This window comes from Labeo rohita, chromosome 4, assembly GCF_022985175.1.
Source record: "Labeo rohita strain BAU-BD-2019 chromosome 4, IGBB_LRoh.1.0, whole genome shotgun sequence".
Classification (NCBI taxonomy): Eukaryota; Metazoa; Chordata; class Actinopteri; order Cypriniformes; family Cyprinidae; genus Labeo; species Labeo rohita.
The window spans coordinates 21,905,040-22,049,218 of NC_066872.1; the positions used below are offsets into that span (position 1 = coordinate 21,905,040).

General features: G+C 37.2%; 5 protein-coding genes across 11 annotated transcripts in view; 1 reads left to right on the forward strand and 4 right to left on the reverse strand.

Moving 5' to 3' along the window:
- zmp:0000001020 (NACHT, LRR and PYD domains-containing protein 12) overlaps positions 1-387 on the forward strand; it is a 34,060-nt gene extending 33,673 nt beyond the window's left edge. For all 5 annotated transcript variants that reach the window (XM_051107646.1, XM_051107643.1, XM_051107649.1 and 2 more), the window contains one exon: positions 1-387. This exon is cut by the window's left edge and continues 1,231 nt beyond it. The gene's annotated coding sequence lies outside the window, so the exon portion shown is untranslated.
- Positions 388-13,254: 12,867 nt separating this feature from the next.
- si:cabz01083838.1 (macrophage mannose receptor 1) lies at positions 13,255-38,633 on the reverse strand. Of its 2 annotated transcripts, XM_051107687.1 has the most exons (6): positions 38,562-38,633; positions 30,957-31,316; positions 29,717-30,049; positions 22,182-22,284; positions 15,741-15,806; positions 13,255-13,352 (listed from the first exon to the last, which is right to left on the reverse strand). In XM_051107687.1, exons 1-5 carry the CDS (start codon positions 38,593-38,595, stop codon positions 15,770-15,772), a joined length of 867 nt encoding a protein of 288 aa, XP_050963644.1. In that variant the 5' UTR covers positions 38,596-38,633; the 3' UTR covers positions 13,255-13,352; positions 15,741-15,769. The 2 variants fall into 2 exon arrangements, with proteins under 2 accessions (XP_050963644.1, XP_050963643.1); XM_051107686.1 differs by lacking the exons at positions 13,255-13,352; positions 15,741-15,806 and adding an exon at positions 21,891-22,077.
- A 3,826-nt stretch (positions 38,634-42,459) lies between these two features.
- On the reverse strand, positions 42,460-71,973 carry LOC127164027 (potassium voltage-gated channel subfamily A member 1). Its single transcript, XM_051107665.1, has 2 exons — positions 69,146-71,973; positions 42,460-45,821 (listed from the first exon to the last, which is right to left on the reverse strand). The coding sequence occupies exon 1, from the start codon at positions 71,794-71,796 to the stop codon at positions 70,153-70,155; it is 1,644 nt and encodes a 547-aa protein (XP_050963622.1). The 5' UTR covers positions 71,797-71,973; the 3' UTR covers positions 42,460-45,821; positions 69,146-70,152.
- Positions 71,974-100,554: 28,581 nt separating this feature from the next.
- On the reverse strand, positions 100,555-105,931 carry kcna1b (potassium voltage-gated channel, shaker-related subfamily, member 1b). Its single transcript, XM_051107673.1, has 2 exons — positions 105,743-105,931; positions 100,555-104,852 (listed from the first exon to the last, which is right to left on the reverse strand). The coding sequence occupies exon 2, from the start codon at positions 104,673-104,675 to the stop codon at positions 103,194-103,196; it is 1,482 nt and encodes a 493-aa protein (XP_050963630.1). The 5' UTR covers positions 104,676-104,852; positions 105,743-105,931; the 3' UTR covers positions 100,555-103,193.
- Positions 105,932-115,801: 9,870 nt separating this feature from the next.
- On the reverse strand, positions 115,802-124,703 carry LOC127164034 (shaker-related potassium channel tsha2). Of its 2 annotated transcripts, none has more exons than XR_007827581.1 (2): positions 121,595-124,703; positions 115,802-116,559 (listed from the first exon to the last, which is right to left on the reverse strand). XR_007827581.1 is itself a non-coding variant. In XM_051107680.1 (2 exons), the coding sequence occupies exon 1, from the start codon at positions 124,554-124,556 to the stop codon at positions 123,120-123,122; it is 1,437 nt and encodes a 478-aa protein (XP_050963637.1). In that variant the 5' UTR covers positions 124,557-124,703; the 3' UTR covers positions 115,802-116,559; positions 123,073-123,119. The 2 variants fall into 2 exon arrangements, 1 of the variants encoding a protein (XP_050963637.1); XM_051107680.1 differs by having other exon boundaries at positions 123,073-124,703.
- Positions 124,704-144,179: the final 19,476 nt, after the last annotated feature.

Here is a 144,179-nt window from a genome sequence, read left to right on the forward strand (position 1 = left end):
GGGAAGGCACTGCCACCTAATGGGTACTCCTGGCAGCAGCCTAACATTAAAACTGACCATGGTGTTTCTTATTTGTCTGACAAAATTTGTTAGCATACCTGGTTAAAAAAAAGTTTCCTCTTACCACTGCGATATACATAAAATGTATATATTTGCCACAATATATGTTGTCATACCATACTGAACTGAACTGGCAACACAACAAAATCATACAGTTGTGTTTTTATCTTTATTTACTCACTGTGTCTGACATCCACAGACTCTTATTTTGATGATATTTCTGCTCCAGAAATACTATTCCCTACTTACCTTGTGTATGTCTAGCTATGTTGTTTTTCTCCAGTTTGTCTGAAGTTTTTCTTGCGCACCAAGAAAAGAAACAAGAAAGTAATTCTAAAATCAAAATTACCAATTATAAACAGCAGAACGTCAGTCTAAGTGCTACATGATCAGTACCAGTATATTATTCTTTATTATTGACTTTATTAATAATATGCCACACTTTGTTTTGTTTTTGTTTTTTTTTTTTTATGTTTTTGACATTTTTTCAGCTTTTTAAATTTTTTATCTTTATCTTCTTTATCTATTCTTAACAGTTTTCTGTTGTTTCTGTATTGTTGAATAATGAAAAGTCTCACTCTTTACTTCACTACTAAAACTGAATGAACTTCATTAATAGGCCAATAAGTCATTATGACCATGTTGTAAAAATGTTGTACAGTTCAAAATCCTGTATTTTTATCCTCATGAAAGATTTTTTTTTTTTTTTTATGGAAATGTATTGAAAAAACCCCAATACTATTCATTACATTGGAACAAGATGAATAAAAAATCATTACTATGATCTATATAAAACATTTCATTTTTATTAATATATCTATACAGTTCAGTTTAAAATTAACAAGTGTTTGAATCAAGAAAATGAAAGAGCTTTTATAAAGAAACAGCATGACATCCCCCATTATTCAATGAAATCATAGCTATGCTAAAGTAAAATAAATAAATACAGGTTACAACAATGTATCAGTAATATTGTATTATAAGATTGGAGAAAGTGTAAGATATTGCTAAGAGTAATATATTATATACTAACGCATTCTACATTTAAATTTTTTCATTTACAGATGCTTTTATCCAAAGCAACTTAACAATTGAGGTATACAACAAGCGATTAATCATTAAGAGGCAGTATAATCACAGGAAGTGCTCGTAAAATTTCAGACATTGTTCAGGTTAGTACAAGTTAAATGGGGGATTGTACTTATATGTGTATTATTAAATTTACACTTCACAACCAGCACAGAATTCACATTTTTAAGTACTGAAACTGGACTGCCATTGGTCCTCCACTGGAATTAAATGCATTCAGGGATACTTGGTATGAAGTAATGTAATATGTTTAAATTAATTAGAAAAGAGAAAGGTCATGATTTTCTTTCAAACTTCTTACAGTTTCATAAATCACATCATAACTGTGTAATTCACAGTTTTTAATAATGAAAAACTTTTCCATCTGGTTGAATGTTCCATGTCACTCTTGTGTCTTTTTCTATCCCGCTTTCTTTCAGCTTCTGCATTATCTAAGGAATAGAATCAGTCTTGTATTACTCCTGGTATGCTATTTTAAGGCATAACAACAGAAAGAAATATTCACAACAATTCAGTAAATTATGTGAAAAGAAAATAAAAAAAAAATCCTTAAGATTTTTAAATTGTTTGACAAAGTCAAACAAGGTCAACACTTCTGGCCAGGGGCGTAGAATTATTAGGGGGGGACGCCAGGGATGTGTCCCTACCAATATCCATTTGATTGATGATTCCTTAATGTTTAATGAGTAATTATCCCTTGTATTTAAGTTCCTGTTTGTTTTGTCTTCCTTTGTCGGGTCTGCTAGTTCACTACTTGGTTCTTATGTGTGTTTAGCTTGTTCCTGTTGGATTATTCTCTTGTGTTTTCATTCGAATAAAGACTGTTCAAGAGTACTTCATGCCTCCCTCGTGCTTCAAGCAAGACACATCGTGACAGAAGACCTGACCAAGACATAATGACTGCTGAGGACAAGCTGTGGGGTTTGCAGCAAGGCAGTCGGAGGTTGGAGCAATACGTGGAGGATTTTCTCAAGCTCTCCCAACTAGCTGAGTTGGCATGACGCCGCTCTCTGTGCGTGTTTCCAGCTGGGGCTTGATGACGAGACTATCTGCTGCAATCTTCCCGTGTGTAATTTTCCCCTGATTGAGCTGATTAATCTCGTCCTTTGTTTAAATGGTTCCGATTTTGAAGTAGAAGAAATAAAGGCGAATTCAAAGTCTAGTTGTCCAGCTCCTTCTGGAACACGGCACATCTCCCCAGCTCCCCCCCCACGCCAGGAACCCCCACATACCTCACCAATGACTCCTACCGCCTGCCCACACCCAAGTACCCCCGTATCCTCCAAATCTCCACCCTTGTCCTCAGCCCAGAACCACGGGCCACACCAAAGTCAAACTCACGGACCAATTTCTAAGTCAAGCTCGCGGGCCACTCCCAAGTCAAGTACAGAGAGGGTTCCAATTCTGAAGTCCAGCCCAGAAAGGGCTCCAGTTCCCAAGTTCAGCCCAAAAAGTACTCCAGTCCCCAAGTCCAGCCCAGGGAGGGCCGTTATTACTGCGGCTGGCAAGGATTTTTTTGGGGTGGGGGGTTATAGGGCTCCGGACGTAGTGACCGGGTCGAGGGTCGAGGCCAAGGCCATAGAGGCTGTGCCGGCATGGCTCCCTGTGCTACCTGCTCCGCCATGACTTCCTGAGCTTTCTGCTCCACCACGGCTTCCCGAGCTCCCTGCACTGGCATGGCTCCCTGGACAGCCTGCTCCGTCATGGCTACCCAAGCTCCCTGCTCCACCATGTCTGGACTGTCTGCTCTGCTATGGCTCCCAGAGCTCCCTTCTCTGCCATGGCTCCCTTAGCTCCCTGTTCTGCCATGGCTCTCTGGACTGTCTGCCCCGCCGTGGTCCCCTGAGCTCCCTGATCCGCTATGGCTCCTTGGACTGCCTATCCTGCAATGGGTTCTTGAGCTCCCTGATCCACCATGGTCCCCTGAGCCTCGCCCTGGATCCGCCTGGTGGTTATGTTATGACGCGTGACGTGCCTTCCGTGGTAGGGGTGAATTTTCAGCGACTGCCAAACTGTCCCTAGCAATAATTTTGATCAAACAATTAAATATACAGTATGTATATGTTTTTGTAATTTCAGACGCATCTGAAATGTCACATCATTGATATTACCTAAGTTAAAGTAAATAGACTATGTTGGAAAACGTTTTGGACCCATTTTGCCGCCGTAGTTCTTCCTGATTTTCCTTATTTGGACATTTTCCTATCCTTGTTTAGTTTGATTGATGATTCTTTGCTTCTTTGTCGGGTCTACTAGTTCACTACTTGGTTCTTACGTGTGTTTAGCTTGTTCCTGTGTTGGATTATTCCCTTGTGTTTTCATTTGAATAAAGACAGTTCAAGAGTACTCTGTGCCTCCCTCATGCTTCAAGCAAGACACATTGTGACAACGAGAAGCACAGCACTGCATTTAGAACAACTCACAGGTATTGCACCTAATTCAAGACAGCAGTCCAAAACAGTTAATATAGAAGTTCACTTCAGGAATGAACAAAGTTTAAAGTACATTGTTTGACAAAACAGAGCAAACGGAAAGAGAATGAGCAATCTATAGCTATTATTAGCTCCCTATATAAGGCATACAGACAGAAAAAGGTTGTGCGGAAAGATACACAATCTTCCAGGCTAGGATAAATTCATTATGAACATTAACAATAATTTGAGACAAATATAGTTGGGCTTATGTCCCCACCAATGTCAAAAGCAAACCTATGCCCTTGCTTTGATCGAGGGACAGGCTACAAGAAGTGTAGTTCTAATGTTGGAAGCTTATTGTTTTAATGTTGCTAGTTGTGATGTGATTTACCAATAGTTGTAATGTGATGTGATTCACTAACAAAAAAGTCATGGGACATACAGTGGGTACGGAAAGTATTTAGACTCCCTTAAATTTTTCACTCTTTATTATATTGCAGCCATTTGCTAAAATCATTTAAGTTCATTTTTTTCCTCATTAATGTACGCACAGCACCCCATATTGACAGAAAAACACAGAATTGTTGACATTTTTGCAGATTTATTAAAAAAGAAAAACTGAAATATCACATGGTCCTAAGTATTCAGACCCTTTGCTGTGACACTCGTGTTGCAGAGTGGTGTGCATTTGTAGCTCCCTAGAGTTTTATTCTTCTGAGGAAATCTCTATTTTACTATTACTTTCTGTTGTTTAAAGTGATAAAATATAGCTTTTTCCCCCACAAGATTTCTGTTATTATCCATCAAACTAATCCGATCGCTCGCTTTTAATCTATAACCACGAGTGCAACAGTGTGCAGCGAGTGTGCGTTAGCATTCCGTTAGCCGGTTAGCCTGCCATTTGCGTTCCCACTCACGTCTCTATTCACGTCTACTACCGCTTTCCTTTTTTTCCTCATTCTCGTTGATCGCTCGTTTTTATCCTACAACCGCGAGTGCAGCGTGTTTGTAGTGTGTTAGCCGGTTAGCTTGCCATTCACTTTTACTTTTTCTCTACGCCTTTTTTTACACAAGTTCATCAGACAACAGTGGTGAGTTGAAATCGTTCTACAACTACGGTGAGTAATGGCTTCTTCTCCTTTCCTGGTAACCTGCATCACCTGTCATATGTATAGTTTATCAATCTCTGTCGGCAGCGAGGGATTCACATGTGATAAATGCAGGGAAATAGTTAGGCTGACAGAGAAGATTTCAGAACTAGAGACACGCATCCAAACTTTAATCGAGGATAGTAAGAATGTGAGGGCATTAGATACGGCTTTGGATGCGACTAGCTTAGGAAGTCCCGTACATTGTTTGGTTCCGGTAACTTCGCCTTTGTAGCAGGGCAACTGGGTGACTGTGAGACGGCATAGTCGTGGGTCAAAACACCGCTCTTCCGTTCCGGTCAGAACATCAAACAGGTTCTCCCCACTCAGTGACGCACCCACTGAGAAACCTGATCAAAGTGCTCTAATTATTGGCGATTCTATTGTACGGAACGTGAAAATAGAGACACCAGCCACCATAGTCCAATGTTTACCGGGAGCCAGAGCGCCTGACATCTTGGCAACCATACAGATTTTCTTAAAGAATTCGCTGATTTTATATCTAAGCTGGTGTTGGCTACAGATAAGGTCTTAATAGTAGGTGACTTTAACATCCATGTTGATATTGAAAATGATGCACTGGCAGCTGCATTTACAGACATTCTAAATTCTATTGGAGTTAGACAACACGTGTCAGGTCCCACTCATTGTCAAAATCATACTCTAGACTTAATACTGTCACATGGAATTGATGTCAATGCCGTTGAGATTCTGCAGCAAAGTGATGATATCTCTGATCATTATCTAGTCTCGTGTATTCTCCAGATGACTAAAACTGTAAATTCAACTCCTTATTACAAGTATGGTAGAACCATCACTTCTACTACAAAAGATTGCTTTCTAAGTAATCTTCCTGACTTATCTGAATTCTTCAGCATGTCCAATAGCTCAGAAAAACTTGATGATGTAACAGAAACTATTGACTCTCTCTTTTCCAGGACTCTAGATACGGTCGCTCCTCTGCGCCTAAGGAAGATTAAGGAAAATAGTCCGACCCCGTGGTATAACGAGCACACTCGCGGCCTAAAGAGAGCAGCCTGGAAAATGGAGCGCAGCTGGAGGAAAACAAAATTAGAGGTTTTTTGTACTGCTTGGCGGGAATGTACCCTATTGTACAGAAAAGCATTAAAATCGGCCAGATCTGATTACTTTTCAACTCTTTTAGAAGAAAACAAACATAACCCTAGGTATTTATTCAATACAGTGGCTAAGTTAACAAAAAATAAAGAACCAACAGGCACTCACTATGCCCATCAGCATAGCAGTAATGACTTCATGAACTACTTTACTTCTAAGATCGATACAATTAGAGACAAAACTGTCACTATGCAGCCGTCAAATACAGTGTCGCATCAGATAGTGCGCTATAGATCTCCTGGGGAACAATTCAACTCATTCTCTACTATAGGTCAGGAAGAATTGTATAAACTTGTTAAATCATCTAAACCAACAACTTGTATGCTAGACCCTATTCCATCTAGGCTACTAAAAGACTTGCTTCCTGATCTTGTAGATCCTCTGCTAAATATTATTAATTCATCACTGTCATTAGGATATGTCCCCAAAACCTTCAAACTGGCTGCTATTAAGCCTCTAATTAAAAAAACACAACTTGACCCCAACGAGTTAACTAATTACAGACCTATCTCGAATCTCCCATTTCTATCAAAGATATTAGAAAAGGTTGTATCCTCACAACTATCTTCCTTCCTACAGAAATATGATATCTGTGAGGATTTTCAGTCAGGTTTTAGACCGTACCATAGTACTGAGACTGCTCTTATTAGAGTTACAAATGATCTACTCTTGTCATCCGATCGTGGTTGTATCTCTCTGTTAGTGCTACTGGATCTTAGTGCTGCATTTGATACTGTTGACCACAACATTCTCTTGAATAGACTTGAGAATTATGTTGGCATTAGTGGTAGTGCATTGGCATGGTTCAAATCTTATCTATCTGACCGCCATCAATTCGTGGCAGTAAATGAAGTGGTATCATATCGATCACAAGTGCAGTATGGAGTACCGCAAGGCTCAGTACTAGGGCCATTACTCTTTACGCTTTACATGTTACCCTTGGGTGATATCATCAGGAAATATGGTGTTAGTTTTCACTACTCCGCTGATGATACCCAGCTCTATATTTCTTCGCGGCCCGGCGAAACGTACCAATTTGAAAAACTATTGGATTGTGTAGTTGAGTTAAAAAATTGGATGACAAGTAATTTCTTATTGCTAAATTCTGAAAAAACAGAGGTGTTAATTACTGGGCCTAAAACCTCAGCTTGTAATAACCTACAACACTGTCTAATACTTGATGGCTGTTCTGTCAATTCTTCGTCATCAGTTAGGAACCTAGGTGGGCTATTTGATGGTAATCTTTCCTTTGAAAACCACATCTCTAGTATTTGCAAAACTGCATTTTTCCATCTCAAAAATATATCTAAACTACGACCTATGCTATCAATGTCAAATGCTGAAACATTAATTCATGCATTTATGACCTCATGGTTAGATTACTGTAATGCTTTATTGGGTGGTTGTTCTGCTCGCTTAATAAACAAACTCCAGCTGGTCCAAAATGCAGCAGCTAGAGTTCTTACTAGAACCAAAAAGTATAATCATATTAGCCCGGTTCTGTCTACACTGCACTGGCTCCCTATTAAACATTGTATAGATTTTAAAATCTTGCTAATTACTTACAAAACCCTGAATGGTTTAGCTCCTCAGTACCTGAGCAAGCTCCTATCACATTATAGTCCCTCACGTCCGCTGCGTTCTCAAAACTCTGGCAATTTGATAATACCGAGAATATCAAAATCAACCGCGGGCGGGAGATCATTTTCATATCTAGCGCCCAAACTCTGGAACAATCTACCCTACAATGTTCGGGACGCAGACACACTCTGTCAGTTTAAATCTAGATTAAAGACCCATCTCTTTAACCTTGCTTACACATAACAAATCAACATATTCTTATAATTCAAATCTGTTAAAGGATTGTTAGGCTGCACTAATTAGGTCAACCGGAACTGGGAGTACTTCCCATAACACCCGATGTACTCAGTGCATCGTCAGAAGAATGGCATCTACGCTAATATTAGTCTGTTTCTCTCTTATTCCGAGGTCACATTAACCACCAGATCCAGTCCGTATCCAGATCAGATGGTCACTGCAGTCCCCCGGATCCAGACTGAACCCAGCCCAGATGGTGGATCAGCACCTAGAGACGACCTCTACAGCCCTGAATGTCAGCGGAGTCCACATCAACTAGATGAGCCCCAGAGACGGATCCACAGTGAAGACCACATCACCTAGACGGCTGTCGGCACAAGACCACAGGAACTTTGGCCAGAGGGGAACTGGCCCCCCGACTGAGCCTGGTTTCTCCCAAGGTTTTTTTCTCCATTTGTCACCGATGGAGTTTTGGTTCCTTGCCGCTGTCGCCTCTGGCTTGCTTAGTTGGGGACACTTTCTCTTAACACAATATTGCATTTTATTTTATTGTTTTTGATTAACTACCTTTACCTAAAATGTGAGTGTTAAACTGTTTACCTAAACTGTTGCCTTTGGCATTGTTGATGTACTGTTTCCTATTTAATACTGTACAGCCGCCTTGTCACAATTCTGTATTGTTAAAGGCGGTATATAAAGGTGACTTGACTTGACTTGACTCATATATTTAACTCAGGTGCTGTCCATTTCTTCTGATCATCCTTGAGATGGTTCTACACTTTCATTTGAGTCCAGCTGTGTTTGATTATACTGATTAGACTTGATTAAGAAAGCCACACACCTGTCTGTATAAGACCTTACAGCTCACAGTGCATGTCAGAGCAAATGAGAATCATGAGGTCAACGGAACTGCCTGAAGAGCTCAGAGACAGAATTGTGGCAAGGCACAGATCTGGCCAAGGTTACAAAAAAATTTCTGCTGCACTTAAGGTTCCTAAGAGCACAGTGGCCTCCATAATCCTTAAATGGAAGACGTTTGGGACAACCAGAACCCTTCCTGAGCTGGCCATCTGGCCAAACTGAGCTATCGGGGGAGAAGAGTCTTGGTGAGAGAGGTAAAGAAGAACCCAAAGATCACTGTGGCTGAGTTCCAGAGATGCAGTCGGGAGATGGGAGAAAGTTGTAGAAAGTCAACCATCACTGCAGCCCTCCACCAGTCGGGGCTTTATGGCAGAGTGGCCCGACGGAAGCCTCTCCTCAGTGCAAGACACATGAAAGCCCGCATGGAGTTTGCTAAAAAACACCTGAAGGACTCCAAGATGGTGAGAAATAAGATTCTCTGGCCTGATGAGACCAAGATAGAACTTTTTGGCCTTAATTCTAAGCGGTATGTGTGGAGAAAACCAGGCACTGCTCATCACCTGTCCAATACAGTCCCAACAGTGAAGCATGGTGGTGGCAGCATCATGCTGTGGGGGTGTTTTTCAGCTGCAGGGACAGGACGACTGGTTGCAATCAAGGGAAAGATGAATGCGGCCAAGTACAGGGATATCCTGGACGAAAACCTTCTCCAGAGTGCTCAGGACCTCAGACTGGGCCGAAGTTTTACCTTCCAACAAGACAATGACCCTAAGCACACAGCTAAAATAACGAAGGAGTGGCTTCACAACAACTCCGTGACTGTTCTTGAATGGCCCAGCCAGAGTCCTGACTTAAACCCAATTGAGCATCTCTGGAGAGACCTAAAAATGGCTGTCCACCAACGTTTACCATCCAACCTGACAGAACTGGAGAGGATCTGCAAGGAGGAATGGCAGAGGACCCCCAAATGAATGAAAAATGTCAACAATTCTGTGTTTTTCTGTCAATATGGGGTGGTGTGTGTTCATTAATGAGGAAAAAAAATGAACTTAAATTATTTTAGCAAATGGCTGCGATATAACAAAGAGTGAAAAATTTAAGGGGGTCTGAATACTTTCCATACCCACTGTAAATATGTACTGTATTTGTGGAATGTGCTACAGTTCAGTGATTAGCTGTTTAAACACAATTAGTTTAATACTTACCCACTGTAAAACAATCTCCATAACTGCAGGGTCGTTTAGATTCTGAATAGATTTTACCTTCAGTCTTACAATTTGTTGTTTTGTACCTGTCAGGAAATTGCAAGCATTTTTTTATTCATGGCCACTGGAAATTCTGATAAGATTTTACTCAAAACTATGTAATTAGTTTTGTGCAAAGTATTTTGAATCTAACTATTCAAGAAACTAATAAAAATATAGATTTGTTTAAATTAGTCAAATGTTTTAAATGTCAGCAAAATAATGGTAAAAGATAAAATTTAGAATCAGACAGAAAAATGGCTAACCACACACTGAAATCAAATGCAGGCGGAAAAAGTCTAGCAAAACATTTTTTTTTTTTTTATAAATTGCATCGTGTAAAAAGTGCAGGTTGCACATGAATTAAAAACAAATGAACACGAGCAAGCAGACGTCTCAGCATATTGCTACTGTATCTTCAGCACTGATGCAATTTCTAAAATAAAAAATGTTTTGCTAGACTTTTTCACCCTGCATTGGATTCAGTGTGCGGTTAGCCATTTTTCTGTCTGAATTTTTTTTCATTTGGCTCTACGCACCTGCAGCTTTTTCTTATTCTGATATTCTGATTCTGATCAGTCAAAAATTGACCAGTCCAACCAGAGACAATACTATTTTCACAAATGACAAATTGGCAGTCAAAATAATTGTATCTTTTGTACATTTAAAATCTGATCTTTGCTTTTTTGATAAACCTTGCAATCACCTATTCTCAACACTCACTCACTTAAAAAAAAAAAAAAAACCTTGTCAGTGAACTTAATTAAATTAAGGAAGACTTTCCACACTAATAGTTTAGGTCCATACAAGACGACTAAAACAAGTTTAGTTAAACAATGTTAAGTTAAGTTAATGTTAAGTTGGTTCAACAAAACATGATTTGTTTAACTAGCTACTAATTGCATGGAAAAGTTTTCCTTAATTTAATTAAGTTCACTGAACTTTACTGTAGTATTTAACAAAAACATGTTAATAGTAATTTTGTTTATTATTTTGTAAAAACATGTTAGCATGTTAATGGCAAGGTAATTCATAGTAACATTTACTATAAGGGATGAGCACAGAAGGCTAATCTCAGAACTCGCATTAACACAGTTATTGCTCATTGAACCAGTGAAGCCGCCAGCACTGGAATACCTGGTAATGTCTATGTTCATTTAGATTTTACAGGTGAATGACTGACCAAAATGAAGTATGATGGCAAATCATTTACCTATAAGATACTTTTTAAAGGACACTTTCTGTCCAAATGAGTACAAACAAGCATAATGTTCCAACTGTAATGTACGATGGGTAGCTAAAAATTAGACATGAAACTTACGGCGGAAGGTGCACAGGAAAGGAAGGACATTTGAGCAGAGCTGATCACTGATCAAACCAGTAGGATCTGAAACACCACAAGGTCTTTGCAGTCCCAACATGTCAGGCTGTCCTGTCATCCAGGTAATGAAGGAAGTGGAAACAGGTAATGAAGGAAGTGGAGACAGAGACCATTTCCACACGTCTCTGAACAGACCAATCCAAGCTTGTGTATATGGTTTCATCAGAACATTCAGCTCGTTATTCTCTGTTGGATTTCGAATGACGGCCAGGTCTGTGTAATACTGTCTGCAGTAGTGCTGAGCCTCCTTCCAGGTCCTGGTATTACTGATGAAAACAAAACCTGTTTGTTCCATTCTCTGTAACAAAAATAGGTTCAATTTAATTTATTTTGAAACAGTGTAACTTTCATAGGGTAAGTGTTGATAATACAGCTTGATGTTTTTTTTTGTTTTGTTTTTGTTTTTTTTATGAAGCCGTGATCAACTTCTTGACACATCATGTGCATGAATGATTTACCTCCTTCTGGGAATTTCAGTTGCACAGCTATGAATGTAATATTGCGTTCATACAGCGTTAGTCAGCATAAGAATTACATTAGGCTACTAAGCTGATGGTTACATTTGTTAAATCAGTAAGAATGAATGGTGGTTACTTTAATGGTTTCGAACTGGAAATGAGGAAATGAGTTTGGAACTGTCCTTGGAAACAAGGACAGGAACATGACCATACACAGCCACAGAGGAATAGAAACACAACAAGACAGGTCCATATCCCTGACATATCGCCCCCCCATATTGAGCCCTTGCACGATAGAAACAACAGAGGGAGGCATGGGTGGGAACTTCGGAGGAGGCTCGGGATGAGGACGGACACCCGGGAGGAGGATGAAGAACAGAGTCCATGGAGGAGACAACAGAGGGAGGAGCCAAGGAGGAAACAGGAGGAGCCAGGGCGGATCAGACGGAGGGAGGAGGAAGGGCTGAGGACTCCAGAACAGTGAGTTCAGCGCAGCATCGTCAAATGCCGTTAAAACGGCAAGCTTGCTAAACTCAACCACATACTCCAAGAGGGAAAGATCTTTACGGGTGAGGGAGGTGAACTTTGCGGCCGGGGGATCCATGGGGAAACACAACAGAAACATAAAAACACTGGGAAAAAAACGGAAAACAAAAATGGAGGGTGGGAGAAACGTTAAATAGTCTTTTATGAACAACACACACGAGATGATCCACAACAGGGGCAGGAACCAACACACACAGATCACAAGTGGACTCGACAAAGTTGGAACGCAGGTCCATATTCCTGACACTAGTTCAGTCTTTATGTAGATGAACTACCATTTAGAACTAAAAGTGATCTTGCTCTCTAAGCGAATTTTATTTCACGGTGATCAAGTTTGTAATAACTCCTGTTAGGCATTTATTAAATTATGGATGTTAAAGGAAATACTCACTAACACAAAACTCACTTTATTCTCTTTACAGAGACACAACAAAAATGCTGTCTGAGTGTGAAAGCACAAAAAGTCAGGCAGTTATAGCCTTAATGTTCTTTTGTATGTGGTATAAAACAGTAATTACCAAATTACAAACTACTTGCTTAGTGGGTTCTTTCAAAAAAAAAAAATCTGTTAACAGCATCGTCTAGTCAAGTCAAGTCAAGTCACCTTTATTTATATACCGCCTTTAACAATACAGAATTGTGACAAGGCGGCTGTACAGTATTAAATAGGAAACAGTACATCAACAATGCCAAAGGCAACAGTAAACACTCACATTTTAGGTAAAGGTAGTTAATCAAAAACAATAAAATAAAATGCAATATTGTGTTAAGAGAAAATATTGTGTTACTCAGAAAATCCACATTATGAACGTGTTGCCATCATTTCTTACCACTATAGCAAAAAAAGGGAAATAGCGCAGTGCAACTCCAGTCATTCCATGTGCTGATATCCATCATCACACCACATTCCTCATGTCCGTCATAGTTGTTTGGTTCTCCAGTGTACCAATTCTGGAACATAATTTGCTCATCCTGATAAGACCACCGCCAGTTATTAATGTCATTGTACAGTCCAATCCAGGCCATCTTAGCCATTTTATAAACTGCTTCTTGTAGATTTGCTGAGTCATCAGTACTCTGAACTGTGGCCAGGTCAATGTAATTCTTTCTGCAGTAAGTCTGTGCTTCGTCCCAAGTCTTCTGTTCCTGGATGAGAACATAGTCAAGTAATGTGCCTCCAGTGAACGAACAGAATCCTGTTGAGAGAAACATGTTGCAGAATGTAACAGTGTGCAAGATCACATATGTGAAACCATGGTTCAAACTGGAATTTTTGAGGTGGGGGAATCACTAAATTTGATGAATCATTGGTGAGGTGTCTCTACCTAAAAAATAAAGGTATGTTCATGTATAAACACAATTTATACTGTGTATTTATACTGTGTGAGCATCATATTTTACACATGCTGTTTACATTAATCTTTGGGTTGTTTTGGCAACTTGATTGAATTTTACCTGGCATGGTTTGTTTTAATTTGCTCCATGGTTTGAATAATGTACAATTATTTAGCATTGAAATGTAATGTGAAGCCAGTTTTTCTTGGATATCATTTACAGTTATTAATAAATAGTCTGGAGATCTAGTGGGGTTTTTTTTTCTCCATGTTTTATGGCAATTAGCAAAATCAGCGTTAGGGCTGGAGTGTGGAACTTTGATGAAAGAGGGGGCAAAAGAAAAAAAAATGCACCCTCTTATACTCATATAAAACTCTACACTTCCAGTCAAAAGTTTTTGAACAGTAAGATTTTTGAGTTTTTTTGATGTTTTTTTCTCTTCTGCTCAGCAAGCCTGCATTTATTTGATTCAAAGTACAGCAAAACAGTAACATTTTGAAATATTTTCACTATTTAAAATAACTGTTTTCTATTTGAATATATTTTAAAATGTGATTTATTGACTTTTTCGCATGTTTACTCCAGTCACGTGATCCTTCAGAAATAACTGTAATATTCTGATTTGGAGCTCAAAAACATTTATTATTACTATTATTATGTTGATTACAGCTGATTCAGGTTTCTTTGATGAATAGAAAGTTCAGAAAACTTCATTTATCTGAAATAGAAATCTTTTGTAACATTATACATGTATTTATCATCACTTTTGATCCATCTAAAATATCCTTGCTAAATAAAAGTATTAATTTCTATATTCTTCAGATGTGTTCGATTACAGTTGGAACTAAACTCTGCAGATCATCAGCACTCCAGGAACAACGTTGCCTATCCCTGGTCTAGTCTTTTCTGTACCAAAATTACTTCTTTTACCTTCAGCCTGGTGTTGAACATGATGTTAATGTCCTCCCCTTTCCTCCTTATCCCAAATTTCTTGCCAGTTTCTTTTTATTACCATTCCAATTAAAGCCTTAGCTTCTGTTTTACTTAATTGCATTTCAGCACCTGCTTTGCTAGCTGATCTGCTTCTTTGTTTTCACCGAATGATGTGTGCTGGATAGAAAGAAAATCTCTATATCTTATTTATTTACTCTAAACATACAGTTAGGTTATATAAAAATATATTTTTTGGAAAATCTCCCACTTAGAAGGCATGATAGAGTAGAGAAAGAATCTCAGCAGATCACCGCAGACAACGGTCGCGTGTTTAATTTTTAAGTTCTTGAAGAGCTCTACAACAGACTCAGTCTCAATTTTATTAGCTAAAAGGAGGGTGATCTTATACATGTAGCTAACAAAATTACTTGGTGACTAAGTCTGTAGTAGTGCTCAAAACTTTAGTTCAAAACTCCAACCTTTTAACATCAAAATATGATTAGTAATAGAATGTAAAATATAATTGAAATAATTCAGATTGTCAGGTCTTTTTTGGAAGTGTGCATCTGTAAATTTCTTAAGATAATGATTTTCACAAACACTTTTAATATTCACATCCAATTAGGCTCAACTGATTAAATATTTTATTTATAATTATATTTATAAAACAGAAATCTTTTGCAAAAATACACACTACTACTGATGAACTGACTTTAACTGAAAAAAAATATTGTTTACTATTGCCCTCCTACATTAGCAACACACTTTCCAGTTTAACACTGTAAAACTGCCTTGACACAATCTGTAATGTATAAAGTGTTATATAAGTGTTATATATAAATAAAGGTGACTTGACTTGAAAAGTTTGGGGTCAGTAATTTCTTTCTTTCTTTCTTTCTTTTATATCCTTTCTTTCTTTCTTTCTTTCTTTCTTTCTTTTAGAGTAAAGAATTACATTGTTATAAAATATTTAGTTTTCAAGGAATATTTAGTTTTCAAAGAATCCTAAAAAAAGTATCACAGGTTCCAAAAAATATTAAGCAGCACAATTGTTTCCAACATTGATAATATCAATATATTAGAATGATTTCTGAAGGATCATGAGATAAAATAAATTTTAAAGTAAATAATGTAAATATATGAAATAAACAAACAAACAAACAAAAAACCATGACAAATCTTACTGTTTCAAACCTTTTAATGTGTGTTACAGACATACTGTCACACACAAACTATAACAACAACAATATAAAATACACAATATAAATATAACAATATAAATAAATAAAAAATAACAATATAAAATACACACTCACCTGAAAGCAAAAATAGCCAATGAAAGAGTCTATCCATTGGTGATGAATGTAAAATACGTATGGAACCTGAAACAGAAGAAACAACTTTTTTCTGATTGCAAACACACTTAAATGAGGATGGGGGGGTTGGGGGATGGTGAGCATGTATGTACGATACAAGAAAAAAAACTCTGCTCAATTAACAAAAGAACAAATTCCAACGATTAGCTGCAACAGCTGACAGAATAAATGTCAAACAGTTGCCTTCTTTAAACATCTATGCATATCTTTCAATTATGTTTACTTTTTTACTTTCTCTGTTTACTTTTGTTCTTTATACACATACTTAGATATTAAGTTTCATGGAAAGTCTCTCATATGCAAATTGTCTTCGTTAGGGCAAATTTAAACTGATTTCCATTCGACCTTTGACCAGTACTCTTCATTCAAATAGCTGTACATAGGATGGAAATAACCAGTGCTCAGTATTTTTGGCTTATCTCATTTTCTTTAGTACAAGATTTGTGTTTTTTTGATGTCATGTCCAGTACTAAATTACAGTGCTTATGGTAAACATTACTAGTTCCTTTTAAGTTTTTTTATTTATATATATTTTTTTTACTAAAAAAGTTACAGTTTAGCACAGTAATACAAATGTGCCGCCACTAAAAACAATAGCAACATTACAGTACAATTTCAATGACTAAACAGAAATTCAATACATCTCTGAAAATTTAACTTTTCTGATTCGTGTGTACATGTACAAGTTTTCTTTAGTGTGTGTGCACTTAAAAATGTGAGTGTAAACTGCTTTTACAGTAAAACTGTCTGTGTTCAGATTTTTCCTACACTGTGTGACACACCACAAGTGTAAAAGCGGAATTCAGATGCATTGTGTGATTATGGGGTCTAAGATGATGTCATCACCATCGCAATATTAGGAGTGTGTGAAGTCTTATAAAAAAAAAAACATTTAAGGTCCTATGTTTCTTTGTATTGTTGGTATTTATGGTTTTGTTAACTATGGTGCTGTTTATTAGGCTTACGTTTCAATTAAGTTTAATCCAGTTCATAATTCTCTAACATTCATTTATAATACAGGCCGTTTAAGATATCATGCTTGTGTTGATTGCTGACAGGTGCATATATCAGAGCTCATCGCAATGCTTATTAATGTCTACTACAATTCCCCTAAGATGTATGTATCCTTATTAACCACACAGAGACAGGTTGTAGTTGTGTTTTTCTTGTTGTTGTTGTTGTTGTTATTTATCTCAAATCTGTGTTTTCAAACATTGTGAATTGTTAGCCTACGTGTCTACTCACAATATCCTGTTCCTGCGAGTCCTTCAAAGGAATGGGTGGGATAACAGCTTTTCTCCCTTTTCTGGTGTTGGGTAAAACCATAATAACTAGTAGGGGAGGAGACTTAACTTTTGGTGATATGGACATCATGAGATGTTGTTATGGTCTTGGTCATATTCTGTTTTATGTGTTTATTACATTTTTCTTTAAAGGTAAATGGTCAAATGTTAAAAAATTTGAAGATGTTTTGTGAAGATGTTTAAGAATATCATGACGGTGGGATCGCCTCACGTAATCTTATGCAACAGATCGTGAATTTCAGCCACTAATGTTTGCAAAAGTTAGTTAGCCTGCTAGCAGCTTTATGCACTCACCCAGTATGTTGAAAACTGAGACGATTTCACTCCAGAGCTTTCCTTGCCCCATGCGGTTATGGTATGTTTTCAAGATATTATAAAGACAGTGTTACTACAAAAACATAAGAAGCATCAAGCTGCATCCGGAAACGCTAGGGGAATGCCTGCAGTGAGACCATGCTCTGAACACGTGTAATCTGGCCAATCGAAGGGCGAGACGTCACAGGTGGGTGACGTCACAACCAGGAAGCTTAAAAGCACATGCAGCGGAGCCGGCGTCAGCTTCTATCTGTCAGCGAAGCGCTCTGTGTCTGTCACCTTGTTTTTTTCGTGCTAGTTCGCACAAATTTTATTTGAGGGTGATGTCTGGTGAAAAGAGCAAGGGCAAGAATGGCGAGAGCAGATCACGGTACAGGCTGTGTGTTCCTCCCTGCAAACGCTACATCACTAGTGGGGATACACACAGCATGTGCATGGTTCTCGTGGGAGCCCTCATTGCGAGCTCCTCGCTTTGCGGACGCTCCACTCCCGGAAGGCTCTCTTTGAGGAGGGAGCCTTCCCCAGCATTCCCCAAGGTGCTGGCCCCGCTGCCGCCAAGGCGGAGTGGCTGCTGCATTCATGGGGTTCGCAGTTGGATCTGCTGGAGGAAATGGAGACGGGTGAACCCCTATCTCCTTCCTCACCCGCCAGATCCACAGACCGTTCTGTGGGTTCGGAAGCCCGCTCTGCGGCTACTTCCCCCCATGGAACGGGCTCCTCCATCCACCTATCGTCCTCTGAGGAGGTTGATGTGAAGAGCCCGGTTGAGGAGCCATTCCCTCAATCACTGCAGTACGAGGAGCTGTTGGAGGTGGTAACTCGTACTGTGTCAAACCTTAACATCGATTGGCCCGCCGAGGAAAAGGCTGAACCGCAGAGAAGCAAGTTGGATGAGCGCCTTCTGCGGAGCAACATAGTAAGGTTGGGCGAGCGTGGTTATAAAGCGATGCCCCGGGTGGAACAGACTCTCTCCCCCAGCGCGGCATCGTCCTTGAAGGCTCCTTCCTTACCCTCTAAGCCACTTTGCACAACATCTGCGCTTGTGGGTAAGGGGTACACGGCAGCAGGTCAGGCGGTGCACTAGGCCGGGGGCTTCCAAGGCTAGGCCCGACCCGAGGGTTGTGCTTCAGTCATGGAAGCCTCCGACCAAGCAGTCCTGATGCCATCTCAGGACCGCTGAGGGCAGCCCCTACCAGGGAGGAGCGGGTTGCACCGCATTACACTGTGTTCGTCTGCTACCCCAGTTAGTTCGGCAGTCTCCTGCCGGTTCGCCCTTACAGGACTTCGAACTAACATTCCAGCCAACACCAGAGGCCAGCCTCGAGCAGCTGGTTCCCTTAGTAGACTATTTGGCAACGTGGAAACTACTGCCAAACGTGTCTGCATGGGTCCTACGTACTGTAGAAAAAGGTTACTCTATTCAGTTCGGCGCCCCGCCACCATCTTTCAACGGGGTCTTTTCCACCCTGGTGGGACCCAAGCAGGCTCTGGTCATGGAACAAGAGGTAGAAACCCTTCTGAGGAAGGAGGCCATCGAGGTGGTCCCTCCTCAAGACAGGGAGTCCAGGTTCTACAGCCGGTACTTCATTGTTCCAAAGAAGGATGGAGGGCTGCGTCCTATTTTAGATCTACGCCGACTCAACCAGTCAGTCATGAGGATGAAGTTCAGAATGCTTACGGTTAAGCAGGTAGTGTCACAAATCAGGTCCGAGGACTGGTTTGTGACAATAGATCTAAAGACGCCTACTTCCACATCTCCATCCTTCCTCAACACAGGAAGATCCTGAGGTTTGCTTTCAGGGGCGAAGCATACCAGTATCGGGTTCTTCCGTTCGCGCACTAGATCCTTGTGTGGTCCCAGGACAAACTCCTCTCGTTGAGAGCAGATCATGTTCCTGGGCATCTGAACATAGGAGCAGACGTCCTGTCGAGACACGGGCTGATGCCTGGGGAATGGATGCTTCACCCCAAGATGGTGAAGTAGATTTGTAGAGTTCATCCAGCTCCCTGGGGGTTGGATGCCATGGTACAGACATGGCCGAGCCTACATCTGTACGTTTTGTTCTGGAGAGAGTTTGCCGAGACAAGGTCAGTCTTCTCTTAGTAGCCCCATACTGGCCGGGCTGAGTATGGTTCTCGGACCTGATTTCTCTCCTCGACGGTTCTCCATCTTTCTCCCCCGCCCGTGGGTGTGGAATGTGGAAGCTGTGGGTGTGGCCCCTGAGGGGGCACAGCTCATAGCTTCTCGTCTCTCAACTGAGGTTGTTGAGACCATCCTCCAATCCAGAGCTCCCTCTGCGAAGAAACTGTACGCCCTGAAGTGAAGACTCTTCACTTCATGGTGTGGAGACCGCCAGCAGGACCCAGTTAACTGCCCAGCTGATACAGTGCTGGAGTTTCTGCAGGCTTGTTTCTCCTCAGGGTTAACCCACTCCACCTTGAAGGTTTACATGGCGGCAATCTTGGCCTACCACATCCCTCTTGGTGGCACGTCAGTGGGTAAGAACCCCCTGGTTACACGTTTCCTCTGTGGTGTGCTGAGGCTGAGGCCAGCACCCATCCACTCCAAGACCCTTCTGGCAGGTGTCTGGCTAGATGTCCGAGCCACCCTGGCTCTTCTGTCCTCTTGCCCTAGCTGTTTCCTAGGCAGGGATTTGGAAGTCTTGTGGCATGGGCATCTCGTTCCCCTAGCGTTTTCGGATGCAGCTCAAGTTCCTGAAGGGGAACGTCCCAGGTTACGTATGTAACCCTGGTTCCCCGAGGGAACGAGACGCTGCGTCTTGAGCCATACTTCCGGCATCCCTTCGAGCGCTCGCTTCATTTTCCAAAGCTGACGCCGGCTCCGCCACACGTGCTTTTAACCTTCCTGGTCGCTGACGTCACCCGCCTGTGACGTCTCACCCTTCGATTGGCCAGATTACATGTGTTCATAGCGTGGTCTCGCTGCAGGCGTTCCCCTAGCATTTTCGGACACAGTGTCTCGTTCCCTCGGGGAACCAGGGTTACATACGTAACCTGGGACGTTTCCTCCATCTCCACTATCCAATGGATCATACAGCAGCTGTTTTGCGGTCACGCATTGGCTGTTGTGAAAGTACTGACGTAATAATAGTCGTGATCATCCCGATTTCAAATTCTGAATATCAAACATGTTTGATATGATTGGGGTGGCCCCAATTTGTGTGCGAGCAGATCAGGAGGTGCAAGATTTAATCTGTGAACCGTCTCACATTACCAGATAATCTGTGCTGGGAACCGATCAAGTTGCTCGACAAGATTTTTGTTCCAATTCTCGGGGGGGGGGAAAATCGGGGCAAAATCGGGCTAAAATCCTGTACTGTGAGCCTGGCTTAAGGCAGTCTAAACCGAACCTTGGGAAAAGAAAGATTGGGACATACTGCTGATGGGATCTGCGTATTTTCCTTCTTGTAGTTTAGACATGTATCTTTTTCTGTCTGACTTTGCTTTTGCACAGACAATGGTCATGCACAGTTAATTAATTATTAATTAATTGAATACCCTGCTGAAAAATCCAGCATTGTTGGTCACCAGCATAAGGTACTGTATGTTTTGCATGCTGTTCTCCAGCATAGGATGCTGGTTGCTGGTTTGCTGGTCCCCAACACGGTAAGATGGTGTGTAATTTAATTAACTAAATTACCTTCAAAGTTGTGAACTGCATCTTTAAATACTTTTAAGAAGTCACCCATCCATTCTATTATCCAAACCTCTTTATATTTATTAGGATCGCAAGGAGCTGGAGCCTAACCCAGCAGTATGTTGAGCCACAGGTAGGGAAACACAATGGAAGCCTCACACATAGATTTTAAGAAGCCATTTTTACTGAATTTCTCTTTCCTTGATAGAGCATGAGGTGAAAATGTTTAATTTTAATTCAGCATAATCAGTGGCACAGTTTATTTCCATTTGTCTTAACTTACCCTTTCCCAATTAAGTTGAGCCAAAGAGGCTACTTTTTTTTTAGAAAAAATATTTTGAAAATAGTTTATTTTAGATCCAAAGTGATGCAGCAAATCCTGAAATTTATGTACATATTTAAGTTGAAACCATTACTGTCATGTGCTAACTTTAAACACACTGTAAGTAAAAACTGGCTCAACTCACCCCACTCTGTCCTACATTGTTTTATATGTGTATAGGCCCTATGTGTGTATTTAATTTCTAAGTTTTAAAGAACATTTAATTTTCCAGAATAGTATACAATTAAATATATGTGGTCAGTTCAGCTCAATTTTACACTCATGAATTGAATAGGGGTAAATTCTTACATTTTTAAATTACAATGATCTTACCCAACTCTACTAGTGATTTTATAATAACAGATGAATAACAAAACAACAAAAAAATCAAATAAAAGTGATTTTTATTAGGAAGTCGAATTACATCCCCCTCTATTCAGTGAATTCAAAGCTGTGCTAAAATAAACTCAAAATGTAATAATTAAAGTTACACTAAACTGTTTTAAGATTGTTGAAAGAGTACAATATATCACATCAACACATTTTACATGTACTGCTAAACTTGACAACCAGCACAGAATTACTACTGCAACGTCTTTTTTACTGCAACAATGCTGATACTTCTGAGCGCACAGCTGGAGTCAAAGTGAGCCGGACCACCACTGCTGCCTGCTGAAACTATGTGTACATAAAGAGAATGTAATAGAATGTATTTAAATTCATTACAGAGAAGAACATTACAGTTATTATTTCTTGCAAATCCTAATAATGTGATAAATTACCTTAAAAATGTGTGAGTCTTGAAAACACATATCCATTTGGCTGAACTCTCCATGTCACGTTTGTTTCCTTTTCCATCCCCCATTCCTTCAGTTTCTGTTTTGTCTGAAGAAAAATAAAATTGATCCTTTATTATGAAATTAATAAAATTACCGTTACACTCTCTTTGCATGTCTTAAAAGTAACTGGCACCTATAACCTAACAGGGCATGAAAATATTTGTTTTATTTTTCAACAAATTGTCATTGAATGGAAATGCTTAACATTAAAAAATGTTGATTACCAACCTCAGCAGGACAAACTAAATATTACATGAGCTATTTTCATTTCAATTTCCCCTGCAGTTACTAGAATGAGAAACATCTAAATATTGTTTAAATCTTTGAATTAAAAAGTGATTTGTGTAACTTTACATTTTCTAGCAGTAAACATCAAGACAGACACATTGTGGAGCTGATGGAAAGGCTGTGTCCTCAGTTTTTTGAAAAGTTGTGGTGGTTTCAGCAGGTGGGGTAGAGGTTGGCAGCTCAATCCACCAGAGAGGAACAGAGAGGGTGAAAGTTTTAAAAAGTGTCCTTGTGCCTCTTTGTGAAGGAACAAGGTGCTGCTTGTAAGTGGAGGTGCAGTTCCAAATGCAGTCTTGAAAGCCACAGTCAAACCTTAAATTTTGATTCTGGCCACAACTGGAAGCAAATGGAGTGACATCAGGAGGGGTGGATACCAGATCTGCTACTGTGTTCTGGATCATCTGCATAGGCTTTATCATGCTAACTGAAAGTGGAGCACTGTAGTGGTCCAGTCTTGAAATGATGAGAGCTTGAGCAAGGGGCTTTTCTTCATATGCTGCATATTCTGTCAGGAAGGGTCTGATTTTCCTGATGTTGTAAAGCATGAACCTACATGATGGACCCATTGTCGAAATATGGGTGTAAAAGCAAGAAGTTAGTTTTCAAACACAAGCCCAGAGGCTCTTTGCTGTTCTGGTTGACATTAGTGTTGTAGACCCCCAGTTGTGGTTTGCAATTATTACAAAGAACACTGTTTTCACAAGACTGAGCTGGAGATGGCACTCCTTCATCCAGGCTGAGATGTCCGAAAGGCAGATATGAACTGAAGCGGTATAGTCATCAGGTTGAAATATATATGAGATATATATGCATATCATCTGCATAGCAATGATAGGAGAAGCCATGCGTTTTAATAACCATGTCCAGTGAGTCTGTGCAAATGTGAGTTAGAGCAGGGAGCAGCATTGATGAGATCTGGTGTAGTAGGTAGGAGGGGATAAGTACTAAGAGACAGGTTATATAATAGCTGGCACAGAGAACTTTGGATCCACTTGTGGAGAGAAGGAAGAGAAGAGTGGAATGTGTATGGCTGGAGGTTGACAGTTGTTGAGTGGTTAGAATCATTCCCAATCATGGGATTTGCATACTTTTGAACTTCACTCTGGAACACTGAAAGATCCTCAGGTTTGTCTTTGGGGGGCAAGCTTACCAATACTAGGTTCTTCCATTCGGCCTGGCCTTAGCACCTCATACATTCATAAGGTGCATGGATGCTGCTCAGGCTACATTGCAACTCCAGGTTTATTTTACAGACACCTTGTCAGTAACTTGGGGTTTAGATTTCAAAGGTGACAGTCTTTGTGCTGTTTGGGTGTTACATATTTACATAGACCGCATAAGCCAGTCATGTAAATGTGATCAGGTGTTTCTGCTACAAAATGGATGTGAAGGTGGAGGATGCTATTTCCCTTGCTTACAAGGAGTATATAATAAATTCACTTTTTGGCATTCAAGGTCACTCTACTAGAAATTTTGTCAGTCATCTAACTGTGCATATATGGAGGACATTTGTGCAGTGGTAGGCAGGGCCTCTATACACATTTTTATAACCTGAATGGGGACTTGGCTGTATATAAACTATAGAAACTTGGGTTTGTGGGTTAGGATCAACCTTTAAGGATCAAATCTTTGTGTCCTTTCTTTGTTGTAAGTTCATATTTATATTTTCACTTATATCATGTATTTAGTATGTTTATATTTATGTTCCACATGGTCTGGTAATCACTCTGGCAGTAGAGACATCTTCCACTGTTGATGCTACTCAATACACCAGTGGCCAGTCCCATTCCAGGAACGAAAAGGCACCAGATTTCAATCCACTCCTCATCAGAAAGGGATAAATGTGTCCTCTGAATGGACACACCTTCGACTTGTGTTTCAGTGCAAAACTCAATGGGGAAGGTGACATTAATAGACACACCACATTCTGAGTTTCCGAACTGGCCCAGATGACCAGTCCATACAATAAAGGACCCTCTTGGCACAATGGAAGTTCAGCATCTTCCAGGCCAGTATATCAATGGCTACTGGAATGCAACGCTGTACCCTCTCCACTGCATGCAATCTGCATAACCAGTGGAAGACATCTCTTCCACCAGACACTTCCGTCTGTAGAACGTAAATATAAACTTACATATTGCATACTAATGGTTGTGCTATTTACTCTTGCATATTTAATAATAATAAATCACGTTACTATTATTACAATTTTGTCTTTCTTGTGTTGATGATCCTGTGGCGATAATCAAAGGCTTTTGTGACTTTTCTGTGACTATAAGGCGTAAGGATATTAAAATATTATAAACATTAAAATAATGATTTTCTGTAAAGCTGTTTTGTATTACATTAAATAAATGTAAACAAATACATTTGCCTTGACGTTCTTCCTGGTTGCCAGGTTTTCTCCATTCAGAAGGATGGCAGAGCATATTCGTCTTTAAATCTGTGCTTATGTTTAAGGGCTAATAAACTGTCAGTCATTTTTTAGTGTAGTTTATGACAAAATGATTACATAAAATTTTTGGGTTCTTGGATACAATCAAGGAGGTCAAGACCAACAATCACTGTTCACTGATCATTTTAATGGTGAATATACAAATATGCATTCATTCTTCATGATGTTTTTTTTATGTTGAATAAAAAACATAAAATGTGTGTAAAATATTTTTGAAATGTGAAATTACAGGTTATCCATTATCAGTTTAAATTGTTTAATACTTACTTACCCACTGTAAGATAACGTTCATCACTGCAGGCTCATTAAGATTCTGACCAGATTTGACCCTCAATCTTACAATCTGTTTCTTTGCACCTGTTAAAATATAACAAGTAGCATTTATTCCTGACCAGTGGAAATTTGAAGAAAACAGCATCAGTATCTTTGATCTGTTCCTAGCTCTTTTGAATGCAACTTGCAGTCAGCTCTTTTTAAAGGGACAGTTTACCCCAAAATTAAAATGTCAAAATTTATTCACCCTGAAGTTTTTTCTGTGTAACTTCTGTAAGTTTCTTTCTTCTGCTGAACACAAAAAAAAGATATTTTGAAGAACAGGGGCAACTCATACTGGTTTGGAGCAACTTGATAATAGAATTTTCGGTTTTGGCTTAGGTTTAAAGGTTAAAGCGGTCATCGGATGCCCATTGTCAACAATTTGATATGATTCTTAATGAAAAGTCTATAACATGCTTCGGTTAAAATTTCTCAATGGTAGTGTAAAAAAACACCCTTTTTACCTTGTCAATATCAGCTCTGTTCACAAGTATTGTTGCATGTCCCTTTAAATGCTAATGAGCACTGCTCACCCCGACCCTCTCTCCTGTGGGGTGATGAGCCGTTCTCATGAGACTTTATAGTTTAACTGCATTTAGCTGTGAAACTTGCTAACTACTATGAAACATACATCTAAACACAACAATAACATTGGTCGGCGACAGCCTGTGATGTCACTACTGGCGCGACCACAGCATAGTAGGACGCTCAGTCTGGATGCGGCATGCTCATAAGTGACCCCCTAAGGTAAGAGGAGCACTAACAGGGGGGCAGAAAGAGGCCTGGCAACCTGAGGCTGCTGTCTAATGTCTGCAGTTATTGGACAGATGATTTGTATCATGTTCTTATCGCATAACCACATTATACTGCACTCCGGGAGCCCATTTTTTTGTATGACTCTCTCTCTTCATATTTCTTTTGCTAGTTTTACATGGCTCACTAACTAGCTTTCTCTGCAGCATTATGCGGACCTGTCTCTGTACCTTTTTGACTTTGTTACAGGGACGGACCTCTCCGAACACCTCCCCTGCTGAAGTCAAAACCTCTCGTACTGTTGACTGATTGTGGCGATGGTCTCACCTGTCAGTACTGGATCCAGCCTGATGATAACCTACATCTTCGGCCTCATGCTTGCTGGATCATGCAGCCAAGTCGCTAAGCTTCTGCAGGAGCCTCCTTGGCCTTCAGGTCCCCAGTATAGCACTGCAACCCCAGGACCTCACGGGTCCTCTATTCAGCCTGAGATTTTTGGAGTGTAATGCTTTGTGATGTGTTCCCTGACATCCTGACTGGGTGTTTGATTCGAGAAGCTGCCCCAGCCAGAACACACTACTCATGTTTTGCCCCAAGGGGCTTCCTGAGATTTGAGTCACATTTTCTAAGTTAGATCTCGTTTCACTGAGGTATCAGGCAGCTCCACTCCAGTAGTCCCACAAATGCATCACGAAGAGTACAAGCTGTTTCCTTGTGAGTCTAGAATGTTCAATTCATGCTTTTCCCTCACGAGAAACAAGTAATGAATGCAGCGAGTACATTCAACTCCCTCGAGAGCCGGTTGCGCCGGTAGTGACGACACAGGCTGTCGGTGGCCAATGTTATTGTCGTGTTTAGATGTATGTTTCCAGACACTGATCAGGCCGAAGGCATTCCCCCATAGTGACCGCTAGAGGGCGCAGTTCGATGTTCCTTCGAAAGGGAAGCCTTTATACTCACTTGTTCTGTAGGTGAAGCTGGATCACAAATGATTTGCCTGAACATAGATGCATTTATGTAGATCGGGAGGTGCATTTCCTTCACAAACAAATCTAATCCACTGCATCTTCAGCGGCTCAGATGCCGAGAGTAAATGACAACTGCTATATTCATCATTACGTCCAACAACGGAACAACTCAATCGCTTAGGAGACATTCTTGTCTACTCCTGCTCTGGCATTGAAACAGTGGTGTTACAGCTCACTAAGGGCAGGACTAAGGTAAAACGGCTGTGACAATCAACTATTGTGGGAGCGGCCTTGGTCTGTGTGCTGTCAAACAGCCAAGAAGCTGAGAATGGCTCAATTTAAAAAAAAAGGGGATATTATTTTTGGGGATAAAATAAAAATCACTAGGTGGATTTTTATCGTTACAGGGTGGATGCCAACACACATTTATGTTCAAACAACATAAAAAGTGAATTTTGCATCCGATGACCCCTTTAATATTGTTATTGTAACGTTGGGAGAGAGACGAGAGGCGAGTGGATCCAAATGCAAGCTTTTATTTGTAGGGCGAGACAAAGACATGGTCGAACAGGCAGGGTAGACAACAGCAAACAGGTATGTAGGAGCAAGACACAAGAATAGTCCGTGAAGCAAGCGTGGGTCGAAGATCGCCGAACGTAATCCAGGGGGGGAAAGCGAAGGGATAATCCAAGAAACAAGCGAGTAGTCCAAAAGGCAGGCGGCGAGACAGACGAAACGAGAAGACCGGGCTAGAAAGCTAAACACTGGGAACTAGGGAGCTAGGGAACTAGGGAACAAGGGAACACAGAAGATACGCGAAACAACCATAGAAAACACCACAATTCTCGGTGAGTAACAGGGGGAAAGTCCGGGGCTTATATAGCGCGTCTGATTGGCCACAGGTGCCGGCGCAATCAGTGCGATGGGTGATGGAAGACGTAGTCCGGGGTGTAGTGCAACAGTCTGTGTGATGTGAAAATGCGAGAGCAACATCTGGTGGTGAGCAGACCGAAGGTCACCGGCCAGATTCGTGACATAGCCCCCCCCCCAAAGAGCCAGATGCTCCAAACAACCAACAGTCCAAGGGAGCGGTGGGGTGGGGGCGAGACAGGGGGTTGGAGGGCCAGGTCCATGTGGAGGACCTGGAGACTGAGGCAGAGTCAGCAGAGCAGGAGCCCACCAGGGCGGAGCAGGTGGAGCTGGAGCCCACCAGGGTGGAGCAGGTGGAGCTGGAGACCACTAGGGCAGAGCAGAAGGAGCAGGAGCAGGAGCCCTCCAGGGTGGAGCAGGAGGAGCAGGAGGCGCAGGAGCCCTCCAGGGCGGAGCAGGCACCCGTGTCACGGACTGGGACCTGGGGAGAACAGGGACAGAAGAGGCAGACAGAGCGACAAGGAGAGAGGCAGAGAGTTCGTTGGCAGCCTTCGTGGCCGTGACAGAGGGAGCAGAGAGTCCAAACATGGCCGGAACAGGACAGGGTGAGAGTTCATAAATGGCCTCCGTGACCGGTTCAACACCAGGCATGAGTACACTGGCTAGGTGAGGGTGATTGGGTGCTACCACGATGCAGGGAGCTAGGACAGACGTCCATGTTTTATGAGGTTCTGCAGCCTCAGCCGCCACCTCTGGGGAAACTGCGGCGGGCATCACAGCCACTAAGGATGCTGCAGTTGACGGTGCCACCTCCAGAGGTTCTGCAGCGTAAGCTGCCACCTCTGGAGACTCAATGGTGGTATCCGCGATCCCTTTAGGAGGATCTGCAACCAGCACTGCCACCTCTGGGGGCACTGGCGCAGACTCACGGTCAGACGAGACCTCTGGAGCAGACTTGTGAACTGATGAGACCTCTGGATCAAACATGTGAACAGACGAAACCTCTGGAGCAGACTTGTGGACAGACGAGACCTCTGGAGTACAGTGTGCAGCCCACACACACCAAATGGCAATGACCATTAAGGGAAGAGCAGCAGCGGATGGCAGGATCTCTTTAATGGTCAGATGCTTTTATTTGTAGGGCAAGACAAAGACATCGTCGAACAGGCAGGGTAGACAACAGCGAACAGGTATGTAGGAGCGAGACACAAGAATAGTCCGTGAAGCAAGCATGGGTCGAAGATCGGTGAACGTAATCCAGGGGGACAAAGTGAAGGGATAATCCGAGAAACAAGCGAGTAGTCCAAAAGGCAGGCGGCGAGATAGATGAAACAAGAAGACCGGGCTAGAAAGCTAAACACTGGGAACTAGGGAGCTAGGGAACTAGGGAACAAGGGAACACAGAAGATACGCGAAACAACCATAGAAAACACCACAATACTCAGTGAGTAACAGAGGGAAAGTCCGGGGCTTATATAGCGCATCTGATTGGCCACAGGTGCCGGTGCAATCAGCGCAATGGGTGATGGGAGACGTAGTCTGGGGTGTAGTGCAACAGTCTGTGTGATGTGAAAATGCAAGAGCGACATCTGGTGGTGAGTGGACCGAAGGTCACCGGCCAGATTCATGACAGTTACGAAGTTCAGTATTACAAACAGGAATACCTGGAACTAACGTTCGTGTTCTTTTGGATGTTACAGCTACTTAAAGAAGCATGATAACAAATTAACATATACATTTTAAAGACATTTGCTGACCAAATGGAGTTAGAAGAATTTCTAATGTTTGTAATGTAGTATTGTTAGATAAGGACCAAACATGAAACTTACGGTGCATGCAAAGGAAAGGAAGGACGGTTGTGCAGTCCTGATAATTGATTATACCAACAGAATCTGAAACACCACAAGGACTACTAAGCCCAGATTGCAAAGGCAGCCTAGTAAAGGAAGAAGTGGAGACATTCGTTGCATCTGACCATTTCCACACATCTCTGAACGCACCAATCCAAGCACTTGTATATGGTTTCATTATCACAGTCATCTCGTTAAGCTCTGTTTGATTCTGGATGATGACCAGGTCTGTGTAGTACTGTCTGCAGTAGTGCTGAGCCTCCAGCCAGTTCTTGGAATTATTGATGAAAACAAACTTGTTTGTTCCATTTTCTGTAACAAAAAAAAAAAAAAGTTAAATTACATTTATTTTTACACAGTGTATCTTTACAAGGTAAATGTCAATGCTGCAGGCAGATGTGTTTTTAAGAAGTAGTTATCACTTGTTTTGAGATGACTCATAATCCTAAACCTAAAATCAGATCCAGCAGTATGGTTGGATTTTCCATTGAACAAGCCAAAATGAAAGTTATTCAAAACAAGTGATAACTGTGAAGAAGTACAAATCTGGAAGACGATACAAGGTCATTTTAAAGGGCACCTATTATGCATGTAATATAAATCTTAGGTGTCCCCAGAATGTGTCTGTGAAGTTTCAGCTCAAAATACCCCACAGATCATATTATTTATTTTGAAAATGACTATTCTGAGTGAAAGCAGAAACAGGCTATTTTAGTACATGTCTCCTTAAATGCAAATGAGCTACTGCTCCCCCCTTTAGATTGCACAGCCCTTTCCAATACAGGGCTGTGCAATTTTAGTTCATATCTCAGATCTCTGCCTAAAAAACATCTGTTTGGTTTTGATTATCATGTATATTGTGCTGAAATCATGCATTTTATAGCCATATCAGTTTAAATTTCTGATATATGTTTTTCTGGATGCACACATCCGAAGTACAATTGGTGTATTAAATAAGAGCAGCGTAATATACAGTACCTATAGTGCTTTTGGGTCTATGCTGTTGTTATGACCCACTGTAGCTGTTATGAAGCTATTTTGCTTTCAATTTCATGTGTGTGCAGTGTAACACAGCTGATAACTGACAAACCACTCAACAGAATTTAACCATGGTTGGTACTTGGAGATTGGTTATACTTTATTAGTATGCTAGGCTGCTTACTACATCATCTGCCAATAGTATTTACATTAATAACACTTTGTTTCTATCATTTCTTACCTTCGAAGCAAATAAATGGATAAAGACTATTGCAATTATAATCATTCCATGTTCTACCCTGCATCAGACCACATGCCTCATATCCACCATAGTTGTTTGGTTCTCCAGAGCTCCATGAGCTAAATGTAATTTCCTTATTTTGATAAGACCACCGCCAGCTATTGATGTCATTGAACAGTCCAATCCAAGCCTTCTTAGTCACTTGAACTGCTTCTCGTAGATTCGCCCAGTCTTCATCACTTTGAACAGTAGCCAGGTCAATATGATTCTCTCTGCAGTAAGCTTGTGCCTGTTTCCAAGTCTTCTGTTCCTGAATTAAAACGTACTCACGTGAGATGCCACCAGTAAATGAACAGAATCCTGTTGAGAAAAGTTTTGAATGTTAAAGTGTGCAGAAATACATATGTGAACACTTGCCCTGGCATGAAATTGGGATTTATGAGGTGAAGGACTTTTTAAAAAAATGTGACGTGGCATACACATATAGACTTGGAATTGGGATTTTTGAGGTAAGGGATTTTTTTTAGGTGAGCTATAAATTCAGTCTTGATTCTGGTGTAAAACTAAATCTGGTGTAAAATGTCTATCATATTTATTTTCTGAGATTGGAGATAGACATTTTGTTCATCTTTGCTCAGGGCAGCAATGAACACATCTGCAAGTGATGCAGCTTTAGCAGCAATTCCACAGGCCCACATTTAGATCCATATGTAAAGCTCAGTAGAAAACATTCTGACATATTGTTCAAGCATTATTATTTTACTCATAATTTTGCAGCGAGGGCAGTCGTATCCCTCAACTCTGCTTCCACATGGCAAACTCCCAAATGGGAGACATATACAGTCATGTGAAAAAGTTAGGACACTCTACTGAACTCCATGGTTTTCTGTATTAGGACTAGGGATGCACGATATTGGATTTTTGACGATATCCGATATGACAATATTTTTTGTCGAGAGTTGTAAAAGAGAGTTGTAAAAATACTGAAAATCTTTTAGAGCTCATAATTTGATTAAAAAATGTAACATATTACACATTAATGAATAAATTGGTAGGGTAAAAGGTGCCTTTGATAATTATTTTCCTCTAAACTACTATATGGCAGAAAAACGTGGTGTAGCACTTTCCAAAGCACCCACTTTTCAAGATGCATGTGCAAATTTGCCTGATCTTTGATGCGGTTGCGAGCAGCAACGAAAGTGGATTCTGTGCTTGTTTGATCTAATATTTGGTGTTTTTAAAAATGTGGTAGATTTAAGTAGCAAATGAAATCACTAAATTGAATATATTTTGAGACAAAGGTCTTCTTAAAGATTTTCAGTTTTGTTTAAGATAATTAAAGCTGAAGTTTTTAAATAACAAAAGAATATGTGAATATATGGTATTTGGGGTAAAAAGCGCCCCTGCTCTTGGGGCTAAAAGGCACAATAACTTACATGATATAATTAACTGAAGGCTGACTTTTCCATTTGTTGACATGACATGGTTAGATTCAGATGGTAGAGATAATCTCCATGTTTACATTGAAACCATATTTAAAAACATGATATTAATCATATCATATAATAAAATATCAAAATATCATCAATATCAATTTTATTTGCAGTGCGTTGAGCTCTCTCGGCCACCGTACCTGTGGCTACAAAACAAGCCCCAAATTATTAGCCCCCTACCAGCATGTGTGCATTATGGCCAAACATTTCCACTTTGGTCTAGTGTATTCAAAGGACATTTTTGAGTCTTATGGTTTGTTCAGATGCAGCTTTTATGGTTTGTTCAGATGCAGCTTTTCACATCACACATTGTACTGTAATTTATCATTTAACATGTTAACTAAGGCTTGTAGAGCAGAGGTTCTCAACTCTGGCCCTCAAGATCCACTTTCCTGCAGAGTTTGACTCCAACCTTGATCAAACTCTCCTGCCTGTAACCTTCTGTAATCCTGAAGACCTTGATTAGCTTTGTTCAGGTGTGTTTGATTAGGGTTGGAGCTAAACTCTGTAGGAAAGTGGACCTTGAGGGCCAGAGTTGAGAACCCTTGCTGTAGAGTCTGCAGTGTAGTTCTTGGGTTTTCTGCCATTTCTATGAGCTAGTATGATCTTGGGGTGTATTTCCTGAGACGTCCACTTGGAGGATTGGTGTCTGTTTTGAATGTCTTCCTCTTGTAAATAATCTTCTTCACTGTGGATTGATGGACTTCAAATTGTTTAGAAATTGCCTTGTTACCCTTTCCATATTGATGGCAGCAACATTCAAAAGTGGAAGACATTCAAAACAGACACCAATCCTCCAAGTGGACGATCCAGCAAACTTCCAAAACTGTTTTTATAGAGGTACTCACTCTTGCTGATGATCAGTTAATCAAAGGCATTTGATTAGCAGTGCCTGGTGGCTTTTAATTCCCTTTTGTTAACAGTAAGGGTGTCCTAACTTGATCACATATGTCTTTTCCAGCTTGGCTTTATTTTTGTTACGGTGTGATATGCCATGTGTTCTTGTTCATCTTGTTCAACTTTTATTTTCCAAATTTTAAGACGTGCCAAGGACCAAATAATTTTTTATTATGTCCTGATATGGAAAACCATGGAATTTAATAGGGTGTACTAACCTTTTCACGTAACTGTATATTGTGCATATATCGTCACCAATGATAAAAAGCATACAAGGATAGATTTCTTTTCTTGAAAGCCATTACTGCATTTCACAAAAAAGGGGAAATAAACTACTTATTGGTGAGTCACTGGAACAACTGGCTGACTAATATACGCTAAAGAAAATATGCATGAATTAACGCTTAATTAATGCACAGATAATCACGAGTTATATGTGAACCTCTGGAGGTGACAGCGTCAACTGCGGCATCCTCAGCGGCTTTGATGCCCGCTGAAGGTGGCGGCTGAGGCTGCGGAACCTCATAAAACGGGGACGTCTGTCCTAGCTCCCTGCACGGTGGTAGCGCCCAATCACCCTCACCTAGCCAGTGTACTCATGCCTGGTCTTGAACCGGCCACAGAGGCCGTTTATGAACTCTCACCCTGTCCTGTTCCGGCCATGTTTGGACTCTCTGCTCCCCCTGTCACGGCCACGAAGGCCGTCAACGAACTCTCTGCCTGTCCTGTCATGGCCACAAAGGCCGCCAACAAACTCTCTGCCTTTCTCCTTGTCACTCTGTCTGCCTCTGCTGACTCTGCCTCAGTCTCCAGGTCCTCCACATGGACCTGGCCCTCCAACCCTCGCCTTGTCTCGCCCACGCCCCACCGCTCCCCTGGATTCTTTGTCGATTGGAACGTCTGGAAGCCGCTCCTTGGTGGGGGGGCTCTGTCATGAATCCTGTCCGGTCTGCCTGCCACCAGAGGTCACTGTACATTTCACGAACTATTTACATCACACAGACTGTTGCACTACACGCCGGACTACGTCTCCCATCGCCCATCGCGCTGATTGCGCTAACACCTGTGGCCAATCGGGCGCGCTATATAAGCCCTGGATTTCCCTCCGTATCTCACAGAGTATTGTGGTGTTTTGGATTGTTGTTTCGTGTTAGTTCCCTAGTTCCCTAATTCCCTAGTGTAGTGAACAGCACATTCCAGGGCCCCTCCCTGACCACCATAGTGAACAGAGGTTTGCTACATTTTGATTGGATCTTGGTGAGCTAACATAAGCAAACTGTCCAAGGCCATCAGATAAAGATTCCAGGACAACAGCCAGACATCTCTTAGAGCACAAGAAGAAGACCTTTGGTACAAAGCCCGGGAAGGACAGAGCTTCCTATTGGTCAAAATGCAGTTTGTGCCCTTCACCCACCTTGAGACTGATTCCTAAGGGTTTGGCCTGTGACCGACCATAAAAATTCCTTAGGACCTCCAGATGCAGCAGCAGTGGGTGAAACTAAGAGAGATCATAGAGATCCATCCAAATCCATTTCCCATCATGTTCCCATCATGTTTGGAATTGATTTGTTCATAACATTGCCAAATACATTCTGGTTATGGTTTAAGAAGTGAGAAATGCACCGGTAAAACTTTAGTAACACTTTTCTAACCCTGTGTTTGGACTATGCAAATAAATTCCACAGGAGGAAAGAAGGGTGGGCCACCACGTGTCCCCCCACTCTGATGGAACCAGCCAACCACAGCACAGAAATGGAGAAGCGCCAATTTGCAATCTCCTCCTCATCGGAAAGGGATAAAGGTACCCTTCCAAAAGACACTCCTTGTTCTGAGTCTGAGTCCTGTGAAGGAAAAGGCACAAACAGGAGAAACTCCGTTCTGAGTCTGAGTACTGTCAAGGAAAGGACTGTAACAGATCACCTCCGTTCTGAGTCTGAGTACTGTCAAGGAAAGGGCGGTAACAGATCACCTCCGTTCTGAGTCTGAGTCCCATAGGGGAAAGACACAAACAGAATACCTCATTCTGAGTCTGCAGCCTGCTACAGGGAAGGCAGCAACAGATCACCTTCGTTCTGAGTCTGCTACCCACGAGGGAAGGGGCTGTAACAGAAACACTTCGTTCTGAGTCTGCTACTTGTAAAAGAAGGGACACTAACAAGACAACCTTTGTTCTGAGTCTCTGGCCTGCAAAGGTGAGACAATAACAGCTACACTGTTCTGAGTCCGCAACCCGCTAGGGTGAGACAACAACAGATACCAAGGCCAAGTCTCCAGCTTTTAAGGCAGCAACAGAGACGTTCTCATGTTCTGAGCCTCCAGCCTGTGAGGAAAGAGATAATCTACGTTCAAGTCTTCGTCCAGCAAGACAACAGCAGATGCAGCATCCTGAGTCTTCAGCTCTAAATGGTTTAGCTCCTCGGTACCTGAGCGAGCTCTTATCACATTATAGTCCCTCACGTCCACTGCGCTCTCAAATTTTCTTATCTAGCGCCCAAACTCTGGAACAATCTACCCAACACTGTTCGGGACGCAGACACACTCTGTCAGTTTAAATCTAGATTAAAGACCCATCTCTTTAACCATGCTTACACATAACACATCAACATATTCCTATAATTCAAATCCGTTAAAGGATTGTTCGGCTGCATTAATTAGGTCAACCGGAAACCGGGAACACTTTCCATAACACCCGATGTACTCAGTGCATCGTCAGAAGAATGGCATCTACGCTAATATTAATCCGTTTCTTTATTATTCTGAGGTCACCTTAACCACCAGATCCAGTCTGTACCCAGCCCAGAAGGTGGATCAGCACCTAGAGACGACCTCTACAGCCCTGAATGTCAGCGGAGACCACATCGACTAGAAGAGCCCCAGAGACGGATCCCCAGTGAAGACCTCGTCACCTAGACGACACAAGACCACGGGAACCAGATGAGTCCTCTGCGTCTGGCCAGAGGAGAACTGGCCCCCCCGACTGAGCCTGGTTTCTCCCAAGGTTTTTTTCTCAATTTGTCACTGATAGAGTTTTGGTTCCTTGCCGCTGTCGCCTCTGGCTTGCTTAGTTGGGGACACTTTTTCTTCACACAATATTGTATTTATTTTATTGTATTTGATTAACTGCCTTTACCTGAAAATTGAGTGTTCATTGTTGCCCTTTTGCATTATTGATGTACTTTTTCCTATTTAATACTGTACAGCCGCTTTGTCACAATTCTGTATTGTTAAAGGCGGTATATAAATAAAGGTGACATCCTAGGGAGACAGAGCGGATTGACCAAGCTCTGAGTCTCCAGCCCAGAGAGGCAGGAGACACACAGACATTTGCAACAAGGTTAAGCTCCGGCGAGCAAACCTTTACTTGGGGTGCTTTTGCTTGCGTGTTCCAAGCTAAAGACCTTCAGCACCTACTCCAGGGCCACGTCTGCGTGTTCCAGATCTTAGGACCTTGGACCTTAGCATTGTTGTATATTATCAGTATATGATTTTCTAATTTACATTAGATATTATATAGCTGACTGCAGTTGATAACAAATCTTACACGTATTTGTTTGATGCATAATAAGGTTCTTCACCTTATTTGTTTCAGAGTAGCAACAGTTTATCTTTTTAGATAACATAGCTCTGACATAGCAACATCCAACATTATCACTTGCATTTTATGCGTCTTATGCACTTTATTGCTTCTTCATTCATGGTATTCATTTAGTAGTTGTTGATTACTCTTGTCTATCTTGTTAATAAAATTTATTTTATTACAACTTGTGTCTTCCTTGTGTTGATAATACAGAAGAGGTTCTACAAGTTAGAGATCCCACTAATGTTTCTTATGTGATGTACTCATAACCACACATTAATTGACACGTGATCCAAGAATCATAACGTCAGCTGTGACATGAGTACCCATCACTAATCTTTTTCACCTCCCTAGGTTGGCGAAAGTTAAATTCACAACATTAATTGGCGTCCCTAGGTTGGCGAAAGCGAAATTTATTACACAGGTTCCCTAGTGTTTAGCTGTCTCGCCTGGCCTTCTCGTTTCATCTGTCTCGCCGCCTGCCTCTTGGACTTCTCGCTCATTGCACGGACTACCCCTTTTCCTCGCCCTTTGGATTACATTTGCCGCTGATCGACCCTCGCCTGCTTCACGGACTATCCCCACGTCTTGCCTTTGCTATACCTGTTTGCTTTTGTTCCGACCCTGCCTGTTTTCACCATGTCTCTGTCTCGTCTCAATAAAAGCTTGCAAATGGATCTGCTCGCCTCTCGTCTCCTTCCCCACGTTACAGTATTAGTTCAGCAATAACATATTGTATTAACTAATGATGTAAATCCATATGTTAATTTCAACAGTGGTAAAAGCTATTTACTTCAACTTCCAGTTATCTGCTTTAATTAATCATCAGCTAATGATTTGCAAATGTATCATTATGTTATGCCTTTACTATGAACTATTAATTAACTGTTAAGTAATATGTCACTGTGGTTATGGATTTAGAATTAGTTAGTCATGTGCCTCAGCAAGTCATAACATGATGATATCTTTGCAAATCATTAGCTAATGATTAATTAAAGCAGATAACTGGAAGTTAAAATGCATGGCTTCAACCCATTCTGGTAATTAACACATGAATTTACAGTATTAATTAATATATAAGTTATTAGGGAATTAATACATTATGATGCATTTAACTAATAACAATTTATTGATTACTTCATCTATGAATGTTCATTTGCCGCTGATGCAGTAATTATTAAGAAATGGTTTAGTTCTTCATGAGTATATTAACTCATGATTATCTGTGCATTAGCTAAGCATGAATTAATGCATATTTGTGCACCCGTATTGTAAAGTGTTACCAACAAATCAAATATGATGCTGCAAATATGCATTTATAAGGGCAACATGGTGCAGCTCCTTATGGGTTTTGCTTTAGTATAATAAGTCAGTTAATATTCCTAGTGAATTATTATTCAGCTTCTAGTTCCTTTGAAAGAGAAGTCTAATCAAACTAATTGTCTAACAGAAATTGTGCATAAAAATTGCTTTGGAAAAATCTCTTTTGTCTCTTAGGTTTATCTGTTAAAAATGCTTTTAAATGCTACAATTAACAGTTAAAGAAAAATATTTTTGGATTCTATTTTATTTTTCCAAAGTTACTACAGACATATTCAATTTAAAAAAAGAAAATAAAAAAATTAAGAAAATACTCACCGGAGAAAAAAAGCAACTGAAACAGCCTATCCATTGCTGATGGATTTAAATTAGTGTCGAAAGAACATCTAGAATAATGACAAACACAATTTAAGCAAACAAGAGCATGACAGTTTTAAATGTAATTAAATAAAAAACTCCAGATTATAGCAGTAACCTGCAACAACAGTCAGAATGAATGATCCCTACACACATTCATACATTACATCATCATGCAAAACTTTATGCAAAATTTTAGACACAGATTTATTTCCATTTGGACATTTGTTTACTCATTATTCAAATATGGAAATAATAAGTGCTCAGTAAAGACACAGTTCTACATCAGTTTTTTGATACCCACAACTAAATACAAGCACTTGAAAGGTGCTTTAAAGGGTTATGAAACAGTACAACATACTGTTGAAATTCAAACCTGTTTTGTACGTGAAAATTAAGTGTTTTACGTTGAATTGTTTTTTAGCAGACAACTGTAGGAAAAACCAGTATAATCAATTAAATTAAAACATCAAATGGTTGAAATACCATGAGACAGTGTTGTTAAAACACCATATTTTGTACACATTAGCTTTTAGTACCACACACATTTGTGTATTTTTACATTTGTAAATACTATATATTAATATCTGTAGACTTCTTCCCCTCTGAACTGTTTTCTTGGTGGAAAGAAAACAATTGAAGTGTTTTTTTTTTTCTTTTCTGAAATGGCATGAGCAGTTAAGCACCCCTGAACCCCTTCACTTCATGAATATCCAACCCTGTTCCTGGAGGGCCACTGTCCTGCAAAATATAGCTAATTAATACAAAAATTACCCAACTTCTAAATGCACCTAAACCTGATCATATATGTCTTCAGGTATAGTAGAAATTTCCATTTGGATTATGACATGAACAAACCTCTGAACTGAAGGTTAAACTGCCTGTCTGGGCCCGTTGTGTGTATCCATAGGTTTATTATGGGACAAACCATTTGGGCCCATTTGGAAAGCTTACAGGGGACTGCCCACAAAAAACCCACACAGCTCCTCTATGTGGGCCCACAGCATTTTTCTCATTTGGGGCCAGTATGTTTACTGTTTTATATCAATTTTATATCTGAAGGTATGAAACAAAACAAAACAAAAAAACTAATACATAAAATAATGCAAAAAATAAACTAATACATAAAACATGGACTAAAAAAAAAAGAGAATAAATCAATGCATTAAAAATGTGTGTGTGCTCTATCTATACATTTTACCAAAACCGTGTAGCAAACTGTTTTATGGTATGATTAAACAAATCTCTGTCAATAATTTAAAAAGGTGCTTGTATGTCACTTTCACAGCTGCGTGAAGTTGCTTATTTACTGTCTCATCTTGTTCAAACTGTCTGAGTCCAGTATAAGTAAATGAAGGTATTAAAACTTAATGAAGGTATTAAAACTATTAAAAGGTCCATGAGCCGGGATTCCAACTCGGGACATCCGTAGCGCAATGGCGCTGTATGTTAGTACACTAACCACAAGGCTATTGGCACAGACGAATGAAAGATGTCTTATGTCACACTCAGACATGATATTTCTAGTTTTTTTGAAGGATAACAGTATTAGCGTTGGGAATCTTCCGGTACCTCATGATTCAAATTATATAAATTCTTGGGTTCACAATTTTTAATCAGTATTTACGATTTTTCATACATTTTTAACACACTGGACATTAAACACACTAGTATTTTGATACAAAAACACACCAGTATATAGTATGGGTAGTTCTGACTCAAGTATTTTACACTTCCCATTAAGGCATGTGCCCGAATCCGAATACCGTGTTTGGAAAGAAAATGACTTGTACTACAGAACCCCTAAAGGGAATAAATACAGGATGGGAGGAAATATATATATTTCAGTGCTTTCTCTCGCAATTACATCATTGGGTACTGTACATAAATTGTGGGCATTATTAATATGCAAGCTATTGAAATCACATTTGAGTGCACACTCACTTTTTACTTTCACATTCGAGATTCGTAATCACACGCAGCCTGCTCTGTGTATAGTACAGACCAGAAGTACTTACCATGTTGATGTTTGATTATAGATTAGATGTTTTTCAGTGGTGCTCAGGATCTGGAAATCATTCGCCATCATTCGTCCTATCAGTTATCTTTCATTACTCTATTTATGTGGTAAGTGAAATTTTATGTACTGTAATGTAACAGGCAACCACTGGCAAACAGATAACCATGTCCCTTTAGTGGTTCAGTAGAATGAGTTGTTCTTTTTTCGTGCCTTTCCAAATACAGATTCACTATTCGGCACATCCCTAGTTTCCATAATAACAAAATATCAATAATTAATATATTTCTCCAAACACTTCCTCCTCCATTCCAACCTGTTACATTCACCTTTTTTCCCCTATAGCTTGTATGGCTATTATCCCCCGTGGGACACAAAAAGAAGTTATGTCACAATAGTGTGGCCATGTGATGTACATGTTTTTACAAAGCACTGATTATTTCCATACCATGTCCAGTTTTTGAATGAAGAATAAACAAAGTTCACATGTAAATCACTCACAGTGTCAACAAACACTTTGCTTCCAAGCTAAATGTTTTGCATGAAAGGCAATGCATAAAAATGGGTATTCATATCATTCATTTTGTTAGGCAACTGCTGGAATCTGTTCTTATGGTGATTCAGGAGGATTTTTCAGTTGTGGAGAACACAGTACGTCTCACAATAACTTTGGAACCACAGTTAGCATTTTAGAAGATACATTTCTGAGACCACTTTGCCTTAACTTTATTCTAGAGTTTTCTCAGACAATGAACATGATCACTATGATAAGCATCTCATCTACATCAACAAGGAAATACATGAAGCAGATATAGTAAAAGCACAGAAGTAAATTCCAGGTTCTTTCTTTATGATATCAATTAAGGATAAAAGACTCGAGTTGTGTGTAAAATATTCACCAACTCCTCCTTGTAGAGTGAAGTCAAGTCTGAAGTCATTTCAGGTCAAGTCTATTAAATTTAGCTAAGTCACTAACTTGAGTGCCCATTTCTAATGTGCTGTCCTTGAGCTTCACTGCAAATATATGGACCTCCAATAAGTGTTTCTTGCCTGTTTTGAGTTTAACAAGGCATTGGTACATTGTTAAAAATTTTAATAATCACATTACTTCCACAATAACTTCACAGTGGGACTTCTCTTGCATCTAACTGCACTCTTAGAAATTTCTTGTAATCAAACAGCATCATATTGTGTTTCTACAGAGCATATTTACTATGAAGGTTCCCAGCATGCAGTGCAGCATGAATAGATCATGTTCTAAAGTTTTTTAATTTTTACTGGTTTTATTTGTGCTATTACTTACTTTTTGGTTCACTTTTATCAGTTTGTGTTGATTGTTTATTTTGTAATGTTGGTGTATGTTGTGTTGTTTTTATTTAAGTGTTACTATTGTTGTGTTTTGTATGTTGATTATTGATGTCACATCTTTCAAAGATGTATCTAAGCAGTTGCGTCACTATTATGAAAGATACTGTACATCCACAAACAGCTATGAGTAAAGTTATTGATTAATCTTCATGCTTAATAACACTAAAATAAAATGCTCATGCAAAGAAGAGTTTGACTAACCTAAAGTCAAGCAATTAGTTTATTTCATGTTTCAGTTTGTTGTCTTTTTAACAAATGTTTTGATTTATCAAATCTGACATGACCTAGTCAGAAATTTGAATATGAATATTCAAGGTCAAAGAGTCCAAACAAATGGGATTACCAATCACCATTATGGCCACTTCAGACCAATTACAGTAGTAAACAACTACATTTCTCACAGTGGCACAGTTAAAGACAGCTTTATAATGTTAATTTATTCACATTGATTAATGTAATTTATTCACACCGAACTTGCAGTTATACAATAGAATATATGATTTTCATCATAAAGCTTTATAAACATACAGTTGAGGTCAAAAGTATGTATACACCTTGCAGAATCTGCAAAATGCTAATTATTTTATCAAAATAAGGGATCATACAAACCACATGCTATTTTTTTTTAAATTTAGTAATTACCTGAATAAGATATTTCACATAAAAGATTCCATATAGTCCACAAGAGAAAATAATAGTTGAATTTATAAAAATGACCACGTTCAAAAGTTTGCATACACATGATTCTTCTGCAAGGTGTATGTAAACTTTTGACCTCAACTGTAACACACATATGAAATGACAATGTACTGCACAATACATTATTATTATCCAAAATAATAATTAGTTAAATTCAGTTAAGTTTCTGTATGTCAATATTTTATGAAAACATGTAGACCTAAAATGATTAACAATGGTTTGTACATTATATATATTTCTAATTAAGTGAAACCAGAGTGCTGTGTATTGCTGTAAGTTACTAAAAGTTTAAAATCTCTTTCCAGGGGAATTACTTTCAGGAGAATAGAGGCTTCATCCAGATATAGTGCACTTCTTCCTCTGTTATGGGAGATATTGAACAGGATCTTCCCTTGCAAGCACAGGGTGCTACTCGTGGCACTGTGATGGCAAGCCAGACCAATTTTTTCTTTTGTTACCAAAATGTACCCCCAGAAAGGACGTCTTTTCTAAGCTAGAGGGCAGCATCCGCTACTCAGACAGATCTATGTTTCGTATTGGGAGCTTGACAGATCTATGTTACGCATTAGAATTTTTTACTACACGGTGTGGGGTACATGGGATCGATCCAGCAACATGTGACATTCCGAGTGACTTAAATTACTGGTGGCTTCCACATTGAAAGTGTACATTGCTGCTTTTTCGGCATATCATGTCCTATTGGGGGATCTTCTTCTATCTAGATCCCCCTTATCTTCTTCTATCTCAAGTGTTGTCTGCAGTTTTCTGAAGGGTGCATGCAGTCTGAAGCCTGCTTGGAATCCTTACTTTTTGTGGGATTTGGCACTTGTGCTAGCATTCCTTTGTTCATCTCAGATTGAATTAATTTATTTTTAGCAATTCAGTTGATATCCTTAAAATTGCCTTTTTGTTGGCTATTGCTTCAAAATGGGTAAAATTGCTTTAAAATGCTTGACTATATTCTTTAGGACAGTAACAAATATAACATTTTAAACTATAGCTCAATGTGATATTTCTTTCTCATAACAGAAAATAAGCAACACTTGATTTAGAAGTGTCTAAAGTAACAAATAAATCACTGTTTATATCGACATGATTACAGTACAATTTTATACCCGTACATGTATTGAGAAGCTTTTTTAACCCAACAATAAATAATAAATTCTTATGTGTTAATGTGATACTGTAGCCAAAGTCCAAAGTAAACTGTTTGCCAATAATGGTTGAATTAAGAAAATGTACTCTCCATAAATTTTGATTTTTTTTTTCTTTGCCAGTCACACATAGTGCAAGTTATTCACATCACACTATATAAGAGATAAGTCTCTACCTTTTACTTCACCTGTCCAAAAATAAAAACATGATTTAGTTACGATAGTCGTCAAGGTGGTTTAATATTGGAAATATTGTACATATGTGTCATAACATGGACATCAGAAAAGGAGGAGAAAATAACTTCAAGCATCCTAGATAAACTTCTGTTAGATGCTGTTAGACTCGCAACAAATTACATATCCTTATGTAGCCACATCCAGGCCAGCCGGTACAAAGACATCAGCTTAAAAGGACACAAGTGTTCTCTACTACAAGTAATCAAGCATTCAGAAATAATCCATAATGTATTTCAAAGCCTCAGTACTTTTCTCTTACAGAGACATCAATGCAGATATGCAGTAAAGAAGTGCTTTTTATACTGTATTTGACAACACTTTCAAAGTCCACTTAAAAGCTTTTAAGACGTTGATGAATTTGATGTTTGTTTGTTTTTTTGCAGATGAAAGTGTGGTATTTAATTTTCATACTTTTGAGATTGTTATGCAAACGTCCTACCTGTGGGAATGTAAAATGCACTTTTTTAGCATGTCGGAAGCAGCATTTAAGTAATTGAAAAAAAAAAATAAAAAAAAAAAATATATATATATATATATATATATATATATATATATATCTTAAAAAAACATTGTAGGTAAAAGGTAACAGTTGACAGTAAGGGTCACATAATTGACATTAGCAACACAGTTGACACAACTGAACATTATTTCATTTGTAGCTTAAAGTTATTTTTTTGTTCAGCAACACTGAATGACAAAATATATAGTGACCTATGCCTATGATTAATATACTGGGTAACATAATTGTCTTTATCATGTAACTTCAGCGTTAGGCCTTGCATGGCTAGTGCCTCAGACACAACTTTTGTGAACAAGCAGGAAGTAAAATATTTAACTTTCTTAGTATAGTATAATATTGCATTTTTTCCTGTTTCTTTACGTAGTCAGAGAGAAATTTCATCACATGTGCATTTTGAACCCCAAACATATTGTTTGAAAAAGCACACACTGAGAAAAGCAAAAATAGCTGTTGAATTTAAACATGGTAATAATGATCATAATGATCCAAATCATATTATTTTTATAAATAAATAAACACTGGATCTAAATATCAAAACATGTTCTTCTCCTTTCGGGAAAAAAATATGTTTTGAAGAAAATCCAAAATTAAATTATTCATTTATATACTTTTTAAAAAAATAGTTATATAAATATTTATTTCTTATTTTATTATTTGTGTTATTAAATTATAGAATCACTCAGATATACAGCAAATAAAATTATACGACACACATATTTAAGGATGACACCGAATTTCAGCAAATGCCATTCTAAACATCATCACTGTTGTCAATGAGAGGTACTATGGCTTTTCTGTCTAAAAAAGGAGGCATTTTCTTTGCCTAACAATGTTTTCTCTCATGTTCATAGTATCTCTTCTGTAGGAGAATAATATTGTTTTAGAAAAATATACATCAGGAAAAGCTTTACAAAAATAAACCAAAAGAACATAGTCATTCAAAATCTACTTAGACATAAACTTCACTTTAAAACAGACTAATATTGCACAGAGTTAGACAGTTTTTCTTCTACACGGATTTGTTGAACATCATGGCTTAAAAAACCACATGTCACCTGTTCAGTCCATAAAAGGTGTCTGTCAGAAGTGCAGTATCAGTTATCATATGCTGGTCCCATACAAAAACGATTGATTCACAGGGTTTGATCAAAGGCACAGGTTTCTGCAGAGGTTTTTAGAAGGTCTTGAAGAATCTGTTGTCATGATTATGGCTCCTCTTCTGGGATCTGTGACAGAGAAAAATTTAAAAACAGAAAAAAAGTATTATTATTATTATTTGTGAAAATATCAGGATAATAAATCAATTTAAAAAAAAAAAAACAAGAGCAAGGAAGTAGAAATAACATAAGATGTGCAGTCTGAAAACAGCGTAAAACTTAATACAACACCCCCTCTGACCTTTGACCCATTCAACAGTCACTTACTGGCTAGCTGGTCTCCTGTCAATGCATTTTTACGATGGATAAGCACACTGCTGCAACTGAAGCTCTTGGGTCATGGGTGTCATGGGTTATTGTTGTGTCGCGAATCCGCTCAAGCAGCGCACGGTGATGCTGACCCATCCAACGTATTAGAGAGTGCAGCACACACCCGCTCTTGGAATCTTTCTCAAAGTTAATCTGATGGGCTGCTCGGGTGGGCAGCGGTGCCAGATGGTGGCTGTAGTTATGAATGATGCCTTGGTCTTAAGTATTAAGTTGGATCAGTGTAATCCTACGCAGCATATGCAGAAGGCCTGCGGGCCCGATCCATCGAGTACACACTTGCACACCCCACTCATTGATACACTGATCTTCTTCTCCTGCATGCAGCTACATGCCTCATGGTCTTATTTATGGCCTTTTTTCTCATTTATTACTTTATCTGTAATAATTCAGCGGGTCTATATTGAGCATGTTTGATTGGTCAAGCCTCACAGTTAGAACTTCACATGAGTTTATGGTTCGAAGAACCCCCAAGGACCTATAGTATTTAATTTTTACTGCTTATCCTGCAGAATTTGTTCTAGATATACAGTAGATCAGACTTTGGTTATGACCTGATGACTGACAAAATGGGTGGAAAATCCTATAAAATAAGCAACCCCCCATCAACCACTCCCAATACCCTACACTCTTAAAAATAAAGGTGCTTCACAATTCCATAGAAGAACATTTTTTGTCTAAATTGTTCCATAAATAACCTTTAACATGTGAGGAACCTTTGTGTTTCACAGAAGGTTCTTGGTGGTGAAAGAAGGTTCATAAAAAGTAAAAGGAAGAGATGGTTCTTTAAACCAAATTAATCTTTTAACCTTTGACTGAATGGATCTTTGTGGAACCAAAAATTGTTCTTCTATGGCATCGCTGCAAAGAACCTTTTGAAGCACCTTTATTTTTAAAGTGTAGTAACCACAAAAAAAAAAAAAAGCTAAGCATTTGGTAACCAAACAAAAACCTTCATCTTCATTGACATTTTATGCCTTCTCACTGAACCATAGATTTTAAAAGACTGTTGTTTCCATTGTACCTTTGATTAATTTCTGCACAAAAATGAGTTTCCAAATTCAGCAATTAAAAAAAAGGCTGAAAAGTGGTTCAAGCTGACTGTTTCCAAAGTTATTGTAAAAACAATTACAAATATTTTTGTTTTTCTGTACTGTTTGTTAATAGACTGTGTATTGGATAATACATATTAAAAAAAAAAAATAGTGACAATTTTATTTTAACAAAATCTGCAACCTTGTTGCCCATTCTGACATTTTATTTATTACTAATTTAACTTAGATTTAACCACCTTTTATCCATGTTTCTGAACAAACCTACTGGGTTATAAAATATGAATGGTAGTTCTTGTTTTGGTAACTGCTTTTTTTGTGGATTGACCTTAATTTTTGACTAGTGACCTAATACAGAATAAAGATGCTGGTGAAAAAGTGCTAACTCTGTGATAGTATATTTGTATATTTGAAGTATATTTGGGTTTGTACCTGAAATTTATAACAGACAATTACAATTACACTTTGAAATATCTATCATTGTTCTTCTTAATAGTTCACAAGGATGATAACTATAAAAAAATGATAAAGATATCATTCTAAAAATCGTTCTCAGTGTTAAAGAATAGCAGAGTTCACACCACAGCTATAACGGTAAAGACACAGAGAAACAATATCGTTGAAATCACTTTCAGAAAATTTTTTTCCAGCTGACAAATGATAAAAACATTGACAGCCAATTAGAATTAATCCTGCTGTCACGAGCTTGAGAATTTAAAGTGGCAGATGAGCGTGAATAAATAGATGCGAATAAACAGACGATATCATCCACTTGTGTGGACGCTAATATAGTTATCTTTATACCCAGATCAAAGAGTATAGAAGTACTTCTATACTCTTTGCCCAGATAGCACACGTATGTCTACAAGATGTCTGTTAAAGATCACTTGATCTGGAAAGCATCTGCTGAGTACAAACATCCAACAGACGTCTGTAAGTTGTCAGTGCAGACGTCAAATAGATGTCTCTGTGATGTACGTGTGCTATCAGGGTAGTTATCGTTCTTGGTGTGAATGGGCCTTTACAAGTGTTGTACAACCTTTGTAATAGTGCTGCTGAAAGACTTTTGCTTATTCATGTTTTTCAACAGTTCAACAGACATTACTCCCATAATTTGTGCAAAGCAACATGGGGTGTAGGGAAAAGCTAAATGTAGTTCCTCCTGAGGTTGACGACCAGTATGTTCTGTAAGATTTAGCAATTTAGGAAATAAAAATCAAGCACTATTCTGTACATGCCAGTTATTAATAATCCTTTCTAGCTATTCTAATCACATTGTGTTTCAATGGTGAATGTTATCCTATTTTACATCAAATCCTTTACTGCAAATATTATTGTACATGAAAGCAACCTAGACCCACACAATAGTACTGTAATGCATTTCTCTTTTATTCACTTGCTCTCAGGTCACTGAGTCTGAAGAAAACAATGTTCTCACACGCTGTCATCTCATTCATCTTCACAGAAAGAGAAATCCCTCGCTTAGGGATGAGGACAGCTGTTCCAGCTGCCAGAGGGGACCTCTGTGAAGCGCTGCTCATGTGTACCACACAAGCAGAGAAAGGCGAGTGCTTTTAAGTCTATAATCTAAAATAGGTGTTGTAAACTATGACTGAAGACATTCTCACAATGTTTGCATTGAAGACATGCACTTACAAAAATGGCATTGTCGTGACAGCGACGAGGCCTTTGCTCCATCACTGGGAAAATACTTTCAAACCATAGACATAGATATGGTCAGTTTTTATTTCATTTAGGCCTCACTTAAGTAAATTAAAAATAATCTCTTGTTTTATTTTAAATGGGTCTAAAAGATCCACATCACACAGGTAAAAATATACAGTTTTCTCTCTTTCTCTCTCTGTCTCTCCCACTCTCTCTCTCCCATGAGACTCTTGTGGTCAAATTCTGCTTCACTGGGTATTCTAGTTAGTTTACGCTGCTTCAGTGGTTACATGCACATAAACACTCTGACAGCACAGAAGCCACATGTCCACCAAAGCCCACAGCATCCACCGAGCTCCTGGCACTTTTCATCAATAGGGTGCAAAAGGCCTAAAACTTCTGAAAATTATTTTTTTAGTTAGTTTGTTTTTGCTTTCATGTAAATCGAATGGAATTTCCATTTGAATTTAAAAGGGTGGTGTAAACTTGATCAACAGTAAAAAATAAGCAATGAATATTTTTTTTTTCACTCAGATTCACAAATACCCTGCGCAATGTATCTTTACATATGTAATACATCATATGCATGTGTTTATGTTTCTTTACTGTCATGTGGTAAAAAGTGTTTAAGTGATGTTACTTCCTTTCTGTCACGATATTAAGGAATGTTCCATTTTTTTTGTAATAGGAGGAACAGCATGCAAAAATATGTTGCATTTAAAATATCTCTGTTTTTTTTGTCCCCGTCTCAGCATCAGACAGTAAATCAGGGACCACCCAAAGTCCATTCAATGGCCATCTAATATTGCATATTGCATTTAAAAAATGACAAAAGCTGGCTGAAATCACAGTCTCCAGTCTGACTGACATTTCAGTTCATTTAGAATTTAGGAATGAGATTTTGTCTGCCTTCAGCAAGTTATGTTTGTAAGTTAAGAGGTTGAAGAACAACAGGTTGTGTTGACATTTTTGCAGTTGATCTACACATACAGTCCTTACATTTGAGAGATGACACTGTTGTCCAAATTCCATTTTCTTTTTAAATAGACTATTATATAAGTTTGGTTCACCACAAATAACAACCTTATAGCATGTCTACTGTAAAGCATCATATCTTAAAAGTAATTATGAAAATAAATAAATATTCATACTGATAACAATTATTTTTGTATATGACTGTAGCCAGCCAAATCATTTACAATTTGTAGCAGTAGTTGGCTAGTCAGAGTTAAGGAGAGGTATGTAAGAACTGGTTATAAACAACTGGGGCTGTATTCACAAAACATCTTAAATGAGTAGTTTACTTCCAGAACAAAAATTCATTTTCAAGAAGAACTTCCAAGATGTTCATGTCTTTTCTAAAAAAAATATTTTTAACCTCAAATGCTTGTTTTGTCTAGCTCTGTCATGTGCATGCATACTCTGCGCACTTGGTTCAATACAGTTAGGGTATGTCAAAAAACTTGCATCTCATTTTCTCCTCCAACTTCAAAACCGTCCTACATTGCTGCAAAAGTACCGACCCAGTGTTTACAAAGTGAATGTGCAAAGAAGGTCAAACGCCCTTTACAAAATGGTAAAACAGCGATGTAGGACGATTTTGAAATTGGAGGAGAAAAAGAGATTTTTCTCTCCAATTTTGTTGATTTAAGAGAAACTTATGTGAAAGAATAATGTGTCAGTCTTCCTTTTAGGACTCCTACATTTTTGCTATAATAGTATTTCCACAAAGTGTTTTAGTGCTAAAATCGGCTCCTACAACGTTAGGGGTAGTCAAGAAGACTAAGTCGCTAAGACCAAATCACAATGCAATGTTGCCAGCAATCTGCTCTGGAATGTAAACATTTTAGAAATATTTCCCAGTCGTTTATGCGTCCAGTTTTTTTTTTTTTTTTAACGTTTGCAAATCATAATTTTTGACACTTCAAATGAATATGGCAACAATTTTATTTTAAAACCTTTGAGTATGGCAACATGATACCTTCCCCTTCCACAATAGTTCTATGTTTAAATCACAGTGGGCATAATTAGTAAGCTTGATGACATCATCTATAGCAATGAGGTCAATATTGCCCTTTTGCTGAGTTTAAGATTTCTCCCTGTTTTTTTTTTTTTTTAGATTTATTTTTGGCATTTTCACATTTATTTTCAATAGGACGGTATAGCAATGACAGGAAACAAAGTGGGAGAGAGAGGGGGGTGGGATCAGGAAAGGTCCACGAGCCAGGACTCAAACTCAAGACGTCCAGAGCACAACAGCACTACATGTTGGCGCACTGCGCACAAGACTATCGGCGCTGACGATTTCTCCCTGTTCATTAGTAAAACTTGCTCTCAGCAGCTTTGTGAAGGTTTTAAAGGAGAAATCCACTTCTAGTACAAAAATGTACAGATAATGTACTCACTCCCTTGTCATCTTAGATGTTCATGTCTTTCTTTCTTCAGCCGTAAAGAAATTATGTTTTTTGAGGGAAACATATCAGGATTTTTCTCCATATAATGGATTGCTGTGGTGCCCCGAGTTTGAACTTCCAAAATGCAGTTTAAATGCGGCTTCAAACGATCCCAAATGCGGTTGTAAACCATCCCAATCGAGGAAGAAGAATCTTACCTAGTGAAACAATTGGTTATTTTCATAAAAAAAATACAATATAAATACTTTTTAATCTCAAACGCTCGTTTTGTCTTGCTCTCCCTGAAGTCTGTGTATTCTGGCTCAAGACAGATAGGGTATGTCGGAAAACTCCAATCTTATTTTCTCCCTCAACTTAAAAAATCATTTCAAAATCATCCTACATCACTGCAGTAGTTCCGACCCAGTCTTTTGCAAAATGAACAAACTTCTTTTGCAAAGAAGATCAAACACCTTTAACAAAAAAGCGATATAGGATGATTTTGAGGTTAAGGGAGAACATGAGATGGGAGTTTTTTCGACATACCCTAACTGTCATGAACCGGAAAAAAACTGTTCAGGCAGGGTAATACAAGATGAGCATTTGATATTAAAAAGTATATAAATTGTATTATTTTTATGAAAATAACCGATCGTTTCACTAGGTAAGACCCTTCTTCCTTTGCTGGGATCGTTTACGACCGCATTTGGGATCGTTTAAAGCCGCATTTAAACTGCATTTTGGAAGTTCACACTCGGGGCAACATATAAGTCTACATGGAAAAAATGTTTTCCTCAAAAAACATAATTTCTTTACAGCTGAAGAAAGAAAAACATGAACATCTTGGATAACAAGGGGTGAGTACATTATCTGTCAATTTCTGTTCTGGAAGTGGACTTCTCCTTTAAGAGAAAACTCTTACTTAAGAACTTTTATTGCTATTTAGAAGAACTTTAAACTTAAAATGTTACGTAAATACAGCTTGTATTAATGCACATATATTAACAAATCTTCCAAATATTGTTAATATGCATTTAATTTTCAAATGCATTGTACATTGTCAATAAGTTTTGACAATATCCACCAGGTGGCACTATACAACTCTTCAAATCTTGTTTCTGGACAAGCTCCCATTTCTCTATCTGCTTCAACTGCAAACTCCACTACATGTTTGCCAGCTGAAGTATGCTTTTCATGTGAGTGGACAATGAATAGTGTCCTCTCATTTATGTATTTTCATGTCTTTGTTATTGTGGTGGACACAAAATGTCTTTTGAGAAGACTAAACCTAAAAAAATAGACACTTGATATTAATATGACTCAGAGTGCTCTGGCTCTGCCAGGCCTGTCAACTACTGCCGCCTACATGCGCCTATGGAAGGCAGATGAGCTGTGTAATCTATATTAAGATTGAAATGGCAGCGTCCACATCGACTTATTTTTCCCTGGACTCTGCAGCATTAATGTAACCTCCATTTAATGATGCAAAGCAGATTAAAGACAGCTTTATGGGAAATCTCCAATGGAATGGTGGAAATTCACCTCTTTGGGATGCATGACTGAGGTCAGTAGTTACTGACGTAACTTTAGGAAAGACATGATTTACACTACATGGCCTAAAGTATGTGGATGCTCCATTCTATTGAACGTCTTATAATGAATTGGAAAGCCAAAGAATCATGGTTTGTGTTTGTCCGTCCATGCTGAGTTCAAACCGATAATTCTGCAATCTTTAAAAGCTATCCATTAGTATTCCCATTCATTTGAAGAGTTGCTCAGATGCATAAGTCCTGGAAGTACATGACCTAAATGCTTCCATCTTTGCTTTTTTAATTTACGGCAGACAGGGAAATTCACAGTGTTGAAAAAGAGAGAGAGAGAGAGAGAGAGAGAGAGAGAGAGAGAGAGAGAGAGAGAGAGAGAGAGAGAGAATTCATATGGCACCTAACCACACACATACATGCTATTTAAATTACTGAATGAATGATTCGATTGTTGCATACTGTTGTATAGACTATTGTATTGCTTTTACACTGAGCTAGTTATAAGTACTATAACCGAACCCCTTAACCCTCGAGTGTGCATGTATGAGAGAGAGACATTATTTCATGTGTGATGTGTATTACACATGGACGATGATGTGCATTATTGTGGATAATCTCTGAAAGGGTAGCATGACGTGTTTTTTGGAGGTCTGGTTTATGACTGGGAAACGTGATATAAATAAGCTTAGTTTGTGTGTTTTAAGATATTGTATGTATATTGTATGTGACTGTATGTGTTTGGTACATGCAGTCAGAAGAGCTTGTTCAAGTGTTTTGTGTGATTGCTGCGCTGTACAGTATGTGGGTGGACTTAAGTGGAGTGGGCTTGTGTCATATCGCAGCATGACATTATTCACACTGGACTCTTACTCAACCGCAATGTTTTGAGTAAAACAACACAAAAGTGTTCTCAAATAATACATTATTTAATTTATATTCCATGACCACAGATTTTGGGGTAGATTTTATTAAACTCTTTTATAACAGTTTATAACATACAGGGCAATATTTCACCCCACAATCAAATGAAAAAAAAAAAAAATACAACCCCCAAAACTCAGAGACACTAGCAGCAGACAGACCTGGGAAGACCATCACAAAGAAAGCTGCTGGGGAGTTTGAAGAATGCAGAGTGACAACTGCCCAAGAAAAGCACAAACGTATTCAAGTAGCCAGAAGCTGCAATCCAATCTTTCCTTGGCCCATCTGCGCTAAAGCTTGCAAGTCAAGGATTGGCCTCTACAGCCACTTGAGAGCTTGCTGCTCTAGACAAAATCCTACTCACTGATCACACAACAAATCCATCATATTTAAATAATAGTAATGATTATAATTGTATTGTAATTTAATGAGATTCACCATTGAGAACAGTAATAATAAAACTTCAGAGTAATATGTGACCCTGGACCACAAAACCAGTCATAAGGGTAGGTTATACATCATCTGAAAGCTGAATAAATAAGCTTTCTATTGATGTATGGTTTGTTAGGATAGGACATTTTTTGGCCCGAGATACAACTATTTGAAAATCTGTAATCTGGTGCAAAAAATCAAAATACTGAGAAAATTACCTTTAAAGTTGTTTAAATAAAGTACTTCCTGTTTGCAAAATATCTTAATGGGACGTGATCTTAATTTAATATCCTAATGATTTTGGCATAAAAGAAAAATCAATCATTTTGACCCATACAATGTATTTTTGGCTCTTGCTTCAAATATATCCATGCTACTTAAAACTGGTTTTATGGTTGAGGGTCACATATATTAAAGAAGAAGTCCACTTCCAGAATAAAGATTTACAGATAATGTACTCACCCCTTGTCACCCAAGATGTTAATGTCTTTCTTTCTTTTCTTTTTGGAGGTCTGGTTTATGACTGTGAGACGTGATATAAATAAGCTTAGTTTGTGTGTTTTAAGATATTGTATTGTCTTTCTTTCTTGAGTCGTAAAGAAATTCTGTTTTTTAAGGAAAAGATTTCAGCATTTTTCTTCATATAATGGACTGCTATGGTGCCCTGAGTTTGAACTTCCAAAATGCAGTTTAAATGTGGCTTCAAATCCAAATGTGGTTATAAATGATCCCAGCCGAGGAAAAAGGATCTTATCTAGTGAAACGATTGGTAATTTTCATTAAAAAAAAATACAATTTAAATACTTCTTAATCTCAAACGCTCGTCTTGTCTTGCTCTGCCTGAACTCTGTGTATTTTGGCTCAAGACAGTTAGGTTATGTCGAAAAACTCCAATCATCCTACTTAGCTGCAAAAGTACTGACCCAGTCAAGTGAACATGCAAAGAAGATCAAAGACCCTTAACAAAAAAGGTAAAACAGTGATATAAGACGATTTTGAAGTTGAGGGAGAACATGAGATTGTACATTAAAAAGGAGTTTTTTCGCTAGATAAGACCCTTCTTCCTCGGCTGGGATGTCTTTAAACTGCATTTTGGAAGTTCAAACTCGGGGCACCATAGTCCACTATATGGAGAAAAATGCTGAAATGTTTTCTCAAAAAACACAATTTCTTTACGACTGAAGAAAGAAAGACATGAACATCTTGGATGACAAGGGGGTGAGTACATTATCTGTAAATCTTAGTTCTGGGTATGGGAATTTTTTGTGCACAATTCAGACTTTGAACTTTCTTATTTCAATGTTTTTAGTGTAGCGTTGTCTCAGTTCTGTATAACACTTTTTACTACATCAAATCCATTTCGCACAGTGTGTAGTTTCTGTGTAGTTCAATTCATAGCTAACTGTATTGTGAAGAATGGAAAGGATATTAATAGGCTGTCAAATCTATCTTGGTCTTTCTCTGTTTTTTATTTATTTATTTTTATATATTTTTTAAAGGATATAATATTCTCGTACAGACATTATGACATTTACAGTAAAACCTCATAATGTCTATCAGAGACTGAGGATTTGAAATTGAAGCGGGCAGACATAATCACTGGCCTTTATGCTCTTTATGTTCTGCATAATTCTGTGGTTACATCTGCATAAATCCTTGTGCTCCCTAGAGGATCTAGCAACACAATTGACAAAATATAATTTATAATATATTTTTGAGAAATATTGCTGGTAGTTTGTTAGAATATCATAGAGACTTTAGGACATTTCAAAAAGGTGATAACATGCAAACCCAGAAATTCTTAGAAACTACCAAGCAACACCTGAGAAACCACATATAACACCTTAACAACCATGTAGCAATAACTTGGAAACCACACAGAACACCTTAGTAACTGCCTAACAACCAATCAGGACATCCTAGCACCTTCATTATCATAGCATTATTAATCTTAGTTACTATTAATTTCAACATTATTAAAATTAAAAAGTTGTATCGATTAATATTATCTAATGGGCTAACATGAACTAACAATAAACCATTGTATTTTTTATTAATGGGCCATGTTATGTTATGTTATGTTAATGCATTAACCTATATTAACTCATTTAACCTCACTGTAAAGTGTTACCAGTTCATTCAATTGTTTTGAGTCATTCTTTTGGAAATCAGCATGACAATATTAACATGCAATCTATATTTGAGGTCTTCAGGTCTATAAATGGGATGCAGTCATATTTGAATATATCTAAATATTCATTGATACAAATACAGGTATAACAATCTACTAATTTTATTACAACTTTTTCACAATAATTCAATTAGGAATCTAACACTTCTTACCTTAAAAATGGCCAACAACAATGCCATGGAATGGAGAGAGTAGAGCAAGCATTAATAATAATATTTTAATATATTTTAATAATTCTATTAATAATCTTTTACTGATTTATTTTAATAATTCTATTAAAAATGGCACCCCAGGGCAATCAGATTGTAGCATTTTCTGTATATGTATTAAGACTAATAAGTATTATACTAATAAGAATATTATCAAATTCTGCTTATTATCATAACATTAATGTGCACACTTTTGATTCACAGCAAAGAAATAGCTAAATAAATTTTAAGTTTATTCAGCAGTTGCACTAAAATTATCATGATATGTTTGAAAAACAAAATAAAATAAAATAAATCTGGTTCTCATCAGTGGCATACATGGAATAAACATGACAAACTCCTTTTGAATTCAGAGGTCTTTAGAAACTAATAATAATCATTATTGCTATTATAATTTCTGAAAAAGCACGTAACCTAAATAGCTGAAAAAGTTACCTCTTGGGTATTAAACTGACCTTAATAGGAATTTGTTTTCCTTATCCCCCTCACTGCCTCAGGGAATCATTACACCTTCATTTAACCTGATAGAGACACAACACTCGCTTCACTGGTCTTTCTGCCTTTATACGCTGCTTCCACTTATATAACCAGTACATCATGTATTTGATACGAAAATAAACATATTTTTAGTGGCTTTTAGACATTATAAATCATGATATTTGATGTTGAACATCAGCGTCATATCAAGTCATCTAGATCAGCATATCAGATTCCTTGATCAAACACACTCATTTGTTTCTGTAAGCAGCTGAGCTCAGTTTCCCTGAATAATTCAAGTGTGTCTGCGGCTCATGAGGTAGTTGTGTTGTTATGTCAAGGATGGATTATGATCCTGCAAGGCCCTGAGGCACCAGACGCCTGGATGCCAAAACTTTTGCATGCACCTTAGAAAAAACGGATATATGATACATAAGCTTGTTTTATATGGGCGTGCAGTGCATGTGTTTTGAAACGTGTGACTTCTTTCCTGCCTTCAAATACTGACTATACATTAACAAACAGCATTTGATAAAAGAACATTGTTTTCATTGTTACTAAAAAAAAACACCACTTAAATTAAACCATTTGCTGAACCTTCATTTGCAGCACTGAACAAGACATTTTATTCATGAACAAACTGGATGAACTGGGGTATCACCTTCTTGAATAAGAAGAGAAGAATATGTAAAAGATGGCTGATCACCATACACAATTAATGTAAAATCATTATTAAAATTCTTTATTTATTTAGACTATTATTGCCGTCCTTTTACTACAGCCTAATAAAAAAATCATGTCCAGCAGAAAAAAAAAACCTGAAGTATCTTGAGATTTGTAGACAGTAAATTTTATTAAAGAATTATTTCTGCTAAAAGCTCTTCACATTAAGGTGTATAGTTTTCTTGTGGAGGGAGACTTTGAGCTTAGAATGGTCTCAACAACTTCGGAGACCAAAGTTCAGGAGTTTGTCCCCCTCACGGGTCTCCATGGGGCTACTAGTAGAAACTAAACCCCATCTCTTTGACTTCCAGCAGCAGAGCGATCAGTGGAAGTGCATACATATGTAGCCTTGCCCATGTCTGCGCCATGGCATTCAACCCCAGTGGATCTGGATGAGTGGACAGTGGGTCATCTCTTCAGATGCAACTTCTGCCCAGCCAAAACCTCCTCCAGACTGACTCCTCCATCTCCAGTCAGAGTCTCCCGGGCCTCAGCCCCTGCCTCGATAGGATGTCTGCTTTCTGCTTTTCCCAGGGATATAAACTGCCCTCAAAGATAGTAGCTTGCCCTGAGCCCATAGGTAGATCTGGTGTGCCAGTCTGCAAAAGGGTGTGACTGCAGATACCCCTTGTGATTGATACATGAGACTACTGATGTGTTCTCTGAATGGACAAGAACATGATAGCATCTGAGGTCTGGCAGGATGTACCTCAGCACTAAAAGTATAGCCATCATCTCCAGGCAATTTACGTGCCACAAGGGTTAACGACCTCTCAAGTGTCTGTCATCAGCATTTTGCAATGACAAGACAATCTCACAGGTCCCTGCAACAGGAACCAAGGTTTCTTCTGTCACTAGGGTACAAAGGCATCTGAAAATAACCCTGTTGATGCAAAATGGGTTGCCTCTCAGGGTAACCCCCTTGGTCCTCAGCCACCGCTGCAATGATCTCTTGTATAGAAGGACAAAAGGAATTATATTGGACACAGCTGCCATGAGTTCCAACAGGTCTCTGAAACTGTTTTACAGTGATGGCATGACCAAGCTTGAACCTTATATTGGAATGCTTCGCCCATAAAAAGCGAACCTGAGAAACTTCATCTGCTGAGAAAGTATACATGCTTTGAATATGCTGGATATGTGGAAGTATGCATCCCTGATTTGTTTCACAATCCCTCTTCATCGTTAGCATTTTGAATCTGTACATCTTTAAGAGTACAGATCAGAAGACAGATCTAAAATTGGATAAAACCCCCATCCCTCTTTGGAACTATAAAGAGTAAGAAGAGTCTTAAGAAGAGACCTCTTTGGTCAGAGAGACCTAACTGCTCAGGGCTGACCAGCGGACAGCACTCCATTGAACTAAAGTGGACCAGAAACAAACTGTATCTTGTACCTCTTCTCTTCAGTCTGCAGGACCCATAATGACAAATTTGTCAGAAGCTTCTACACTGATAAAAACTCTACCAATCAATAGGAATCCATCTCGAGACTGACCTTGAGAGGCAACACTCTACTTCTGCTGTTGGCGGTGCAAGGGACTTGTAGGTGGCTTTGCCTGCTCACTGGCAGCAGCCCCCAGGACCTGGCCTCGGCAAGGGATGAACTTCTTTCAGGAAAGGGACGCTTTCAGGAAATTCGAAAAATAGGTCGAATATCACTTTTTTTGTCAAAATTAGGTTATTATTATTCTATAACATCATCTCTGAAAATATCTTGGCGAAATTCACTTGTTTAGTGCAGAAAAATAGCCATTTATTGCAGTAAGCAGAAATGACTGTGTCTTTCTCTTATGTTAAGAACGCGCTGCGGAGATGCTTTCCCTTAACACCACAAAAACAGTTAACCTATCAAAATAAACCATGTGACATATTTAGTAAAGGCGTATTCATTCACATTCTCCGCCAGTCCTGTGTAAACTTCGGCACGCAAAGTTATTGATTGATTAATTTATTTAATATTGTGAGATGGCGGAGTGCAACAACGCCGTCTAAAGTACTGCAGCTGCTCACTTAACCAAGCTCACTCATCTCAGTCTGCTCAATCTTAGCGATGTCAGTGCCCTAAATGATGTTATAACGGACTATTTTACATCCAGAGATGAAGGATCGGATGATGAAGTTACTAAAGAGGAGTCTGATGACAGTTGCGCTGCGCTCGCTTTTACTACAAGGTAGGCTGCATTATTTGTGCTGTCTAAACATAAAATAGGCAATCAAAATTTCGGAGACTATGCCAATGATAAACAATGTTAGTCTGTTTGTGTAATGATGCAGTTTAGCGCTCCTAACTTGACAGACAGCTCTCGTTAAACCCGTAAAGTGAAAGTGAAAGGCATCTCACTTTAAAGCCGTTTTTCTCAAAATTCCATTCCTGAAAATCGACGCTATCAGCCAACTTAAGATAGCCAAGATTTTGGGAAGGGCTTGAACCCAGCTTTCATATGGAATTAAAACCTAAAAAAGGTAAAATTTCACCATGTGATGGGTTTTCTTAGATCGCATCACAAATATTCTCTTCACTTTGGATAATCATGTCTGCTAAGTTAATATACTACCTGCACTGACCTTTGACTTTATAAATCTGATTTGGACGACCATGTACACCTGATGTGCATAGGGACAGAAAATCTATGCAAATAAAGAGATTAACATTCAAATTCATCAGTAGCATTGAACTATAATCCCATTGTTTTGCTGTTGTCAGGGATGGGACAAATAAAGTACAAAAAAATCAAGATGGACACTGAAGTATTTTTTCTCCTCATTTACTATAGTTTTACTATAGTCAAGAATATTTTGAAATAGCAAAATCAGTTGTGATATATCAGCACTCCCAGTTTCTCTTAATAAAAAGTGTGAAAGCAAACAGCATTGTCATGATTACAACAGAAATACCTGAGAAAATATCATAGCTAGTTCAGGGGTCCTTCAGGTGAAAATGGTGCACAACTACTGCTATATAGGGACTGAAAAAGACCACCAAAAAAGAGAATATGTCTAACTGTTAGGGGTTGCACTGACTAGTCAACTGGTCGATTAATTTTGTCACTAGCTGACATGTTCATTTAAGTAATCCAAAGGAAAAACAAAACAATGCAAAGCCATAAAACAACCAACAGATCAATGGTTCATCTAATGCGACAATGGTTCATCTAATGTGTTTCACAAGTTGTTTCATGCTGTGCATATAATATAATAAAAATGCAAAACAATGCAAAGCATTTCTAAATTTATATTTCTTAACTACCAAGCACGCTGAGAAACCTTAACTTGACAGAATTTGTGGTGTAATGTAAGTGGTCTTATACACTACAGAGTATTTAAATAATGTCTACAAAACACAAATCTGTCATCACTTGTTTTAAAAAATATTCTGGACACTTCAAACAATCAAAACCAAACTGTAAGTACCATAATAATAATAATAATAATAATAAAAGAATAAAATAAAATAAAAAATAATAATAATTTTGATATTGTATTTAGATTGATTGTATTTTGCTTACATCGAAGTGAATTTTGCCAACATTAAAGTGCACTGGGGTGGTACCTTTTCAACTGGTACACCTTTGTACCTTATTTACCCCTAAAATGTCCATAATAGTACCTTAAAGATACATATTAGTGCCTCTAGTGTACACATTAGTACCTAAATGGTACATATCTCCCCAGTGACAGATTTTGTACTTTTTCCCTATAGAGGAACTGAATTTAGTCTTAAAACAAAATGAAAGCCACAAGGAAAATGTCAAAGATAATACATTTTTAAGTGATATATTTTAATCCACTTTCACTCAGCTCATGAGGTTAAATCCGTTTCCTTCTATATCACTTTTCCTTTCCTTTTAAGACATTCTTTTTCTCGTCTAATTGAAAGGCCATTTACTCTCTGTGAGCAGCGGTCAGAGAGGAAAGGCCGCTTATATAAGAGGCCCGGAATGGTTCTGTTGCTTCAAGCCTTTTTTATATTAGAAAGGCAAGATAACACAGTCCCAGTCACGTCAGGATAAGCAACGAGTCTCTAACACAAACTCACCCAATGGCTTTAATTCTAATGCAATTACACATGGTAACAAATTATATAAAAATAAAACAACTTGTAATTTATTCATTAAAATGAGATGAGTAGAAATTTTACTTTTGTCTGAGTCATGTTTGACATGGCTGTGCATGTTTTAAATACTGTATGTAGAAAGGTTTTAGTTTCAATTATTTTTCCTTAAATTAAAATTATATGGAAATTTTAAAGATTTTCGTTTTTTAAATTTCACAAGTCAAATACTGTAGGTTAGTGATTTGCCAATAACTCTATCACAGCTTTTTAACTGTCCTTACTGTTTTTATAGGCTGATGTAGGCTGTAGTTTAACAGTGCAATTCTGCCAGATTGAACCTGATTTATCCTGCCATGCCAGCTACACTGCATGTGACACTTCCTGTGAAAATACTGACGTGAGAGGGAGATGAGAATCACACTGCTTGTCAATTCTATCTAATAAAAGAGTGTTTTTGCATTACTTAAAATGAAGTCACTGTTCTTTTGGGAGTCAAACATTTGCTAACCTCTCGAAGATTAAAAGGTTGTTCTGGATTTAGTACAAATTAAGCTCTAGTCATAGCATTTGTGGCATAATATCACCGTGTTCCTCAGAAATAAAATAAAATAAAATAATAAAATAAAATAAAATAATGTGGAGGTTTCTAAGTAATTTATAGTTCATCCAAAAATTCTGTCATTATTCATTTGCCCTCATGTCCTTCCAAATCCGTTTGACTTTGTACTTCTGTGGAAGAAGACTGTATAAGTTGTGCACTTTATTACGAGATATCTTAAGTCATATAATAGTTGTGTGAGGAATATACTGAAATGTAAGACAAACTTTTACTTATTCACTGAAAATGTCTCTTCACAGTCATGGTCAAATTTCTCCCATGAAATATGAGTAAATATATTTCATTTCATTTAATTATGTTATTTTATTGGAAAGTGGACTGCTAACTGGGAATTTTGCCTTTAAAAAATGATATATTTTCAGGTAATCAACATTATTCCATAATTGTGGTCTACTGCACAAAACTGCAGGACGCTCTGCTGTTAAACGCAGTACTATGGGTCATAAGGAGTATTTTACCTGGACAAATCAGTTGAGCTACTCATTCGAATGAAAAGGGGAAGAGGTTAAGACTTAGATAAAGCCTGTCTAATGCCATTTTCATCTGTTATATGATGGCTGTCCACCATTCAAAATGATCCTTTTATTGCATGAATTGTGTACTTTTACAAGCTGTGCTAGAATTTATGGAGCTGTCTGTGGTGCTGAAATCATGCTTTATCTGCTGTATTTCATTGAACAGACTATATGAAAAAAAAACAAACAAACTAATTCATCAACAAAGAGATGTTTGGGTGTGAATTGAGACAAAATGACCAAGACGACATTTACGCTGATATCACACCAGAAAACTGAGCTAGGGTGACAATTTACTATTCTAAGCATTTCAACATTGAGACAATAACTTCAGATGAAAGCAGAGTTATACTTTCAAGCTAAACCACCTAGAACACTGTAGCATTTGCACAACAACATGCTAAAAACATTAAGAACACCATAGCAATGATTTAGCAACACCCTCAAAACTACTAGTCATACCCTAACATCATTTTAGTGACATAATTTTATTTTTGCCTCCAAAAGTATAAAAATCTAGTAAATGTCAATCTATTATTAAATTACATGTCAATAAATACAACAAATAATGCTCTGCTGATGCTCTACTAATATTCTCACTGTAATCCTACAGTGATGCTATAAAATGTAATTAGGGCTGGGCGATATGGCAATAAAGATTATCACAGTAATTTGTTTTATATCACTTGATATTGATAATTAGCAAGATAAAATTAAAATCTGTATTTCTTTCAAGTTTAAAGGCAGATTTTTGCTCCTAAGTGGAAGTTATAGAAATCAGACCATTAATGTGGTTTTAAACTACTCTTTTTGGTCAGAACATGACAAACACTTCATGTTTTTGAATTCTTTACACTTTTCCAGTCATTTTTATTTAACAAAATAAATGTCTTTTATTTTATAAAATTAATTTCTTAGTTTCTGCATGTTGTAATGAGTGATTATTTCAGGTTTGTCTTGCCTGACTTTGATGATGTGTGCGTTATTTTGTCTCTTAGAAATGCACATTTAACAGTGGCTTGAATTGACAGTAGTAGCAGCCTGAGTTAGGATGCAGATGTTAATTTATGTCATTAATAAAAACAGTAACATTTGTAAAAACTGTAACAACCTCATTTTAATATGGTGAAATGTAATTATTCTGTTTGAGTTTTATTAAAATTCACCACTGGTCTTCTACAGTAACATGCATTTAGGTATAGTACCTCAGTACCATGGGAAAAATAACTATATGGTTTCTAGGTATTTGTATGAAAAACAGTAGACTAAATACATTTAGTATAAATGCACAAATGCTATAGCTTAATCACAAAACAATAAAATAAAAAATACTGTAATTATATTCCATTAATTCTTTAATACATGTCTACATTAATAATATAATTCCATATGAATATCCCACATTTCTGACACAATACCATGGTGCAGTTAGTGTTAGTACAGTAAATCCACAGTAAATGATGGCAATTTGTAGATTGAAAAGCCTTCTGTATCGCTGTGCATAGTGTTTCTCCTGTTTGTTAGCACTGTTTCATTTGCTTTTTAACTAGTTAAAATCACCAAGTCATTTGTGTTCTACGCCGGATTAAAGCACGTCACTCTGTATCTCGCAGCGCTATTTAGTGTTCGCCACAGCTGCGGGAACTAGGGGTGCTGAGGGTGCCTCAGCACCCCTGCCAACTTCTGTTTGACCACATTGAAATTTAAGATGACATGGCTTTTCTATGTTTTTAATTTTCCACATTTGTTCATAAAATTACTCTAAAGCAGTGGTTCTCAACTTCAGTCCTCAAGGACCACTGCTCTGCACATTTTGTATGTCTCCCTCATTTAACACACCTGATTCAGATCATCAGCTCAATAGGAGAAAGATCCATAAACTGAACTGAGTGTGTCAGCTTCAGAAACATACAAAATGTGCAGAGCAGTGAGCCCCGAGGGCTGGAGTTGAGAACCACTGCTCTAAAGATTATTTTGTTTTCATATGTTGTTGACTTTTGGATTAGAGAGCTTTCTGAAGCACTGAAGCACTGTCAATTCTTTGTAAAGCCTCTTTACCATGCCAGTAAACTGAATCTGTCAGTCGCGATAGCGATGCAGATTTTCTTCAAACAGAAGGAACATGCACAGCTCGACCACAGACTGTCTCTGTTCAGGGTATGTGAACAATCACCTATATATTTTAAAATATCGCCTTGATCACATTGAGCCAATATTTATTCTGTTGACTTTCATGCAACTGATCACACTGTAGCTAGTATTATAAAATACAAAAAATAAAATGCTTTCTCTGTGTCCAGATTTGGCTGCAATAATAAAAACTGACACTTCAAATCAACATTTAAATGTAAACTTTTCCTTAAAGTAATCACTAATAATGTCTAAAATATATCCAAATGAATAAATTAATACAAGAAATGTGCTTTATGGCTTATGTTGTCATGCTCTCTCTCTCTCAGCAAATGGTTATGTCATTATATATAGTCTAGTGGTTACACCATGGTATTACTTTATTTATTTATTAGCAATGGTAAGATTCACAGATTCTCACCGGTGCCTCGGCATAAAAGTTAACAATGCCATGCACTGATTTAATAAGTGTGCATCGGACACAAGTTGACATTTGTATCGCGATGCATTGTTTCTAAAATTTTCGCATTGGAATAAAATGATTTATTTATATATAATTATCAGTAGATGTGCTATACTTTTATTATTTAGAAAGTGACCAATAATTTGTGACCCATATTTAATATGTAGATTGATTTCTCCTAATTAAACTGTGTCTCAAGCACGTTCTCTCATCACCACTGCTGCTACATCAATATGTCGTATTACAACACTACGAAGACTGAGGCATAGAATGTAGATTAACATGGCAGAAGCAGAGCTGCATCTTCCACCAAATAATTAAAATGAACCAAAGCAATGAAAACCTGTGAATCTGTGATAGGAATGTGGGATGTTCCCAAATAGTGAATCCGTCTTCGGAAAGGCACAGAAAACGAATGCGTTGTACGGAGCCACTTAAGGAACATGGTTAGCCACTTGCAAAGCTGTAGCCTGTTACAGTAAATATACCGTATGTACATTACAATACATTACAGTGCATATACCTTCACTTACCACATAAAGAGAGAGGAGAAATTGAGAAAGAGAGGAGAGATGAAAAAGGAGAAATGGCTGATAGAACGATAGCGAATGATTTTCAGATCCTGAGCACCACTAACAAACATCTAATCTTGTAAAATGTATGGTACCTCTGCTCCGTGTATAAACAGAGCATGTGTGATGGAGAATCTCGAAAGTGAAAGTAAAAAGCGAGCGTGCATTCAAAAGCGATTTCAATGCACCACATATTAATATCAGCTCCCTGATGCCTGCAGTTTATATAGAGTATAATTACCCAACTATATAATTGCGAAAACCCAACTATATATTGAAACATATATTTTTTTAGGGGTACACACCATTTCCTTTCCGAATATGGTATTCAGATTCGGGAACAACCCTAATCTATACCATACTGAGTTGCATAGCATAGTATTTTTTTTACATTACATAGTATCACATTGAATCGCATTGTCTTGAATTGAATTGAAATCTGCATCGTATTAGGGGTAAATCGTATCACATCGCACCGGTAGCTGGTTCATATGTATCTTGAATGTATCGTATCACTGGCTATGCATCGAGATACGTATCGCATTGGGCTCAGTTATGGAGATGCAGATGTCTATTATTTATTGATTAAACTTTATTTTATAGTGCCTTTAAAGCACTCAAAGCACTTCACAAAAAAAAGTAAAATAAATAAATGTAAATATAAATAAATGTAAATAAAAAAACATGGAACAAAATGAAAAGCATCACAACTATTTGTGATGCTACAATATAAAACAAAACAATAACAAAATAACCACATAAAACAATACATCATCACTGCAGCACTCAATTATCTTATGGATAAACTATTTGATACTATACTAGTATATCTACAAAGCTGCTGTTTATTGATTGTGACCTTTTAATGCCTGAGTGCTTTGAAATGCATTACATTCAAACTTTTTTGTAAAGCAACAGGGGAAAATTTTTTTGGTTATAGCAGTATAGAACATGTTACTGTACATCTTTTTATATAACAGCAAAGGTCTTTGCTGTTTTTATAATGTAGCACTGAATCTTGCTTTGAACACCATTACAACAACTGCTCTGGGTCACATCTGTCCCCATTTAAAGCCTAACCATAAAGTTAATTTTTATTTGAAGAAGAGGGTCTGAACATGCCAAAAATGTGATGAGCTTAGACTATCCGCTTGAACCGAATATAGCATGATTAGCTAGCACACATCAAAAACAGACAGTTGTTGACAGTTGACATATTTGCCATCACAAGGCACTTCAAGAGCTTAAAGATTATTGCTTTTCATCGGCCTACTATGTCACCAAATCTCTTCTAACACTCATCCACATCATAACATTGTCGGAGAAGCAACTAAAAACTCACAAGCCTATGAGGGCCTAATGTGGTTTGATTTCTAACATTATAGAATGCATAATTTAGGATACTCCGTAGATCAATGTAAATGTTTTAATTCCTCATGATATCTGGAATATTCAAGCAATCACCTGTTGAAGTGATCGACCTTGCAAAAATGTTTTGTAAAGTAACCTAAATGTGATATGTCATATAATGTCAAAATGAACTGATCAAAAAAATCAACTAAACCAACTTAATGACAAATCAAAAAATTAAGAGTCACAGGAAATTTTCTGTGAAATTTTTCTATTGAAATAGGAAGTTCATGGAGGAGTAGATGTACCTCTAGCTAATACTGTAGATATGGGCTAAAAGCCAAGGGGTCTAAACGATGTCTCTGCTGCAACTTTCACATTTTACTGAGTAATTAATGAAAACACTACTGTTAGCTCAGTTCATTCTGAATGTTTGTAACCTCACAGATGAAGATCTTCTTGCAGTCACATATCTAACAACATGTCATTTTGATGTGCTTACGACATTTTAATGCTATCAAAGTATTTATTCCCGTCAGTCCTGACCTACATTACCCACTGTCTAGTTGCAGCTGTCTTATGTATCTAAGCAACCAAAACAAGTATGCAGTACACACACTCACACACTTTCTCAAAGGTTATGTGATATAACCTATAACGGGCATATCTAATCCTCTGTGAAACAGGATATGTCACTTCTCATAGCACTACCTTGTCTGTGATCGCTGCCACAAACACATGCTTATTTTCTGGTTCCTGGCACCTACACTGCCCTCCGAAAGTTTAGAAACACCTTACAAAAGTGGGGGTTTGGACAATATTGGCATGAATCCTTTTTAATTCCTGATAATTTTGCACTGATAAAGGACAACACAAACTACGAAAACATATTTTATTACATAAACACTTTATAGATAGAAAAAAACTTACATTTTCAATTCATCAAAATATCCATCAATAGCAGCTATTACAGTGCTGCATAATCTGAGCCTAAATTCATTGTATTGTAAACTTAATTGGCAATCAACTGTTGAAGTTATTAAGGTGTGCTGACCCAAAAATCTTTTAAAAACCTGGGCCAAGTTTAAACCAGTAACCAGGCATGTATATATTGCCATTATTATGTAATCAAAATGAAAATTATTATTGCTGGTCTTCAATGATAATGTTGAGTTACTTTAATGTATTTGCACCAAAAAATGATAAGGATTTATGCTGATACTGTCCAAAACCACACTTTGCCAGGGGTGTTTTCAAACTTTTGGAGGGCAGCGTACTACAAACTCATTCTCCTTCAAGCACTTGCATACAGGATCATACAGTGTTAATAATAGAAATTAACTTACAAAAACACTGGCTTTCATTTTCTCTATGACGTCATTTGACAGCTCAACAAGGGGGTTCGGTGCCTTGAAGGTGAAAAGAGCGCTGTTCTTTCGCAATCCCCACCTTCAATTCCTGCTGGTGCAGGAACCACACCAGTGACCTTCAGGTTACAAGCCCGACTCTCTAACCATTAAGCCATGACTGCCCCAATTCTAATGTTTTTCAATGACTTTATATAATTATTTTTCTTCAGACTTCAGTAATTCCGTGCACATTTTTTTCTTTTAACATGTTACAAAAATTTTATCATTTTTTGTGTCTAATAGGGTTAAATGAATGACCATGAACACAAATGTATAATGTACAATAACTGCAATTGAGTAAACAGACAAAATGTCAAACAGTGAAGATTTAAAAAGGTGACTGACCTTATATGAAAATGGATCACTGGATTGTCTTCAAGTTCTCCTCCTCAAGTTTCAGTAGATCATCAGGGTTCAGTCATTTGTTGAGGTTTCCTTGTCCTTTACACAGTCATTTTTGTTTGAATCCATTTTTCAGCAAAGCTCTGTGATGTGATTTGCTCTGTAAGTCAACAAGGCTTTATCGTTGTGAATTCGGAAGCAAAATAACTTAAAGTTGTCCTTTTCTTTGAAGTGCTTCCTAGATTTCATACGCCATTGATTGATAACTTTGAGAGTGAAAAAAATATTGCTATAAATAAATTTTAAAATACTGATAGCCACAAACGACACATAAACAGTATTTTAGACTAACTATGAAAGTGGTATTGATCGAGACCGTAAAGACCAAACAATTATTTTACAAAAATATGTACATGAGTTTTTAAATAGTATGTTTTGAAAGAAGAAAACCTATTTTGGCTTTTTATTTGGGCAAATATGACAGCAGTAACAACAGTAAACAGATGAGGTCGTAAAAGAGTTAAGGCCTGTGATCAAAGCATCACAGTTGTTCTTAATTGTTTTCATCATTTTGTGTGTTACTGAATATGAAATTATAAAAGTAATGCTTAAAAGCTGCTGATGCCCAAGAGATTAACAGATTAAAATGTGCTTTAAAAAAATAACCGCAACTTTCCAGGATTTTAACAGTGCGATGATCCTTAGATTATACAGAACCTGGGTGCATTAACTTAGCATGGTGGATATGGACTGACTATAAGTTTCTGTTTCTTGAGAACATTTAATATAATGTTGGTCTTCTTAAACAAGTTTTCCTCCTCAATGTGGTCTCCAACTCTTGCGTTTGAAGATTTCTTCAACACATTAAGTTCGTCACATGGACTGGAAGGGCCACCACTATGCTCTTCTCTGAAAGATGCCTACTCCTGGTCAGTCTCCCTGAGATAGAAATAGTTGAAGACGGAAACAGTGATGGGCACCGGTAGTGCAATGGGATAGAGATGGACGAACTAGAGGTCAGTTTCTCTGGTGTCCAAGCAAAACGTATAAAGGGAGCGTTTAATATCCATTCTGCTGTTCGCTTTCATGTTAGTCTTCTCAATAGGAATGTTTGTATCTTCATTGTGTTCTCCATCTTTTGAGTTAGAGGTTGATGATTTCCTCAACCCATGAAGTTCATCACATGGGTTTGAAGGGCCACCATTATTAGGCTCTTCTCTAAGAGACGCCTGCTCTTGGTCAGTTTCTCTGTGGTAGAAATAGTTGAAGTTAGACACAATGACAGGCACCGGTAATGCAATGGTCAACACCCCTGCGATGGCACACAGAGAGCCCACAATTTTGCCCCCCACAGTCACTGGTCTCATGTCACCATACCCAACTGTTGTCATGGTCACCACAGCCCACCAGAAGGCATCTGGGATGCTGGAGAAGTGAGACTCAGGTTCATCTGCCTCAGCGAAGTAAACAGCACTGGAGAATAATATGACACCAATGAAAAGAAAGAAGATCAAGAGGCCCAGCTCTCGCATGCTGGCTTTTAGAGTCTGACCCAAGATCTGAAGCCCCTTGGAGTGTCTAGAGAGCTTAAAAATGCGAAATACCCGAACTAGACGAATGACCCTCAGTATGGCCAGTGACATGGCCTGCTGGCCATTATTGTGCTCCTGACCCTGCTGCTCCACCAGCTCTGTGCCCAAGGTGATAAAATAAGGCATGATGGACATGATATCAATGATGTTCATGATGGTTTTGGAGAATTCAGACTTACTAGGACAGGCGAAGAAGCGCACAAAGAGCTCAAAGGTAAACCAAATCACGCAGGTTGTTTCAATGATGAAGAACGGGTCGCTAAAGGTGAGCGATGGACGCTCTTGAGTACCATTGATAGCGCGACTAGTCACTGGAAGCTCTCGCTCGTCGCGAAACTCGGGTAAAGTTTCCAAACAGAAAGTTATGATGGAGATGGTTATGACGATGACGGAGACAATAGCTATGCCTCGTGCAGGACTAGAGCTTTCAGGGTACTCAAAGATGAGCCATACCTGTTTTTGAAACTCATTCTGTGGCAATGGTTTCTCTTCTTCTTTGATAAAGCCCTCATCCTCGCGGAAACGGTCCATTGCTTCTTCTCCCAGCTGATAAAAGCGGATTTCGTCGGCAAACACATCGATCGACACGTTAACAGGTCGTCGGATTTTCCCGCCGGACTGATAGAAATAAAGAATTCCGTCAAAACTCGGTCTGTTGCGATCAAAGAAATACTCGTTCCTAAGGGGGTCAAAATACTTTATTCTCTTGTCCGGGTCTCCCAGCAAAGTGTCGGGAAATTGGTTCAGAGTGCCCAACTGTGTCTCGAACCTCAGTCCGGCGATATTGATAAGAACTCGTTCGTTGTTTTCATGGTCCATATCCATGTCCAGAATGTCCTCATCAAACAAATGGGGACTGTAATAATCCACCGTATTCTCAGTGGAGCCCATCATTGTGTTGTTCATGTCGTTCATTTTCCATGAGCTCTGTTGTGGACTTCTCGAGTATAGTTCTTTATTGTGGACCAAGCGAGGATGATCCAACGAGTTTTGGTTTTGGTAGGGTTCTCCATCACTGCCTCCATCACCCCGCTTGTCAAAGCTCACCAAAGCTATCTCCATTTCCAAGCCATTAAATATTCATTAATATATTACCTGTAGAATTCAAAACAAGAAGACCCTCGTATATCCACACTCGTCGTTTTCTTTGCCGCTAGATCGTTCTGCTGCGGATAAAGATGTGTACTATAATCCAAACATCCTCCAGTCACTCTGGTAAATACATGTGTGCGCTCTGAGTGTAAGTACTGGAGTGATTCCCAGGCGACTCGGTTCTGTTGAACAGATTCTTTCAAATGATCTGGAAACGCGACTAGAAACCTAGAGTGGTCACACAAATGAACTGAATCATTAAAGCAAACCATTTCGCTGAAATTAATTGTGTGTGGAGAGAAAGAGCCCTATCCCTCTGTTCAATTTGGGTATTTATGTATTTTTCTACCCTAAATGCGAACATGTCAAATCCATATTTGTAAGATTTTGGTTTGAGAGTTCACTAAAATCGACATAAAACCTTCAGCAAGCACCACAAAAGGGTTGCAAAAATGAAGCATTAATAAAATATAAATAATCACTGTCTGTGTTGCAGATTCTTTCATCATGCTCAATAAGCTTTTTATTTACACAGTATAGCCTATGTATGAGCCTGCACGTTTTTTTATAAACAATGGTATGTTTTAAAACGGTCATCACTTGCAGACGGTGTTAATATAGCTTTTGTTAAAAAAAAATCCTTTTTCATTTAATTTATTTCTGGCATCTAAATTAGCAAGCATTCACACATGAGTTGACAACATTTTGCCTCGGACTAAGTTGCATCACCACAGTAAGTTCTCAGTAAGTGTGTGTGTTTGGATATGTGATTTTCTGACGTTATTTTAAGAGACAGTGCACATATTCGGCTAACTGAGCACAGATGCATTACATGGATGATTCGTGTAGGTGCATCAATTAAAAACTGACGGTCATAATACTCAATTCACAATACATGGTATTTTATGAATAAAAACGTTATTTTACAAAAAATCATTAAGGGCGGGACAGTTACACTACCTAGATTTTTTTAATAATAATAAAAAAGAATCATTGTCTGTATGATATTTATTTATTTGTTTGTTTGTTTGTTTGTTTATCTGTAGGCCCAATTTACCTGAATTCACATTATAGCCTACACATCAAAACTGTTTTACAAATGCCCTGCACGTCTTGATTTGTTTTCAGAGGTTTATGTGGCTTTATTTATACTATTACTACAGCATCCTGGCTATAAAGTACCTGTATGTACATCTATATATTGTGTTTGGATGATTTCATCATCTTAACGTTTTTATACTGAGATACCAGAAAACCAGAAAATCCAGAGTCTCTCAGTCACGCTGGGCGAGACATGTCCCTGTTATCATGAGGTTTTTTTTTAACTAGGAAGCTGTGAAATCTTACAGAAGTGCTTTATCCCTCAAACACTGCCTCATTTGCCCTCTCCATATGCTGAACAATCTGCCTGTGCAGAAATAAAGCACAAAGACTGCTGCTAAAAATGGTAAATGCTTAGAATGAGCAAGTTAAGTGTAAGATGTAAGGAGAGAGCTTAAGTGTTAAATGAGTCAAGCAGGTACCAGGTGACGGAGAACTGATCCCGGTGGAGTATTAACACTGAATAAGGTGGCTGAAAACCTGCTGTTGCTTCTCTTATTGTGCTGCTTGATCTCCTACAGCTCCTGGCAATCGCTGCATTCTGTGATAAAATATGACTCAGATGACCTCAATCTTTATTCACGCTCTAAGATAATCTCTGGAGCTATATAAAACAGTTTAAAAATAAAACTGAAGGCACCTTATTCTCTCTGTGTGTAGTTTGTTTCTCCCATCACTTGTTAGAACAGACCTTAAAGTATTTTGACCCCTAAATGAAGGTCAAGCATTCACTTAAAGTTATATATTTTATAAAGCACATCGCATAATGTATTTATTATGTAAGATTGTGTAAATACCAATAAGACACTTAAGATGGTGCTATATTGTGAATGAAGTCACTGCATTCTGTGTTTAGACATGATTATATTCACTTTAACACAACCTCTCACACATTATTACATAATAATATGATATTTATTCAAAACTAATCAAAAGTCTGTGTTTGTGGGCTATGTGGGCTACTAGGTGTGGGCTATCACCAATTTTATTTTCCGTCTGATACTAAGCACAGTCTAAATGCAAAGGCCATTATTGATACCAAAAGCAATACCTCTATTATCATTATTATTGTTATATGAAGATAAAATCAGTAATTATATCTATTTAACTGTCTAGCTAGCTATTTTTATATATATATATTTAATAAGTGTAAACTGCAAATTATCAAAACTCTATATTAGTTTATAATTTATTAACTAGAAGGGTCAGTCTAAAATTGTGGGTACATCTCATGTCTGGTATTCACCTGTCCGATTTTGTAAAGTTGCTTATTGTACTCTGCATGAAAATGACCTCAAATATAAATTAATGTAATAGTTTTGCCTTGAATTAGATTAGGCTATCAAGACATTTGGGTGTGCGCTTCAAAAATAATAAGTGTTTATTGTGATATAACTTGTTTTATTTGTGTCCAAAAAAACATTGTCAACTAAGTTACCCCCCAAAAGGAATGGTTTGTCCCATAAATTTGCACAGTATTATGATATTTCCTCTAGAAGCACATGGATGAAACACTAGAAGTTATGTTCCCTCTCTTTCCCCTAATATTAAACTAGCAAACCTGTGTCAAGAGTGGATTAATTGACTGTCAACAGTGTTACAAAGGTATTATTGCTGCAAATTTTAACAAGACAACTAAAACTAATGTTTTGTTTAGGAAAATATATGTCTAAACATAACATATGCTTAGTAGTTCTAGGCTTCTATGTTGAGTATAGGCCCAAAACACTAAAAATGTCAGTTAAGTTACCTGTCAACTGTGTTACTTAGTAAAGATAACATGGTTATCATGGTTATCAGCAGCAGCAAACATAGATGGTATTTTATGCACATATTCCTACAGATCACCTTTATTTTTATAGCACTTTATACAATATAGATTGTGTCAAAGCAGCTATGTAAGGTCATGTTTGGGTTTTTGGGAAACAGCAAAAGTTTTTTTTTCTGTTTTTAACATTGTCAAATTCTAAATGTAACTCTAATTATAGAATGAATCAGAACATTACTATAGTTTCAAATGATAGAACCTAAAAAGAACATTCCTAGAATGCTAAGAATTGCTTCCCAAAAAATAACAGAACAGAACAGAACAGAAACCATGTGCACTAATGTTAATAGAACAGGGAGTGTTTGCTAGGCTCCCTCTGATTTTTTCTACTTGAGCAGCTGTTTTACATCAAATTTACTACCGAAATGTTAGTGATTTATACACTGTTTGATCTTTTATTTTCTAGTAATTTTCTTGTTTTATTTTTATACTATTGATTTTTGTTTGAGGAGGCACTGCCAGTCTGCCCCCATATATTTACACAGTGAAGAGCTATAGTCTTCTGTTGCTTTAACTTCCTTTAGGCATTCTGAACGAGCGGTAAGTCAACAGAGGTTTAAAGAAGGTCTTTTTCTTGTTTTAGCAGGAGCTGAGAGTGCAGCAGATGCCGAGGGCTGAAGTCGAATGCATGGCTTTTGTGAGAGACTCTAATCTGCACACGTGACACAGCTCTTCTCATCTTTGCATTAACCGTCATGAGAGTGTGCCCAGAGCAATAATGCCAGTCTTCAGTGAGATGCAAATGCAAAAAGACGCAAGCTCTGGACATGATGGAGAGATGACTACAGCTTGAATGATGGCTGCTTCCTATTTATGTATGTCCTATTTAAAAGCTTTGAGTGCATTTGATGAGAGTGATGGTTTGTATGTATCTTTGTCTGCTCTTCCAGCTTAATCATGTGAGAATCTGCATGTTCTTGACTCATATGAAGGATTTGTCCGCAGGCCTGTGCTAATATAAAAGCATACAACAGCAGCTAATGTGGCAGCGTAATTGGCCTCTAGCTGCATTACAATTTCATGCACTAGATACAACATTTTCTTATCGGATGCATCTTATTCACCAACCCCAAACACCATACCTACACTATTAAAATAGTATTCCTATGCTTAAAAAATACATGCAATCACATTGTAAAAAATACTGCAAAACTACAGCAATTTACTAAATTAATTTACTAAAATAAAAATGACTTTGACAGCAATATTTTCACATTGCATTTATTTTTATACAGAGTGAGTGAGTGTATGTGTTCATACAGTATGCAGCATCTTGGTGCTTACACAGAGCTCTTGGGAGATTTTGTTGCGAGGAACGAGGGAAATGGTAACCATAACAACAGGTAACCACTAACAACCAGCGTTCATCATGTTGAGCACCCTGGTGAGCACCTCTAATTGCAGTGGAAGAATTCAGTTGTTCAGATCAGCAGGCTGGAGATGGTGATATCCACGAGAGCAAGAGCACAGCTCCCTTCCTCTTCATAAGACATGACGCCAAACATGTCCTACAATTTTACTTGCCATTAGTTTGTTAAAAAATAACAACTTGACTCTGATATGATCGCTACATACATATAGCACATCTCAGTTGACCGATTTTTGTCCAAAATGTATCTATATTATCGCCCAGCTCTTTATAAATTTATAACTATGTCCAACTTTATCCACATACATTCATTATACCTGTGTAGGGCGATATATGGGCTATAACCTCTATAATCTAAACTTTTTCATTGTTTGTATCGTAAGAAAATGTAAGCTGAATAAATGTGAACTATATTATCACCCAGGCATGAAGATTTAACAGTTAACATGATGATTTTCTGTAAAGCTGATTAGAAACAATGTGCATTTTGAGAAGTGTGATACAAATAACTTTGACTTGACTACAGTGTTTTTAACACAAGTAGAAAGCAACCGTCCACAGAGGTACAATCTGTACAGAGGTACAGAGGTACAAGTTGGGACTCTTCATGAAATGCCATAAAATCAAGGATATGTTATCTGTTAATTCTCTTTAAACTTTATTTACTTGACTGAAGTACATAAAAAATTTTCCAGTGTTTTCAATGGTCAACTTTTCATTTAATTTTGTAAATATAACCAAATTTCGATTTTTATGGCTGCAACACACTCCAAAAAAGTTGGGACAGATGCATGTTAATTACAGTTTTTATTTTAATTACAATGTTTAAATGTTTGGGAATTGAGGATACTAATACTTTAAGTTTTGCAAGCAAAGTTGTTGTCCAGTCTAGCTTGATAAAAAACTTCAGATGCTCAGTCTTTGATTGTCGTTGTCTGATTCTCTTTTTCATGACTGGTCATACATTTTCAATAGGAGACTGTAGGCAGGCCAGTCTAGCAAATTCAGTCTGTGTCTCTGAAATCACGCTGTTGTAGCACATGCAGAATGAGACCTGGCATTGTCTTTATCTAATAACCATGGATTTCTAATGAAAGATGTCATCTTGATGGCAGTGTCTGTACAATCCCAATACATGCCTCCATTTCAATGGTACCTTCGCACATATTCCAGCCACCAATGCCGTTTGCTCTGCTGCACCATGACAGTTGTTTGCATTTGCATCTGTCGCTGATAAAAGTCTGGATGATAAAAGTCTGGTCTTTGGTACTAAGAATTCGACATCCATTTTTTCCCAAAAACAAGCTGAAATGTGGATTTGTCTGACCATAGCACACATTTCCATAATCTTTGACTACCTAAGATGAGTTCTGGGACCAGAGAACCCCATGGCATAACTGCAAAGAATTGATGTATAGCTTTCTGCTAGAGTAACAGAAATTCAGGTGGCTTTTATTGATGCAGCTGCACAATGTGTCAAGTGACAGCAGTTTTCCAAAGTACTCCTGAGCCCAATATTGCTATATTTAACACTGCAGCATGACAGTTATTTATGCAATGCCATCTGAGGGCTCAAAGGGCATGCACATTACTTGAGGTGTCTTACCTTGCCCTACACAGACTGACATTTCTCTGGATTCCCTAAATCTTTTCACAATATTATGTGTAGTAGTTGGTGAAAGACCTAAATTCTTTGTGATTTCATACCCTGGTGAAAAGACCAGCATATGCTGGTAGGTATGTTTTGATGCTGGGATGCTGGTTATGTATGTTTTGATGCTGGTTTATGCTGGTCATTTGCTGGTTTAAGATGGTCCTTTGCTGGTTTATGCTGGTCATGTTGCTGGTCAAGGACCAGCATAAACCAGCAAAGGACCAGCTTAAACCAGCAAATGACCAGCATAAACCAGCAAAGGACCAGCTTAAACCAGCATCAAAACATACCTAACCAGCATCCCAGCATCAAAACATACCTACCAGCATATGCTGATTTTTTCACCAGGGTATTAAAAAATGTGATTCTTGATTTGTTTGATACTTTTGTCATCATACAATTTGGCACAAAGTGATGAGACATGCTTCAACTTCACTTTCAAAGACTGAAATGCTCCTTTTATACCCAAACATGATATCCTCACCTACTTCCATTTCACCTGCTTACTGTGAACTGTTTCAAAACAGTTTAATTTGAATATTCTATAATCGTTTCACTTTTATTTGGCCTCTGTCCCAACTTTTTTAGAGTGTGTTGCAGCCATGAAAATCAAAATTTGGTTATATTTACAAAATAAAAGTAAAAGTTAGCCACTGAAAACATTGGATTTTTTTCTTTGTACTTTAGTCAAATAATTAAAGGCTAAAGAGAATAAACAGATAACATATTTTTGATTTTATGACATCTCACGAAACATCACAACTTTTCTGGAATTGGGGTTGTATAACAACTCTAACCATTACAATACAGCCACATGTCAGTTGCCATAACAGGTACAGAATTTTCAGTTTTTCTGATCAGGTTTGTCAGTCTTCATATATTCTGTGGAGGATGAAGAAGGCAGTATTGTTGCTTTTAGTTGTGGACAGTCACGTTTTTATGCATTTTTGGCAGGCTGTTTTATCCAAAGAAACTTACATTGTATTAAAGTGTATATTTTATCAATTAAATGGAGTGACCTCTAAAAGTTACATTATTTTTTATTAGTACAATAAAGTCTTTTATCTCAAAAGATCAACGGAAATGAGTTTCCTCATGACATAAATCCTTTGAAACACTATTATCTGAAGCCCTTTCAGAGACAGAATTTGGAAAGAAAAAAAGTCTTGAAGTACCTGCAGGGAACAGAAGAGCGGATGACTAACACTGACCATCATGCACTCAGAGCAGAGCAAACAGTGAGAGCCCGTGGCATCTGTGCGCTGAGAGAGATAGAGCTGGCCGGTGAGGGCTGGTTTGAGTGCACTGCTGTGAAGGTAAAGCGTCCTGACAGCAGATCTGATTTGATGTAAGGGCATATACCTACAAAACACAGCATCATTCTTAATATTCACAACACAGAAATATGTTCAAAAATCATTTCTAACTACAGTATACAGTGAGGGAAAAAATATTTGATCCCCTGCTGATTTTGTACATTTGCCCACTGACAAAGAAATTATCAGTCTATAATTTTAATGGTAGGTTATTTGAACAGTGAGAGACATAATAACAACAAAAAAATCTATCATTAAATTGATTTGCATTTTAATGAGTGAAATATGTATTTGACCTCTTCGCAAAACATAGCTTAGTACTTGGTGGCAAACCTTTTTGGCAATCACAGAGGTCAGCTGTTTCTTGTAGTTGGCCACCAGGTTTGCACACATCTCAGGAGGGATTTTGTCCCACTCCTCTTTGCAGATCCTCTCTAAGTCATTAAGGTTTCGAGGCTGATGTTTGGCAATTCAAACCTTCAGCTCCCTCCACAGATTTTCTATGGGATTAAGGTCTGGAGACTGGCTAGGCCACTCCAGGACCTTAATGTGCTTCTTCTTGAGCCACTCCTGTTGCTTTGGCCGTGTGGCTTGGGTCACTGTAATACTGGAATACCCATCCACAAGCCATTTTCAGTGTGGGAAGGAGGTTCTCACCCAAGATTTGACAGTACATGGCCCCGTCCATCGTCCCTTTGATGTGGTGCAGTTGTCCTGTCCCCCTAGCAGAAAAACACCCCCAGAACATAACGTTTCCACCTCCATGTTTGACAGTGTGGATTTTGTTCTTGGGATCATAGGCAGCATTCCTCCTCCTCCAAACACGATGAGTTGAGCTGATGCCAAAAAGCTCGATTTTGGTCTCATCTGACCACAACACTTTCACCCAGTTCTCCTCTGAATCGTTCAGATGTTCATTGGCAAACTTCAGATGGGCCTGTACATGTGCTTTCTTGAGCAGGGGGACCTTGCGGGCTGCAGGATTTCAGTCCTTCACAGCGTAGTGTGTTACCAATTGTTTTCTTGGTGACTATGGTCCCAGCTGCCTTGAGATCATTGGCAAGATCCTCCCGTGTAGTTCTGGGCTGATTCCTCACCGTTCTTATGATAATTGAAACTCCACTAGATGAGATCTTGCATGGAGCCGAGGGAGATTGCAAATAATCGCACCAACTGTTGTCACCTTCTCACCAAGATGCATGGCGATGGTCTTGTAGCCCATTCCAGCCTTGTGTAAGTCTACAATCTTGTCCCTGACATCCTTGGACAGTTCTTTGGTCTTGGCCATGGTGGAGAGTTTGGAATCTGATTGATTAATTGCTTCTGTGGACAGGTGTCTTTTCTACAGGTAACAAGCTGAGATTAGGAGCACTCCCTTTAAGAGAGTGCCCCTAATCTCACCTCCTTACCTGTAGAAAAGACACCTGGCAGCCAGAAATCCTGCTGACTGACATGGGATCAAAAATTTATTTCACTCATTAAAATCCAAATCAATTATAACTTTTTTGAAATGCATTTTTCTTGATTTTTTTGTTGTTATAGACTGATCATTTCTTTGTCAATGGGCAAGCGTACAAAATCAGCAGGGGATCAAATAATGTTCTTCCCTCATTGTATAGTATCTCTCTAGTATCACCTTAAACCTTTTTTCTGATCTGTTTACATACTTTTTGCCACACTCTACTGTAAAACGTACAGTGACGCTGCCTAAAAACGTAAAACAAACCTTGAAAAGACGTTTTTTTAACTATCTTTTGATTCATTATTATAAGCATCTTTAGACACTTTATTTACATTTTTTAAATTAATTATTGTTTTCTTTTTATTCTTTTACATATTATTATTATTATTATTACTATTATTATTATTCATTGTTCTGAATATATTGTTAATATAATTTGTTGATTTATGTTATCTTTTCATCCCTTCCGGCTTGATGCTGAGGGGTTTTATGGTATGTCTCATGTGAGCATTACATAAAGCATCAATAATAGGAGTTCTTTTGAAGAGTCAGACGGCAGCTGCTGTCATCACTGGGCATCCTGCCTGTTCCCGCTGCTCATGAACGGGTTAAACCCTTCTGTGCATCACAGACGTTTGAGTCATCCCTTCATTATGTCAGGGGAAGGGAAATGTCTTTATCTTGTTCTAAACAAGACTAAAGTCTGTCTACAGCACCTCTTGTAGCAGAAAATAAAGTGGCCACTCATGCACAGCATGTCTCTGCAGGTGTCTACCTGCTGAAATGCCCTTTACATCCAACATGAATAAAAACTGGCTCTAGATATTTTGTTAAATACACATTCATGGTCAAAAGGTATTTTGAACGATCGATTAGTGCAAGTGTTTCCAATCTTTTATCAAAATGCTCCAACTCTAATAAAAAAAGACTCCTTTTCTGATAATGTCATATGATGACTGTGTGGGCGGGGGAAAATGTGAACCAATAGAACTACAGTATAACATTTACAATCCAATATTTTTACAGATTGTGACACAGGATTCACATTACTTTTAACTTTGGTGATGTCACACATTTTGGTAATGGGTGATTGATTTTGAAATACTAATATTTCCAATACTGACTGTCGTACATTTTATGGTGGACAGTGACCTATTAAAATATTTCTCTTTATTTTTAGCATGAAAAATCAATAGGTATTGTAATTCTTAAGTGAAAACTTTCACGCTACTTAAATAATGAGATTCATTATTATAGGTGTTTGAGTTTGCTAAATTAAAAATGTATTCATTAATAAATAATAATAAATTAAGGTCTAGTCATAGTCACTGAAGTGTATTTAATTCTATTACCAGTCAAATGTAATATTAAAATTATATAATTATTTTGTCCTTAAAAAAAAAACACTTTTTTCAAAATAATGAGTACAGTGCACAGCATAAGAGTACACCCCCTCTGAATAAATATAAAAGATGTATTTTCTTAATGATCACTAATATAATTCATGGAAAGATGGCGAAATTTAAATGTATTAAACATATACTTAATAAAAACAATAAACTATATGCCAATATTTTCTGTAAAATAAGTAAATTAGCCAATTTTGTTTAAATAAAGGATTGCAGAAATGAGTACGCCCTAGATGTAATTCAACAAATGTCTTCAGAATCCCCCACAGCTGCTCAAAAGCATTAAGATTGAATGAAATACATGTCCGCTGAAGGATTTTCACCTTGGCGGAATGAATATCTTCATTGTCATGCTGAAAAAAATGCCCAATAATGCAGGAAATGAGGGGAGGGTAGTGTGTGAATTCATAACAGCATTGATAAAACACAACTCCCTCACACCTTCAGCACTCATTCTTCCCGCAGAACCTGATTTTACCAAGTACAACATGTTCCTGGATCAACATCTTTGTTGACCCTGGAACAACGTTGTGATTAACCAATCAGATATGAAAAAACAGTTTATAGTTTTTGTGAAGTTTAGGCTTACAATCAGTGTTTGGTGCTTGTACATCAGTGTCATTCATCTATCATTTCCTCTGATTTTAGGGATTACTTATGGGTAAGGTTAGGTTTAGGTGTAAGGATGTGGTCAAGAATAAATTTTTGGATTAAAATGTTGTTCCAGGGTCAACAAAATATGCTGACCCAGGAACACATCTAACTCAGCAAAATCAGGACGTCACTGTGGGTACCAGGCACTTCTCACTGTAGTCCTCCTCTAGCAACACCAGGACATTTTGAATGCTTTTGGATCCAAAATTATTGACTTGTTCTCTTGAGACAAGAGTATGGATTCCCAGAAGTCTATATTTTGTAAATATGGGCCGTGGAAGAGGTTACATGAGTTTATTGTGCTTTGGCTACAGTAGGCTATTCTAATGGTGACAACAACCATGCATGTCACTTCTGCAGGCTGTGTTGTACTCTGAGAGATAAAGTGTGACTCTTTTCATAGCTTTTGTCGGCTCTGAGACTCTTTGCATGGTATTTCTTCGGCTCTTTTTGTAGCAAAAATTCACTCATCATTAAATTAAAACTTAATGTAAAGACCTGATTATTTTAAGAGCCTTGTCAGAAGTCCACGGTGCTACTTCTGCTATATTTTCACACCATTATCCTCTTTTATGCTAAGAAATAAGTCACCTGGCAGTTTTCCCCCAAATGGTTTTAGTGCTGACAGCATTAAGTCTGTGTATGATTCAGCAGGCTATAAAATGCCTTTAACTGTCAGGAAATTACTTTAAAAGTTTTGATTTAATATACTTACCTGTTGATCAAACATAACCTTAAACCTACACTTTTGTTTTCTTTTTTTTATTTAGTAACTTTCAGGAGGGTGTACTCATTTTTGCAAAGCAACATTTTATCACTTTGATAAGAAAATCTTATTTTGCTCAATAATTTTGTCATTCTTCTTTGGTAATTGATCAAGCAGGCTTGTTGGAAAATTATATCTCCAAAAAACCCTAATATGTCTTGCAAGTAAAGAGTAATTGCTACATTTGTTAAGTTTTAGAGGGGGTGTACTCATTTATGCTGTGCAATGTATATAGGTGATAACACTTGGAGTTGGATTAAAAAGAAATAAGAAATATTTTTCATACCCATTATATTTCCAAGTAAAAAAATAATGACAGCAAGCAGGACTTAATATCCATCAGAATCTGAATAATTGTATAACGTGAGCTGTGATATCATTATTAGTTAGATATATGAGTTATATTATTCAGTCTTGATTACATTGGCAGTAAAAGGTGTTTCATAGATGGAGAAAATTACTATATTTGAAAAATTACAGAAACGAACGTTTCATTTACTATAGAATACTGATTGGAAAATTATTGTCAATGCAAAAACGTGTTTTTCAGAATTTTTTTTCCCAGCACTTACAGTTTAGATTGTACAGGCTATTTGATAAAATTAACCATCCAGTCAACTTCAGATCAATAAAACATTCCACCCTACTTTTTTCCCCTCATTGAATATTCTGTTCCATCAGAAACAAGTCACATTATAGAAGTAAAATGGGTTGCGAACACCATTTGATGTTACCATTATAGACTACGCAGCTACAGTGATGAGAAGAAACAGAGAAAGAGAGAAAAACAGTGAATAAAAGAGAAAGAGACAGGGAGGGGGAGGGTTGTGTCAAGGGATTTTAATTGACAGCTGTACAAATCCCCTAGATAGACAGCTTTCCCCTCAGATTAGGAATTAAGAGGAGCGACAGGAGGAAATCATAGCCAGAGCATTCCTGCGCACTGCTGTCCTTTCCTGTCTTTCTCTTCCTGAACATGTGAAAGAGTGTGTGTTTTCTGCAGATAACACCGTCTGATCATTGCTTTTCAATCTACTGGGATTTGCAGAGATGTCCTCATTGCACATGCAGCCGACTAAATTATGAGCACATACTGTGTTATGCTGGATGAATTCTGACATGAACATGGGCAGATATTTAAAGTGACCTTATACTACAAACAATCAAAACCTTCTTAAAACAAGAAAAGGTCTTGACAAGCTAAACCACATGCAACATTAAAGGAGAAGTCCATTTTCAGAACAAAAATGTACAGATAATGTACTCACCCCCTTGTCATCCAAGATGTTCATGTCTTTAATTTTTCAGTTGTAAAGAAATTATGTTTTTAAAGGAAATATTTTAGCAGTTTAAATGCAGCATCAAAAGATCCCAAATGTGACTGTAAATGATCCCAGCAGAAGAAGAAGGGTCTTATCTAGTGGAACAATTGGTTATTTTCATAAAAATAATACTATTTATACACTCTTTAAGGTCAAACGCTCATCTAGTTTTTTTCTGGTTCATGACAGTTAGGGTATGTCGAAAAACTCCCATCTCATGTTCTGCCTCAACTTCAAAATCATCCTATAAGGGTGTTAAGGGTGTTTGATCTTATTTGCATGTTCACTTTGTAAAGACTGGGTCGATACTTGTTTTCTTGACCCAGAATACACAGAGTTCAGGCAGGACGAGACGAGCGTTTGAGATTAAAAAGTATTTAAGTTGTATTTTTTAAAATGAAAAAACACAATTATATATTTTCTTTCTTTTGTTCTTTCTTTCTTATTTTTTCGTTACAAACATCATCGTCATTAAAAAACTCAATGCTGTTTTTGCTACTGCAAAACATCGTATGATTTTTACTATGTGTGTCACAGAAAACAAATTGTACCATTTGTGTATGATGATAAATATAGGCTGTGGTTGGTGACAGATGTCAGACCCCTCTGAGACTGATGTAAAAACTGATGTGAGAGCCCTAAAGACGGCCCACAGAGACTTTAGGATGGAACTCAAGAGGATTTCCCGCTCTGAGAACTCTATTATGTTTACAGAGACTAAGAATGATACAGCACAATGTCCCAGAACAACCTCTCAAATGAATGCCAACATACAGGCTTGTCTGTCAACAGAGACCTACATTAAGGAATTCCTGGAATGTCAGATGCAAAGACCATTTCATGTAAAAAATACAGCACTAGATATTATGCTAGTATCAGTTCCGCCCATTCCTCAAACATCATTTAAATATTGGTAACAGTTCACATGTGCAGCGTGGGAGAGGCATGAAACATCTACCCCATCTTCTGACGCTCCATTTGGCCATGCTTGTTTTCCATATCCAGAAATGCCACTCTGGAACACTGTAAACAAACAGGCGGAACGACAGAGTGCATATCACATTATAACACCATAAAAAGAATGACAAACACAACATGTATTTGTCATCCTTTTTGGATATGGTTGAGTTTCTGGATATGGTGGAGTTATAACGCAGTGCTTGACGAATGCTAACTTTCATTGCGTGTTGTAGGTCACTGAATCATCTGTGTCCCAATATTTTGTGGATGAAAGGCCCTTGTTAGTGTCCAAATTAGTGTTCACGATACATTATTCATGTCATAAAAAACAATTTGTAAAACGAATGAGGGATCTATGTACATCATTATATAGCAAACCTATATCTTTCTGTCAGTTCTTAATAGTAATTCGAAAGTAGTTGTGTTACTGAAAATTAGAAACTCTTGAAAGAATGAAATGGCCTTTTATTTTGTGTCTGCTGTCTTCACAGCTTGGCATAGTCATACTTACAGGACTGTATGAGCAATCCAAGAAAATGTCTTTGAGATGAATGGGATTGTAACTGTGAACAGTAAGAATCAAACGTTAAAAACAATACAAGAGTATTACAAAATACACACAAATACTTAGCGACCCCTGCTGACCATCAAGGGAGTATACATGGAAGCAACTAAATTCTACATAATAGAATATACATGACAAGTTCATTGTCCGTCTCTGGAGGTGTTTAGATGTACTTCAATGAATAAAAACAAACAAACAAACAAAAAAACATTAGAATCTTATATGCAGTATATGTGAACTTTCATTAATCATTTTTTGTCTATATACCTTAATTCAAACATTATTTTCATAACTAATTTCATGTTATGAAAAATACAGTTATCCTTCCATTGGTCATGTTTATCACTTCTTCATATATAAAAATAAAACAAAAATTATGTTGATGAATTTACGAATTCACACTGTTTCTTGTCTTTTTTTTTTCATTTCAGATTGATGCTTTATATTTAATGATGATAGGATCCAATCTATTTAATCAGCTTTGGCACAAGATGGCATCATTGCACATGAATAGCTACAAAATACAGAGCACATGAACTGGAATTACAATCTCTGATTTTGCATAATCAGACCAAGAACACTGTGTCAACAAAGAACCACTGTAGTGCATATTAATAAGACAAATAAACACTAATGTGCAAGTTTCATTGAAAGCTCAAAGTGTTGGTGCTGCAGTCTGTATCAGTAAAACTAGAGCCAATCGTCAATACAAAGTCAAACTCTGCCCTCTACTGGCATCATGTGGTACTGAGAACTTCTAGATTTACATTTATTACATGTATTGCTATCAAATTTATTTGAAATGTAAGCATATTTTGTTTTTACTTCTTGTGCCTGAGGTGTTACCAATATTTTAAACAAAATCTGGGACTACCCTACAATGAGCAGAATATGTAATGTCAGGGAATAATTAAGAAAAATAAAGAACTTTACATTAACTTTAATGAAATTTTAATTGCTTTATTAAAATTTCAATTTTACCACATTTTCCACTAAATGAGAATATTTACTTATTTATTTACAGTATATGTTCATTCATCCATCCATCCATCCATCCATTTACTGTATTTAATTTGACATAATTTGAAAGAAAGAAAGAAAGAAAGAAAGAAGAAAAATGGTCTGTGATATCTTTTTAGTGTTTATTCTAAACGTTTAGAATCATTTTAAAGTAAAAAAAATGTCAAATGTAAAGATCAAATCTGAAGAAAATTTTAGGAATTTTAGACACATTTTGACACCACAAACATCATATTGCATAAAATAATTAAAAATATATTGAAAACGATGCTAAAATTGATCAACAGTATGATTACTTGTTTAACTATTAAAATGTGTGCTTTAAAATGGTAGTATATTGTCTGTGGATTTATGGAGAAAAGGACTAAAACAAAATATTAATAAGACTATGTTTACTATTTACTGTGTTTACTAAGGCTATACTTAAATGTAGAAAAACAGTATGTAAAATCTTCAAGCTAAAACTTGTAAAAATGTCAGTAATTCAGCTAAATTTAGGAAAATTAATAAAAAAAGAATGAATTTACAAAGCAGCTCACTTTTTTGTCGATATAGAATTACTTGTTTTTTTAAAGGAGTAACATCCATTGTAATGCCACAGACACAACTGAATTCAATTCTGCTTGTTAAAAACGTTATTTTATTGCAGTTGCAGCACAATACCTCTTTGAAATATGTGGAGAACATGCAGATTTTGTTACACATGAACACATTCAAATTCAATGAAATATGTACACTCTTAAATATAAAGATTCTTTATTGGCATCAGTGGTTTCACAAAGAACCTTTATCATTCATGGAACCATTTCATTCCACAAAAGGTTCTTTACAGTGAAAAAAGGTTGCTTAGAAAATGTTCTTCACACTAAGAAAAAAAAAAAACAGCTTATTTTCTTATTTTAAGAACTGTTCACTGAAAGATTCTTTTGGAACCTTAATTTGTAAGAGTGTACTTCAAACAAAACTTTTAATATTGCAGATTTTGCTTTCACCCCACAGAATACAATTATGCAAACATTTTATCATTTATTGGTATTTAAAGTTTATTTTAACTGTTGCTTACTAACACTACAAGCGTTATTTGGGGCATGTGTAGTTTAACTTAACTAACTTAACATGATTTACCCAAGTAGGAAATATTCCTGAATTAGTGGGAGTACTGATTTTGATAGGAATGTTGCTCCAAGACAAATAAAGTGAAGAAACATGAAACAGAAACATGTCTTACATTTGTAAATTTCATTGCGAAGACTTTGTGGGACTTTGGGGAATGCCTTAATAAAATCAGATGACAATGCATTGATATTTTGCTTCTAGTAGTTCTAGATGTCTGTTGCTATATTAGTCATTATTTTCCACTTATGAAGTCTCTTATATAAGTGTATATGTTAGTCACCCACAGTGAGCTATACTGGTCAATTCTACACGTAGCATGCTTGCAATATGAGCCTGCCATTTTGATAGGACTAAACATAAACATGTAAAAAAGATATCTAAACTGTATTTAAGATGAGATGTTACAGAAATAGCTCTGTCAAAAATGAAAAATTCCCACAAACATCTTCACGTTTCCACACCCCATGTACAGGCAAATGAAGAACGTTTTTCTTGACAGTGTGGTGCTATTTTTACCCCTCATGTTGTTGTGCCTCTCTGTTCTGTCTTTAGCTGGGATATATGTCATTAATGAGGTGATGACAAAAGAAGTGTCATGCATAGCTAATCTCAGCATTTGCTCATATGACGGGTCTTTACACTCCCAACCACAAGGCCTCACAGTCTAATCTGAGACAGGATCATACATTCTTAGTTCTTATAGAGTAAACAAGGGTTATATCAGTCATGGACAGTTGCAGACATAAAGGAATAGTTCACTCAATAATTTAAATTCTGTCATTATTTACACACCCTCATATAATTCCAAATCTTTTTGACTTTCTTTTTTTCTGCAGAACACAAAAGTACATACTTTCAACTCGGATGGTATACATTTAAAGTCGGTGCAAACAACGCAAATGAATGGGGACTTAGGGCAAAAAAAGCCACCAAAATGTACAAAAATCTGCCCAAATCTGCCTTACCTTTTGTGTTTTGCAGAAGAAAATCATACAGTTTTGAAACAACATGAGCGAATCAGATTTTTCATTTCTGAGATCAACTAAACCTTTACATCTAAGACCTGGTGACCACCAGTGCTTTACACTTTACGGTGCAAGAGGAAACATTGTAAGGAACAGGGAGAGCACATGAGATGAGAGATGATGGCAGGAGAGAGAAGGGAACACTGTGACTCATAATGTTTACAGCGGCCTGCGGTTGTCTCTGTCTCTGGAGGATTTTCTGTGCTAAGCTGTGGTGAGATGCAAATATACAGCAGAAAAGCTAATCTGCATTTTACCTGCGCTCGTACAAACTGTTATGAGCCACTCTGATCCATCTTATGCAAAGTTCAAGTGCATGTTTGCTAAATCAGCTTTATCTCAGTAATATTAGTTAGTTACTTGATTATTTAAAAAACAATGTTTTTAAAATGTTATACATTCATACAGTTTATTATTTAGAGGAGAGTGGGGTAAGTTGAGCCAGTGGGTAAGTTGATCCACCCCCTGTATCTTGGCAACTGTACACTTTTCCTGTCATGTGACCATGTATTTTGGAAGCACACATTATTTCTGCCAGACTGTGAAAAGGAGAAACACACGGAGGAGTGGAAGGCACCCATTTACTTTAAAAACAGCTTTTGGCTTGTCAAAGTAAAATTTTAGCATAACAGATGTAATGGCTGTTACATCAAAGCAAATTTATCCAGGTCTACAAATATTTATGATGCACACAGATGATTAGGAAGAGGAAATCATAGGAAATCATTTAGCTAAATATTAGTCTGAACTGGTAAGCTAGCTAGTTTTTTTTTTCCCCCGAAATAGCAGCTATGGGGCAAAGTGAGCCAAATGCTGTGGGGTAAGTTGAGCCATCATTTTAAATTACCCCACCATAAGGCACTGAATTTAAGTTAAACCTCTGAAGTATAAACTGGTATATTAATGTGATATTATGCATCTGGTTTAGTTTATCATATATATAGATATTATTTGTAGTGTATTTGATAGGGGCAGTGTACAAGTGCACCAAATCCTTCTCTTAGAACCAGACGATGCTTTACATCACATTACAATGAAATATATATTTCCACCTGATCGGCATTGCAAAAAAAGGGTTGCTAAAATGTTTATTAGTTTCAGTGACATTTATTCCTTCATTCTAATTCAGATTTTATTTAATTTTACTCGACAAACTCTCTGTTTAGTCTGTTTTGGGAAGTGTAAAACTTTGTGTTCAACATATTATTTCAGAAATTCAAATAAATAAAGATTGAAAAATAAACTTCATTTGACTGGTTTTTCATTTAAGTTAGCTTTAGGAAAAGAAATATGACTGTTTGCAAAATGAAATTTGAAGTTAGTTTTTAAAAGAGGTAAATTATCTTTAAAATGTTACATGGGTTTGAATTAGATTCAGTCAGATGGTCAGTTATCACCCAGATGGTGCATCTTACCCACTGGCTCAGGTCAACTTACCCCTAACCTGGGGCAAATTGCGCCTCATTTTCCTTTGTCTTGAGGACCATATAAGTACAAAAAATGGCTCATCTTACCCCACTCTCCCCTACAACATTTGTTGGCCAGATTTTTACTGCTACATGAACTGTTTGTGTTTTACAGTTTACATTTTGCTAACATCCTATATTAGAATGTTTAATGGTTGGTTCTGTTGGGACAGCTTACTTCATATCTATACAATTCTGTATCCTGTTTACTACCACAACTGGAATTCTGGAAGTGAAATTAACAAGTCATTGTCAAATCAGTTCTGAATTTCACCTCTGTCACACACTGTCACAGTTCCTGTCTCAAACACACACAACAACCTTCACCCTATGCGACATGGTGCTTCCTGCCCTGCTCCAATCTGACAGCAGTGATGACTGACAGCTTTCTGCCAGCAGCGCTCATCCATCTTTGACTCACACGATAACTTTAGCATTCCAGACTTTTCTCTTATACACACACACAAACACACGCCATAAAATTTAAACAGTCCTGAAGACATTGATTAGCTGGTTCAGGTGTGCTTGGAAGTGGTGTAAGTGGTACTTGAGAAAACGGTGTTGAAGTGGATGGGACTGAGCACCAAAGCACGCCTATAGACAATCACCAGTAAGAGCCATGTTCACTCATGATGGGTGATGAGTTGCCTGTGTTGCATGGTATGTTTGTGAAATTGGGGGTGGAGCTATCAAAATAAGGGTGTAATCCTTTTGGAAAGGGGTGTGTTTGTTTTGATGATTTCAAACATCATCAGCATTTCTATGAGATCTCTTACTGCACAAGTTGGAGCAAAACTCAGCAAGACAATTGACGGTCCAGGAATTGAATCTGACACCCCTGGTCTACAAAGTTTGCACGCCTGTTTGACCTGGCAGTCAAAAAAGTCAACCTAAGTAAGCTACACTGTGAAAAAAAAAAAAAAAATAATATAATGAAATGAAATTAGAAATTTAATAGAAAATACTGAAATACTGAAATCTGTTAATTATGTTCTGGAAGATAATAATGTAATGGAAAATAATAATAATGTAATGAAGAAAGTAACACCAAAATGTACAATACAGACAGTTCATACATTCATAAAAATCTCTCAAGCTGTTAACTTGAAAACTGATTCAGAATGTTAAGTTGTTGAAGTTAATAACTGAATTTTGTTAGTTTGAACCACTTCTTTTAAATTAACCTGACAAATCATTCACAAATTGATGATCCAGTCTCAATGATTCAGCAATTCTCAAAACAACTGTGAGTTTATTGTTGAATGTAATGTTAAATTCCTCCAACTTTCCAACAGAAATTTTCTGCAAGGAGAATCTTCGAATCCCTTGTTGTGTAGAAAGTCAGGTTGAGAATGCTATGAGAGTGAATAAACAGAGAACAGAATTTTCTTTTTCAGCTTATTACAATGTGACAAACCACATAGTCGTCCCAACAACTAAAAGCAACTTATCAGAGCTTTAACTTCAAGTATAGTGTAAGTTTATGTTTTGTTGGACATTAACATAGAATTAAGTATGTGTATGTTTACATGCGTCTGTGTATTACGTGTATTTACATTTAAAATCCTCTTTTGTTCTATTAAATGTCCTTTCATGTACTGTTGATGTACTGTATTGAATCACCAAAACATGGAGTCTTCCTCAGTGTGTGTGAGAAGCATCTGTAGGCACTTGAGGGCAAACTCAGTTTTAGCTCTCTCCATCTACACTCACTCATTATGTAATGTGCTCTCAATATAGGTCAGGTCTGAGGCAGAGAAACGCAGAGCTGCTAGCTATTGTTTTTAGCACTATTTGTAATTGTTCAGTGTTACCTATGCAGTTTAGGAGTGTTGTTTAACTGTTCACCTATGTTCAGAACATGCAGCTTTTGTTTTTTTTCTGTATATAGTAGGCCTACATATTATATATTCTGCAGAGTGCACAAATGTTCAAAATTATAGCAAGGAGGCAATGTTTGACTGGTTAGCATGAGCCAATTAGCTTCTGGTAGATTTCATAATTACATGATTATGGTGGAAAAACACCTTTCTTATGTGTATTTTGATAGATATAGCATATACAACATGTATGTCATGAAATATTTGGTTGAATTTTAAGTTTTGCCAGTAACCAACCGCTTCAGAAGCCTCCTAAACTGCACAGTATCCCTGTTCTGTGGCTCGAAATTACTAGTCAAATGCCTATGCTAAACCTTTTGTTCACAATCATCTAAATTAGTTGTATATGTTTTGTGTTCTCAGTGAGACATATTTAGATTTATTTATTCATTTATTTTCACTATTACATAGCAAACGTCTAATGAGCAAGTTTGAGGGTTATACAGTATTAGTATACCCTAATATATAACTACAGCATAAAAGTCTCATATGTACAGCTTCCTTTGTAAGCGCTGGCTCATGTGAGGTCATTTGCGTTGCTGGCCTCTATCTAAACACTTTCATCTGGCCTTCCCACCAGGCTAAAGTTACATCAGTAATTAGCATGTCTCATCTCCTCTACCTGCCTTCAACAACCGGCTCAGTTTCACTTCCAGCAGGTCACGCACAAGTTTGACCTCTGGTTTGCGAGTACAAAGGCCACGTGCAACTGATTAAAAAGATCAAAACGTACCTGTCCACTCTTCAAGTACAGTAAGTTATTGATATAAAGGTCTAATTTAATGATGCAATATGTACAAGGTCATATAAATTTTAAAAACAATTTTTTCTAAAAAAAAAAAAAAAAAATGGCAATGTGTGGTCAAGAGTTGTGTGGTCTCCTGATTTCCATTTCCTGTCTGCCTTGTGCTGAGTAGATTGTGATTGTATCTGAATCTTTATCTTACCATTTTTTTTTTGTTGTAATTTAAACTGTTAAATATAACTATTGTCACCATACTGTACATTTAATTTTATCTATAATGTTAATATGACACAGCTAGCTTTTAATATAAAATTGCCTTAGCAGTTTATTTTAAGGTGTCATAATACAAAGTAATTACCTAATTAAGTACTTAGTAGTAGCCGTTGTACTTACATGAAACAAAATGTACTTACCATGTAACTAAGTTATGTAACAGCTTGTAGTTACAGTTTGTAATTATGTAGATGTAACAGGCAGCCACTGTTACACAGCTACATATGTAACCAAAAGACTGTTACATATGTGTTGCACACTTTATACAATGTAATTAAAAATGTAATAGTGTACTTAAGTGCATCTATACTGTACACCTTATCCAGCTGCACCTTAGTTTGATTTAAGCAACCAGTACACAGCTTAAATACATGTAAAACCTTTCTAATTACTTAAAAATTACAGAATATTACACAGGCATAAGCTACTTATAATAAAGTAATAAAGTACTTATAATAAAGTGTATCAAAATTTGTACTTAAGTGTACAAGGTGCTGTGTAACAGATTTGGCCTGTTACATATGTGTAACAGTGGCTGCCTATTACATCTACATAATTACAAACTGTAATTACAGTCTGTTCCATAACTTAGTTACATGGTAAGTACATTTCTCACTCATCAGGAGAACCCTCCAGAGTCAGTGGACAAAGCTGCAGCACCCCCAGAAGCAGCCAACTCTGCAGCTGTTCCCCCAGAGGCGGACGACAAAGCTGCAGCATCCCCAGTGGTGGACAACAATGAAACAATCCCACTCATTGAAATGACGGAGGAGGAGGAAGAAAACTTCTTCCACCCCGCAAGGCCTGGAGGCTCCTTGCCCTGCTCCTTGCCCTGCCAGTGCCTCCAAAACTCTGTGCCCTGCCGACGCCTCCCAAGCTCTGTGCCCTGCCGGTGCCGCCGCCCATGCTTCTTGCCCTGAGGCCAGTTCCTCCCAAGTGTCTTGCTCTGCTGGCTCTGTCCTTGATGTGGGCTACACCCTTGCTGTACGGCTCCGCTCAGGCCTCCTGCTGCATTTCCAGGAGCATTAGAAATTGCCTGGTCCATCCCTTCAGCTCCACCCTGGCTGTCCACTAGGGTTCCTGCTCGGCTAGAACCTCCCTGGTCTGTCCCACCAGCTCCACCCTGGCTGTCCGCTAGGGTTTCTGCGCGGCTGCAGATTTCCTGGTTTTGTCCCCCTGGCCCTGCCCTGGTGTCCTGCCAGGACTCCAGAACTGCTTGAGCCTCCCTGGCTCAACTCTCTCGTCCCTCCTTGGATTCTTCTAAAGACTTCCTGAGTTTTTCTGTTGGCATTGGTTTAGCTCCCCTCCCTCCCACCCTTCCTTGTCTCATGTGTTTGAACCCTTTCTGTTTTGTGTTATGTTTGTTGTCAGTCATGTTCTTGTCTTGTTTTAAGTTCTCCTCAGTAGGGATGCCAGGTGGCGCCCCTTCGGGGAGGGGGTAGTGTCAGGGTTCTCTCACTTCTGTCTAGTTTATTCGTGGGTTTTCGTGGGCAGAGCCCTGGTGCTCCCTTTTTGTCTTATTTCCTTGTGTGTCTCTCTTGTCTGCGTGCATTGTTTCATGTTCGAGCGTGGTGTTCGGATCCCGGCACTCATGTCTTGTTGAAGTTTTTGTTTGGTGTCGGGGACACTCACGCTTCTCTTGCTGGGGAAGTGTGCGGTCTTGTGTTCACTCGGGTCATGTGCTCCTCTGTCCATGTGTGTTTTATTTTTGTTGGACTGTTTCTGCCTGCGTGTTTTTTCTTTTGTTGTTCTATTCTGTTGCACGCAGCCCGTTTCTCGGCTGCGTGCTTTTTTTGTTTTATTCTTGTTTGTCATGTTTAGTGTGAACACGCGGCTTATGAGTGTTCTCATTAGCTGCGTGTTCGTGTCCTGTTTTGCACATAGCTAGTGATTTTCTTTTGCTAGCGATGTGCTTGTGTTTGTGTTCTGTGTGAGCACATGGCTTTTGTTTTGTTTCAGTGTGCCATGTGCTCTCATGTCTATTGTCTAACCCCACCCACCTTGTTACCTGATTATTGGTTAATTTGCCCCACCTTTCTTTCCATGTTACCCTACTCATTTGCTCCCCTTTTATTCTCTTCGTGTTTGCAGGCCAGGGCGCATTCGTCAATGTATCTACCCTCTTGTGTCTTGCCCTGTCTTGCCTGTCCAGCTAGTTGCCAGCTGTCTGTTTCCCCTACGGGGTAGTTTTTGTTTGTTTTTATTTCTTGTTAATAAAGAGCCCTATCCTTCCTGCATTTTGAGTCCTCGTCTCATCCCTGCAACCCACACTCCTGACACGTGTAGCCTTCTTTGTTGGTGGCAAGGGATTCACATGTGATAAATGCAGAGAATTATGTTTATCAGGAGCCATAGTGCCTGAGATCTTGGCAAATTTGAAAGTGCTTGCTAATGCTAAACATAAATATTTCAGGATTGTTATTCACGTTGGTGCTAATGATGTCTGACTTTGCCAATCAGAGATCACTAAAAATAACATTAGAGGTATGTGAACTTGCACTTACAATGTCAGACACAGTAATATGCTCTGGCCTCCTCCCTATTTACTGTGGTGACGAGATACATAGCAGACCGTTGTTGCTCAGTGGCTGGATGTCTAAGTGGTGCCTGCAAAATAACACAGGTTTTAGACAATTGGACAAGTTTTTGGAGAAGACCTGACCTGTTGAAAAGACATGGTCTTAATTCCTCTTGGGGTGATGCCACCCTTCTCTCTAGAAATATGGCAGGAAGTCTTAGGTCAGAAAGCATACAGACTTGGCTAAACCAACCATTTGTGGCCAACATGATGCCATGGTGGATCAGGGAGCTCGGGGGCCATGGCGGAGCAGGCAGTTCGAGGAGCCATGGTGGATCAGGCAGTTCAGGCGGCCATCTTTTCTGGGCTGAGAACAAGGGAGGAGCTTCGGAGGACTTGGGGAAGCGTGGGAGGAATGGAGGGAGTTAACCCTTTAGGATGTGGAGGGTGCTGGCTGGCGGTGAGATGGAGCGTGCGCATGCTTCCAGATGGGAGGAGGATTAGGATCCTCCACATCAACAAAAAACTCGGAATTACTTAGATCAAAGACATAATTTATAAAATCCGCAATAGGTCTGCGGCAATCGTCAGGAGTCAGAAAGCAAAACAAACAATCAAAGATTTTCCCTCCTGCTGTAACTCAAGGAGGAAGTCCTCAGCCCAGTTCATTTTGGTAGGGCTTGGCGTTCTGTCACAAGGTGGAGGAGAGAGGGACAAGAAGACGTAGGGGTAAACTTGACAAAACAATAGACTTTTAATAAAACAAAAGGCAATACAAAGTCCAAAACCCTGACAATAGTTGATTTTAAAAAATTGGATGAATAGTAATATCCTAACAACTAAATTCTGAAAAACAGAGGTTTTAATTATTGGGCAAAAAACCTCGACATGCAATGACCTAGAATACTTTCTAACACTTGATGTGTTAAATGGCTGCTCTGTCTAAGTCTTGGGGTGTGCTCTTTGATAGCAATCTTTCTAGACCACTTTCTGAAACCACTGTTTTCCATCTTAAAAATATGAAATGCAATTTTTTATATGTTGGTTGCAAAAGATGCATTTTGTGAGAATACACAGCTACTTTTCATGTTCAAAGAAACAACTTTAAGATTTCAAAAATAAAGTATTAACATGAGAATGTTAAGGTTGGAATGTCTGGGTAATAATCTGATTATAGGCATTTTACTAATAACAGTAATAAAGGATTAAAGTATTAATATTTTGAAAATAACCTTTTTGAGATGATTGCACTTTTTTGTGAGACTATGTATAGATTGCTGGGAGGAAAACAACTTTGCCATACCTATATAACATGCATGATCATCTGCCTGCCACCATTCAAGAAAAAAGTACAACATTCAAAAAGAGAAATGCTTGTAGGCTCCTAAGGTCCATAATCTCATCTTCTTCCAAATACAAATTTCATGGACATTTGAGTTATCTGAGAGGTCAAAAGGTCAGAATACTAAAGGCTTTGAGCCTTGCAGGAAAGTTCAATTGCTCTCTAAATGAAAATAAATATTTTATTACCTGATGAATCCAAGTGGAAATAGGACACCATCTTAACACATCTTCACATGACGACTGACTATGAATGTAAAAAAAAAATATATATATATATATATATATATATCAGAATAGACATCAGAATAGAGAGTGATAGTACATACAGCCTGTCCCTCAGTAGATCCAGTGTGATAACATGAATGTAGGCCATGGAAAATGAAACCTGAGGAGCTATTGAAGGCTATGTGTGCCCCAGCGTAGAGGTCTTTTTGCTGGACCTCATGGTTCTTCATGGACTTTAACTGCGCTTAAAAGCTGTGATTGGAACTATGTGTAGAAACACAAATTTCAATGTTTAATGTAACGTAATTAAAAGTTTTATCTTACAAGGTTGTGACCTAACATGTTAGTTGTCTGGCCCAGATGAGCTCTGATAACAGTATTTGGATACTGTAGGCTGAGACGAGTAGAGTTCCACTGCTTGAATCAAAGCCAGCCCATTGGTTCAATCAATCAATCAGTCAATCCATCAATCCACCAGTTGTTGTCAGGATAGATTAGGTGAGGGGGAAGCTTGTGGGACAAAGCCCATTCACAAGGGTTTGGTTTCACAATGATCAGCTCACTGATTTCCACCTGAACAATAGAGAAATGGAAGAGCTCTCAATAATTGAACAGACTGGTGGCATTATGCAACAGGCCTTACGAGGGGGCTGCCAGAGGGAAGGGCAGCGAAGCAAAAGAGAGGATGACCCAGAGGATGGGAGCCTGGGAATGTGTAGGAAGAAGGTCTGTGGAAAGATTTCATATATAAGTGTAAAATGCTGCTATATGGATGCATCCTGTCACAAAGGTCATTACGGTAGTTTCTGTAGCCTTGTGATTTCGCAAGTGAAGCCGTCCATGAATGTGCACCCCTCCTGCTGTGCCTCCCTATGTGCGAGCATATGTCGGCATAAAAGACATCTTATTTTTAGTCTAGTCTACAATAACTCCCAGAATGCCTGTGGTAAAGAGCACAGCAGCTTTTAGTCAGTGCATTTTCGTTCGGTTGTGCATCTCTGGCCATATGTGCGCAAACGTACATGCGCGTTCTCCCCTGTAGGCGTGCAGGCCCCAGTTTCATCGCGCTGTGGCTGAATCACTAGCTCTTCACTCCCTCTACTCTTTTCTGCCTACCTCTCTTTCTTTTTTTCACTCTCATTTTTATTCTCTCTCTCTCTCACCCCGTCTCTTCAGGTCTGTATATTTTTCCCTGCTTCTCTCCTCCCACGCCAACCTCACATGCACCGAGCTCAAGGCTCTGCCAAACCGTCCTGCTTCTCCAGCCTTGTGCATGCATAAATACCTCAATGGAAAATACACACCAGATCACTTGCAATGCTATTAAAGATCAAAATAATAAGTCAACAGTTATTAGTCTTTGCATTTTACCTTTGCATATAATTCTTTAATGTAATGAATAGCTATATTAAGGTGTAATAATGCCAAATGTGTAAATGCAGTAAGTTAAAGACAGGGCTTACATTATTTTAGTGGATAAACATATAATAATTTTTTTTTCTTAAGTTAAATTATATACCTGTGTGTAAATATATAAGAGTTTGTATGAGTATTATCTGTCTTAAAAGGTTACTCCACCCCAAAAGAAAATTTTGTCATTAATCACTTACCCCCATGTCGTTCTAAACCCGTAAAAGCTTAGTTTGTTTTCGGGAACACAATTTAAGATATTTTGGATGAAAACCGGGAGATTTGTGACTGTTCCATTTACTGGCAGGTAAGTACCACTGTCAAGACCCTGAAAAGTATGAAAGACATCGTCAAAATAGTCCAGCTGCCACCAGTGGTTCAACCATAATTTTACAAAGCTACGAGAATACTTTTTGTACGCAAAGAAAACAAAAAACGTCTTTATTCAACAATTCATCTCCTCCGCGTCAGCTTGGTGCCATTTTGAAGAGTACCCACTGGATGCAAGCAGATAGACTATTTGATGTTTTTCATACTTTTCTGGGTCTTGACAGTGGTATTTACCTGGCAGTCAATGGGACAGTCACAAACCTCCTGGTTTTCATCCAAAATACCTTAAATTGTGTTTCGAAGACAAGCGAAGCCTTTACGGGTTTCGAACGGCGTGGGGGTGATTAATGACAAAATTTTCATTTTGGGGTGCAGTAACCCTTTAATGTCAAAAGCATTAGTAGACATTTTTTCGCATTTTTGTACTGTACCAAACATCATTTGTACAACTCATCGTAGATTTCCGCAAAGCACAGTATGCCATTGCCAGTAAACTTTAAAAGCTAATGGTTATGTTACAATTGTTAAAACATTCTTAAGCAATCTGTATGGGGATCTAAGACATACACTGTGGGGACAATAAGGCATAAACAGTCATATTATCAAATACACTAAGAAGACAGTAGATTTTAATTTGCCATTTTGGATGCAACTCCAAAACTCCCTAAAACAACATGGGGACTTCACATAAAGTTTCTTTTCCAGCCTTGTTTTTCTTTTTCTTTTTTTTTTTTTTTTTTGGTTTGTGGCAAATATTAAATACAAAACTCAATACTGGAATTAAATATAAAAAATGAAATGGCTGTGATGCAACTAAACCTTAATAGCTGTTTTAAATAATTAATTATTTGTTTATTTTTTCAATAAATGTGACCTTTAAAATGTTTTGACCTGATTTCCAGTTTCATGTGCTTTCATAAGGTGAGCTGTTAAATTGAAATGGAACAGAAAAAACAATGATGAGGCAAGATGAGTATTTTAATTAGATTTATTTATCAATGTGAATCCTTGAAGCTTTTCATTTATCCTAAAGACTGAGTTAAATGAATTTAGAAAAACATTCTTTAAAAACTGTAAGAAAAAAAAAAAAAAACTTAAAATGGTCATAGTGTCATGTAACAGAATACACCTTATCAGCCCATAAATAGTTAACACATGTTAAAAGTATGCCAAACACCAAAAACAACTGAAATAAGGGTATTAGATCATTTTGATCACAATTAAATGATTTGATTATTTAATTTTAAAAAAAGGAAAAAAAAAAAAGCTTTTCCCAGCATTTGCATGATTCATGTCAGAGCAACGTAAGCCCAGAGCTGCCTGCATGCATAATATCAAAGTGCTTTAGTTTAAGTTATGGCATAACACTCATATGACAAGCCCAACATGAAAACCAGGTCCTGTTTAAAAAAAAAAAAAAAAAAAAAAAAAAAAAAAGAAAAAAAAGTACTTTTAATACAGATATACATTTCAGTTCACTCATTTATACCAAACTCTCTCATATTCAAAAGCAAAAATTATGCTAACAACGTTAGAAGCCCAGATGAAAATACACATGATAATCTCTAGACGTGACAATGATTCAGAACCCTGGTTATTAGATGTCTGGTTATTTTGTTTCTATTTGTTTCTTTTTCCCAGTCTTTATCACAGATATATAGAATTTGATTTACTTTAACATAATATATTGACATTTTTTTAGCATTAAAATCTTTGTTTTTATCGTTGTAACATAAAATCACCATTATAACTATTTTTGGTCCACGGTTTTGTATTGTATTCTATTTGTTTCATATAAAAGTGTTTCTCAAACTGCAGACATCTATAGTCTTAATAAATAAACATCACTCTGGCATGTATTTCTTTTATACATAACTGTATAAACACATTGTAAAAATAGATTTTCTTTTCTTTAATCTCAGCTATTTATTTTGCTGGCAAAGCACCACAGGTGTGATGTTTATTATTTAAGTGAATATCATAAATGCCCCAACGAACGAATTAAAGGGTTGCAAAACACCTATGCTGGTTAAGATGCTGTCCTGCAAATATACACACATCCTTAACATGAACAAATCAACACATTGTCTTCAGATTCTTTATTTTACCTTTCGTTCTTTTAGTCATTCTTTTTGCAAAACCTATTAATACATGAAGTCTTGTTAAAGTGCATTAGGTTTTGATAGACAACATTTACACTCAAATTAAAGGTATTCATTTTAGATCTCAACTCACATTGTAACGGATATTAAAAGTAATGGCAGTTTCTACCGATTACAGTCCCTGATGCAGATCTGTGCGTATTTTATAGAGCTATTAGTGCTTGTGCTTAGCATCACTTTCTGGACTTTTGTCTGCAATTATAGTTCTATTGGACTCTTATTTTGAAATAAAATGCTTTACCTCCATTGCATACTCATTTCTACCCCCAACCCCAGTAAACCCTCTAAACCCTCTCCCACATAATTTGACTGGATAATTTGACAGAATATGAAGTTTGCATTGACAAGCATACTATGCATGACCACACTGAGGTAGATCCAAAGCAACCAATGAGAAAAACACAGCCATTACAAAAGAATACATAAAGATGTCCAAAAAAAGAAAACACACTGTCCATTGTATGTACAAGGATGTTGAGGGACCGTTTCCTGAAATTCAATCCCAGCAGCTCTGGAATATCCCTCGACACGTCATGTGTGATTAGATATGCAAATGTTTTACAGTAACTATTGCATGTTGAGACACTCTATGCCAGTTAGAGGACTGAAGGCACTATTAAATTATTCATTTAAATATGCAGTTACAATGTATTACATATAATATATAATTGAATATAATAATTACAATGATTTAAAATAGATAAATAGATCTTATGATTAATTAAGTATAGCACTGAATATGTACATTTAAAACACTTTAACAAACAAAGTCATACTTTTACAAAGTAATACTGCCTGGAACAGATTTAAATACTTTTTGAAGATGTTTAAGAAAGTTGTGCTTTTAATGGGCAGTGGTTGTAGTCCAGAAGAGTTATACTGTCAGCTTGGCTATATGTAATAAAGTTTGTTTTGATGTCATGTCTTAATTATAGATGGATACATAGTACCATATCAAACAGACCTCAACATTTCATAAACATGCCATGATCTGCATAATTAATCAACATTCAGTTTGTAAATGGTTTACAATAACCTACAATTAGCAAATAAACAAGTAAATAAATAAATGGTCAACATATGGTACAAAAAAAAGCATTAGTTCTACATGCTGATCTTATTTTTGCAAATGAGTCACTGAATAGCTGATAATATTTTGGGATAAGGTGCATTGCAAAATGAAAAGTCATTTATATATGCAAGTACTGCAACCTTCCCAAGAACATATGATAGTTATTCTGTCTTTTAGTTATTTAATATTTGGTATCCATAGGCAGATTTTAGACTACCATTCTTCGGACAGAATCAAAGCAACCCTCGTGGACTTGAGATAAAACATACGTAATGAAATAACACATTATCAGAGGCCGTGTTAAAGCATTCTGATAAATGAATAGACCACACTATGTACAGTCGGGGCATTTTATAATGGCCTAAAATGACACACCTATACATCTGTGAGACGCTTCCCTTTATTTACACAATTCTGATTCACAACTGTGCAGTTTCCAGTTCGCAGGTTTGCCTCGCGAAAGTTATCAATGCTGTTATTGAGGTCATCGTCAATCTCCATGTATTCTGACTTGCTGACGACAGACGAGCTGCGACGACTGGAGTTAGAATCGGATGCGATGTTCGGATTGCTCACCGTGAGGAGCTGTGCCTGTTCATCGCCTTCGGTTTCTCTGTGATAGAAATAGTTAAAGTTGGACACAATCACAGGCACTGGAAGCGCGATCGTTAGCACTCCGGCAATGGCACATAGAGAGCCTACTATCTTGCCCCCAATAGTAACGGGGTACATGTCTCCGTACCCCACAGTTGTCATCGAAACCACTGCCCACCAGAAGGCGTCTGGGATGCTTGTGAAAAAGGAATCCTTTTCCTCAGCCTCAGCAAAATACACCGCACTGGAAAACAAAATGACGCCGATGAAAAGAAAAAAGATGAGAAGACCCAGCTCACGCATGCTGGCTTTCAAAGTCTGGCCCAAGATCTGAAGCCCCTTGGAGTGTCTGGACAGCTTAAATATCCGAAACACCCTGACCAAGCGGATAACCCTGAGAATGGCCAGAGATGTGGCCTGCTCTCCTCCACCTTTCGCCTCCTTTCCACCCTCAGGGTCCTCTGCCATCTCTGTTCCGAGCGTTATGAAATATGGAATGATGGAAACAATGTCGATCGTGTTCATCATGTTTTTGAAGAAGGCAGGTTTACTCGGGCAAGCGAAAAAACGGACAATCAACTCAAAAGAAAACCAGATGATGCAGAGTGTCTCCACAACAAAAAACGGGTCGGTAAGAATATTTGGTTTGAAGTAGAATGTGCTGTTGCCTATCACCTGAAGCCGTCCATGTGGATCCTCTTTCAACTCTGGTAAAGTCTCCAAGCAAAATATCACTATAGAAATGAGAATAACCATGACGGACACTATCGCAATCCCTCTGGCAGGGCCTGAGCTCTCGGGATGCTCAAACAGCAGCCAAATCTGTCTCTGAAACTCATTCTCCGGAAGGGGGCGTTCTTCCTCACGAATAAAGCCCTCATCCTCACGAAATTTTTCCATAGCTTCTTCTCCAAGCTCGTAGAACTTAATTTCCTCTGAGAACATATCCAAAGGTACATTGACGGGTCTTCTTAACCTTCCCCCTGACTGATAGTAGTAGAGGATTGCATCAAAGCTTGGACGGTTTCTGTCAAAGAAGTACTCATTCCTTAAAGGGTCAAAGTAGCGCATCCTTTTCTTGGGGTTGCCCAGTAAGGTGTCAGGGAACTGGGCAAGCGTCTTGAGTTGTGTCTCAAAGCGTAGCCCTGAGATGTTGATAACAACTCGCTCACAGCACTCGGGGGAATACTGTGAGTCCTGTGGATGCCCCTGCAGAGTGGAGGATGTCTCATCCATATTATCTCCAGCAACCACCACAGTCATCCTGGAGATCAAACTCGCAGTACTGGATGGCAGTGGTTGTTCAGGTGGGTTGAGTGCGCATCCAACGCCCTGCAGTTTGAATAGTCAACGACCCAACAGGGCGTCCAGCCTCATGTTCCACCAAACGTCGACCATCTCCATGTCCAGTGGAGCACTGCGTCTACTTTGTGTCCTCACCTAGTCAGCCAGAAAATTAAGGGGAGTAATGAGATACCTCAGATACCGTGAGAGAAAAGAAATATGTCCTACCTACACACACACACATACACACACACACACAAAAATCAATAGGGATGCAATAAGACATTTTCTACTGGAACCAAGGATCCTAATATATATGTAGAATCATATTGCTTTTGGAATTGAAAAAGCCAAATAAAAATATGGTCTTTTGGAACACGAAGTTCCCAACAGGACTATCGACGACTGCCAGTAAGATGAAATCAGATTTTAAACTCCTTTGCTATGTGAATTTCTGCAGTGCCTTTGCTCTGTGAATTTCTACAGTCCGCTGGCAAGATATTTTAGTACAATGCATGTAACGTTCTGGTTAAGACTACACAATAATATCAAACAGGATTCTAATGATCAAATAATGAAATGAATTTGAATAGGATTTGCTTGTAAAATACATTTACAAGCTTTGGAAGCGGTGTCCTGAAAGCAGTCAGAACGTATCCTCTTGTGAGCCAGCTAGTGAATATATGCTCTTAGTATATCTGTTAAAACTGGCACTGGTTGAGGTTCTGCTGTATCATAAAAATTATTATTATTATTATGCATTTAAATTAATGTAATATATAGTAATACAATTATAAATGTTAAAAAATTGGGTATGTTTCTTAGGCATTATAATGAATAATCATTTTATTAAATGTTTATTTATTTATTTCTGTTTTATCTTATTTTTAATTTATTTATTTTATTTTTTGCTAGCTCTCAGCAAATATCAAGACATGACAGTGTAAAAATTTGCCAATTTGAACATGCATTTGTAACGCAAATAATGACAGTGATACCAAATGATGGTAATGGGGATGTTATAAAATGACTGTCTTTGTACTTACGTGGGCAGTCAGATTGAGAAGCAGTGCAGGAAATATCTGTGCAAAATCTCCTGTGTGTTATTAAGACAGATCTCACATTACAGCCTCACATTCATACAGCAAGAATATATAATACATCCCCGATACACATCCTACTGCCGTCAGACCACAGCAAACTTGCAGTGCTCCTCAAACCCGTGCAGCAGAACAGCAGAGACACAAACAGAGAGAGGGAGGGTGAGAAAGAGAGAGAGAGAGAGAGTGGGTGAGTGAGTGGATGTGTAATGCGCAATGCAGACAGACTCCAGCATGTTGCCAAATGTCCTTTTCCACACATCTGATGGGAGACACTACAGCTGAAGGAGAAATTCCTGTTTAAATGACATATTTTTCTATCATTTGTGTGTCTTTTTGTTCACAAATTGCCCTAAAAAAGGTTAGCATGTACATATTATTCAAATTGAGTATAGTGTACTAATTTGCATGCAACCTTGAAACGCTTTTTGTATTTTATATAGAGTAAAAATGTTAATTTAAGTTGAAGCAATATTTTTTGTACAGAATAGATCTACACATTAATACTGCACAATAATATTTTGCCAAATTACTTTAAAAATTTGGTAAAATCTAAATGAACAGTTTTTATAACAATACTATTTAATATGATTAAATCAATCTGATGTCAACAATGGTAGATTAAAAGTGTTAGATAAACTACAGACAACAACTGCACTTGCATTTTGCAATCTGTGACCTTGGCTGTGCTAGCAACATGAGCTGCTTATTTTGCTCATATTTACATACAAATTGTGCAATAAATCACACCCGGGCCTATTTATGTTCAGCTTCTCTTGACATCTGTTTCTCCAGCTGAGATACTTAAATCATACTGCAGAAAATATACTTCAGAGATTGTGGCAGTTGATCGAGTTACAGTGGTTTTCTGCATTAGGTTACAATCAGATGCCCTTTCATAAATAATGGACATTATTATTCATGATGATGCAGTAATCTGTTTGGTCAAAGCATCACTGAGATGTACACTGTGAAGACTGTAGCTCTGTGAATATCATCCAGTTCTGAGTAGACAGAGCAATCGCTCTCAGTACGAGAGATCAACACAGTTCTCCATGGCAACCAGGAGTTAGTAAAAGAGTGAGGCGAGGAGGAGGGAAAACAGGTCTACACACCACTGCTGCTATCACTACAGAATGCAAACACAGACCTCATGCATATATAGGGTAAAATAAAATTGAGCTTGTTCAATATATATATATTTGTATATATACACACTGCCGCTCAAATGTTCGGGATCAGTAAGATTTTTTTAAAAGACGTTTTGTATGCTCATCAAGGCTGCATTTATTTGATCAAAAATACAGAAAAAACAGTACTATTGCAAAATGTTATTACAATAAAAAATAAAATAATGGTTTTATTTTATTTTAATATACTTCAACCCTTTAACTGTCACTCCCATTTTTGAACTCAGACATAAATATGCACTATCCAGACTTACATTTTTATAATTCATGAATGAAAACATTTTGTAATATGATTTTAATGTACATTTTCCGTGGAAATGCAATGTCTGATTTTAAAATGCCTTTTTAAAGGATGAATTTTGAGGTTTTAAGTTCTAAAACGTGATAGGGAATAAGGCAAAGAAGAAAGTCTTTTGTGACAAAGGTCAGGATTTATTTGTAATATGGTGAAGTAAACTTAGGCGTCCCACAGAGGGGACGGTGACAGTTAAAGAGTTAAAATATAATTTATTCTTGTGATAAAATGCTGAATTTTCATCAGCTGTTACTCTGTTCTTAAGTGTCACATGATCCTTCAGAAATCATTGTAATATGCTGATTTATTATCAATGTTGAAAACAGTTGTGCTGCTTAATATTTTTTTGTGGAACCTGTGATACTTTTTTTTAGGATTCTTTGATCAATAAAAGGTTAAAAAGAACAGCATGTATTTAAAATAGAACGGTTTTCTAACAATATACACTACTGTTCAAAAGTCTGGGGTCAGTCAATTTTCATTCTTTCTGCTTTTGAAAGAAATTAATACTTTTATTCATCAAGGATGTGTTAAATTAATAAAATAGTGATAGTGATGCATAGATTTACATTCTTAGAAAAGATTTATATTTTGAATAACGTGTTACTTATCAAAGAATCGTGAAAAAAGAATCACAGGTTCAACTGTTTCAATCACAGCACAACTGTTTCCAACATTGATAATTCTAATAATAAATCAGCATATTAGAATGATTTATGAAGGATCATGTGACACTTAAGACTGGAGTAACAGCTGATGAAAATGTAGCTTTGCATTACAGGAATAAATTATATTTTAATTTGTTTACATTTTTCCTAAAGGAAGTGTTTCTTTAAGGAGTATAAAGGCATTTATATCTCATTAAATTCTTGTGGTAGTACAGTTTTTCTTTCTTTCTTTCTTTCTTTCTTTTTTATTTTAAAATCTCTTTATTACCAAAATATAATTCACCATAATATACATTTTAAAAGCTTTATTACATTATTTATTTATATTTATTTATTTTTGCTTTACAGTAAAGATCTGGGAAAATGAATTTGAGGTTAAATGTGGGATATGTTCTTGACATTGCTTAACAGTTTGTATTGTAAAAAGCACCTTTACAAAGCTACAAGCTACATCAGTACCACATCACAAAACTTGCTCCTCTTTTATCTTACATGCTTCCTTAAAGAATCATAAATCTATTATCAGTGTGTTACATGAGCTTTCATACAGTACAATAACATGTTTTTACAGGGTTCAACCTGATACTCTAAATCCTACCCCCTGCTTCAAAAACCATTTCATCTACCGATTTATTGAAAAAAAAAATTGAACATAGAATCAGGAATACTCGATAGAGTGTTAGCCTACATGAAATTCCTTAGAGTATTTCTTGTGTGCTAAACCTGCTGATGTGTACTCTGCTTTTTGCCTAGCAACAGTCGCTAGTGTACTACACGTCTCTGACAGCCCCGTTCCTCATTTCATTTCAAGGATGCTCCGCAGAGCTCATTTCATTTCGAAAGGGTGATCACATTTATGTGAACGCTCTTGAAGAATCACGATTATGGGTCCAGTTTGCAAATTCCCACAGATCCCCTCTCTTGAATAGGATCTGTGAGCAGCATTTAGCTTCCCCGCATTCATTTCAGCAGAACGACAGCTGAGGAGAGGTGCAGTCTTACAGTATGAATGTAGCACCCCTCCTCCACTCTCATTCATGAATGCACTGGGCCGTTATATAACACTTGTGCTCTATTTAAAAGGGCCATAGCAATGAAGATGGGCAGGAGACTCACGCGGTGCCCTTCAAGACGAACGCTGGAGCCCTAGGGGCTGTTGGGTCAGACCGTTGGGTGCTATTATTAGCTGTGTGTCACACCACAACCAATGGAAATGGAGTAGAACTGACAGATGTGTGTGTGCATTCATTGGTAATGTGCATTTGTGTGTGTATGTGATGATTGCATCATGAACCGCACATCGGCCAGATTTACTGCACTGCACCACTCTGCATTAAACACATAAGACACATCATTTATCTCACTTTCTACAACGTATTTAAATCGGTTTCCAACCCAGAGACTGCTAGGCTGAGCATACACATTTGACTTTACAAGAAAATGTAAAAATGTAGTCACTGGGTTTATTTTTAGCTCTCGTGTCTCCTGGGAAGTCCTGTTAACAGAAATATTTGTCACATCTTATCAGATCTATTTTTTTAAATACTTCCTCATGCATTTTTAGCCATCTCTGTTTGTTAAAGATTATTCACCAAGCTGGACATATAACTATCTGTTTTCGGCCAGTGGTATATGAGGTGAGTGTTAAGGAAGCATGTTTGAAAACAGTCATTACTGTTAAGTGCATGTGGTGATGAGAGTGATATTAGCATTCTATTCTTTATATTTTTTTTAAGGTACTGTAGCGTTAGAAGGATTCATTTATTTTAAAACACATTTGTATTGGTTATAAATCATTGTAATTATTAATGGTTGTATTTTGCCATTGACTGCTGCCATCATTCTCTGTGGCTGCACAAATATGCCAAAATATACGGCTTGAATAAACCAAATTAGACTAATTTGATTTTAATGTTATTTTACTAGGCCTTTAAAGCTTCAAAATGAGAAATAAATATGAAACTGCCCTATACATTCAATTTCTTCCTGACCAAAATCATGTTGTAATTGAGACTCAATGTTTTAAAAAATGAACTTTGCAGGAGAACACAAAGGGAGAATTAAGTAGAACTGGATATAAAGACCCAATTGCAAAATTTACACAAAGATTTTGTACTTGAGTTTCTATCACATCAAGTCTGATGGAACAAGTACTTTTTAATAACAATTTCATGATGACAATAATTCTGGCTCTATATTTTCCAGCTTACACTGTAAAAACAATTCTGTAAAATTTACGGTAAAAAAAAACAGCAGCTAAGGATGCTGGAATTTTACCATAAAAATACGGTAGCAACGTTTTAGGTTTTAACTTAAATTTACAAGTTAAATACTGTAATTTCATTAAATGTTAATATACCAACCTATTGAAGCACTGAAATCTTTGTACTTATGTAATACACTGATAACCACTAAATGCAGGTGGTGATGAGATAATCACACAATATGAACCAAAGCCCATCACAAGCAGCTTTTAAATAATAACATATATGAAGGTGCACAGTGTCATTCACACAAACACTAAACACCACCATGCTAACACACATGTAACTGAAATAATGCAATAAACATTCATTTAACAACATTAGGTGTAACATACAACCCTAATGTATGAAACTGTTAAGAAAAAAACTAAGAAGAAACATAGTTATTTCAACAACAACAAAAAAAATTACATTTGAGATGTAACACAGGGAATTCTGGGAATGTCAAATTATACGTTCCTTTTCACTAAAAAAATGGTATACTACCGTAAAATTACATGTAATGTCCAATACAGTTTTTCACCGTATAGGGGAAAGGGGAATTTACTGTTAACCATTTAACAGGTTTTCACGGTCAGCCACAACAAACTTATGCACATACTGTAAATGGACCAAGGGGAACGTATTTAGCTCAATGACTCTTAGAGTGAATTATTTTACTATTTCTACAGTTTAAGTGAGCAACAAGTCAAAACAACAGAGCTGTACACACCACAGGTACTCAGGGACATTTATGACAATGGTCAGCAATGTTTATTTTATTGACTAAGTATGGTTTATCATCGACTACGTCAATCTCCCTAAATGATGTCATATTTACATGTATATACAGTAACTGTTGCCATGTTTGCATACATATAATTGCATCTCAATGAAATTAGAGTGAATTCTATTGCACCTTTATAAGCAGGAAGCTGAGGATTTCAAGTTAAATGAAACACACCATATTAGTAGTAAAGCAAAATGTATCCAGACAAATTAGCATATCTGTACATGTCAAATAAAAATACATTAGGAAAATTATGAGACCACTCAAAATCTCAAAACTTAAAAACAGATTTTGAATAATTTAATTGGATGGATGGATTAACTGAGGTTGATTAAATTTACACTGTTGTTGATCTGAATTAAACCAACTCTGAACTGAACAAAATATTGACTATTGTCTTTTGGAGCAGTTTTACAGCAGAATCTGAACTGTCTCCATAGTTGAATTTCTAGTTTAGTACTGTGAAGCTGCACGATCTATAATGTATAAAGCACTGTAATGGTGACTTTACAAAATGTCGGAGATCAGACAGTATTCAAAGAGATTTATTGCATACATTCTGTACGTTTATGATTCAAATATATATATATATATATATATATATATAGATAGTTAGATTACCTCAGGTATACAACATACTCTCTATAACAACATCAAAATTACTGTATATCATACATTTACATCATCAACTAGACATTAAATTCATCACCCTGCTGGGTAAGAAGACTAGACAAGAAGACACTACTGGACATTTTAGCAGACTCCTCCATGTTAGCAAACTCACTTAAGGTCGCTGATGTATTTTATATGATAAATGGCTAATGATTCAATACAGAAGCAGGAAGAACATGACAGCAGACAATAGTTAGTACAGGAACTACTCATACACATCATACTGGACAAATCAGACACCTTTCTACAGTGTTAACAAAGTGCTAAGGCTCTTCAAAAGGACACCAGCTGCACTACACACACACACATGCAGTATGAAAACACACAGGAGTGGACGATCTGACGCGTTTGTAGCTCAACAGCATGTCCTAACCAGACGCGACACGTCATACTCATCTCTGCTTGTTTTTTATTTGTTCTGCATCATGCCGAGTAGCCCCTCCCACAGTGAAATCTCATTGAAAATTCTGCTTTCAAATAAACATCAAATATGTTCTGGCTGGTTGAGACTACGTTTCATCGTGCAGCATTTTTGCTTTCAATGAAAACAAAAAAAATTGTTTAGTCGCGACTGTTTAGCACAGTGGTTTTTTTTTTTTGTTTGTTTGTTTGTTTTTAATTGGGCTCTAATTTTTGGTGAATTGAACAAGATTTGATAATTGCCATGTGGGTTGTGTTGCCATTTCAGGCTCTGTCTGTTATGCAAGCTCCATGTCATCAAATGTATTGATTTAAAGGAATTTTCTGTAAACAAGTTAAACGTGATCAACAGAATTTGTGGCATAATCTTTGTTATCAGAAAAACTTCATTTTGACTTGTCCCTTCTTTTCGGTGAGAAATTTTCAATGGATGTGAATGGGGACATATTTCGGAAGATTTAAAAGCAAAAATGCAAAGCTTATAATTTTAGATATAAATTGAGCTGAGAAAGAAAAAAATAAGTTGTGCTCGTCATTTTAATTGCTTTCATTTCATGACAACTACATTGTAGAATTGGATATAACTTTACAAATAACTTTTTACACTAAAATCATATCTTTAGTATTGAAACAGTGATTTTAGCAGTTAGGCCTCATTTACTGCCACTGTAAGTACCTCATTGTATCCCAGAAGAAGTCATGTGTGTGGTAATCAACATTATGCCACAAGTACTGTCAGCTGTACTAAACCCAAATATTTCAAAAAGAGTGAGTTCATGAATGACAGGATTATTTTCTGTTGCACAAATTCCAAAACGTTGACACGAAGAGACTGGCATTGCTGGCAAAAGTTGAAACATGGGGATCAATCCTTTAGAAACATGAGCATATATGAAGAAAACGAGATTACAATCCCAGGAAGACTTTGAGTGCAATACATTCATATTACAAAAGGAATCAGTGACATCATAATCTCAATATACTTGATCTAGAATGGATAGCAATTTCCGTTACGTTCACTGATGATATGATACATGATATAAGGCACTAGTAAAGAAATATATTTACATGAACAACCAATTAACATCATGTGCAAAGCAACAATGATACTTCGGTCATTGTATTCATACAATTTATCATGCATTATTGCTTACTATGAACAAACAACAGACACGGTACTAAACTGTGCAACACTTTGCCTGTTTTAGAATTTCTTACAACGGTTTCATAAATACATGATCAGCTTATGTTATGGAGTGCTTGAGAATATATTTCCCTGCTTTGAATATATACCACTTTATTTATAAGGTGGTATTAAAAGAACATGTCAGAAATGCACATACAGTTGTGCTTCTTGCTTTGCACAATTATTAGGCAACAGTGTAGTTACATGTGTGAGTACACGCAGTCGACAGCCAGCGGAGATATGATGGAACATGTATGATCTATCTAGCATAGAAATCACATCTGATATCAGGATGTGTAGGGACGATATGAGCATTAATGGAGTGCCACATTTGAAGAATCATGGCATCATGTGATGTGCAGCCTCTGATATGTGATGCTCTGCAAAACTGACAAAACATCAACGTCAGCAGCATCCATAATCTCAAGATAAAGGAGATCAGGATAATTGTGAACTTCTGCAAACTGCTGAGTCAAAGGCAAGTTATAATAATCCACTTTACCTCACATAAGAGCTCACTTCAAAGTAACAGCACTTCTTAATAAAAGTTATTTTCTTCTCATTATTCACTTATTACTCAACATCAAAATAAGCTATTTCCGGTGACTGTGTGAGACTTCTGATTCATTAGCCACTATAGGTAAATAACTAGAAGAATAACAAAGCGGAGTAAACAGTAAAATCATCTGAGTGACAAACTTAAAGTGTTTAGGATTAAGATGACTGAAATAATATGATAACAAATACCAGACTGCAGGCATGTCTGGAAGCTACTGACCCTGGAAGCTTTGTAGGTTAAAAATGGCTACACCTACTCTTACAGTAAGTTAAAAATAAGGTGAATATTAATTCATTACTAAATATATTGTTGTCCATGTCCTCTTATTTAAACAATATTTATTAGTTAATAAACTCATCAGCTAGTAGTTAACTTTTTAGTTTTGAAAAAAATACTGTTTATTATCCATTTATATATATATATAAAAAAGCCATACAATCCCTATTTCTTAACTAGTGTTACACCTCACAGCCATAACAAAATCCTGTTTGGTAGCTTCCAGTGGCAGCGTTATTCATTTATGTTAGCTCAACAAATACCTCAAAATTTTACTTCAAGCTTTTTTGAGTGAATGTGGAATAAGTGTCACTCTGGTTTATTTGTAACAGTTGTTTCTGGTCTCCCCTACCCTGCAGTCCATCATATAGATCATTACAGTTTAATAATAAAAACGCATATCAGGTCTAATGACTGGACAGCAGCCAACATGAAATCCATGTTTAAAACACATGATGAAAGCTGTGCAATTTATATTGACATGATCATATTAGCACACTGTGTCTATGCCAAATATGTAATGATGGACCAAACACAATGATTTATAATTCACAAATGAATCGTTCTGGTTTGTGTCTCTGGGGGGAGTGTGGGGGGTTGGGGGGTTAATAATTTAATTATAAAGTGGGTGATATTTTGGCATCATAAGTGATATCCAAGACAATTTATGTAATGTAATCGAAAAATATGAACATCACTGTATTGTACAAGTTTATATAAACTATACTGTAGGCCTACTATAAAAATGAAATTTTAAGAATAACTTTGAGTGATGACTCAAATGAGTCAGTGTTTAATTAATTGAAATAAACTAAAAATCTATTAAAATGAATCAATGCCAACCATTACCACTCTGTCTGTCCTACTGTTAACCAGCAGTAATGTCCAGTTTAGAAAACAGGTGATACATGTTCATTTATCAATGTTAGCTTGTACATGAAATGAAAGAGAAAATAATGGCAATGTGAAGACATAATTATGAAGCATCTTGCTTTTACATGGAAGACCTCAAAGCGTCAGAGCTTTGACGCACAGAGACGACAAAATTTGCAGATATTCATACAGTATGCATGTAAAGTCAGGATTTCAGGAGTTGAAATGGATACATTAGTGCTTGTGAACAAAAGTGAATTAAAAAATTACTTATTTAGATAGGGAAATTATGTTTATACACATTTCATATGGAAAAATCTTCTGTCATACAATCATTTCTCAAGTATCATCAGGAAAGCAGGAAAATACATTTCAATCCCTTTTTTTTGTTGTGGGGCATGTTGGGATGAGTATTTACTTGCCAGCTTTACATTATTGTAATTCTTCTTGACGTTTTGGATTGAATGATTGCCTAAAACCAGGATGGACAAAGCCAGGACAACACACATCCAACACTGCTGACAGTAATGTGGGGAAACACGACATACTGCATGCTTGAGCTGTTTCCAGAAATAAGGCTTGTGAACTGTTTGACGCAACTCAACACAGTGAGGTAAATGCACAGTAAAACAGCCAATCAAGACAGTGAGGTAGATGCTTTCAGTGATGGGTGATTCTGAAACTATATCAATAATTATGAAAGAAATAAAGACACAAACCTGCAGCAACATTTGTGTTTCAGTGTTTGTACTGCATAAACAATTAAAGGAGGAAATCATGACAGAATTTCTACATTTATACACATTTCCTTTTCACTGTAGGCAAAAAAAAAAAAAAAAAAAAAAACAGAGTGAAAAAAGAAAGAAAATTGAAAATGATTTAGCAAAATTTTAAAAAGCTAGAAAAATAACCTTTCACCAGTTTAACCGATTCCATTTCATATAAAACCTATGATACTTTAAAAAAATAGATATTTAACAATGTTAACCTCAACAGTCAAGTAATTTGTTGTCACTGATAGTTGTTCCCACTTAATATGACTACTGAGTTTGTTGACCAAACAAAATTAATAAATTAACATAATAATCAAGATTTATTCCATGTCCAACTTCCCATGCATTCCATAATATGTTTTGGTATAGCACATGATCTGTAACGTTTGAACTTGACATATTACTGGTCTGAAGACACAAATTCACATGTACATACTCACACACACAAACCTGTCCCAGTAGCATGTTGTTGTTTTTGGGGGCAGATAAATCTACGGATGCATCTGACAAATTGTTTGTGCATGTACTCTGTGATTTCAAGTAAATAGTTTCTACCTCAGTGCACTTCAAAGCATCTTCGTTATCTTTACCATGTTGTCCTTTTTCTTCATGGTTAGATTCCACATTTGACAATATGATTCCTTTTGAGGCATTGTACATAATTCCTTCGATAGGAACAAGTGAATGCTGTTTAAATGCGAAGATGAAGTTTGTCCAACGTAGTGCTGCTCCGGTGAAGGTTCATATTGTCCTTGATGGTAATGTGCTGCATGTATATGCAGATCTCTTGCACAGGAAGTCCATGTACATGACTGTACCTGTAATCAAAAAGAGAATAGAACTCTTACCCATAATAAAAGTTGTTATTTTGTTGTGTATTTTCAGCACAACTGGAACACCCATAAGCCAGAACCAGAGCAACTGATTGAGGCTTTATAGAAGGAGTTCTTTACAGAAAGAGTAGCCTATATGAATCCAAAAATCCACATACACTTTGAACTGTAACCAAATAATCATATTCTAACTATTTGACTACAAATAAATAAATAGAATTAAAAAAAGAAGGAAAAAAAAGAAATATTTTATTTGTTTACCTCATGTGACTATTAACTGAAATCAGATTTTTTTTTTTTTTTTTAATGTCAAAGGGGTTTGACTGCCAAAAAATTTCCGGAATCCCTGGATTAAGACATAATTGTTATTTAAATTGTGTTTTTATAATTATTTATTACTAAGTAGGTCTTTTTTTAGAGCAGAAAACAGCTCACAGTAACACAACTTTTAGGGCATGCATTGATAGTTTTTGGAATTAGGCAATGAGCAATAGAAAATTTTTCAGGTGCATCCATAAATACTAATATGACTGCTACAAACCCATATATTATCTTATATTAACCGCCAGGGATCAACATTATTTAGATGGACTGCTGTTCTACACTGCATTAGTAACACAGAGCAGTCAGCCTGTCAGCAGTGTGGCAGAGCACACAATGTTCAAGTGCAGGTGGTAGTGCAGCTTGATTAGAAAAACATCTCAATAAATATATCATATGTTAAACAAATTTTTCTGCATGATGATTTGTTTGATAATTGTTTGAATTGTTTCATTCAGCTCACTGGGCAAATTATGGTCAAATATATAACTTTTCTACTACTAAGTTCTGTTTTGATCTTAAAATACAGTTTCAGCTGACATTTGCATCCATTTGTCTTTCCAAAAATGTATATCAATGATTTTATATTCTTTTTTATTCACGGTTAACACAAAATAATTGTAGAATTCAAATTAATAAATTAATAGGAAGCATTTACACCAATGACATCACCACTGACGTTAGCATTACCATCAACAATACAGGAACAATGCAGACAGTAACCACTCACAGTAACATCACTTTCAGCAACAGCAGCATTTAGCGTGAAACGACTGGCAGTAACAGCACTGATAGTAATAAAAGTTACAGTAACACAACCATTGAACAGCAACACCACCGCTGACATTAATGTCAATAACACTACCAACAGTAACAGCAGTAGCGGTAACACCATCGACAGTAACACCATCAACAGTAAAAAAAAAAAAAAAAAAAAAAAAGGGGTCTGCAGCGTTTTCAAAAGTCTCCATTTTTGAGGTATGGAAATTCCGGAGTAGTGTAAACAACAGGCGTAACCACTGACAGTAACACAATCGACACCACTGACAGTGACACCACCAACAGTAACACCACTGACAGTAACATCATCAGCAGTAACAGCACCACCTAAAGCACCATCAAGAGATCCACCACTGTTAGTAAACGCCACCATCAACAGTAACACCACTAACAGTAACACTACTGATAGTAACAGCACTAGCAGTAACTTCACTGACAGTAACACCACCAACGGTAACACCATTAACAGAACCACCACCGATAGGAATGCCTACATCATCAGTAATGCCACTGACAGTGGCACCACTGACCGTATTATAATCAGTACTATAACACCATTCAAAATTGGTCCTTTAAAATTTATTACATTCAAAACTAAAATGTAGCATGTAGCATGTTACTCAGTTTTTAGATGTTACCCAAGTTTTTTTTTCTCCACTACTGTCACCTGATGGAGTTTTGCTTCTTTGGCTGTTTACAAGTATAAACGTGCTTCTGATCGAAATGTTATCCGATCAGCGTGTCCTGGTCCAGAGGTATTCGAGGACGCATTGTGATCGGATTTCAGTGTAATGTAAATGCAATCCAGCCATTCCAGACAGTGTAACCACTGACAGTATCATAATCAACAACACCATTAAAATTGGTCCTTTAAAAATTACAATATTTAAAACTAGGTAAAACTAGTAGTTACTCCGTTTTTAAAAAATTTCTCCACTACCATCATCTGATGGAGTTTTGGTTCTTTGCCACTGTTGCCTTTGTCTTGCTCATCTGGGGTTTAAAATATACTTAATATTCACTTAAAAGACAAGTAATATATTAAATTTAACTGCACCGACATTGTTAGATCAGAGTATAATTCTAAACTGAACTGAGCAGTTACTGAAAGGAATTGAACAACACTGAACTAGTGCCTTCTTAGAGCTGAAATTAAATGCTTCATGGATGGAATAAATGAAATTTGTACAATATTAACACTGTTTTTTCCTGTTTATTAATGTGATACTGCTTTGAAACAATCTGTATTGTATAATACAGCTACACTTTTTGACTATTTTTTAAGACTGTTTATACAATATTATACCAGGTGTCACCAGAATTTTTTGCTTTATTTATTTATTTATTTTTTTTTACTGAAAAATGTCTCTAATTATGTAGCACTGGCATATTTTCATGCTCCAAAGCACTTTCAAAATTAAATATTTAAAAGAATATGTATTAAATCGAAAGTCTTACAGCTTTGGAATGACAAAACGATTAGTAAATCATGACAGTATTTTAATTTTTGGTTGAACTATCCCTTTAAATAGTCAAGCTGAATTAGTTTAAGAATTTTTACACTTCAGAGGAAACCCTAACTAGACTGTCTTAGGAATATCAACACCGTGCTGCCGTGCAACCATGCAAATATCACCCCTGCGTAAGCCAGAGCTAAAACTGTGCTGTTTCATTTGCACTGCACCAACAACTGTAGCAATCCACAAAGTCACTCTGACCTATTCGACACCTGTGAGCTGTAACACAAGCCAATAGCACGAGTGCCACACATGACAACAGCATTATGCAGCCGCTCTTATTGTGTCTTGCTCACCATATTTTCCAGCAGAAAAAAAACCTGTGCCTGTCAGTGTGTATTCAGATCCTTAGACAGAGTATTAAGGGACAATATTCCTGGGCCATGAGGAGGTATATGAGAGTCACATGATGGCCACTGATCAACTGTAAGTGCCAAAGGTTTCTGGATTATGAAAGTATCCACAGCTTGAAATAACATGACCTTTGCTGAAGTGAACATGGCAGTCAAGTGTGTGTCTGTGTGTGTACACTAGTATTCACTACATTATGGGGTCCCAGTGTCCCCACAAGTATAGTACATTTTTAGGCCCTGTGAGGAAATAAGCTTATAAATCATGCAAAATGATTTTGTTTTTTTTTTTTTTTTTTTTCAAAAATCTAAAAATGCATAAAGTTTTCTGAGTTGTAAGTTTTGGGTAAAGAGTTAGGGTAAAGGGAAAGGAGATACAGTTTGTACAGTAGAAAACCTTTACGCCTATGGAATGTTCCCATAATGATAGGAATACCAGTGTGTGTGCGTGTGTGTGAAATCTATAAGCATGACACACAATACAATATGAGGTCGGGAGGTCTCATATGTCACTCTTATTTCTTTTCTTTTTTTTCTCTCCATGTGACTAGACCAGTATTCTCTCATAAAACATTAAACACACATAGTCAGTGCAACACAACAATGTTAAAGTGGGTCAGGAAATACCCTGACTCTATCCTCACGTAACCTGGCACGGCAGTTCAACGGCTGCGGTGGACTGACCCTGGGTTAAGAATATGTACTTAATATAAGATCTATTTATTAATTTATTTAATAATTAACATTATTTATTTATGTGTACTACTGTTTATGTAGCTAGTTTGCAGATTCTCTAATTGGATTGAAATATGAGAATACACATTTGGTTGCTCCCCAATGAATTTAGTGAATATTTATGATAACTGGATGCCACATTAACCTTGCATATCAGACAGATTTCAGCCATTACAGTTACAAATATATATTAATTACATATTCAAGATGCAGTTGTGGATTTTAGCTATTTATTCTGCATTATCTTACTTTATATTATAATATAATTCCTCTGAATCAGTTATTCTAAAACAGTTGTCACATAAGTACAGCTATTAAATGCACACTTTATTTTGAAGAACAGTGGCTGTTCAATATTAGATTCTAGTAGTTTATTTATAGATGATGTGGTAAAAATAACTAATGTCATTGAATTTTATTGTATATTGACTGTAAATTATAATTATATAAACACTGTAAATTATAAATTCTGGCTTTACCAGCTACACAAAGGATATTGAAAGAGTGACAAAAACAAGCAAATACCACCCCCTAGTGTACACAAAGAATATAGCAAAAAGGTCTACAATTTTAACTTGTAGTGTTGTTTTAGAATGGATAATTCTAGTTTAGCAATCAGTCTTATTTCATACAATTTTCCTTTTTAAACAACTATATTTATAGTCATATTGCTGTGTAGTCTAATTCAATCACGTGCTTGTAGTATATAATATATTTCTTAACCAGTAAAATAATTTGAACTCTACCCTGCAAACCATTACATGAAAAAAGATTTAAAAGTGTTTTTTTTTTTTTCTTTTTAATTTGCCAATTTACTAAAACGCTTTGGCCAAATATTTTAGGATTTATTATGAGTGACTTTTATGATTAGTGTGCATTGTATTGGAAGGATTTAGTACTAGGTTTTGTTGATTATGATCAACCTAAAAAAGGACAATTTTATGCAATAAATCTGATCCTGTTCCTTGCCAGACTCTTCATTTCATTCCACATATCTAATTATTCAAAATATATATATATATATATATATATATATATATATATATATATATTAAAAGAAATTTAGCAATATCTCATATCCTTTAAATTGTCTAAAAAAACACTTATTTTTGCAATTATTTTTTTGTGACATAAAAAAAATCTGAGTATGTTTATACTGTTTGCAATTATATTGTTTGTATATGGGTCCAAAAGTACTGCATTCATATGTATAATTATTAGAAACAGTACTTTTTTCTCTTTACAAATAGCTAATTCTAATTCTAAGATACTTTAGAACACACAGTTATGTTTTTATGGATGTGTAGTGTTACATACCTCCTCCTGCCTGAACTCTTCTTGTTAATGTGAAAATCCAATTAAAAGGAGCAAAAAGTAAAAAAATCTTGATGATGTGGTATGTCCAGAAATATGTGCATTTATTTCCATTTTCAGTTAGTCCATTATTGACATTGCATGAGTTGATTCTCCTAGTCCAGCCAATAGGCGAATGAGTTTTTCCTTCCTCACAGTGATGTCATAATGAATCCCTTTATGTGCTGAATTCATGATCCCCTCTTGACGCTGTTGCAGTGCAGACATTTCTTCATTTTTATGGGTGCATGCTATATGATGTTATATTGTTACTTTGTATTCACATTTGGTATATTGGATAAGCGTCTGTGGGCTCTTTTAGTTTAACTAGGCCTAATTAGAATGTAAACCGCCCTACCTAAATGCCTTTCATTTAACTGACTTCACGAATGTACCTTGTTAAAAAAAAAAAAAAAAAAAAAAAAAAAAAAAAAAGCACCAAAAGCCATCTTTCACGTGAATAAATTAAGGGAACAATAATAGCCCAATGTCTCCAGAACCCTCTGGAAAGTTGCTATGGAAACACATTTAGTATCTTAAAGACTGCAGTTTCCACGTTTGTCCACTAGATAACGCTAGTGTATTTTAAAAAGAACTCGTGTCCACATTTGAGCGCACATTGTTGAAATTGAGCCTCTCCTCATTCATTTTCTACACATCTGTTGATAATATGAAGAAATGAATAAGCTTCATGTTGCTTACCAGCGTAAGTCTATCCCTGAAGTGCATCTACATAGTGCGAATAAAGTTATCAAGTAATTTTAAGATGCCATAACCTTTTAATGCTAATACAGTGCCACTGGTATTATTATGACCCAACCTGAAAATGCAGTTCCTAAAATTAAAAATCACAAAGCTGGTTTGCTCTTCTACTGATCGTTCTCAAAAAAGCACGAAGATACGTATTTCTCACATTTCCAAATGTGACGTTACACTACGCAACAAGATTTTATAATTGTAATAATAATACCAGTTTCCATTTTAAAAATAAGCTTGGGCGAGTCGTTTTTCTTTTGCCGAAATGACCTTGCAGTTTAACTGTCCTCGTTCGAAAAAAAAAAGTTCTATATATTGGTCCTACTATTTCTTTCAAATAAGCAGATTTGTATGTAAACTTCTGTATCGCACTGACACCAAATTAGTTGAAAAACTACGGATCACGCGACAAAGAATTTGTTGACTAAGAGTACGAATAAAGTGCTACACATTGATTTAATCGGCCTTGCTTATATGACATACGCTCTATTTGATTCTTTTTATTTTATCTTTGCGCCACTACGTCTCGCGCTTCGATGATCTACAATCACAACAATGGAAGACAGTTTAGAAAACAATCGCACATCACGTCATAGTAAAATCCACTGTCGTCGTTTCCAAATGAAGTGTTCCTCATATTATTACACATCTACTCAAGCCAGCGCGAGGGATGAGGATGTACTCACAGAAAAAGGTGCGCTTCTTTGGGTTTATAATTGTTGGCGGTCTACATTCATACATCAGTAAGCTTCCCTGTGTATGCTTTATGGGGGCTGCAGTTGGTGTACTTGACTGAATCTCCATCCTCTGAATCCAAATAGTCTGATTTAGAAAGGGACGCTTTGCTGTCATTCCTTTTAAATTCACCAAACGAGGGTTGCTGCTGGCCACACGTTACATGCGTATACTGCATCTGCTCCTCGTGCTCGGTCTCCCTGTGATAGAAGTAATTGAAATTGGACACGATGACGGGCACTGGAAGCGCAATGGTGAGCACACCAGCGATGGCACATAAGGAGCCCACTATTTTGCCACCGATGGTGACGGGGCACATGTCCCCGTAGCCCACAGTTGTCATGGAAACCACTGCCCACCAGAAGGCATCGGGGATGCTGCTGAACCCCGAGTCGGGGTCGTCCGTCTCGGCGAAATACACGGCGCTGGAGAACAGTATAACTCCAATGAAAAGGAAGAATATGAGGAGACCCAGTTCCCGCATGCTCGCTTGCAGGGTCTTACCCAAGATCTGAAGCCCTTTCGAGTGTCTGGAAAGCTTGAATATGCGGAACACCCGCACCAAGCGAATGACCCTCAGGATTGCCAGAGACATGGCCTGCTGGCCGTTGCCCTGATGCTCGGCCAACTCCAGACCCAAGGTGATGAAGTAGGGAATAATAGCCACGATGTCGATTGTGTTCATGATATTCTTGAAGAAGGCGGGCTTGCTTGGGCACGCGAGAAACCTCACGAGCAGTTCAAAGGAGAACCAGATTATACAAAGGGTCTCCACAATAAAGAAGGGGTCTGTGAATGGATTGGGCTTCTTTGAACTAGCAGTTCCATTGATAGCGGACTGATCCTCATTCATTTTCCCGTCTTCCCTAAACTCAGGTAAAGTCTCCAAGCAAAAGATGACAATTGATATCAAAATCACGAGCACCGAGACGATTGCGATGCCCCTGGCGGGTCCAGAGCTCTCGGGGTACTCGAACAGCAGCCAGACCTGTCTCTGAAACTCGTTTTCGGGCAGAGGTCGCTCTTCCTCCTTGATGAAACCCTCGTCCTCCTTAAAATTCTCAATGACTTCTTCTCCCAACTCGTAGAATTTGATCTCCTCCATAAAGATGTCCACAGGAACATTGACGGGTCTCCTCAGCCTGCCTCCAGACTGATAGTAGTAAAGAATGGCATCAAAACTCGGTCGGTTCCTGTCAAAGAAGTACTCGTTCCTCAGAGGGTCGAAGAAGCGCATCCTTTTCCTGGGGTCACCCAGTAAGGTGGCAGGGAACTGCGCCAGTGTTTTTAGTTGGGTTTCGAAGCGCAACCCGGAGATGTTGATAACCACCCGTTCGCAGCACTCCTGGTCCGCCCGTTCAGGGTCGTAAACATCTTGGGACAGGGCTGCCAATGCCACAGTCTCGTCGAGGTTCTCCCCGGGCACCACAGTCATGTTTGTCCCCTCAAAAGGGCGAATCGTTTTCGCGCCCCGGTTCTCGCGCTGTTCGTGGAATATGGTCAGAGCACTTGTAGAGCTGCGCGTATCGCGTCACTTCGCGCGCATTTTCCTCACGGAGGTTTCTCCACATTCCCTCCCCAAGCTGAGGCTGGCAGTCTGGTCGATTGGCTGTCACATTCACAGCATTTTAAGCAGCAATGCCCTCCCTCACTCCCTCGCTCTCTCCAAACGCGATGGCAAGCCATTATAACATTTATTTCTTTTACACGAAAAAACAAAGCAAATGTTACAGGTGCTTATTTAAGCTGACTTATAAATGTTTTACTTTATTATTATTATTATTGTTATTTTTAAAAAGTCAATCTTTAAAACTGATGGGTTACTCCAAACCCTTTTAAAAGATGGACGATTAAGAAGATTATGTTCTTACAAGCTGTAAATCAATTAGATATGCACATGAAAACAATCTAATAACATCTGCAAAACTCATTTAACCTGAAACGGTTAACAGTACATACTCTTAAAATGTAAAATGTTCTCTTAAATGTAAAAAAAAAAAAAAATAGTCACAATTATAAAACAGCGTAAACCATTCAGCTGAGAATTAAGATACAAACACATTAGCTCTGTCACAATTTAAAGGTTCACAATTCTTCCAAGGCTGCATTCAAAAAGTAAACGCATCATAACCTCCGTGAGTGGCATGAAGACAGCGGTCCCATTTTAAAAAGCTTGTTTAAATGTGTCAACGAATTACCCCCTTTTTTCCTGGGCCACAACGGATATAACTAATGGATTCTTCATGGCCCAGACTGTACCAAGATTCATTGTGTACACATGATGATTTTATATATTTATTTTCTGAGAAAAACAGCCGGATTACACTTGTAAATGCATTACCGCGGGAAGTAGGGGTGCTGATGGTGCTGCAGCATCCCCTGGTTCAGAACTAAAGAAAAAATGGGGGTGCTGGGGGTGCGGTCTTAAAAATAAATAAATGTAAATTTTGTAACAAAAAAAGAAATACAACTATTTTTATTCATTCGGATAGTCATTAATATTCATTGGAAAAAACACAATGACAACAAGCAACAATTGTCACGTGATGTCACCACGTCCGCATCCATCACTGAAGATTAAAAATACACCAGTCAACCTGTCGCAAAAACGCATTTCAGATTTTTTCACAGTCTGGTAACACCATAATACCAATTCTGAAGACTGTTTAATTATTGAAAAAAAAAAAAGTATATTCTATTTTTATTTCTGTATTTCAGTGCTTGATGTGCCGTGGTACTTTTTATTTACCAATTTTATGTGCCACTGTATAGGCCCACAATAAAATAGTACCATTAAGATATTCACATGAAACTGAAGTGACAATTTTGACATTAATGACAATTTTGTTATCAAAATTTGCAAAGCAAATAATGGATTTCCCCTTCAAAAATTATCGTAGTTTGTGGTTCATTATTATTACAGATCAGTCATAAAGTAGCACAATGGAAAATTCACATTTATTAAACATCTAACTCTTATTAACAAAATGAAGAAGACAAAAAACAAGTTTATTCTTATAATTATGTGCATCCAGTACAAGTCCAGTACAAATGTTACTGCTGCTCAACAACGGTAGTTGTCACAGTTGCTAGTTGACAAGAACAATACAAGAACAATTTGTAGGCAAGATTGTCTCATTTAACATTGCTCAGTTCAACCTTCATGGACTTTGAAAGATGCAGCCCCTGGATTACAATACATGTTTTTTTTATGGAATCACAAAGAAACAATTACATTTTTTAATTAAACTGTGAGTGGTTGTTGACTAGACAATAAATGTAGGCTTTATGTTAAAGAAAATGTACTAATAGCATAAAAAGAGATACATTTAATTTAAAAACTAAATGCAAAAACAGCTTGCCATACAGGGCTTTCTATGAACCAACACATTTAAAATGAATATGGAATATCTTACACATCAAAATCCAGTTGATATTTGGAAATAATATTTGTTTGCACAATTTAAATAAACCATTCTAATCTTTGGTGGTGACATTTAGTTGCTTTGAAGTTGGTTTGTGTTTTATTCATTGGTATTTTATTGTTTTACAAAGTTATCAGTGCATAAAGTGCAGTATTTCTCTACATTTCAGATTCTTCTCCTTCCTGATTAGATTGTGCTTCATTTTAAATTGTATTTGTAGCACTCATCTTATGATGTCATTGTTTAAATACTCCAAACTATAAAAACACTTGCAGCTATTATGCAAGTGTCTGAAAAGCTCTAAAATGCTTCAACAGAACATTCACTAGTGGGTGGAGTTGTGGGCCAAGTTGAAAAGAATGACGTGGAGACTCAAAATAGAAATAGATTTCTTTTCCCATGGAGTAAATCCGGGAGCAGCACATGGGGAGAGAAAAAAAAAACTACACAAGGGTCATACCCTTTGTTAAAAAGACATTTGCATAGTTCATAGATTTTCAAGACACTACTGTGGTTTATAAAGCACAGATTCATGTTTGAGTGACACTGCTGGTTATTCAAATTGTCTTAAAATAGACAGAAGTTATATTTTAGTTATTTTAGGCAAAGCTTTCCATGCTGACATTTTAGAAAAAAAGGTCAAAGTAGAAAATAATAAATTCATCTCTCATTCCTCCTTTTCCACATACATGACAATGTTTTTTCCCTTCCAGTTTTGACCTTATATTGTGCATCCTAAAGTGCTTGGCACTGCATCAGAAACATCATAGGCAATCAAACATCTGGTCTAAAGACAGTTTTGCACATCAAATTCATCGGTAAGTGAGTCAAGTTATTCAACCCTTGCTTTATTACAGATGTTTCTATTCACGTCCATGACCTAATGTTTAATTGACTGTGTGTGTGAAGTGAGTGTGTTAATGACCTTCACACTCAATTTTAACAATTTTGGCTAGTAACAGACCCTAGGAATATGCCAATTGGTTTATAACATCATAGCATTAACTTCCAATCTTTAAAAACATCTGGATGTGATGCCCATAAGCTGCTTTCATTTACCTTTTTTCTTCATTTATCATAATTGGAGACTGAAAGATCAGAGGAATGGCAGTTCTGTGGTTTAATTGATACTTTAATATTTTAATATTTAGTTTTATCACATATTTTGTTATTTAATGAAATCAATTCCTACCATGTTTATCACTTTCTAGGAGCCCCTTTGAACCAGCAATCATTACTCAAGAACACAGCTTACACACACACACACACACACACACACAGAGAGAGAGAGAGATAGCTCAGGTCCAGCATCATGCGGACTCTATCAAGGTGACTTCCGCTCCATCAGTGAGCAACTGCTGCAGTGATTCATGTGTCTTTGAGAGGACATGTTTTTACGCTGCTGTGGAACAGATCAAAAGAAGGTTTTCCTGGACAGTGTGTCATTTTGTCCAGAGATGCATTAAGGAAATGCACAGGTCACTGCCGGTGTCCTGGAACTCTAAAGAGGAAGATTAAATTTACAGGGTCCGCCTATATAACATGAAAGCTACTGATTGGCTGAAAAATGAGAAGTGTGTGACATACAGTATCACTTTACTGTTTGGCATTCATTATTATCTTTATGTTTAAAAACATGGAACATGCCATATGTATTATCAAGTAGATACAAACATGATTTTAAGCTTATATATTTTAGATAACACAACTGGTCACTATTTCTTTTTCACTATTTTGAATCATCTTTTTTAACTTTAGATAATTTCTTTAGATACTCTGGTGAGACAACTTATGTTTTGGTACAAATACTCAAGTACGAATACTAAATACAGCTCATCAAGTAATATGAGCTTGTGAATATGGTATGCACAATAATTATATAACATTTATTTTTAAAAATGTTGGTTAAAAAAAGACTTATGCATGTCATATTGCATGACACATGCAGGACATTTCAGCTATTTTGACGCACTGGCTTGCTGAAAGTCTTTTTCCAAGGTGTGGAGGTGTGACATTGTGCTGGATATATGAACATGGAAAAGGGGTCCGCCTATATAACATGAAAGGTACTTTGGCTGAAAAATGAGGAGTGTGTGACATACAGTAGAAATATTAAACATTTAATTAATAATAAGAGGTAAAATTATGAAAGCCTGATTCCACATAAGAAAAAAATATAAAGCATTAACTGTGACTTTTTTTTTGTTGGTTTATTTTGAACTTATTTCAAAATTAGCTTTTTTCACCTTAATTCCCAACATAATTCCCAAAAAAACAGCATATGCTGGTAGGTATGTTTTGAAGCTGGGATGCTGGTTAGGTATGTTTTGATGCTGGTTTAAGCTGGTCCTTTGCTGGTTTATGCTGGTCATGTTACTGGTCAAGGACCGGATCGTTTTCTTTCAAGTGCAGTTTTGTGTGCTTGTGAATCATATCACGACTAACTAAGCGCAGACACGATGTAAATAGGGGATTCACTGTGTAGTTTAGAGAGCTTTATTGATTATAACAGAACCTGTGAGATTTTATGTGATAATAAAGTGAGCGAGCTTTGCGCATTTTCTAGGCTATAATCCGTTCAGAATTTGTGTGAAACGTTCGTTTTATACGGTGCAATGTTTCTGGATGACATCTGCATATTTATGATGGAATATGCTGAAAGTGGCCAGCGGAAGACTGATCATTGTCTGTTTGATCAATTTTGCTATCTCAAATCATTACGACTTGCCTCAAATAAAATATCTATAGATATAAAACAGTTCAAGTATAAAACAAAGTTAGTTCAAACGTTAAACCTAGATAAATGTGTGCTATTAGGCGCATTTTCAGTCATTTGTGCAGAGAGAAGAAGCTAAAGTCGCTTTGCAGGACATGGAGGCACCAGCACGATCAATTTTTTTCAGTGAAAACCACTTTAAATATTCTGTCATTTTCGCTGATAAAAGTAAGAATAATACATGATTCCAAACTGTAAAGGGTCTACTTTTATTTGTGTGCACTCACAATATCAACAAAACGTTGCAAACGGTTCTATAAAATAATGAAAACAACTTCCTTGGTTGTGACTGGACAGACGAAGAACTCAAAAACAGCCATCTTTGCCATAACAGGACAGACTGAGAGTTTAAAGATGGCCTCTTTGGCCATGACAGGGCAGTCCGAAAGTTCACAGGTGACCACTGTGGTCAAAACAGAACAGGCTGGATGCTCAACGATGACTTCAGGATCACCACAGGAGCTCTGAGCTCTGGGGCTTGAGTACATTCTGGCTCAGAGACACGGACTGGAGCGTCCTCTGGAGTGGATTCATGGACTGCAGCGCCATTTGGAGCAGATTCTTGGACTGAAATGGGCTCTGGAGAGTGCTCTGGAGCAGGCTTTCGGACTGGAGCAGACTCATGGGCTGGAGTGGGCTAATGGAGTGGAGCGGGCTGTGGAGTGTACTCAAAGTCTGAAGCAGGGTGTGGAGCGGACTCTTGGAATGGAGCAGGCTCTGGAAGGTATGAATGGACTGGAGAGAGCTCAGGAATGGATTCACAGACTGGAATAAGCTCTGGAAGAGTAGTAGAACAGTGTGTAGCACAAAAACACAAGATGGCTAATGTCATGACAGGAAGCGACAAGACCGCATGTCTGGAAGCTGTGGCGTAACAGCCATGGTGGCTGACAGCTCTGGCGTAGCGGCCATGATGACAGAAAACTCTGGACTGGCGGCTATCTTGAAGAGACTCTGGACTGGTGGCCATTTTGTGAAGAGTCTCAGACTGGCAGACATCTTGTGAAGAGGCTCTGGACTGGCATCCAAGACACGGCAAGGTTCTAGAGTGGAAGGCATGATGGGTCGAGGCTCTGGAGAAGCATGTCGTGACAAGACTCTGGAAAGGCAACCGTGATGGGTTGAGACTCTGGAACGACTGCCATGATGGGAATTTGTACAGGCACGTGCAAGACTTCGCTATGAATGATTAAATGAACCGGATTTATATAGGGTGAGTAGAGAGGGTCAACGAGACACAGGTGCAAACAATGAATGCTGATGAGTATGTGCAAAGGACTGTGAGGAACAAAATCCATGACAGTGTAGTCTGGGATGGAGTGCCCTCTGGAGGAGCTCATGGGCACTCCAGATAGAGAAAGTAATACAATTTTGTTAATCCTGCAATACTTTAGTCACAATGAAAGCACATTTAAAATGGTTGGAATACACCAGACAACTTTTGCCCAGTTGTTGTTGTTGTTGTTTTTGACTACAGATTGCCTGCTGCCCATTGTTTTTTGGAACTCATTTGCATAATGTTCAGATTTTGACACCTCTTGCTCATCTGTCAATCTACTTTTCCATATTTCCCATTTTACAAATATGATTATTTGACCTAATGAGCTGCTTGCAGCCTCTCCTAATGACTTCCATCAGCTCAAAGTCATTTAATTACTGTTTAATTATCTTTTGCTACCTCATAGGAATTTAAACGTAACTTTGTCAGCAGTTTGAAAAGCTCTACTTATTAAAAGTATTGAAAATGACATTTATGGAAAGGCCAAATCAACATATTCTGTTTATTGTCAGTTTTCCTAATAATAAGTAATCTGTGTCAGTTATTTGTTCATACAAACCTGTCTTTTTATAGTGAAGTGTGTCACTTCTGTGCCACTAGTTTACTATAACCATGTAAAAATAGTCTCATTGTGAGATATTACGTCACAATTATGAGATATAAAGATATAGAAATAAACACATTATAAAGAAATAAAAAGAAGTGTTTCCTTTTTTTAAAGAAGTGTTCTTTTGTGTCAATAAGATATATGCTAAAACACATAAAGATGACGGCTCAAATGATCATTATTAAAAAATCTGGTTTCTAAACATAATGCCACTGCAATGTAATGCTAATGTCAAGTTTTGGTTATTGATTTCCAATAGTGAGATGGATATCAACATTCCCTTCAGTGTTACTGTGTACTGTCAACCTACTTGTAGAATGCTTACATCTTGTTGAACAACAGAAAACAAAGTATTGTCTTTACAAAGCATTACTTAACTTGATAATTGTCATTATTATAACATTTTGTACTCTACTTGATGTTGGTTTTGATGTTGTTTGATGCACGTTTGTTAGAGTTCTGGCTCTCAGTGGTGGCCGAGCCTGTAGCACTACAACAAACAGTGTGTCATGAAAGTGAAGCTCATATTTTTAGTGTGTGACTGCCTTTACATAACTACAAATAATAATAGCGGCATTGATCATGGCTCTACCACAACAAAATAGACTGGGAGTGCTGTGGATGTTTTGTAACAAAATTAATTGTCTGCCTTTCACTGTGTATCAAATATTTAAACCTAGTTTTACAGGCATGGTAACTGACTGAAGTAATGTGTTCACTTCATAGCTAGTGTTTGATTAAAATTATGGATTCTGCTGATGTGGAGAGTGATTATGAAATCACAGATAAACGTGTACATAAAACAGCACTGACAGTCTTTTTTAATGAGCTCAAGCACTAATCACAAGGCAGTATTGATCATACAGTTTTAAAGACTATTTTAGGTCTCTGTCCACAACCGGCTACCTTTACATGCAGCCTAATAATCCATTAATAATCCTATCAGATTCTGAATAGTCTGACAGAAAAGCATTCCTATAAACACTTCTATCAATCCGCCTAAGCTTGATCTGAATGAAATTGGTGTAGATCTTAAATAATCCTTCAAACAGAAAAATAACAGACATGTAAACATTTGAACTAGATTTATTTTTCATTTGGACTTTAAAATGTCTTGCACATAAGCGCAATGTGCTTATCTTGTGTTATAAATATGCTGTCAGGTAGGAAGAACTGGTTGGTGCCTGAATAGTGGTACATGCTGTAAGAATAATACATAAGAAATATGTTTTCTTATGTATTTTCAGGCATACTTTTAGGTATGTCAACAAGATTCTGGTGACATGCTTGTGGTGGCTTTGTGCTTCATGTCAATCACACCACATCCCTACTACAGATGAACGAACAAGAATACACATAAACTGACTTCAAAATAGAACTCCAAAACCACATAAAAAAGACATTCTGAGCTATGGTTGCTTGTAATACAAAACTCTGCCTGTAACCTTGGTAACAGTACTGGTTCAGATTTTATCTGGAAATTAATCTTGTGATGAACGTTATTCAACTCGTTATTGACCTCAGTCCATCCTGTAAAACAAATATCTCTCCCAGAATTTAGATTCTGTCATCATTTATTGAAATGTTATTCAAAATGTATGTGTTTGTGTGTTTATGACCAGTCAGTGACTATGACTGTCAAGCTTCAAAGCTGTCAAAGGACAAAAAAAAGGATCATAAAGTAGTCTGTAGTCATCTGAAGTTGTATAAAAACGTTTTGTGTTTGTCAGTTTTCTGATGCCACTTGCTAAAATGCCATCGTTTTTCATAGTTTTTCATTGAAGAACAATGGTCACTATACATTTTGTATGGAAACGACCTGCAAAGAGATTCTTCAAAATGCACTACTAATGACAGATTTTTATCTTTTGATTCAACTATCCCTTTAATTAAAGGGAAAAAAAGAGCATAAATGACACTGACAAAAAAAAAAAAAGAAGAAGAAGAAAAAAGAATGTATTATGAAAGTTCTGAGGTAAACAAGGAGTTCCCTGACTTCCTTCCTTGAGCCTATTTTATGATCAACAGATCAGATTTAGGTCAGAGCAAAGGTTGCAACATGAGACTCTAGGATATTTGTGCTAGCATCTGGTGGGATACACCACAGCCAAACCTCCTTGGGTGTTTCACACATGGACACTCATGTGGAGGGGAGCTGTAGAGCAAATTTACATGAGACAGACTACAGTTTATACTGTAACTCACTGTCAGCCAGCACTGTCAGTATCTGAAAGCCTCAATGAGACATTCAGTACTACTTATTATTGTGTTGGCCACAAGCAGTACAACAAATTCAACATGGCAAATGAACAAAATGGAGACAAATACAGAATAAGTCGGCAAGCATACATACATCAAACAATACATCCTAAAACTATGCTTTGATTATTCTGAAAATGTAAACAAACCCTCTAAGGAGGAAGCCACAGTGTTTGAATTTTGGTATATATTTCCCTTCACCCTGTTGCTATGTATTTATCTTGAGGAAGTTGGTTATTCATTAAGTTACTTGAAAACCAAACAGTATTGTTCATCATTTATCTTATCTAATTTTATTCACAAATTTCTTATCAGTAGAGCAGGATGTTTCAGGTGTACCTTTGTTCTGTGTAGATATTTATTGCACTGTAGTCATTAAAACAGTCTTCGTCTGGGGACAGCTAACATATAATCTATTCAAAGATGCTAATCATGCAAACCTCCAGGAAGGAATAACCTTGCAGGTCATTTACAGAAAATGGGGCAACTATGAGACATCTGTTCAGTCAGACAATGAATTGCCATTGTAAGCCAAAAGAATACTGACATGTACTGTACACTATTAACAGTGGATTAGAACTAGCAATCATTCAACTATTAGATGAACAAACAATACACCAACATTGATGGCATGTACTTTCTGCAACAATGAAATTAAAACTTTGAAACATGAGCCTGGTTACTTCCAGTGTTTTTTCCACTGCTGCCTTTTCGCTTGCTTAGCTGGGGACTTTTTTTTTTTAAATATTTAGCAACATTATTAAAATTTTAAGTTCAGTCAACTTAGATATTTGAGTTGAATCAACTTAAAAATTTAAGGCAGCTGGGTTACTTTCCCATCTGTTAAGTTTAGCAAACACAAATATCTAAGTTGTTACTTAGTACAACTTAACATTTCAAGTTGAACAAACTTATTTTAGTTGACTGAACTTAAAATTTTAAGGCAGCAGGGTAACAAATTATTTTAAGCTGACTCAACAAATTGTGTTTTTTATTTTTTACAGTGTAGCTGGATGGTGCCATCTGTTTGTTCTCCAACACTGCTTTATAGATGAATTAAACTGATTTCATAATTGATGAACTTCACACAGTAATTGAACTGAAGTAAATCAGCAATATACTGGTTTTAGTTGAACAATGACTGTGAAAAATTGCCTTAACAAGCTGCTTTACAGCTGAACTGAATTCTGTTTGCATCACTGAATCATTCATTTCTGGATCATCACTGTAAATCGCTATATGAGAGATGACTTGGTGGATGTGGCAACAAAATGCAGTACCAATATTGTTTATTGTGGACAAAAAAAGAAATGTCCTTAAAATCAACCATTTGAATTGTATTAATATATTAATTCATTAATATTACTTTGTATTTCTGTAGTAGCATCTCAGTGGATCTCATAAGGATATCTGTCAGCTCTATATTCATGTCCTGCTGTCACAGCAGCAGCTTTCAATGACCTCATAAACCATACAATGAGCTGGTGACATAGGGTCAAGGGTCACATTCTCCCTGCTATTGCTTCATGTATTAAAAGCCTCCTCATTTAGGCTAATACATCCCTGTGAACTGATGCTGCTGACATGTGATGGTTCAGCCTGGCCTCTCATCATTTATATGTAGGTATTAGTACGTAACATTTAGAAACTGTTTTTTTTTTTTTGTTGTTGAAATGTACAATTTAGACATATTTTAACATTTGAAACGTAACGATGACTACATATTTTTAGCAACAAAAATGTAAAATATTTACGACTCTTTTGTGTCAAGATATTTGTATCAATGCATTTTTATCATTTTATCGATTTATATTTTTAGCCCCCTTAACCTACCTCCAAACCTAAACTTACCAATTTTATAGTGAATATAAAAAGATATAAAATGTAATATACCAAAATATGCAGGGATATGACTATTTTAGTAACAATATAGCATTTGGATTATAGATTTGGATTACAGCACACAAATAAAATTGATTCCTTTTGTAATTATGTTGCATTTTTGGTGTATTTTATGGTTCTATTGTCTATGTCGGAGAAAACACCTTTTGTGTCTCATGGCAAACAAAGTAAACATTACATGATAAGTATAATGACTAAACGATTGCTGAAATGTAGTCTTGTTTAACATTATGTATTCTTTGAAACGAGTTCAGAAATCACACAGAACAGAACAAAATGTTATCATTTCAAATTACGAAAATAAGTAAACAATTTAATAATGCAGTTGAAAACAGTGCCATTGAAATGAGAGCTGAATACAATAATAATACAATTAATAACACAATTTTAATATTCATAAGGATTTATTTGTTAGTGAGTAAAGTTAGGGTTAGACAATCAAGAACATTCTAGAATCATAACACATTCTGTGCTATAAGGCAGTTAGATGCATTGTATGTTTTGGAGGTTCAGTCCAAAATCTTCTGTGGTTCGGTGTTAAGCTGTGATGCTTATTTTTGTTTGTTTCCAAAGCAGTGGGTATCACATTTTTGAGAATGAGGGCATGTGGCACAACCACACTGTTGAAAAAACAGCATATGCTTGTTAGGTAGGTTCTGATGCTCAGATGCTGGTTTTAGCTGGTCCTTAGCTGGTTTATGCTGGTCCTTTGCTGGTTTATGCTGGTCTTTAGCTGGTCATGTGCTGGTCCAGGACCAGCTTAAACCAGCTAAGGACCAGCAAAGAGCCAGCATAAACCAGCAAAGGACCAGCATAAACCAGCTAAGGACCAGCTAAAACCAGCATCCGAGCATCAAAACCTACCTAACCAGCATATGCTGTTTTTTTCAACAGGGCATACTGTCTAATTTGGCTTCTTCTGAATTTGTGCCCAGATACCATCCTGATTGGACACACCTTTGATATCAACAACTGTTATAGTACAAATGATTTGTATAAGCCAGTTCTTTTTAGTGAACCAAAAACATACAGCATGACCCATGTAATCCAGTTACATAACAAATGAATCAAGTAAACTGTCCCTTTTTGGAATCAAAAATACTTTAAAGAATAATTTAAAGAATTCTCTTAAATGAATTGTTGATGTAAGTGCTAAAGAACCAGAATCATTGTTAGCAGTCATGTAATCAGCATACTGTATACTTATTTCCAGGGCTGTTTGTGTATACCACCTTGTAAGGATTAGTATTTGGGTATATTCTCAGTATACCCATTTGTTTTGCTGCTTCAAAAATCCATAACCTATTGTTGTGTTAGCTTGCTGTGTAACTGTACCCTATGCTTCTGAAACTTGCGATTCTTGTTTGTAATTGATGCCTTATCACTTCTATCACTCTACCTTTCTTTACCTCTGACAACCTCTGACAGCCATTGCCATAATCAATTAAAGAAACCTGGCAGTGAGTAGAGAAACTTTCATGCTGAAGCTACGTCAAGAGGGATGATAAAATAAATATTTTTAAGGAAAAGTAGAAAAATTGAAAAAAGCACATCTAAGGCAATAATTTGGCCACATAGGATTTAATTCAGGGACTGGGGTAGTAAACCACTTTTTTTCTTTAGAACTACATGACTGTTTTTCATTCCTTGCAATTCTCATCTCTAAGTTTCAGTATGTTAACAGAACAGATCTGCAGCCCATTTTTTTGAGCCTTGACCCACCAGTTGAGTAGTTCCACTGGTCTAGAGCCTTTGAAGGATCTTATCTAAAGTTGTTTTATACAAATGAGTAATCCAGTATTTTATCAGGAACCCTGGAGCAGATGTTCTGACAAGCAGAAGACTCCATAAAGACTCAGAAAGGCAAATGATCTGGTGATTATTAACCCAAGGGACACGGATGTTTTTGCTAGTGCAAACCTTGCAGGACTGTTTCAAAAGACAGTCGTTGTTTTATAGCTTAGTTTCACTTCCTGGTCAACACGGAGCCCCTTATCTTCACAAATATTTCCACACCTCTTTGAATTTATGGTGGACATGGAAATCAGCCCTTGAATAGTTGACAGGAGATGTGCAGGACTTTGCAAGTCACATTGAGGAGAACATTGACAAGTCTTGATTACAAAATATTGACTGAAGCTCTGAGTGGGCAACAGATAATGCTTTGAGTCTGTCTCTGCAGCACACAGGTGCCTAGAGGAGACATCTTCTTTTGCTTTTATCTCTCGTTTTGGTTCTCCTCGGCTTTCGCTTGTCCTTGGTTTGTCTTCTCTATCAGGATGCGGGCTGAAACTTGAACTCGATTCCCCAGCCACAGAGAGAGAAAGTTTGTCACAGGTTATTTAATATTTGTGTACTGGCAGGTCGATAAGTGGGTCTTCATTAGCATTGATATTTTTTCACTGGTGTTTTGTATAAAGTTCATTATAACAGTTGTGTTATTACACTTACATGACAAGACACTAGTATTTGTCATTATCTTGCCATTATCTTATATACCGTATGTCAGAGTTCCCAGTCCTGTTCCTGGAGAGCCACCTTTCTGCAAAGTTCAGTTCCAACCCTGATCAAATACAAATTAACCAGCTTATTAATATCTTTAGGAGCACATAATTACAGGCAGCTATGTTTGATCAGGGTGGAAACTGAACTCTATTATCATATGCACACACATTGGGAATTATCTGAAAAAAATGCACAGGAAGCTGCAGCTCAAAAAAAAAATTATATATATATATATTATTACGTTTTATTAATTTTTATTTTTTTTGGTTGTGAAAAACAATGTGGAAAAGATGCCTTGATTATAGTTTTACTTCATTTTATTTTTATTATTTTTATAATTGTTTTAAATCTATTTAGCAAAATGGCTGTTTGATTCTCATATTAAAACTAAAATCACCCTTTAAAGTAATTTTAAGCTACAGCTCATTTCAGTGAATTTTGAGCAGTCGGATGCCTGATGTCTTTTGCCTTTGTCTAAGAGCTTGTCCTGGGTTGCCCTTCGCATTTCTCTTTTAGGCAAGCTGCCATTGCCTTCATTAGCTTGAGTAACCCTGTCGCACTGCTGAAGTCTTGATATATACCAATTTAACCTTGATGCCTATTACAAACAGATCTGCATGCTTATAGGACACTTTAGACACAATTATAAGGTCAGAAGCTATAATCTATAGGTCCCTCTGCTGCTCGTAGACATAATCATATATTACTTTAGCTTGTGTTGAGCCATTTCAGGCTATTTCACCTTAACTTCTCACAAAGAGTGAAAATGATTGCCATAGGTGGTTGTGAGCGGGGGAAAAAGCAGATCCCATGAGCCTTAGAGTCTTTTTTCATTAGGTACTTATTAAGTACGTCATAGCCTCTGGCACAACAGTACTTGTCTGTTTTGTATGTAGCACAAAATAAACTGCTACCTGTGGATTTGTTACCTGTGATTCAGAATGAGAAGATCTTTGAAATTACAAATCATTGTTCTTGAAGAATAAGTTCTCACTTCCAGAACAACTAATCACAAGATAATTTACTCACCCCCTTGTCATCCAAGATTTTAATGTTTTTCTTTTTAAGTCATAAAGAAATTATGTTTTATGAGGAAAAAAATTCAGGAATGTTCTCCATATAATGGACTTCTTTGGTGCCCGCGAGTTTGAACTTCCAAAATGCAGTTTAAATGCAGTTTTAAAGGGCTCTAAATGATCCCAGCCAAAGAAGAAGGGTCTTACCTAGCGAAACGTTTTGTTAATTTTAAAAAAAAATTGTACAATTTATATACTTTTTAACCTCAAACGCTCATCTTGCCTATGTCTGCGTGAACTCTGTGTATTCTGGTTCATGACTGTTAGAGTGTGTCGAAAAACTCCCATCTCATTTTCTCCTTTAACTTCAAAATTGTCCTACATTGTGTTTGCCTTTTTTGTAAAGGGTGTTTGACCCTTCTTCCGCATTCACTTTGTAAACACTGGGTCAGTACTTCTGCAGCAATGTAGGATGATTTTGAAGTTGGAGGAGAAAATGAGATGGGAGTTTTTTTTTTTACATACCCTAACTGTATTGACCTGGAATGCACAGAGTTCACACAGAGCTAGACAAGACAAGCATTTGAGGTTAAAAAGTATATAAATAGTATTTTTTTCAGAAAATAACCAATTGTATTGCTAGATAAGACCCTTCTTCCTAGGCTGAGATCATTTAGAGTCCTTTGAAGCTGCATTTAAACTGCATTTTGGAAGTTCGAACTTGGGGGCACCACTGAAGTCTATATGGAGATAATTCCTGAAATGTTTTCCTCAAGAAACATCATTTCTTATCAACTGAAGAAAGAAAGACATGAACATCTTGGATGACAAGGGTGCGAGTAAATTATCTCTAAATTTTTGTCCTGGAAGTGAACTACTCCTTTAACATTGCATTGTTAATAGGTTGAAGTGATGGATTTTCATTTGGTCATATGTTAATTATCCAACCTCACATTACACCAAGTATGAAGAGCCCAAAGAGTAAGTAACCAAGTACACCTAATGAACTTTCAATTTACATTCAAGGTCATGCTTGGTTACTGTCAGGTGCCATCTATATTAACTGACGTAACTCCAGTTCTTTACCAGTTTCTCCATACTAAACAAGTCGGACACGCTATGTACACTGTGCATACTTATGCATAGATGTGCCATTATTCATTACAGTCTCACTTTAACTGAGATTTGTTGCCCCATGAATCAGAAAGCTCCCAGCAGCAGCCACAGAGGTTTGCAGTTGCAGCTTAGCAGGAGAGGTGCATGTGTTGACAGCACAGTGACAGGTGCATATGCAGTCACTCTTCTAAGTATAGCAGATGGCGTACTAGCATTCTGCATACGTCGTCTTGTGTTTGGGATTAAAATACAAAGCCGTTTGACTGACTGAACCTGATGAGCTGTTGCATGCTGTGGTGCCTCAGAGATACAAAAGCATGGGAAAGTCTGAAACTTATGTGCCATAAACTACTGATATAGACACAAAGTTTAAAATGAAAATAAAATTAGTTTTCCTTGAGTTACACCAGCAGTTCTGTACCCTGATATACTTGTGTTTCTCAGTTATATACTGTATATAATGTTTGTCAGAAGTTCCCAATCCTGTTTCCGGAGATCCACCTTCCTACAAAGTTCAGTTCCAACCCCAAATACAATCAAATCAAATACAAGTGAATCAATTTATTAAGATTTTTATAATTACAGACAGCTTTGTTTGATCAGGTGAGAACTTAACTCTGCAGCAACTGAAATTGACAAGCTTTTGCATGCTATGGTGCTCAATTCTCAGACAACAGAAACCCTTCAGAGATCTAAATGCATAGGAAAATCTGAATTTTATTTTATAATTACAGACACTTCTGTTTGATCAGATAGAAACTGAACTCTGCAGTGACTGAAACTGTTGAGCTGTTGCATTCTGTTCAATTCTCAGACAACAGAAACCACTCAGAGATACAAAAGCATGGGGAAGTCTGAAACTTATGTGGCATAAACTACTATATATACAAAAAGTTTAAAATTAGTATATAACACAGTTCCTTGAGGTACATCAGAACATCATAACCATCTTCAGCAGTTCTGCAGCCTGATATTATTACTTGTTTTTCTCTATGAAGTTGATTATAACAGTTGTATCAATATAGAATTCAGAGATACAGTATCTTGACAATTATATAACTCTATATACTGTTTGTCAAAAGTTCTCAATCCTGTTACTGGAGACCCACCTTCCTGCAAAGTTCAGCTCTATCTCCAATCAAATACAAATGAAGCAACTTATTAAGATTTTCATAATTACAGTCATCTATGTTTGATCAGGTAGGAACTGAACTCTGCAGCAACTGAAACTGATGAGCTGTTGCATGCTATGGTGCTCAATTCTCAGACAACAGAAACCCCTCAGAGATACAAAAGCATGGGAAAGTCTGAAACTTATGTGGTATAAACTACTTACACAACTATTTATTTTCATTTTAAACTTTTCATGTATATACAGTCATGTGAAAAAGTTAGGACACCCTATTGAATTTCATGATTTTTTTTATCAGGACATAATAAAAAATTATCTGGTCCTTGGCAGGTCTTAAAATTTGGAAAATAAATCCTCAAATAAACATCATCACATGACATATCACACAGTGTCATTATTTATTTAAGAAAAATACAGTCAAAAGGAAAAGGCCATGTGGGATAAAGTTAGGACACCCTATGAGTCAGTTGTCTGTAGATCCACTTTTAGCAGCAATAACTTGAAGCATTCATTTTCTGTGTGACTTTATCAGTCTCTCACATTGTTCTGGAGGAATTTGGACCACTCTTCATTTCAACGTTGCTCCAGTTTATTGAGGTTTGTGGGCATTTGCTTATGCACAGCTCTCACCACAGCATTTAAGTCAGGATGAGCTCTTGCAACACTTTGATTCTTTTCTTTTCAGCCATTCTGTTGTAGATTTGCTGGTGTGCTTGGAATCATTGTCCTGTTGCATGACCCAATTTTGGCCCAACAGACAGATGCATTTGACTCTAGAATATTTTGATATACAGAGAAGTTCATGGCCAGCTCAGTGACTGTGAGGTGCCCAGGTCCTGTGGCTACAAAACAAGCCCAAAATTCCAGCCCTCCTCCAGCATGCTTGTCTTTTGGTATGAGGTGTTTTTGCTGATGTGCTCTTTAGGTTTTCACCAAACTTGGCGCTGTGCATTATAGCCAAGCATCCTTACTTCGGTCTCGTCTGTTCAAATGACATTATTCTTGAAGACTTGTGTTTTGTTCAGATGCAACTTTGCAGACCTAAACTGTGCTGCAATGTTTTTTGTTTTTTTTTAGATAGAAGAGGCTTTCTTCTGCAAAGTCTTCCAAACATGCAATTTTTGTTCCATATTTTTCTAATGGTATTGTCATGAACTTTTAACATGAAATCTAACATGTTAACTGAGGCCTGTAGAGTATGAGGTGTAGTTCTTGGGTTGTCTGCCATTTCTCTGAGCTTTACACGGTCTGATCTTGGGGTGAATTTTCTGAGACGTCCATTCCTGGAAGGAGAGGTGTCTGTTTTAAATGTCTCCCACTTGTGAATAAACTTTAAAATGCTTTGAAATGGCCGTATTACTCTTCTCAGATTGATGGCAGCAATAATTGCTTCTCTAAGATGATTGCTGATGTCTAACAAACATAGTTGTCTGTAGTTATTAAAATCTTAATAATTTGATTGTTTTTATGATTAAGTAGTTTATGCCACAGATGTTTCAGACTTTCCCATGCTTTCGTATTTCTGAGGGGTTTCTGTTGTCTGAGAATGGAGCACCACAGAATGCAACAGCTCATCAGTTTCAGCTCATCAAACAAAGCTGAACATAGTAGAACATCATAACCACCTTCAGCAGTTCTGTAGCCTGACATTATTACTTGAATTTCTCTATAAAGTTAAATATAACAGTTGTGATATTATACTTCTAAGACAAGGCACTAGTGTTGGGAGATGTCTTGACAATTATATAGTGTTTGTCAGTAGTTCTCAATTCTGGAAATCGACCAAAATGCAAAAGTTCAGCTCCAACAGCGATCAAATACAAATGAACCAACTTATTAAGATTTTCATAATTACAGACAGGTATGTTTGATGAGCTGTTGCATGCTATGGTGCTTAATTCTCAGACATCAGAACCCCTCAGAGATACAAAAGCATGGGAAAGTCTGAAACTTCTGTGGTATAAACTACTATATATACAAAAAGTTTAAAATTAGTATATAACACAGTTCCTTGAGGTACATCAGAACATCATAACCATCTTCAGCAGTTCTGCAGCCTGATATTATTACTTGTTTTTCTCTATGAAGTTGATTATAACAGTTGTATCAATATAGAATTCAGAGATACAGTATCTTGACAATTATATAACTCTATATACTGTTTGTCAAAAGTTTCCAATCCTGTTACTGGAGACCCACCTTCCTGCAAAGTTCAGCTCTATCTCCAATCAAATACAAATGAAGCAACTTATTAAGATTTTCAAAATTACTGACATCTATGTTTGATCAGTTAGGAACTGAACTCTGCAGCAACTGAAACTTCTGTAGCCTGATATTATTACTTGAATTTCTCTATAAAGTTAAATATAACAGTTGTGATATTATACTTCTAAGACAAGGCACTAGTGTTGGGAGATATCTTGACAATTATATAGTGTTTGTCAGTAGTTCTCAATTCTGGAAATCCACCAAAATGCAAAAGTTCAGCTCCAACAGCGATCAAATACAAATGAACCAACTTATTAAGATTTTCATAATTACAGACAGGTATGTTTGATGAGCTGTTGCATGCTATGGTGCTTAATTCTCAGACATCAGAACCCCTCAGAGATACAAAAGCATGGGAAAGTCTGAAACTTCTGTGGTATAAACTACTTCATCATAAAAACAACCAAATTATTAAGATTTTCATAAGTATAGACACTTCTGTTTGATCAGATAGAAACTGAACTCTGCAGTGACTGAAACTGTTGAGCTGTTGCATTCTGTTCAATTCTCAGACAACAGAAACCACTCAGAGATACAAAAGCATGGGAAAGTCTGAAACTTATGTGGCATAAACTACTATATATACAAAAAGTTTAAAATTAGTATATAACACAGTTCCTTGAGGTACATCAGAACATCATCACCATCTTCAGCAGTTCTGCAGCCTGATATTATTACTTGTTTTTCTCTATGAAGTTGATTATAACAGTTGTATCAATATAGAATTCAGAGATACAGTATCTTGACAATTATATAACTCTATATACTGTTTG

What these genes read in the sequence shown, in the direction of transcription:
- kcna1b (XM_051107673.1), bottom strand. Translation starts at nt 104,675, where the DNA reads ATGACTGTGGTGGTTGCTGGAGATAATATGGATGAGACATCCTCCACT.
- si:cabz01083838.1 (XM_051107687.1), bottom strand. Translation starts at nt 38,595, where the DNA reads ATGGATAGGCTGTTTCAGTTGCTTTTTTTCTCCG. An exon ending in TCCTTTCCTTTGCATGCACC is followed by an intron (nt 22,285 to 29,716) that starts GTAAGTTTCATG and finishes ATTTTTCTTCAG; the next exon opens with ACAAAACAGAAACTGAAGGA. An exon ending in AAGACTCACACATTTTTAAG is followed by an intron (nt 15,807 to 22,181) that starts GTAATTTATCAC and finishes CTTCTGTTTCAG; the next exon opens with GTTCCATACGTATTTTACAT.
- LOC127164027 (XM_051107665.1), bottom strand. Translation starts at nt 71,796, where the DNA reads ATGGAGATAGCTTTGGTGAGCTTTGACAAGCGGGGTGATGGAGGCAGT.
- LOC127164034 (XM_051107680.1), bottom strand. Translation starts at nt 124,556, where the DNA reads ATGACTGTGGTGCCCGGGGAGAACCTCGACGAGACTGTGGCATTGGCA.